At 38.9% G+C, this 144179-nt stretch overlaps 1 protein-coding gene across 4 annotated transcripts; it reads left to right on the top strand.

Annotated features, from left to right (window-relative positions):
* Positions 1-43841: 43841 nt before the first annotated feature.
* Positions 43842-102908, top strand: GREB1 (growth regulation by estrogen in breast cancer 1). Of its 4 annotated transcripts, none has more exons than XM_010566664.1 (35): positions 43842-43998; positions 50518-50640; positions 51394-51570; positions 58212-58394; positions 58711-58854; positions 60167-60292; positions 62203-62325; positions 63163-63300; positions 63482-63667; positions 64250-64600; positions 65302-65430; positions 66955-67080; positions 67632-67745; positions 67836-68016; positions 68542-68544; positions 69864-70056; positions 70647-70783; positions 72156-72495; positions 74034-74149; positions 74854-75053; positions 76207-76213; positions 76842-76966; positions 77048-77055; positions 78997-79593; positions 86916-87018; positions 88734-88892; positions 91309-91451; positions 92200-92361; positions 94041-94245; positions 95022-95196; positions 96137-96355; positions 98179-98314; positions 98850-99050; positions 100672-100810; positions 102627-102908. In XM_010566664.1, exons 1-35 carry the CDS (start codon positions 43842-43844, stop codon positions 102788-102790), a joined length of 5790 nt encoding a protein of 1929 aa, XP_010564966.1. In that variant the 3' UTR covers positions 102791-102908. The 4 variants fall into 4 exon arrangements, with proteins under 4 accessions (XP_010564966.1, XP_010564963.1, XP_010564964.1 ...); XM_010566661.1 differs by having other exon boundaries at positions 67548-67745; XM_010566662.1 differs by lacking the exons at positions 76207-76213; positions 77048-77055 and having other exon boundaries at positions 67548-67745; positions 76850-76939; positions 78977-79593.
* The last annotated feature ends 41271 nt before the right edge of the window (positions 102909-144179 follow it).

Below are 144179 nucleotides of genomic sequence, written 5' to 3'. Positions count from 1 at the left end.
GATATGCCTGCAGCATTTCACAGTCTATATCTGGGTATCCTGAATAATCCGTCATTTCACTGTTCTGCGCTGTACAATGTATCAAGCTTTGTCACAGCAGTGTTCACCTCCTTCTCCAGATGACTGGCAAGTATGCTGAAAGACAGTCCATCAGTCAGTCATTGGTGTCCCACTCTCCCACTCATATAGACCACTCTTCTGGTGCTGAAGTTGATTTAAGCTATGCATGTCTTACCTTACAGCTAGTAGTTCAGCAGCTTCGTATTTGGGTAAAAAAAACTCTGGTCCTGGCGATATGTTACTTCCAAATGACCTGTCCATTCTAAAGCTTCTTTTGCTGACCATCAGGAAGAAGTTCTGACCTTCAGAAGTTGTGCTGACGTGACATCTCCAGAGTGTTCTAGAAAAAGCATCTAACTGATATTATAGAGATCTTTTAGCACCAAAATAGATGAGAAATCTGATTCTCCTTTCTTTTTTTTACCTTTTTTATTTTTAAAGTTTACTGGTTGTTAAAATAAAAACTCATTCAAATTATGAGCTCTAACTTAGTCCTCTTATCAACTGCAACATGAACAGCATCAGTTTGGAGGTGATTACTCATACTTATCTGGAGTTTGTTGCTGTAATGATTGTAAGGAGTGTTTCTGGTCTGAAAACTTTGTTGCACACACAAACTTCTGAGTAACTTTCTGCTACAACTTAGGAGTGGTACTATTGTCCTTTTGGGTTGGTAAAGGCTATTGGAAAGTAGTGTGTATACTGAAGGTTGGCAGGAAATATTTCCGTACATAGGGCAAGATGGCTCTAGTTCTTAAAAAGCATATTGCAGCCCACAACTCAGGAAGGAAAGTCTTGATGATGGCAGTCTGGCTAATTGTCAGAAGTTATCCAGACATTTAGGTCTTTACTTTGCCTTGATTTTTGAAGAAGCTCTGCACTGGTTTTGAGACATGAGATTAATTTGGTTCTTTAAATTAGGTGAGACACACTGAGGTGCAAGTCTTCTGAGCATGAAAATAGGCAGTACACCCTTTTGCTGCAGCACAACACTGTAGCTCATTTCTGAATATTGAATGTAAGTGTCAGACGCATTTGGTTAAGTTTAAACAATTTGCCAAGAGCCACACTTGCTGTGCCTTCAAGAGGGAGAGGAGGATAGAACACTGTGCTGTGATATAGGTCTTGCTGCAGAGGAGAAGGTGAAAGAAGCTGCTTGATTGAAACACATGCTGAGCATATGAGATTTAGCGAGTCTGGATTATAATTTTTTCTTAAGTCTTCCTTTCTGGGAAAAATGATTGAGATTATCACGTTAGAATAAATAGACTAGTTCCTTAATTTCATTTCAGTCATTTAGGTTATCATTCTCAAGCTGGATCAAATCTGTGTTGTTTGCACTAGTTACTGAGCTTGTCCCAGCACTGAATGAAGATAAAGACTATGTTCTGATTCTTTTCATATTGATCAAGAGTTTTACAAAGATTGATCAATAGATTGTTTTGATATGGCGGATATTGCTGTTGTGCTCAAAGAGTCTTCTTACAAGGTATCTTTCTTTTATTTGTGGGATGATCCAGGAAATGTGAGCAGTTGTTTCTCTGCCCTGTGGACCACCTTCTGCTGACCTTAGATGTGTCATGTCTCCTAGTTGCCGTATGAGGCCACCAACAATGAAGAAACATGGGCTAGGATATCTAAAGTTTTAAGATAACTTGTAATTACTACACTGTCATTGTGTCCGACCTTGGCCTTGCAGTAGCTAACTTGCTGCTTAATTTTAAGCAGTCAGTAAAAGAGACCTCATGAAGTAAATGCCTAATACATCTTCATACATCACCGGAGAGAGTCAGGTGCCTCTCAAGGCCTCCAGAGGGAGATCCTGTCCACTTAAGTGTTTAACCTTAAGCAGACAAGATCTTTTAGAAGTGCTCAGCATCACCTACCTCTCTCCACAGTCTCTGTAACAAACATAAACACTTTAAAAAGACTGGTTTATCGTGTTTCTAAAATTAGGTCCTTAAGAGGAACATGTTGGCTAGTTGTAATTACATGTGATTTTTGGAAGCTGCATACTGGTCACCTGAAGGTGCTTCTAGTCATCATAACTGCTGAAAGTGAAAAAAGACCACTTGAACACATTTATTATTCAAGCTGAAAAGTCAGAGGACGTGTGCCTGTGTTTTCCATGATCTTAAAGTTGATTATTTCATAGCTCATAATCTTAAAAAATACCACTGGTTACTTTTTCACTTTCATTCACTATTGCATCATCAGATTGTACTGGTATTTAAGTCTGGTTTTGCAGGGGAAAAGTTTAGAAGCTTCTTTAAAAAAAGCTATTGAGGATAAGGATCGAGAAACAAAGAGTGTAAACAATAGGTAAGCTGGATTTGGGAGATAACTAGCTATCCAGGGCACTTTTCTTTAATCTGTATAGATCTTTTAAACTAATCTCCAAGTGGCAGGCTTTGGCTACGGTGACTAGATTTCTTTCACACACAGATGAACCCCCAAAGTTTCCAGTTTCTCCAGAAGATTTCCACTTTCTCTTCGTACCCCTGGTCTTTCCTGTGCATCTTCTGTTTTATAACCCTTTCTCCTAGGGCTGCTGAAACTGTCTGCGCTTTAGACCCTAGAGCCAAATAAGGCACGTCTAGTTGGGAAGATACCATATTCAGTGGGAGGCAGGGGTGAGGATGCATGAGACTGGAGAGGAAGAGGCAGGGGGGAGGGTGAGGGGGGTGTATTCTTGACCTTAGGTAGCTGGTGCTGAGAGGTAGCGTATTGTGTTGGAGCACAGACAGAACTGGAGTTTGTGGATGCGAAGGAGGGAGCAAGGAAGAGGGAGGAGGAAGCTGGGGCAGGGAGGGGGGAGGAGGAGAGAGCAGCATCTCTATCTTTCTTTGCAGACCACGCTGCTAAACAGCGAGGGGAGGCTCATGCTTCCCTAATATCCATCACTCCCTGCTTCCAGCGTGGTCACAGACAGAGCAACAAAGAGGGTCTCAGAGGTAAGATCCGTGCAACTTGCAGAGCTGTAGCATCTGCCAAAATGAGGAGAAGCGGCAGCAACAATACAGAGAAAAGATTATCAGCACCTGGGAATGCTCAGTGCGGCAGGGGGGTAACTGGAAGCCCAGGTCCCCTGAAGGCTAAGGAATTGTTAGCAGCAGCAGCAAGCAACAAGAACGGAGTAAAAGGGGAGCAGATCAGGTCCGAGGGGATCAGGATACCAGCAAGCAATATTCAGCAGTGAGCAGTTTGTGTCCCAACTGCCTGTATAGAAAGAGGAGAGAACAGGGTAGAACTATGAAAGCAAATGCTCTGATACCTGAAGTACATGGCTAAAAAAGGCTTAACAAAATATATGAATGGTTTATTTACCCAAAATGTAGTTCTGCAGTGAACAAAACAATTAATGAATTTGCGCATGTCAGAAGAAAAAAATATAAATGAAAAGCAAAGTTGAAGTCTGGATATTGTTTTGACTTTTTTACATGACAATTTGATTTTTCATTTTAGGACAGTGTTTCAGTTCAGAAATGAATTTAATAGCAACAAGGAGAAAAAAAGGCAAAACACCCAAATGAAATGTTTTGTTTTGGGTTTTTTTTGAGTTAAGCAAAGTGGGCTGTTCGGCAATTATTGTAAGGAAATATTTGTGATACCAAAACAAAGTGCTCTGTTTGACCTGAGAAATACTGTTTCATTTCATTTAGAAAAAAACCAACGTAATTTTGTACTGGCCTGAAATGAAATTTGTAATTATGTTTGATTCATCCACTTGGCCTAAAAAATCAGCAATTTGATTAGGTGTATTTATAAAGTAAATTGTTTATTTTTAGTTGTGGATACTGGAAGCTTAGATGAAGGAGATAGAAAGTATAGCATCTATACACTGGAGAAATTGATGCTTGCTTTTTCCTTGTGCTTTATCTCATTTACTTTACTTTTTGAGGTATGAGCTACCTTGGTTTTGTTCTAACACCTCATAGACCCTTCTGAAAATTATTAACTAATAATGGCAGTAATGTCAGTGTTTGTTTTTAAACATGTTGAACCAGCTACAAAGAAAATTAACAGTGGCTTGTATGTCTTATTCATAAGAGTCTTTTTTTTTCACTATGAAACATAGAATCAGTCTCCGAAGGTGGACATTCTGGAATATTTGTGCTTAATTGGAAGTTTCTGTGTTTTCATCTCCACGCTAGGTAACTAAAATAGCTGTAGTGAGTTGATTTGGTGTGTGAGTGAGAAAGTTAGAACCACCATTCTTTGCTGCTTTGGGGAACTTGGAGATGGTGGACCTGATTTTGATTTGATTTTTCATCAGTGTAAATTTACTGGTACAAGTGTACATGGGATCAGCATTGGGTCCTGTACTGGTCTACTTCGTCATTGCCCCATTTTTCTATAAAAGAGAGATGAGCCACATCACAGCAATGGGACTTTCTTTCACCAGCTTTTACAATGATGTTAATTGCTATTTCAGGGCTTACAGTTCTGTTGTTATTTTCAAACAATAAATAACAGTCTGACTTTGATCACCTTACCTGGTGTGCTGGTTGTCAGCTCTACCTTTGAAATTGACTTCAGTCTGTAGAGAATCCGGGTTGTTATTAAAAAAGAAAAACCAAAACAATTTCTTTTCCTATCAGCCTACCCCTGTGCTTACACAACTAGTTTTATTTTTTTAATCTATCTTTTGGTTTGCTAACTGCAGGAATGCCTGATAAATTTTTGAAACCTCTTGTTCAGTCTTGTCCTTAATGTACATCTGTTGAAGAAAACCTCAAATTAATTGAGGCCTTAAATGGGATCTTTTGTTTCTTTAGAAAAACTAAACTTACTACATACAAAATTGCCTAATTTTTTTTTTTTTTTTAAACTACAGTTTTGATTTTCTGTGGCTTCTGCTAAAGAAATGGAATGTTCTTACTTTGGAAAGGTTTAACTGTGTTATGTGCATAAAAAAACAATAACAAAACAAACCTAACACATCTACTACCGCAGGTAAATTTCATTTGAAGCTAACATTCTTTTCTACTTAGACAATAGTTAGCTATTGTTCTCTTAAAACAACCTTCTATGAACTGTGTTGTTCTTGAAGTCTATAAGGGGTGGATACAAAGCTCCCTGAAGTCAGGAAGAGACATTCCATTGACTTCAAATGGCTTTGGATCAGGCCTGTCACGTGAGATTAGCTCCTGACAGAAGATCTTATAAGCACAAGCGCAGAACTGAATGATTTAGGGATGGAATTTCACTTATGCCGTGATCGTTTTTGCTTTGTGAGTGTCTGTTAGGCACAATGTTTTTGAAGCAATGCTTCATTTCTTTTGTGTTAAAAATGCCTGTATTCCTTGGTATTGTGATTATATAGTTTTGCAGAAATTGTCTTCTAACTTAGGTTTCAAATCTATTGTCTATTTGTGTCTCTATTTAAAGACTTTGTTAAGGGAGTCAGCCTTTGGATACTATAGCTTAGAATCTCTTAGATGAGATTTTATAACCTCAATAATACTACTACGCATAATATGCACGAAGTTAAGGAAGGAGTTTTCTAATGTGAAATAGCAAATGAAAAACAATGTTTTGAATTATGTTTTTCTTGTTAACCTAAAAGAACATATTCTGTATGTGGAACTAATGGCTTCCATAGTTTGTCTTTTGAAAAAACACCTGCCCCCAAAACCATGAAGAGATTGCTCTATAAAATGTGAAAAGTGGCAAAGTCAGTTTGACGTTTGCAGTTTTTCTGCATTTGAAACTTAATGCAACTTATACAATGTAAAAGTAACCATGAGAAAAGCAGTATACTTTTGTATAATAAATGAAAGCCTATCAGACTCCTAAACACTATAAGGATGCTGGGCATAATTATCTTTAGGGAAAAATTGCCTTTGGTTCTTATTGATTGTGGCTTTTCTAATGAATACAAAGTCTGCACAGCGAATGATAAGTGATCTGTCACTCCTTTTTTCACCCTCATACAAAATAAAGCATTTACTTACTCTTAGCTGAGATCAGGCACAACTGTGGGTTTATTTCATGTGAATAAAAGCTACATGAAGCGGCATAAAAGGCTAGTGTAACTAATAACAACTAAAATCTACAAACAAACATCCCTACTTACACAAAAACATGACTGCATTCATGTGTTACACACATGCGCAGGGAAAGCATTGCATCTTTAACTACAGCTGAAAATTCTTTGCTTTTTTCCCCACTTAGACTGTGGTTAATGATTCAGTCAGTCTGCAAATCTGACTAACTCTTCAAAACTTCTCTTACACAGACTGTGGCAGGAGATACTGTAATTTACTAAGGAAATTTAAATATGTCACACTCATTTTTTAGACATTTGTAGCTGTTCCTTTATAATTACACCTAAGGATTCTGAAGAACCTTGGTTTGATTTTCAGTTTGCCTTCATTTGCCATTACCCATGTGTTGCCTTTCATGCTTGAATGTTTATGTGAGGAATAAAGGAAGTCTAAGAAGTAACATAGCCAGTAGTGTATTTGTGAAGAAACAATAAAAGAAAATTGCCATTTAGACATTGTATATCTTAGAAAAAAAAGCTTTAAAATACTGATTGAGTGTTATATGAAGAAAATATTCTTTTTCTAACTAAACAGTACAGCAGTACTTTATGTACTAAAAGCAATCTGTAATGATGTTGGAGGCATATTTAATGTATCTATGCAGTAGATAGAAATGAAAAATTATTTGTAGAAAGTATATTAACATCACAGTCATAAAAATAGGCAGTACTGACAAAGAATTGCCATCCCAGATGTACTTATAGGTATGAGAGTTCATCCTGATACTTAGCTTATTGAGTCTTTTAACACTTTTCATGTTGTTTTAAATGGTTGCCTGCAAAATGTATCCTTGTTTTTAACCTAGTTGTCTTAGTTTTTAGAGCTTCTTAGTAGGAAAGTGTGGGGCTAGGTCTTCTGTTTTTATGAGAGGGAGAAAATATGTAGATTTTGTCTTTCGGGATGGGAAGTTTTTATTTCCACAATGTTTCTTATCCCTTTTCCAAGGGTAAACATTTATTTAAAATAAAAGTAATGATCTGATCCTGTCCTGTGAAGTTCTAGTGTCATTATACAGTGTTTTGAAATGATAAGCTAGTTTCTAATGATTATGACTGCAGTTCTGTGATGATTTCATCATACAAGTCCTCACTTACAGGGTATAAGTATCAACTGCAAGAGGACTTGAATGGGTGTATAGGCAAGTTTAAAAGCACTGGTTTTGCTTCTGTCAACTAGAAGTTTAGTGTGTTAAAAAAGGAAAGTATAGTCTTTTCTGATTTGGAACCACTCTTTCACATGTTTTCAAAATCTCTGTACTTTCCCAGTTTCTGTATGAACTAGAGCTTAAAGTAGCAAATTAATACCCCATACACAAAGTGGTCAAACCATACGCATAGAGTGGTGGATAAAACCGTAGATTTCACTGGTGTTATAATTGAGTATGTTATTTGTAATAACAGTACTGAAAATATTTTTGAACACGAGAATGCTTTGGAAGTTGCTGTAGAGTTGTAAAGATTCTTTTATCCTAATCTGACAGCTGTTTTCAGTATTTTCACCCCAGAGGTAATGGAATGGTTGATTTATTATGTAAATTCATTTGTATTTAATGAAAACATTTGTGACTTTTACATGTTTGCAATGGAAAGGATGCTCTAGTTAAGTGAGGGATCCAGATCTCAATGGCATTTTTGTATAGATGGAACTATAAATGGTTTGGGCCCTCATTTTTTGAAACCCATGCCTGAATATGCTGTGGAGATATGCATAGACATACAGATGTAAATTGGCCTCAATCATTCCTGCCATCTGTGAAAAAGTCACTTGTCACTCCCATTTGAGGAGGAAGTGCATCTAGACGCCAGCCAGTTCAGACTTGCTAGAATGTATCTGACTTTGATGAGTAGTTTTCAGTTTTATCATTTTATTCAATTAAAAATCTTCTGTCAACAGATGTATATGTTGCTGTACACTTAGTTATTTTCCCCCTTGTTCTGCTATATTCCCACATTTTTTGTCATTTGTCATCTTTTGTGTAAAGAAGAGCATAGCGTTCTCATCAGTGGTAATTATGTCTCTGCTGCTCAGAAGTGCCTTGAAGGAAGAGAGCCTTAAAAGAGAGGAGATAAGCCAATTCATGTCTTCTCAGCATGAGACAAATGTTTGACCCAATATCCAGCCCCCCAGCTATCATACAAGCATCTTACAGACTTACAGCACAGCATTATAATATATCTCCTGCTTTGAAGCTCACCTGATGCTGGAAAAGCAGGAGAGAAATCTTGTTGATGTACTGTAGTACACTGCCTCACAGTGGGATCCCCACCTGAAAGACCATTTAGAAGGAATATTTCCTAGGCAGTGGCATTAGTCCAATCCCATGTGTGTGATACATGGCCCAGCATGGTGAGGGTCATGAGATTTCGACCAGGCCTACTCATGCAAGAGGGTGGCTGAACAAAAAGCAACATACAGTGCACATTCTGTATTTAGAAGAGCTTGCGAAGACCTGGAAAAGTCTTAAATTCTGTGAAGCAAATCTGGGTGCAGAATCAGAGAGATGCTGTTTGGAAAGCTCTGGTCTTCTGATACTGCAGTCCATTCTCTAGGGGCAAATAGGCTTCTACAATGTAAAACAAGGGTGCAGCTCCACAAGGAGAACTTACTATAGTTTTAATATTGTTGATGGATTACTGTGGAATTTACTGTCTCTTATATAATCTGAGTGTATTGGAATGTATTTTCTCTTGCCATTTAAAGGATTGTTTAGAAAGTTAATTTTGAATTAGTTGAAAATTTACTTTTGTCTAGCGATGTTTGTCTAGGTCTTGGTCAGACTGAAAAAAAGAAATTGTAAGTATCTGGCTTTCAGGGTAGTAAGGTCAATCTCCTTACATCCTAAGGCACGAGTCATAAAATCACCAAGGAAGATTATATTGTGGAGTTTGATATTGGTAAATCTTCTGGTTTAATTCTTACCACTAAGAAGGATGCTGTATACTGTTGCTCCAGGTTAGAAGCTTGGCAATGCACAGTTGCTGACAGCTTTGAACAGCTAAGCTCTGAAACACTGGTTAGATCCTTCTGACTTTTACTCAGTTTTGGTACCAGGCCTCAGAATTCATCAATAAATATCGGGTGTTGCTCTGCAGCCATATGTGGTAGGTTCGGATTACAGTGGTAGATTCCCAGACATTTGTCCGTGATGTCAGGAGAAGTTGGTATCAGGTGCTTTGAAAGTCCATTTCTTTTTATGTAATACTTGTGTGAGAGCCATCATACTGTACACTTTCTTGCTTATGGATCTCTTTGGAGGAAATCCGGATACATGGAAGAAGCTATGTACTAAAATCATAGAATCATAGAATATCTCAAGTTGGAAGGGACCTATAAGGACCATTGAGTCCAACTCCCTGCTCCTCGCAGGACTACCTAAAACTAAACGATAGTCTAAGAGCATCGTCCAGACGCTCCTTGAACTCTGACAGCCGTGGTGCCCTGACCACTTCCCTGGGGAGCCTGTTCCAGTGACCGACAACCCTCTCAGTGAAAAACGTTTTCCTCATGTCCAATCTGAACTTCCCCTGATACAGCTTCATTCTATTTCCTTGTGTCCTATGGCTGGTCACCAGAGAAAGGAGATCGATGCCTGCCCCTCCACTGCCCCACTTGAGGAAGTTGTAGACTGCCATGAGGTCACTCCTCAGCCTTTTCTTCTCTAAGCTGAACAAACCAAGTGACCTCAGCTGCTCCTTGGAAGTCTTGCCCTCGAGAGCTTTCACCACCTTGGTCACCCTCCTCTGGACACACTCTGACAGTTTGATGTCCCTATATTGAGGCTCCCAAAATGGCGCACAGTACTTGAGGTGGGGCTGCACCAGTGCAGTGTAGGGTGGGACAATCACCTCCCTCGTCCAGCTAGCTATGTTGTGCTTGATGCACCCCAGGACACGGTTGGCCCTTTTGGCTGCCAGGGCACACTGTTGATTCATATTCAACTTGCCATCAACCCAAACTCCCAGATCTCTTTCCACAAGGGTGCTCTCCAGCCTCTCATCTCCCAATTTGTATGTATAACTAGAATTGCCCTGTCGCAGGTGCAGAATCTGGCACTTGCTTTTGTTAAATTTCATATGGTCGGTGATTGCCCAGCTCTCTAGTCTATCCAGATCTCTCTGTAAGGCCTCTCAACCCTGGAGGAAGTCCACAGCTCCTCCTAGTTTAGTTATCATTGGCAAACTTACTTAATGTATGTTTGATTCCGGCATCCAGATCATTTATAAAAACATTAAAGAGCACTGGCCCTAAAGTTGAGCCCTGGGAAACCCCACTGGTGACTGGCCACCAGTCTGATGGAACCCCATTTACTATAACTTGTTGAGCCCTCATCTTGTTGTCTTGCCTTTGAGAAGTTTGTCCTCAAAATGACAGTGAGATTTTTTTTGTATATGAAATAGAAGTTGTCCTGTAATGTTACTGTATCTTGACTGCCTTTGAACAGTCAGCTGTAAATTTCATAGTATTGTAACTTAGAAAAACCAACCAGCCTTTTTTCTCCATGCCTAAACCAGCAGTAAAATTAGTAAAAACATGATGAGTGAAACTATAACAACTTCCATTTTTAGAGTATCTTCCATTTGCCTACGCTAGCCCACTGATGAACATTAGTACCAATATTGCCGCTAAAGTTCACATGACCCCAACTTGAAACGTACATGCATAAACAAGAGTTTATAGCCTAAAAAAGGCAACATGTATTATGGATATATGTGTAAGTTACCGTGGCTCAGCTGCATGCTTGATCAGCTGCTCTGTCATAGTTACCCATGACTAAAAACTTTTGTCTGTGAGGCTTTAATAAAGAAGTAAGAGACTGTAGGTTACTTTGCACCAAAACATCACCACAGTCTCTGTCTTACAAACTGTGTTTCCAACCTTCTGCTCTACATTTCTTTGATTCTTCTGCCATTTCCTTCCTCTTCCATCAAACCTTCTTTTCTTTTTTTTTTTAAAAAAGCTCTGTATACTATAATACATAAGTAAGTTTTGTGATACAATTCTTGTGGGCTGGGAAAGTGGGGATTTTTGAAAGGCAAGCTATTAATTTCATGTACTTGTCTACAAGCAATCTTTACACTGACAATCCTACATCTTCCAATTTAACAGTCACATACAGAGGTTTAATACAAAAAAGAAAAAAGGGCTCCTGTTCAGAAAAATAATAGGAGGAACAACTATGAAAACAGGCAGTGTTGCTGTTTTCTAGGAAGATGTACTTAGCACTGGTGACAGAATAGAAGGGAAGTAGTCAGCTCTCTTTTCCTTGGGATTATTAAACAGGCAGTGGGTTTGCTGATGCAAAAACTGGTCTTATTCATACCAGTTCAGATAGCTATGTTAATGAGGCTCTTTGGTTAATGGACCTGCTAGTCTTTAATGGACCTATCTTTGGCTCCACAACTGGTCATTCTTTTTTCTGTTATGCTCCTGCCATATATCTTTATAGCTTAATTCATATATGTTTTGTATGATCTAGAATATTGCTTTGTGTGATTAATTTTGTGCTCCCATCCATCTGAGCAATCAAGCCATAACATCACTATCCATACGGATGCTTCTTGTATGGATACCATATCTACCTAATGGGCTGCCTTCCCATGTGGGGAAGGCAATGATTCCACCTACTGTATGTAACAAAATAGGTACATGTTTTTTACATGTTTACTACTCAGTTTGGCTGAGTAGTTAAAATGAAGAGAAAATGATAGTATTCTCCAGCTATAATGCAAGTCTTCTACTAAATTTAACACTGCAATTTGTAAAAAAGATGTGCTTATTAAAAAGCTAGATAATGACTTTATAATCCCTGAAAATGTAAATGCTTCATTATACCTATGCATTTTTAGCATTTCGTTATTACTTTGCCTTAAAGGATCCCTACAATCTCAAAAGGTCATTTTACCTTATTCAATTTCACATGAATTAAAATATTAACATCTGTAAAATCTCAGGCAGTGACTGTGTGTAGTCTTCTATAGATGCTAGTCTATGTCTTTTCTTGTGTGTCTTGTTTTCTTTTATGCAGTGAAGTTTCCCGACACATTCTGATGCTTATTTTAGTTCTTTTCTTTCTGTTATGCAGCTAGCATTTCATATGCACAAGAGGAAGCCAAAGGCAGCTGAGGGATACAACTGGGAGTATCAGTTGGTATGAAAAAGAGTACAGCCAAGGGGGGCAGGTGACCTGGCTTCTCAGTTCATTCCCAGGTTCCAGCCCACTGCTGATGTTCTGTTTGAATGGTGTTCTCTCTTGGGATCTTTTTTACAGTAATTCGACCATTTCCCTCTAAGGCAAAACTTAGGCATTGTTCTGGAGCTAATTTATTTCAAAAACTGCTCCCACTAGGCAAAATGGATGACACAATTACTTCTGACTTTTTTAATCCCACACAATTTTCTAATACTATTTAAGTAGGTCTCTTACCCTGTGTGTAATGTGATGCAATATCCCAGTTCAGCTTCCCTGGTGTTTGTTTTTTCCATTGTGTGCTTCTGTGGATCCAGGATGAAATATATTTTTCTTTTTAAAGTGCATCTTTTGATATACCAATTAGAAACTGCTTACACAGTTGTGTTTGTTAGGTTATGTGATGAAAGTCTGGCAAATCCTAATGAATTTGGCACAATGGAGAAAGAATAGTCTGACAAATAGCAGAACTGCAAAGGAATGATCTATTCAATCTTATATCTTCTACCTACATCAGAATTAAGTGTAACTGCAGCCATAGAATTTGCCTACAGTCAGGGCCATGTATAAAAGCATGCACATGAAAATCTAGTGTGATTTACTAAGGCTTTATTCACACATCTTTTGACTGCCACTGTGCTAAGAAGGTTACTTCCCCTAGTACCTCATTATTGCACTTCTGTCAGAGGTTATCACAGGTGACTCTGCCAGCTGAGCTGCTCCCGTGCATGGCTCCCAATCTGTTTTGCTTGAAATGAATGGGGGTGGTGAAGGTCTATTATTTTAACAGTTTTAACTTTTTTCACTAAAGAGGGTCAGGGATTGCTCACAGGAGCAATGATGTGGGTAAAACTGTCAGGGCAATAATTTCTAACATCAGAGCAATAATGAGCCTCTATAAAAGCAATTGTAATCTTTTCAGTGGACACTGCTAGAACTGGAAGATTTGTCAATGGCCTTATGTGCATTGAACTTACACCACTGATTTTTTAGTCTTTTCACGTTGCTATATAGATATGACCTTAGGTTCATATATATGTTGCCTGTTTGGATGTTGTTTATGTTATCTATGGTCAGTATTCAGCTAAGTGAAAATATTCACAGACTAGTGGGTCAGTAGACCTTTTTTTACCCCGGTTTAACTTTATCTGTTTTACCTTCATGCTGGAGCTGCTCTGAGGGCTCTGTACTGATTCAGAGTCAGGTCCCCTGTTCTGTCTAAAGACGTGCAATTTATTTTTAAAATAACAAGAGTAATCACTGAGCAAAAATGCTCAGGGTCTGGTTTAGTTCAAAAGCCACCAAAACCAGTAAGATCAGTTCTAACAGCTCTTGTATGGCTAACCTCAGCATTTTGTCTGAGAACGTTTTGATTTCTAAGACTTAACACCCCCCCTCTTTTTTCTCTCTTTTCTACATTTTGCTGGCAAATGCCTTATTTTTTATGGTAGTAAATTAATATGGAGGAGGAGAGGGTTTCTAAAGATGGCAAGATCCTGGGTCATTCTAATCACACTCCATTCCTTTTATGAATTCAGTTTCACTCTTTTCCGATAGACATCTACATTAAAGTAAATAAACACTGGTTGAGCTAAGTAGATAATATTAGGTGATTTAGAATTGGCTTTAAAACAAGCATTATAAATCCCAATGTTTGCATTATAAATTATGAATAGTTTTATTTTTAAAATGTTGGCATGTATGCTTTCTTTATCTGTTGCATTATCACTGGTATGTCATTGACTTATAAATTAGGAGGAATATTGTCAGTATAGCAAAAAATTGTACCAATGTCAGTTTGAAAAAAAAATCAATGCAAAACAGTTTACCACTTAGCCATAGTTTTTTTAAAATTAAAGTTAGTTTAGAAGAGTGTGTACTGTGAAATCCATCAAATATTGGACCAGACTTTGTCCTAATTCCCAGCAATAGAACTTCACGGCAGGACTATATTTTAGTGGTGTGTTACAAAAGTGATTGTCAAAGTACAGGAGACTGAATATAGACACTACTTTGGCTGAACTCCAAATTTGTACATACTTATTGATCGTCAGTAAGTTTGTCTTGTTAGAGTTATTACTTACGTATGTGATTTTGTTTACGTACCTAGAGTGGGTTTTCAGAAGGACTTCTCATAATAATGAAAGGGAGAAGGGTGTTTCTCTAGGCGTTTGCCTGGCTGAGCTTGTGCAGAAAATGTTGTTTAAAAGCTGTAGGGAATGTATTGTGTTGTTAATGATGTTAGGGGACTCCCAGTGTCTTGGCTAGATGTGTATTATTTCTATTTGACCATTTTGTTCAATTTTAATCCCTCAGAAAGGGGGAAAATGAAACTGCTTGATTAAAAGTACCCATGGTCATCTCTGATAGTTTTGTGGAAAATGTTTTCTCTAAATGTTCTGAAAGACAATGGGAAAATGATCCAATTATCAATCACACCATGTGTAGGGAGGAAAGTGTTTTGAGAAACATTGAAATTACATTTCTTTTTAAAATATGAATGTATAGAAATTAGTATCAGTCCTTAAACTACAGCATACACACCATTTAAAATGTGTACATTTATTGAGGGAAATTACATTAGCAAGCAACATCTGCACGTTCAAAGTGGAATTCTATATGACACTGACTAGGTAGAAGTACTGTGGCTACATGTGCACAATACAGCGTCATCAATAAGCTTTAGACAGAGTGGTTTGTGAAAAAAAGTAGATGTTTGAGAAAGGTTTCAAAACCAGAAAATTGAAAGTTTTTTCTCATTGACACTTTTCCTTCTGTTCTTTTTGTAAAATCTTCTTAGTGTTCTCACTGGTACATTAGGACACCAAGCAATTATGAAAAGCAAAAAGAAATCCTTAGTTTATTGGCTAAATTTGGAAAGAATTTTTGACATGGCTGACCATCCTTCAAATAAGGATGTCAGAGTGCAGAGGTCAGGGTATAGAAGCCTTGGGATATCAAAAGGTAGTGAGAAGAATGGCTGGGATTTCCAGCAGCCTAAGAGTGCTCTTTTGTCTCTAGTGGTCAGTTGTCGAGGATGATGCCTGTGGACATCAAAGAAATGTCTAAACAGTGTTATCTAGGCCTGTCCTTTGCCCCCTGCCATGTAATGGGCCTCTTTTCAGGAAAACATTGTGAAAGCTGAGAAAGCGAGTTGTCCTATGCTAGTGCTATTAATTCAGCAAGAAAGCGGATCAATAACATTTGCAATAACCAGTAAAACAAACTGTTAGTTTCTAAAAATGCAGATTAGTCGAGCCTGTAAATTATACACTGCACATTGAAGAATCAATTATAATGTTTTTTCATAATGTATCTGTAATGAGACCTTACTCTAAAGAATTCCTTTTCTGCCTGCTTTGACATAGCATGGAGAACTGTTCTGAGAAAACAAAACAAAAACCCCACCTTCCTTCAACACTTGCAAATGAGGTTGTGTTTTTTTTATTCATGGGTTGCATGTAATGAGGTATTTTTAAAGTAAAAAAATGAGCTGATATTTGATGCAATTCATGCTTAAAACATTGACTTTGATGTCTGGAAGAGTTATGCCATCATTTTCAAGATGGATTGCTTTCCTCATCAACAAATAAGTTACAATATCAAAACAAAGCCTGTACCTAATATAGTTCAGCTCCTGTATTGCCTATTCACCCTTTTTGTACACTGGTGAAGGAATAACCACTGCTAGCTGTTTCTTTGTGCTAAATGCAATAAAAAAATCTGTTCTGAAAAAGTTACGAGACATGAAGTTTATTATGAGTATTTTCTAATATTGCCCATGTGCAAAAGCAAAAAATATTGTTTGCTCCTTGTCATTTTGGATTTCTTTTTAGAGATCAAAGCTCTTTAAGTCCCCAATTTTGCAAAGAGATATTGGAAGTTTTAGTGGTGAACAACCAGGGTAATAGTCTGGGGCCCCAGCCATGTGAGAGCTCATAAGCCTAAGATACGTAGCAAAAGAGAAGTCAGACTAGAAATGAGCCTGTGCTTGTGATTCCTGTGAATCTAACTCTGGGTTTTTTTGTTGATTTAGAAGCAGTGATAGTGCCTGTGTCATTATGCAATAGTGCTGTCATTCTTGAACTAAGTAGACGCAATGTAAAATACATTCTTTGCAGGATTGAGGGCTAAGTAGAATTTCTGGTTATGGATCAGTCTCTAGGAATATTTGATAAAACCAGCTTTTAGGATTCATTGCTGTGCACATTTTGCTAAGAGTATGTTATTAATTAGACTATACTTGAAATCTTTACTAATAAATTAGGCCACATCAATATATATAATTGCATTATTGTCATAAGAAAACTATATGAATTTAATATAAGATACTTAAGGCAAATGGTAATATAAGTATCAAAAATAAAACAAATGTGGTCGAATCGGTGACACTTTCTTAAAAACAGGAAATTGGAGCTGGGATTTGTCAGTACATAGTTGTGCGACATCTCTAAATAGAGCTAAAAATGTAAGTGCAATATGTTTTCAAAAGTCTGAAATTAAACTGTTTAAGAAGAATATGTTTCTCTACTGTGTTTCATTTCATTGTAATCTAGGACTGAAGGGAAAACTTTGATATAAATGTACAAGTTAACTTTAACTAGAAGAACATGTATAATAGTAACACTTGCTACACTAAACTTAATAACAAGTAACAGATGTGCTGGGATAATTGTTATTTATTTGGACGGATATTACACTTGAAAACTGATATTTTGGGCTGCTAGATGACTCACCATTACTCACCTTCCTATATCCTCATCTAGTAAAGAAGTTGAAGAGCTGCAGATTTGCTAGCATGCCTGATTGACCCCAGAAAAGCTAGAGGGTTGTATTCATTTTCATTGCTACACTGAGAGTCCAAAGTAAATGCTTTTCACTTTCAGAGTATGGATCTTGAATACTAATGCTGCAGCATGTGTATCTATAGTTAATATGTTTTATAATATATAATATGATTACTTTTAGAAAAAGATGGAGAACAAAGTATTGCACCTCCTATAATATTTTGTCATTTTTCTTAATACACCTGCATTTTTTCTTGTCATAGTTGCATCCTGATTTTGCAAACATCTCTGTCCCTAGCTTTACACAAGAGAACATTTCCAATGAGTGAAGGACAAACTCCACGTAAAAAGGGAGTGTTTACAGAAGTGAGATCCTGATCCTATAGTTAAATGCTGATCCTATGGCTAAATGGATGAATTTAAATTTTTGTCAGAAGTGATACATGTCTTCAGGTGTCATATTTCAGCTGTGGCTTAGATAACAGATTTAGCTAATGAACAGGTCAATGCTGTTTGCCAGCTGAAGGCATATTCTGTTGTGTCACGAATGCATAATTTATAGGTAACAATAAGACAGAAGTCAAGGAAATGAGAAAAATGTAATTTCTGTCATAAAGATTTCCAGACCACCTTTGAGGTTTACAGAATGTAATGAAAGATAAGAAATTGTACTAGAAATACTTACTAAGGCCTCTGACAGGGTCCCCAAAATGCCCTTCTCTCTAAATTGGAGAGATACGGATTTGATGGGTGGGCTGTTAGGTGGATGAGGAATTGGTTGGATGGTCATATCCAAAGGGTAGTGGTCAATGGCTCAATGTCCAGATGGAGATCAGTGACAAGTGGTGTCCCTCAGGGATCCGTATTGGGACCAGTACTGTTCAATATCTTCATCAATGACATGGACAGTGGGATCAAGTGCACCCTCAGCAGGTTTGCAGATGACACCAAGCTGAGTGGTGCGGTTGACACACCTGAGGGATGGGATGTCATCCAGAGGGACCTGGACAAGCTCAAGAACTGGGCCCATGTGAACCTCATGAGGTTCAACAAGGCCAAGTGCAAGGTCCTGCACATGGGTCGGGGCAACCTCCGGTATCAATACAGACTGGGGGATGAAGGGATTGAGAGCAGCCCTTGGAGGTACTGGTGGATGAGCCAGCTGGACATGACGTGGCAATGTGCGCTCGCAGCCCAGAAAGCCAACCGTATCCTGGGCTGCATTAAAAGCAGCGTGGCCAGCAGGTCGAGGGAGGGGATTCTGCCCCTCTGCTCCACTCTGGTGAGACCCCACCTGCAGTCCTGCGTTCAGCTCTGGGGTCCTCAGCAGAGGAAGGACAGGGACCTGTTGGAGTGGGTCCAGAGGAGGGCCACAAAAATGATCAGAGAGATGGAACATCTCTCCTGTGAGGAAAGCACGAGAGAGTTGGGGTTTTTCAGTCTGGAGAAGAGAAGGCTCTGGGGAGACCTTATTGCGGCCTTTCACTATATAAAGGGGGCTTATAAGAAAGATGGCGACAAACTTTTCAGCAGAGCTTGTTGCAATAGGACAAGGGGTAATGGTTTCACACTAAAAGAGGGTACATTTAGACTAGATATAAGGAATAAATTTTTACAATGAAGGTGGTGAAACATTGGAACAGGTTGCCCAGAGAGGTGGTAGATGCCCCATTCCTGGAGGTGTTCAAGGCCAGGTTGGACGGGGCTCTGAGCAACCTGGTCTAGTTGAAGATGTCCCTGCTCATTGCAGGGGGTTGGATTAGATGATCTTTAAAGGTGCCTTCCAATCCAAACTATTCTATGATTATATGATTCACTATTTTTCCTAATAAAAGAAGTAGCTAGGCCACTGAAATTATGCAACAAATCTAAAATGAAGAAATGAGTTGCTTTTATTATTTCTTCTCTTCTGTTTTTTGTGTTTGACTTCCCATGCTTCTCCATAGCACTGTCTTATGCATATGCTTGTTTTTGTCATGAGAGAATGGTTTAAATCTCACTTCTGAACTATGTCACATATAAAAAAATGGGTGTGTATGATATGGTGCAATTAGATTAAATTGTTAAACTTAAATTTTTCAGTAATTTCTGAAAAAAAGGTCTCCTATGGTGTTTAGCAAGCTTTTGCTCTAACAGTCTTTCAGAAGAGAGTTTTGATGGTGGGTAACTAGAGATGTATTGATATCTGAGATCTTAAATTCTGTCACAAATTTATCTGAAAGAGTGAGATGGGAAACCTGTTACGTACCATGGGAGAGTGCTCAGGAATTTGAGTAATCTGAAAAGAAGTGAAAAGTAAATGCTGCTGGATAGTACAGGTTTCATGCTCAGAGAAGTTGCAGCCTAAGTTCAGGTGACATTTTGCAGCAAACTGTATCAGCTCCCCTGCAAAAAAAGAGATTCTTACCTTTAATTGCTATATTTTAAAATGAGGCTTGTTATTACTTAGCTGGTTAGATGCTTGAAATAATTTTAAGTTAAAATGAAATTAAAATAACTCTCTTACTATGCCAGGAAAAACATAAAAGCAGGCTTAATGTAGTTTAATTAAAGAAATTTCTCAGGCCGTTTTGTCATCATACAGCTTTTTATTCTTTTTATGTGTGATGAATCACCTGTCTAGTCTGACTTGCCTCAAAAAATGAAGAGCTAGCATTGTACAGTCAGTTCTCATTGATACTGCATAATGATGGGACAGAGTAACAGACATGAAGTAAAAGCAGTTTAAAATAAGCAAACTAATAAGAATACACATGAAAAACATGAACCTTTTTGTGAGGAGAATGGGAATAGCCTGAAGAAATTTGCTGCTGAGTGGCCTGAGCAGTGCATCACCCTCCATGGTGTTGCGCGTAATCAAACGCATGGAGCGAAGACAAAACTTAAATCACAGTTTGGACAATCCACCCACAGAAAATCAGGAGTTGATGTAGAAGATTTACTAATATGAAGAAGGCAGATACTCAATTTGCTCATGTATTTGCTTAGTCTATGTAGTTTAAAGGTAAAGAAAATTATGTCTCTTCTTATGGTTGCACGGGTATATGTGCAGCTGCAATATAACCAGAATAGCGCCTCTGGGTCTGCAACACAGTCTCAAAATGCAACTTTCTTAATCTTTCATAACAATGATAATTTTAAAGCCTAATGGTGTGTAAGTGTCAGTATTAGCTGTTTCATTGCTGAATATTTCATTTCTTGGAGAGGAGAAGTAAGTGGAAGTGGAGTGTGTATATCACTTTTGGGAAGGGCAGAGAGAACAGGTTTTAAAAGACAGCGAATAGAAAAGAAATCAAAGAGTGTAGGATGAAGAAGGGAAAACTGTGACCAGGATGCACATGGACTTGAAGGCAGAGTCTGCAGTGCTAAATAAAATGGCTTGTGGTGAGCGAGAGCATTGGAACTTCTGATTAGAGTGGTTCCTGGTACGGTTTTGGCCTGTGGCAGCTAACAGTCTTCCAGAGAGTGCCTGGGCTGGGAATGGCATGCATCAGGGACTGTTCCCAATGTGCATGGTCCTCGCATACTGTCCCAGCAGGCTTTTTCCCACTAAAACATTTTCGCAGCCCTTCAGGTTCATTTTGTGAAAGCATCACTATGATGACTTGCAACACAGCACTGGCATTGATTAAAATTCTGTCTCAAACCACACATAATGGTTATGTCTACAAAGGCATGGGGCACTACATGTGTCAAAGAAAGCTAGCATGGACATGCCACAGAATGACCTGTGGCCTGTTTTTATTTACCAATATAGACATAGCAAAGGAATGACATTCTCTGTTTGGATGTAGCTGATAAATGGATGGGGTTGCTGTGAAACTGCAACCTCACAGGAGTGGGAGGGCCTGCCTTATTGAGTAGCGCTAATGACAGGGGCTTCATCTGTATGGGTCTTCCAATAAACTGATTTCTACGGAGTTTACCACTAAGGACTGCTGAATGTGACTTATAGGGAAAAAGTGACTAATAGGAATAACTAAAAGTTGTATTACTGCATAAAGGGCATATTTTGTCTTTGCCTTTTGTGCAAAATTCTTGTGAGGTCATGCAAGTAGAGCAATGAATGTCAACTGATGAAGGAAACTGCTGTATAAAGAAGTGTCATGTTATGCACTGGTAACTGAGCCTCAGCCTGAGGACACATAACACTCTATGTGTGTGTATGTGTTGATATGTGTGTATGTACAGGTAGTGCCTACCCACCTGATTTATTTTATCCTTCACTAGAATATAGCTATTGCTTAAAAAGAGCTTAATAGCATACTAGGACACTGTTGTCTGAAGAAATTAAGAAAGTGATAAGCAGAATTTATTTGAAGGAAGCAAAGCTTCAGAATTGCTTATAAAGTAAAAGTTTTATAAAGCTCTAGTTTGGTAAAGAATAAGCACCTTAAAGGGAAGATGCTATTCATATAGTATATAGACTGTTAATTGAATGCAGAAGATCATGAGGAAAAGATAATATACTATTTCTAAGTCCATAATGTCAAGCACTGAAAGAAGTTACCTGTCAGAGTGTTAGAAGAAAAGGAAGGACTTCGACAACAGAATTCTAGTAGAGGTATGGTTTGCAATTTGAACCAGTTATTCCTCCCTTTTCTTCTTCACATTTTTTAGCACAGGAGACAATGAAGAAAAGTAGTATTTCTAGCTGAAAGTGTTCTGGGCCCCTTGTGAGCTTGACTCATACTCTTCTTTAGCCAGAGATAATGTTCCTGAGTCTTAGCTTGTAGACAAGCAACAGTTACAATGATTATTCCTCAGTACTTATGGAGATGTTTCCCTACATAGGGTAAATTCTTTAGAATTCTTCATATATGGTTCATCCCATATTCTGTCATAGAGCTACTGTTTGGGTACTTTTAATATAATGTTTTTCTTTATTCTTCAAAAGTTAAGTTCTAATGCCATGCTGTTTCCTGAAAGCCGTGTTGCAGTGTTTACAAAATAGGCAGTACTTTGGGATACAAGGCATTTCCAAGAAAATTTTTCACTATGTTTTCAGTAAGTAGAATTATCTGTATTTTACAGTGAAAAACTATATATATAGTTTTAGAAAACAAAAGCTGAGATCATAACATTAATGTATTAAGATGCGTTATAACAAATTAGGAAAATCTTAAGCCTCCCAAAATCAGAGATATGGGACAAAGTAGTGGGACCAAGGTGCCCTGTGGTGGGCAGATGAAGTGACCTGCTCAGAATCAAAGAAGATTGTAATTTTCAAAGTTTGAATTAGAAGTTTAAAGCTGTTGCCTGCTGACCTTGTGCTAACATTTCTGAATGTGTCTTCCTCATGCTTGCAAATTATACCATAAAGCTAAGATAGATTTTTCTGAAAGAGCCTTTATCAAATGTCAAGGGAAAAGACTGTCTTTTCCCTGAAATATTTACCGCTATTGAACAAATCATATGTGTGTGTAAAATACACTGGATGCAGAATTACAGGGAAAATGGATGCTGGCAAATGTGAAAGAGCCACCCCTTTAAGCAAAGAATTTTGCTCTTATACAAATTACAGGATAAATGGATGCTGGCAGATGTGGAAGAGTCAGCCCTTTAAGGCAAGAATTTTGCTGTTATATAAAAGCTTGTTCCTAACATGTCAGTCGGTGCAATATGTCCAGTTGTAGTGTTTCAGACATACAATTTTGTACTGTTTGTGCTGTCTTTTTAAAGTGCTATTCCATTCTTTCATCTAGTCACATGAACTCTGTTCTTTTAAATCTTTCTTGATCATGACAGATTGTTCTCTGCTGCAGGGACAATGTACAATGGATAATACTCAAATGTGAGAGCAATGCCCCACTTTTTTGAAAAATATGAGGCACTTTCAACCAACTGAAATAATGGCATTAAAAGTAATATAAATGAGTGTCCTAATTTTTATACTTGAAGATACAGTGAATTATCTGTCCTTATGTACCCTTGATGTGCCAGTCATGATTTTGTAGACTTCTAGCATATGCCTCTAAGTCACCTCTTTTCTGTTCTGGAGAAACCCAGCCAACTAGATAGTCCCGAAGCTTGTTAATACTTTTGGTCTTCCTTCTTGTCTTGCTTTGAAACTTTTCAAGTTCTACTATGTCTTTTGTGACACAGTGGACCCAAAGTGCACACAGTGCACTCCAGTACAAGCAGATTATGGATTTATCCAGTGGCATAATCATGTTCTGTGTTTTTCTCTTGGCTCCTTTTCTCTTAATTCTTAAAATCTGATTTGCTTTTTGCTTGCTCTTGGAAACAAAAAAATTTCAAACGTTAGAAATTACTAAGAAAGTCACTTAATACACTGCTGAGGTTGCTTTTCTCAACCAAGACACTGAAGTTCTAGGCCATTTTTTACTATAGAAGTATAAAATAATTCCAGGTACAAAGAAGTAATTCTTAATAGCTGTTTTCTTTGACCACTACAATTACAAATATAAACCCCATAATCATTAGGATTGTACAACACATATGTACGAGAGAGAGAGAGAATATGATTGTCATTATGTAATATATAATTGACATTGTGCTGTCCTAAGATTCTTATGGTAAAAAAAAATTACTACTTGTAATTTGTATTCCTTTTTGTATAGATCTGTTGTTCTGGATTGCCTCTCCTACTAATAATTTTTGTGAATGTGTCGTATAACAGGCAATAATGATTTCAAACCAGAGCGAGACAAAATGTCAAACATGGCAAAAATGTCATAATGACAGTGTTCTTCCTCTCCAGCTTCCTTTCTGCAGTATGAGGTGTCGAAAAATGGTAAAGATTTTAACATTGCTTTCAGCATAATGTCAGAAATCACACATCTGTCAAACTGAGTTCTAATTTTGTTGACGAATTCAATATCATTCTGGCAGACTTGAGTCCAGAATTGCTTTTTGGTAAATTCTGAGGATAAATGAGCAAACGTTGTACTTAATCATGTCATTTTATAATAAATGCTTGCTTTTTAAAATTTTTACTTATTTTTCCAAAAGTCAACAGCATCATATGTAGTTGCTCTGCTATTTCAGCACCAAATTTTGGATGCGTAGAATGTTAGGCTAAAATAGATTTTGTAGGACCTTTGTCTTTGCAATTTGACACTCAGTATTCTTTTAAAAGCTAAGTTTTGGGGCCTTGGAAACTGCACTAAAATTTATATGGTGATAGTATAATGAAAGTATTTTCATATTGTTCATACTATGTTCACAGCTGATAACTTTTATGTACTCGGTTTAAAAGCACAATGATGTTAATATATGAGAAAACGATGCAAAAATCATTCCTTTGTATTTTTTGCTTGGAGTCAATTGATAGACTAAAATTGTTTAAATGGCTGTGCTGTTTTGAATTAGGTATAATAAAACTTACAGTAGTGATGAATTGATTCTCAAGAACAGGATGTGAAAAAAAAGATCCAAAGTTTGTAAAATAGTATTCATAGCGCCTCCAAATAACTGCCTCTCATTTTTATGTAATGGAAAAACAGAGGCAGCTGGATTCCTGGTCTGCTAATGCTATTTTATGCTATTTGCAAATACTAGACCTGTTTTGATTTTTTTTTAAATGTTAGAAAAATCGCTATGTACAAGCAACTTCACTGTCAGCTACAGAACTTTCTTAGGTGATGAGGTAGATACTATAAAACTGGTTCATGCAATGTGAAATTTAAATAAATGTGGAATCCTTTATACTTGTCTTCTGGTTCTTCCATTTTTAGCACACAGTTATGTAAAATTGACCATATCTGTGTTATCTGGTCTTGTCATATCTCTAGGGAAAGGGAAGAAGATATTTCAGTAGGGCTGGAGGAGGCAGGCTGAACTGAGTTCTGCTTAACCGTCATTTTTACTATTACTAGGACCAACAGCTGGGTCTCCACCTGCTAGAATTTACTCTGCGGAAGAGTTGTGAGTACGACATTTTCGCAACCTTTCTGAACTCGCATGTAAAGATATTTGCTTTTGGGCTTGATTCTGGTGGGTGCTATTCTGCTGTGGGTTTACAGGCCTTACCAAAAGGCAGCTAGTATTAAGATTGTTCACAAGGAGCCCTACAAATCATGGATGCAGAGGGAGTCAGAATTTGTGTTCTCCAACTTATATCCTGTTTCTTATGTTGAAATTTGTTCCATAGCCTTCCAGATGCAAGTGAAAGCAAATTTAGCTGCTTACCCACCTTTCCTTGGATGAAAACAAGGATTTGTTTCTTAGTTGCTTGATACTGACATTTTTAATAGAGTCTGAGTAATTTTCAAAGGAGTAGTATTCAAAGGAGTCTGTTGTTATCTTGCCTGTCTACCCGAGTACCTAAAACCTACTGTGAGCTTATGACTGCAGCATTTCAGCATCTTTGGATTATTGGCCTATTCAATTTTATTCCACAGGTAGCTCCCCATTATACAAGGTAAGGTGGGGCTGGGATACCTGGGTGATAAGAAGTTAATACGGAGACTGCAGTGCTGGCTAACACAGTGTAGTATTAACTAGAATAGTTCTGTATTGACTCTCAGTTCAGCAGGACCTATCTGTACAACCCATAGTAGAGGAATAGACCTGGAAGACTGTAGCGTAGCTGTGGCTACATGGCCTATACTTAACCTGATAGATTGTATGAGATCTAAGTTGGCTTTGCTTGGAGCCACACTGAGAGCCTCTGTATCTCCGGCATAGCTAACACCCAAAACAGGTAACACTTGCATGGATATTTGAGAGTTGCTAATCTTTTGACATTGTGTTTTGTATTGTTTCAGCATTACATTGTTCCAGTACTGTTAACATTTTTAGATGTGAGTAATTTTCAGCGTAAAAATTTGCAGGATCTGTTCTCTTTGCTAGTGGAGCCATGTGACTGATAACTATGAGAGCTTGGCAAACCAGAGGAATAAGATGCTAGCTGTATAACTAACTAAATGCATTATAGAGGAGAACCTTTTCTTACATTTCTGTAACACTTATAGAAAGTTTGATATGATGCTGAATTGTCACTGAAACGTACAATATTTTAAGGAATGAATATCATCAGAAATTCTGGTTAACTTCTGAGGTCATTCATAAAACAGTTGAAAACAATGTCAGGTTTGACCCAAAGCCTGTTGATCTCACTGGATTTTGATCTCTACTCTTATTGCAGATCAATTAAGAAACCCTAGAGGAAGATAACAGGAGATGGGAAAGCTGTATGCTTTATTTTTCCTCACCTAAAGGTTACAATAATTTAGAAGTTACAGGGAATTTCTAGCACCATTTGCCTAAATAAGGAAAAAATCTACATTTTATAGGAAAACTTATTTCAAAGGTTGTTTCTACATGGCCATATCATTAGGCTTTCCAAGTAGAATTACAGAAATTGAAGGATTAACTCCTCCACACCCTCCAAAATCCACACAGCTACCTGCATTTAAACTAAATAAGTAAATATTTAATAAGGTGCTAGAACAGATGACGATCCAGTACAGAGAGGTGTGCCAGGAGAGCTGCATTCAGATCTGAGCTTTCTCACAGTTCCTGTATGACTTTGATTGAAATATTTGAACTCAGACTCTTAAGAGTATATAAATAACATTACTTGCCATGGATTTCAGTTGTAATTAGGGATACAGATGCCCATGGGAGCTATGATAATATCACTTCAGACCATAATTTCCCATCAGTAAAATGGAGGAAGAACATAACCTTACTTCCCTTTGGTTATCCAAGGGTGATGTTATTAACCACTGAAGTATTCAGGAATTGTGATACACAATCCACGATCTGAAGAAAGAGAAATTGGAGATTCTTGTGCTTCTCAAAACTAAGAAAGCACAGTTTTTATTTAACTGAGATTGAAAACTATGCTGTTGTGCTCATTCTCAGTTAATGCATCCAATATGCAGCACTAAGCTCTTTAGTATCAATCAAGTGACCGGATGATAGAATTCTTAAGAAAAATGTATATGAAACCATGGTAAACTAAAGAGATTAAAACTCTAATTAGATTCCTAGTAATTAAAGTAAGAGGGTCTGATTGAAAGTTGTGCTGTAGTAGAACAGTTGTGTGTGTAGTTGTGCTGTGGTATATTCGTTTTTCTTACAAGCAGATATATGTATTCCTCTCTGATTCATTGAATATTGAAAAAAGCTATCCATTGGTACACACAGACATGATTCCTTCCCAAGAGTATATAGGGGTTGGGAACGTATATAAATGGCAGATTGGGAAACAGGTACAAAATATGGCAATGACAGTGGAAATTGTATAAGTATCCTTAATAGTTTGCAGCAGAACAGGACCATCGCTGTCTTTGAGGTTGGAGGTGGGTAGTGGGTTAATGCAAGCGTATCAAATCACACACACTGAGCACAAGATTTGTTCGATTAGTTTCAGTTCACATTCGCAACAGAATGCAATGTGTCTGTTCCCCAGGTATAAGATGGTGCCACATCTTGTCTCCTGACCCAATGTACCATACAGTGTCCTGCATCACATGGCTTGGCATATGAGGTGTTTAACAATGAGAACGAAGAAGGTTGAGAGTTCTTAAGAGTTCTTTTTCTAAGCACTCAAATGGATGTTACTCAGCGTAGAGGTTCGGAGGTTTTTCTGCCAGTACGACAATTACTAGAGAAGAAGGAACACTCTTAAGGAAGTGTTTTGGAGAGTTAGAGCCATTAATAGCTACAGAAGTATCAGTCAGGCTGTAGCTTTTAAGTTTTTAAAAAATGGTCTTTGAACATTCATTTAAGATTTTTACACAGGTACAGCATGACTGAACAAGTAGTGGGTGCTTTTGTGCAGTGCATGAATAAAAATAGAATGTGGGTGAGATACGAAAGCAGCAACAGTTTCGGTTACCGTTAAGAGCGATGAAGAAACAGTTGAGACACTCTGAAATGTTCCTGTTGTGCACTGAGAAAATGAAGGCTTTTTCTGGCATAGGTTTTACCAGTTGTAAAACAATGTGTCTAATTAATAATGCATTCTGTTGAAAGGGAATGGGAGGTTTGCTTCGGTATGATTCATTGTTGTCTGTTGCAGCAATTAAGTCTGTTGCTTGCCTTAAGGTCAGCATGACCCTGTTTATTTTAATTTTTCGGTCTTGAGGGTCTGTGCACTTTATGTTTAAGGAGGCATTAGCAAGAGATGGCAATTTATTGGTTTCTCTAGTTTTTGGCAAGTGTGTATTTCCTTTCATGTTTTTATTTTTTTTTCTTCTCATTCATCATTGAAGCACTTGGTTGCTTTATAAAGCTTAATTGATCATTTATTTTACTCTTTAATAACAATTTTTTTCTCAGAAATTTTAAAAACATGTACTATCGTGGTTAAGATCCTTGTCAATTCAGTGATATGAAGAACAAAAGTACTTGTATTATTTTAAATACAAAGCAGTATTTAAAAAAGGTTCATATCTGCCTTGAATACACTTTCATATGAAAGACAGACCTATTCCAGCTATCCGCTCACTTTATAAATAGCAGTTCGCTACACTTACTTCCTCAGTTTCCTTCACATTTGTTAGTATTTCACAGTAGATGCCTGCACATTATTTTGCAACTCTCCTCAACATCTTTTTTGAAACTCCTGTTTCTTTAATACCTACAAAAACTGACGAGTAGTCTCCTGACGTGTTTTTTCTGGCAGCGTGATTGGAATATCTTGCAGTCTTGTTCTTTGCACCTTAGAGAAGTGATATTATCCCCAATTTACAGTCAAACAGTGGAAGGGCATTGAGGTTACAGAAAAAATAAAAAAAAACCACAAAAGAAAAAGAAAAAATACAGGCAAAAGACTTAGAAGAATTTACACAGAATATCTCAAAACTGAAATCCTGAGAACCGTGATTAGCTGTTTCTGCCCCGGGAGAATCCAACTCCAGTTCTTTGGACCCACAGCTGTCCAGGGAGATATGGCCCAAGGGCCATGCTGTACAGTGGCTTTTACCCACACTGATAAGGGTAGCATTCTTCAGAATGGACAGGCTGTGTCTGCAGCGCTCTTCACATGACTTTTGTGCCTCTGAGGCACAGGTTTTGTGCACGTGTGTTCAGATGACCGAAATACAGTGAAGTGTGTTTCGCAGCTAGCCAGAAAGGACTGTTTGTGGTCTCATGGCATGGCATGTGCTGCATGCCTTGGAGCATGGAATGAGAGGTGGGTAAGGGCACCAGACCTTTTGGGAAACTGTTGAAGAACTGTGTAGGGCCATGGGAGCAAACCTGACACAATCTTGTCCATCCTGCCTAGAGAAAGGAGTGCCTTATTCAACTATCAGCAGAACTAAAGCTGTGTGCAGAATGCCTGGATGTAAACTGATGTATATGCAGTGTAGACAATCTGGTGATCAGGAACTAGAAGCAAACTGGAAGCCAAGTTGTTTGCCAATGTACATATATCCATAGACATGCCAATTTTTTGAGTATGAGAGTGGGATTTAGTTTGAGATTAAGGATTTGATTCAGTTTCTTGTTTACATGCTTCTTTTGACATTCGAGATATCCTTGGGTATTCTGCCTGGCTTAGTCTCCTGCAGGTCTTACACTGTGTTTTATGGACCTATGCAGCTGTCTCAGATACCCTGGAATATATCAAAGACCACTAAACATCTATGTGTAAGCAACTGAATTGAGCTCCAAGACTCCTAAATATAGAGTTCTTTATGTAGACATCTACAGCTGCAACTCCTGATAGTCAATGAAGATATAGCCAATGTGGCCAATGGAACCAGGTGAGTGATTCAGCTCATGTTGAAGTAAATAAACACTAGCGGCTGGTCAGCTGAATCACTCTTTCAGCTTCATTGATTTTATTGATTATAATGGAAATTTCTGCCTAGTGAACCAGTAGATACTGCAGTCTGATTCAGTTGCCTAAATATAGGTGCCTCGTTTCATGTGAGGTTTGTTGGTTTACCTGAGATGTCCCTAAAGGACTGGCAGATATGACAGAGGACTTGCCTCAGACCTCTGCTTCCTTGGAGCAGCAGCTAGAATCCAGACAGGATACCCCAGGGCATCTCAAAGCTAGAAGATGCCTGTGGTTAGGCAGCTGAATCACACACTATAGTTAGATGGTCTTAAAGGTCTCCTTTTGTACATGTCCAAAGCACAAGACTGAGCGTTTTTCTCATGGAGGAGACCATCTGGGCTCCACATAAGTACCCTGAAAAGCTCAACGTGGTAGGTATTTTTAGCCTATATGTATGACATTTTATATAAGATTTTATACACATTCCAATATTACTGCATAAACACAAAAGGCAGGTATGCCTGCAACCATTTTTAAAACATTTTGAGAAGAAAAGTAGTTGTCTTGCAATTAGACCAGTCATTCTGCTTGGCAGGACCCAGTTTTAGTTCCTTCATACGCAGTCTGCATGCAGAATGCTTCAAATCCTAAGTTGTTGGGTGTTTTGGAGGGATAGTCTCCATTTTTCCCTGCTAAAGCTGCTGGACGAATCAGTCATTTGATCACAAACAACCTTGGCTCATCTTGGGAAAAAAACCATTAAACTTAACAGTCGACTCTTAGTTTTCCTTTCTGGTTGCACAGTGGGCCAGCTCTTTCCTTGTTCTTCCTTATAAACGAATGTCCTGGTAAAATGTTTTCATGATGCTGTTTATGATTTTTGTCCTTGTATCTTAGTTTGTGCTTTGAACTTCTGAAAATCTTGTTAACCTGAGGTTATGTCCCTTGTTTCACTTCTATTCCAATGCTCTCAGACTTTGGAAAACATGCCCTGTAGATTCCTGTAAAAAAGAGGATTCTTTTCTGTAAGTGTCTAGGTACAAGGTATATATTTTACATACGTTTTGTTGGGATAATTACATGGTCAGCTTTCCCCTAACAACTGTTCTGTCAATTCATCACTTACATTACTGACTCTTTTCACACAGATTCAGCAACTCATTTCAGCAGGCAGACACACTCTTTTCTGTTGTATGTTGCATTGGCAGCTGCATACTGACCAACTCGTACTGGTTCTCTATACAGGATCTCTTACACATAACCTCCATGCTCATCACCCATTCCTGGCATTCCTGCTGTGGGTACTAATCAAACACAATAGGCCCCTCTGTGCTTGCTTGCCTGTTCTCCTCCCGAATTTCTGCTCCATGTCTATATCCAAAGCAGGCAGGCCCCTTTTACTTTCTGCATTCCATTACTGAATATCAGGTTAACATCTTTAACACCTAGTCTATACTAATAGTCTTTAAGAGTGATGTGGTGTTTCCAATCCCAAAGCAAAGTCAGAGATAGGCACTGCAGTATCCTAGACTTCATTCTGGACAGCACCCTATGCAGCATCCTAGAGAAATTTTGTTTATGAATGCACTACATTTACGGGGCAGGTATGTTTAGCTGGCATCAATCAAGTTATACCTCTTTAAAATGTGAATTTTCTGGCTTGTGTTACTGTTGACCTGTTATTATTAAATTATTAATTAATAAATTATTAAAATTATGGTAAATTATGACATTTAATGGTAAATCATTAAAAATGACTCTTCCAAAAATCACATGCTTTCACATACATTCATATCTATTTCTTGGAGGTTTTTTTTTTCCTTTTGGATTCCTCTAAACTTTGGCTCAATACAGTCTTTTAAGTGTCATCTTGTCAGATTAATATGTTTAAGGTACACAATTATACAGTGCTGATAGGAAACCAGACAGTGATTTCTGCATTCCCTGGCTGAATGATTTTGTACCCTACTTGAAAATGACATGACTGAGGTCTCTCATATTTGGCATTAAGTATAGAACATTTATAAAACTTCTAGTTCACTTCCATAGTAACAGAGAAACATACCAGTCAGTCTCCTAGAGAATTATTTACTACTTTCTGTACAGTTTCTTTTTCACATTCTTTCATACAGTGCTTGCATCTATAATTTAAGAATAGAATAGAATAGACTCTTTCAGTTGAAAGGGACCTACAACGATCATCTAGTCCAACTGCCTGACCAATTCAGGGCTGACCGAAAATTAAAGTATGTTGTTAAGGGCATCGTCCAAATGCCTCTTAAACGCTGAGTGTATATAGAGTATAGAGTATATGTTTTTAAAAATTACCAAATAAACAGTGAAAGCTTTTTATTAATATGAAAAATGTTTTGAGTGAAAACACTAAATCACCTAAGTCTCCAAGGGATTCCTCAGCAGGCTTTAAAATTCAATTTTTCCCCTTTGTGTTACAGAAGAAGTATCAGAAGGTGTAGTTTTAAGATTTTAAAATGTTTTTTAAAGTCTGGAGAAAAAGATCCTGCTCTCACTGCCATCCCTAGCCACGTGTTTCTGGCACTTTTCTTTTGCATATATTAATGGCCATATACTTTATGCGTAGCTAAATGAGAGATCTGATCTAGCTGAACATAACCCTACAAACATTACTAGTTTTCAACCATATCAGCTCAGATCCATGCTACTGAACAACAGAGGGGGGATATATGATCAAGAGTGAGAGACATTCCTTTTCAGCTCTAACTTGAGTTTAGAGCAGCTTGAGCCAGTCATGAAATCATACCCTGAGAGTGAAGGGTGAAACAAATTTTCACAAGCTGTACCAAAAAATATTCTCTTTTCATTGTTCAGTGTATCCTGCATGCAAGGGTTATGCAAAACCTAAATTCAACTGAGCGCCTAGATAAGTGCTTGATTTTACTAATTTCAGTGTTACTTAACTGACTTTAAAATCAAGCACATATCTGAATGTTTCATGACTTGGAGCCATAGGAAAAAGAAAATTCAATTTTCAGAATGATTGCTTTCATCTTCTGAAGTGATGTACTGCAATTTATGACCTAAGGAAACATTCGATAAATATACCTTTACCAGAAATAAACATTCTCTGTACATGTACTCTAGATGTACCTTGAAAAGATTCAGTGTTTGTTTAAACTTGATACAAAGCTGTTTCTTTGTATATCCAGCACTATACTGAACATAATCTCTCAAATATTGTTTTGATTTCCTACCCTTTTATTCAGAAGATACAGGCATAGTACCAACACAAAGATAATATTGCTACATATCTAGTTTCTGTCCTCCTGTTAATCTTTTCTTCTGTTAGCAAATGAAGTACCCACAGTATACACTTAATGATTTTTTTAGTAATTTTGTTATATATATATAATGCAAAAGGACACTCCCCTTTCTTTAAAACACCCTACCTTCATTCCTTCCAAAAACCTGGAACAAAATTGTTGACATTAATAATGCTTCAGACTGATAGATTGATATGTGCCTGGCCAGGAGCACTGTGACCCAGCGCAGCACTTCTATATTAATAAGACATAAAGTCAGACCATTTATCATTTAGTGTAGCCAGCACACAAATTAGAGAACAGCTTGCCAGGGTATACTGTGGACTCATTACTTTGGTTTTGCCATAGTTGCAGAATAGATAGCTTTGAAACCTTCCTGTGCTCTACTGTGACAAGAGAGTGTTCATGTCATGGCGACCTGACTGAGTTGTTCAGTTGCGTACGGTGCTGACTCAGGAGCCTTAAGTGTCCTAACCAATTCACCAAGCAGCAGACTCTTCTAAATCACAAGAAGGAAAACTCCATAAAGATATAATCACTGGCAGTTACCACAGGTGTAAGATGTTCAGTAGTGGAATCAGGATATGAAACTTTGGGAGTAATTTACTGGATATCACTGAGGAGCACATGCTTTCATTACGGTACAGTATATTTTTTATTGCATAGCTAGTATTTCCATACTGAAAAATACTGTTACTGTTTAATGAAAACATTAACATATCATAAGATAACATACTCACACTGCCTTAGATTGGTTACTGTTCAAATATTGTAGTTGAGAGACATTTTACAGCTAATATTCACGTTTTAAATATATGCATTTGTCTGTATTTTGTGTACCTCTTGCCTTGTCAGTCATTTGCTATCTCTGGGGCGAGTGATTTCCTCTCAGGAAAATGTAGAATATTATTAAAATATTAAAATATTTAATATTAAATATTTTTAAAAATGCAGACAACTTGAATTTTTAAACCCTTAAAATAGACAGCTCAGATCTCAAACTGCTATGTTCAGTTTCTTAAATTGATGAAGTTGAGCTTTGCGGTGGTTCTTTAACTAAAGATGCTTGTTTAATGCTTTTGGATTGCATATTAATGTTTGTGAATGCTTCTTATTTAATGTATTTTCAACATACAATACATGTGTATCTCCTGATTGAGTATACCTTGATATTCAGTTTTATTTTGCAATGTAATACATTCATCTAGAGATGTATTTGCTATCCACAGATGGTGAAGCATATTTTAGTCTGCTCCCATTGTACTTCTGTCCACTCTTTGTTTGTGAGATGGAAAATATGATCCAGATACAGTGTAGTGTGCTCTGTCAGAAGAAATCAGTGAAGATCTCTTTCAAGCAGTGAGGCCTTTCTCTGTGAATGAGATAAAGCCTCTAAACCTGTGCACTCTGTGTATATCCTTGGAGAACTGCTACAGAGACTGTCTGGCTCTGTCTCTGCTGCTCTGAAAGAGGCGGCTCCAAAGTTTCTTTAAGCTATACATCCCAGTCTCCGTGTGTGCATGTCTGCCCCACAGACTGCTGCTGCACTGCTTCCAGGAATGAGCCCTAGAGGGGTAGGCTTGGGGTAAGGAAAAACAAGTCTGGTTTTGAGGACGGCTCAAGAGCTAACCTGTACAATCAGTGTAGGATACTCTTTGTATATTCATTTTGGATTCTGAAAAGATTCTCAGAAACAGTCTCTAGCACCAGTAACTGGAAGAAAGAGTAATATAGCCCAAATGCTGATTTCTTAGAATTTTCTTTGAAAAACAAGCATTTCAAGGTAATCTCTCTCCTTCTGGCTTGCCAGTCTGCTTCCTACTGCTTTACTCTAAGATCTCAAGTGCTGCTATACTCAAAGGTACAGAGCAGATGTGTGAGACAGTTCTTGGAAAGAAAGTTGTATCTCCTTCCTGAGTAATAGTGCGAAAGCCTTTGTGCTTACAGAGCTGTGAAGGGGAATGACCTAGACCTGTACAACTTAGGGATCATTTTTTACTAATTTTCCAGTTGCCACTTTGATCATCGCTTCCTAGCATTGATTTGTGGCACCTCCTTCCCTCCCTTTCTCCTCCCTCTACTTGGCTTCTTCCTGCTGCTTAACAAGCTCAATTGGTTTTATGTATGTAACTCTTTTTTTAAGAGAGTTTGAAGGTGGTCTCTAAAAGAATTGCTTTCATCCAAAGCCAGGAGCTGATCAAAGCAACACACAAAAGCCGAATGGTAGCCAAGGCAGAGCTGCCTGACCAGCCATAGGGTCAGGGTTCTGTGCTGGAGAAACAGTAAAGCATATCAGCTGAACTATGCTGGAAGGTGCTCTCCAGTAACACCTGCAAAGTTTATGAGATCCTGCAGGAAAATTGAATAAATCTGCATCAGAATACATTGTTTCCTGCAGAGAGGAATGTGAAAGCATTTACAGGATGAAGTGCCATTGCCTAAATGTATTTATTGCCATATCATATATTAGGCTCAATCTGCACTATTATTACAACGCTGGACTATCACCCAGCTCTACACTTACTTTTATGAAGTGGCTCCTTAGCCCAGCTGTCAGGATATTAAAGAATGACATGTATCATTGTCTATGAAAAGAAGGTTCATGCTAAATCGAAAAAGCAAGTAAATGAAAATCAGTGTTATCATTGCGTCTGAAAATAGATTTCCAGTGAAAATTATAATTAAGAAACAAGTTAATAATAGATGTTCAGTTGTCTATAAAAGGTCTAATTAAGATTTCTTCCAAATTCTTTTGCAGATACAGATTTTTATCAGGCATCGGTCCCAACAGTGATTATGATTATGATTTTTTGAAAATTTGAGTAGTAATCCAATGTATGACTTTTCACAGAGGACTTTCTACCATGACCAATTTGAACTTTGTCTGACATTTTTTCTTATATATTAAGATAAGCTAATATAGAGTGCCATTTTTAAACAGATCATTACTTTAAATGTCTCAGAAAAATTCATCTCTGGTTTGAGAGTAGACATAAAAGTTTCTAGGGTGAAGGAAGTTTAAATGTTCTGTAGTCGTAAAGGAAGACTAAACTATGTCTTAAAACCAAAACAGCCTTTCATCCTTAAATAATTAAAGGAATCTGGTTGCAATTGGAGTTTTCTGTTTCCCTGGAAACTACAATGTAGGCTGTCACAGCTTAGATTCCTTGTCACTAAATTGCCAACATGCCTTAGCCCAGATCTCTGAGCATAGCTGTATATTTTCATGGGTTTATGACAAGTTAGATGATTGCTTTGTATTTAGTCAAGCTTCATTTTTTTGGTTCAAAGTAAAGTTGAATTTGTATGAGAAAATTAAAAATATTAATTTTTTTTGGCTAGACATTCTGGGAAATTATTTTTTTTCCTTTTTCTGTAGAAAATACTCATTTGCTATTTTTGCTACTGTTCCTGGCATGAATTGTAGCATTTTAATTGAAAAATGAACACTGTCCTCAAAAGTAATGCTTGCTGGTTTGCAGTTGAAAAATTTCAGCAAAAATAAGAAAATACTTGTTTTTAGCTGAAGTTCTCTTTTCAGTAGACAAAATGGATCTGAAATAATTTCATATTAAGAATGATCCATTAAATACTATTATCTGCCTGAAGGAAAAAAGAAAGCAACAGTGTTTTTATTGAGGTTGTTTAACATTGATTTGTCCAAGTCTGTTTTCATCCCTTTTGACATGGATGTGTGTGATTTTTTCCAAGAGTGCAGAGGGCAGTTAACAAATGGGCTTAATTTTTCAGTAGGTGGAGAAAATTGCTGATATTTGATTTCGTTGCAAAGGTGTCCATATTAATCTCTGCAGCAATCTCCTGAGAATAAAGACATCTCCCTGTTATTTACTTCTGAAGTGAGTGAGAGAACTTATTTCAGTGAGTAGTAGAAGCAATTTGGCTTGGAATCCAAAGTTGCCAAAAAGCTTGGTGATGTCTTCCCACTTCCCACTCTTCCTAGTGCACTTGAAAGCTTGGCACCTTTCAATCTATGCTCTGGTTCCAACATCCTGTTGCTTGGAAACATGAGTCAGCAGAGGAAATCATCTCACTGTTAATGCAGGAGAAATCCCGTATCTCTAGTCAGCCTGATTTTCAAAACCAAAAGAAGATACCAGGTGAAAATTAAAAGCAAACACAAAAGAAAAAAGAAGTAGTAGAGAGATCTGAGTAGTCTTCTTGTGGTATATTCTCTTTATGGAAACAATAGCAGAATTGTTCTTGGCTGTATAAAGATGGTACAATTATGTTCTCCGTGACCTGCCATCAACCTTAATCAGAGTCTCTGTGTTTAATCATGAACTACTTTCCAAGGTGGCATTATTAGGAAACCATTAAGTTTAATCTGGTGTGGTCTGCAGATAACATTTCTAATATAATTCCACAGGAGATATGAGAGTTCTAAGATCTGATAACAGAAAAGGAGCTGGAATTTCTGGCAAAGGTAACTGTGGTTTAAGTTAAAGCTCTTATGTTGCCTTTAAAACGTAATGGCCAAATGGGGTCTACTGAATTGCCATAACTTTATTCATATATGAAACGCAGAATGACTAGAGACTTTTAAATCATGTGACAGCTTTATTGTTGTGGAATAAATTACTTCACTGAAGAAGTGGATTATTTCAATCAGCAGATCCATAAATGACTACTGATTTTAATCTTATTAGTACTATAATGTTGAGCTCAGCAGAGGATCATAATTTAATTTCTCAGCAACTTTTGAAGCTTCAAAATTTATCTTTCTGGGTAAGACTAACAGCAGAAAATCAAACCCTTTTTGAACATTTTGATGAAAATAACAGGAATAGTAAAACATTGGTCTGGAATTGATCTCAAATGAGGAAATGCATTTACATGTTTCTCACACTCCAGTATTATATCATAACCATCAGTCTTCTGAACCTTTTTTTCCTTTCTCTTACTGCTGTGTCATTCTGGCAGAATGTTATGAGGAAACAGATTTGACTTCCAGAAACTCATATTTTTTGCAGAAATTGGCAATAGTCCACCTATTTACTATGCCTGTAGGTGCCTTTGTACCAACAAATAAAAAACTTGGTAAATTACTTCTGCAAGTGATAATTTTGTGGTACATGAACAACCAGATTGCTTTCTGAAAGAATAAGTTTTTCTTTGTCTTCGCCCATATGAGCTACAGTTGAATTAGAAAATTAAACAGTTACAGGAAAAATTCCTGTGTGCCAGAAATCAATATTCTGTTATGTCTTGGCATGACTCTGGTGCTAGTACTCACTCTCTGCAGCAATTCCCAGGTACACTTCAGGAGTTATGATGGGCCAGTGACTGTTCCCAAAAGGCATTTTGGATGGAGTAACCTTGTTTTGAGGCTAGTAGTAAGGACATAAGCTATAATACTATGCTGAGTCTGGTGGGAGGTGAATATCGGTAAGAGTCTCTTTTAGATCTCCTGATTCAAGAATTGTATATAACCTGTGCGAATAGATTTACCACACTATCACTTTTACACAAGACAAATATTAATATAGAAGATTAAAAATAAATTATTCTTCCAAATCCAAAGCTAAAGAAAGCACTGTCTATAATTACAGATAGCTTCATGGAAATAAAAGAGTAAAACATGATTACGCTGTCTTGTGGCTGAACTGAATCTGTGAGGAAGATCTTATAGTATGTATCACTACCATTGAAGAGAATCAGTTTCATGCTGTCTACAAATGTACTTTTCTTCTTATCGTTACATTTACATGCAAGTCCCTGCTCTGGGATTTCTTTCTTCTTAAGCAGATTGTTGTTTTTAGTACAGGTTTTCAAGAATTATTAGAGACTTTACTGAACTTTAGAAATATTGATGGATTTTGGATGTTACTGGATGAATCTAACTCATGTTCAAAGAGCAAAAGGATCGATCACACTAACAACTTTTCCGGTACTGATCTGTGAACAAATTGTTAATCTGCAGTAAAGAATGCTTTCTACTCCCAGGCAAATTTTAGTAGTCTTTTGGATAGATACCTAAATCCATAGTTTATTCAAACAAACCCCCTCATTTTATACAAGTGATGAACTGCCTCTTGCCGTAGTGATAACAAATTATTTTAGAATAGCAGTGAACTTGGAAACATCTTACCATTCTCCTCTTAGAAATGATACAATAGCAATTTCTCTGTTAGGCCATTTCAAAAGTATGAAAGCTGTCTGCTTAAACTGGGAAAATGTGTCCATTGCTGTACTGTTTTGCTGGAAGGTTTAATATATTAAAGTAGTAACGTCAGTTATATTTTAGAATGCAAAAAATTTGCAGCTTAATACAAAATTTTTCCTCCTGTAATAATTTGTGAGTTGTATCTAAAATTGAATTTGTTAGTAATTAACCGATCTTCCTAAGTTCCCACTTAGATGACTTGACTATTTTTTCAAGCCTTCTTAACACAGCCCACATATATTCTTTACTTTATTCAGTTTCTGCTGAAGGCAGTCTTTCTTTATCAGTCTATTTCAATGGGAGTTGTCAAAAGCCCTGGATTAATTTCCATGCTCTAAAGTCCATAGCTTTCCTTAGGATACCCAGTCTGTCCTAGGTATAGGATAAATTTTGTCCAGAATTGCTGTGCTAGATCTTCAGTCTTCACAAAATCTTAATACTCCTCACTGATCTTTATCACAGAAAACTGCAACTAAAAAGTCACTACTGTGTTACTGTCTTTGCTCCCCTGTGCAGAAGATCTCTCTTCAAGATCTAGGTTATGGAACTGCACGTCCTCCTGCTGCTGGCAATTGCTCTGTGTTATCATGACCAGTCACTGCCATGGCTTTTGTGGTAGGTTCTGCCCTCGTGGCTGAGAGGGAACTCCTTTTCTAAATCACAGCAGCTGGAGTACAGGGTCATAGCAGAATAGTGCAGGTTTTCTTCAAAACCTGACTAGTTCAAATGCAGTTGAACTTGACTCTGTATGTGACAGACATTAACCCTTAAGATCCTTGTTTTTCCTAGCCCCTGTTTACCACAGGAATCCAAACAATTCCTTGTTTGGAATTTGAGGGCTGTTTTCTTTGGTGACTAACACACTTCCACTCTCATTTTCAGATGCCTGGACTTGGCATCTCTCTTTGGCAGCATTATCCGTGAGCTTCTAAGACATTGGCCTGACCTGCTTCATTTGTTTCCGCAATTGTTTCTAAGGTTCCCAATTTCCTCAGAGTGGTTTTCTTCTTCTTATCATGGTTTTAAGCAGCTCTTCTAGGTCTAGGTCTTTCCCTTTTCTCTCCCCTTTGTATTGGCAAGTGTTTTTCTCTGCATGCTCTCCATGGAAACTGACGGTGTGATAGGGAGGTGCCCTTTGATTTATCAGTAGCTGGGGTCGAGGGCTATCCTTCTGTGTCAGTGTGGTGGGTTTTTTTAATAGATCTGGTCACTGTCTATGTTCATGGCTTGGAATTTCACAAGCATTTGAAAGTTTAGCCTGTGCCTCCCACTTGTATCCAAGAGAGACATAAATCTGGGCTGGGAATGCTGAATTCATTGAAGCAGGAAAATAGGACTCAAAGCCTTTGCTTCCTGGTGCCACAGAGTCAGCAATTTACAATTTGGGTACCAAAGTCTGAGCAGCTTTAAAGAAAAGAGGGGGTGGCAACCATCGTAGAGTTAGTGAGAAACAGCTTCTCACTTTCTTGCTTCATAGAAGTAATTTCTCCTACAACTGAGAGAGTCACTGGGACTCTGAATGACAAAGGCTGATGCTGGCAAAAAGGCTCCTGCAATGCCCTTTTTCTGGTTCCAGTGGTGTGTGTTTGATATGAAAATGGCTGTAAAATACTTATCACATCTTCCAAAGTGTGTTCCTGGATTTATGATTGTGTTTGGCACTGTGATTGTAAGATCCCAGAGGTACACAAGAGCTTACCAGGTGTACAAATCCAGAAAGCATTTTTTTTTTCATTTTGCAATCCCATTCACATAATTAAATTAACACCCCAATGGATAAACAAACATGCTTATGTTGTAAAGGATTCCAGGACCTGCCCCTTACACAAATAACTTAATCTTAACGGATTCCTTATCAGTAACATCACACCGATAAGATGCTGGTTTCTGCCATCCTCAGGGTTAAATACAGGGTTTCTGTTTTGTCCACTAGTGGGCTCTATAAATCCTGAGCAAGTATGTTAAATCCCTGTAAATGGTATATCTATTTCTGTTCCTAATAAACTCTACAGAAGAGTAGCTGACTGTGTCTGTGGAATAGAGTTTCTAAACAGAAATATTAGTGTTTTCTCATTCATCACAATCAGATTCAGATAGTGATCAGTAGAGAAAGTAAGCCTTCATTGCATAGAGCAATCTGCGTGCCTACTCATCTGATAATGCTTTTGAGTTGTCTCAGAATGTGTTGCCTTACTCTGGATGAATTTTAAAACTTCCTATTTTTCACGTGCTTTAATGAAGCTTTTCAAGAAATAAATGAGTTTGAAAATCAGGTAGACCAGTTTGCTTTGCGTGGTCATTTTGAGAACAGGTAGAAATCAGCCCTTTGTAAGACAAGCCTCTGCTACTGCAGTCAAACTTTTGGATATTCTTTTTGTGCTGTATCAGTGATTTTTTTAAGTGCAAAAAGTCTTTTGGATGTTATATGAATTTTTCATGGTTTGGGTCCGTATTTAAATAAAGCAGTCTATGTAAGAAAGTGTGTGCAATGGATGATAGTTGAATTCTGTTTCTGTTCCTGAAGGTGTAACTTTGAATGTTAACATGTTGAGAGCATGTTCACGCAGTTTTATTTCTCTTTAGTCCAGACTTTCAAGATTGTGATGAACAGTGATGTAGAACCATATTGTACCTGCCCCTGAAAATGTAGAGATCGGTCCCTGAGCCCGCAGATGCCTCCCACCTAGTGAGACAAAATATGAGTTCATAATATGGGAAAGAATTTAAAAGAACAAATAATTGAATACGTACCTGTCAGGTATGTTGATAATTATTTGTCCTTGTTATATTAAACATAAAACATCAATGTAACAAAGACAAATAATTGTCAAGATACCTGACAGTCATATAATTGTTGAAAGATGGATTAGAATTACAACTAAACATCTTCTAGTGCTTTTGTGTAGAAACAGCATTTAGTATAATTCATTTCAGAGCTTGACCTTGGGTTTCCTGCATACACTTCTGATAAAGCTTTTTAAAGACAATACTGATGTCAGGCTGTCCTCATTGTCTTCAGCTGTGTTTGGTGTAGGTGAAGCAGTACTTAATACAAAGGAGCCAAAGGGATCCTTTCAATGTGGAAAGGGAACTGTAATCTGCTTTTTGCGTTGAAAGAGAAGATGCATCCTCACTTCCATATTAGCACTGAACATCACTAACAGGTTTTGCAGCTTCCCATTTACCCTTCACCAAATGGATACATCAGTACAATTCACTGCAACTTTTCTGTTTGATTTTGTGTATATATACAAATATTTTGTCAGTAGTGCCTGCTTTTAATCTAGATCATGTTCTTAAATGCTGCCTGCATTGTTTTATAATTCTTATTGTCCTTCTATTAATACTATATATATATCAATATGTAATATAATATAGTATTAACTATACTATATATAGTATTAACATGATACAAACAAGTATGCAAAAATATGATTATATATGTAAAATATGCTTTACGAAGTCATAAAAAGATATCCAAATCATCAACTTTGTATGTTGTTCCTTTTAAACCACTTTTTCTATCAAGAGTAGTATGTGGTTTCACAGTACTTTTTCTTTTGCTTGACTAATTCCTACAGGATGCTTCCCAACAGGCTGATTTCCCAAGCAGTAGCCAGTGCTGAGGAGGGGCTGTTCAGTGTTTAGGAATTACTGCCACAAACAGGAAGCATTTCATGCTTTCTATTCACAGTTACTTGAGGAGGGAAAGGACATGGGGCCCAGGGCAAGAGCTACTTTGTAATAGGAAAAGAAAGCTGACATGGCTTTTGGTTATACCAGTTCATTGTATTTGCTGTGGAAAGCAGGCGGCAGTTAAGTATGTGGGATATTCAGCTGGAATAGACTGACTCCTCAGTGAGAGAATGAGTAAATTATGGAGTTTCACTAACAATAAAGTCCTAATAATTAAATGCAAACTCAAATAGGTAATCAATAATGTCACATTCTAAAAAGAAAAAAAAAGCATGTTTACAGGGAAAAATACTGCTTAAGGTATTTTTATGAGAAGGACAAGCCATTATATTTCACAATATCTGATTTACAGCATTGCTACATTATTTATGAGACAGCACCTCTAAAAGATACATTGAACTGCTTTAGCCATGAGTTTTCAGCAATGATGGGCTGTGTAAAGGTAGACACACAAAACTGTGCTATTCCCCAGATCCTTTAACATTTATTCTGTTTTGATCATGTAAAACAGAAAAGCTGTTTAACAGATGAGATTGCTGACTATTGAAAATGCATCTCCTCATGTGCTATATAAACCAAGCAATTAGTTGAATCACATTTCTAGCGACATCTTCAAGAAGGTGTCAAAGCTTGCTGCCTTTCTGCTGAATTACAGAAAGCTGTTACTTTTAGATAACTTCCTGTAATTTACCAGCAGGATCTGCTCAGTGACTGCTGCAGTCAATGTTCTTTTCCTTTGCCTTTCTTTGTGGACAATGAAGCTTCTCGCTTTCATGAGAAATGTTGTAGTCTGACATCCACATGCAGTGATCAAGTTCTGAGTGCTAAAATTGAATTTATTTTTTTTTTCTTCTTGTCCTTTTTTTGAGAAGATGGGAAATTCTTACGCTGGTCAGCTCAAGACAACACGGTTTGAAGAAGTGTTGCATAATTCTATTGAGGCCTCTCTCCGCTCAAACAACTTGGTTCCCAGACCAATCTTTTCTCAGTTGTATTTGGAAGCTGAACAGCAACTGTCATCACTGGAAGGTAGGAAATAGTGGAATTTCTATTTCTACTCAAAGACAATTCTGCTGTTTGCTCTCCCAAGTCTCAGCACACACATTTCAAATCAGAAAAACAAAACAGGAAAACAAAAGTATTTAGAGTTTTTCTTTGAATTTTTTATGATCTACAAATATAAATATGTATTAGAATTGGATTAAAAATACACACTGCATTGTCTTTTATTTTGACAAAATTAAGCCACTTGCTTGCTCAGATTTATCAGTATACATAAATTGAAGTACTAGGAATTGTTCCATTAAATGTGTGGAGGAATGTTTGGAGGTTTGAAACATAAATCTGTAATTTATCATACACTACTGAAAGCTATACAGTAAATGATGGCAAACACATGATAGATTTATAAAAGATATATGCTAGACTGATTTTCATTGTGAATAAATACAGCAGAAATATTTTTAGCTTTTAAGAAGTTTTATAATTACTTTGGGCATAATATTTTTAGTTATTCTTTGATTGCAAAGGTAAAAATTTAAGAAATGTTCTCTCATAAACCCTGCACAAGTCGGTATTTGACACATGGGATTTCTCACTGAATTTTTGTGTTTGTTTAGAGAAGCCTGCTTTCTGAGCTTCATTTGCTCAGTCTTTTCTTTTTTTTCTTGGAAGTAGTATAGTTTAAATGAACTGATAAGCAAACTCATGATACAGTTTGGTGTTTTGGTGTGCTGTTATGGTAGTAGTCTCATGGCTTTCAGTGAGTGTACTGGTGTGTGCAGAACACCAGCATGTTGGTGCAAAGTTATGTTTAATAATTTCATTATTTAGCCATTTCTGTCACCAGGGTGGTGTTTAATTTCTTATTTCCCCTGTCATACTTTGCTAAAGATGGCTTAGATATATGTGTAATGAAAAATGCATACAGGTTAACAATCCACAGTAACAGAAAAAAACCCCAAACACAGCCCAAGAGGTAGTAGTAGATAAAAGTATTTTGCACAGATTAAATTCTTTACTAGTACCTCATGGTAACCGCTGAGAAAACATTTCTTGAAAAAGTAAATCTGCTCACAGCTCACACATCATTAGTCATTTCTTCTTTTTTTTTCTCCCAATATAGGACATAATAATGAATATACATTCATTGTTTAAACATATATGCTGCTTATTCCCTGCACAAGTAATCCTTCTATCAAATCCTTCTATGAGGATTGCATAAACTTTTCCATGGCAACCAACTGTGATGTCACAAAATGGATTATGACATCAATTGGGAAAGATGCTACAGGAGCAGATGCATTGTTCAGGAACAAAAGTGTGATTTCACACTTCTGTAACTTCTTTCTTTCAAGGCTTTCAAAGAACTTTCCAAACCTGGAGGGCCTGATTCTGTTTTCTTTGCAGTTAATGGAAACAGAATTGAACTGTAATTAATTAAAAGTCTCACAACAGCCTGGCAGAGAACATTCTTCTCCTGAAAGTTGCAGACAAGGGGAACTCTGAAGGGACCTGTAATAGAGTTTTTCCTAGGTTGTTTCTCAGGTGGGAGATGTCTGCAAGCTGGCATCATGTACTAGAGCCTCATCATAAATTAAAATTTCCACTTCTAGCTACATGAATCGCTGTCCTCTGAAGGCCATGAGGCATCTGAAGCAGAGAGCCATCCTTGAGGTCTTGTATAAGTCCCTGTCCTCCCTTCTCATTGTTATTTTTCCTTGACCATGGCATTCTGATATGGTGATATATTCGGACTGTCCTTGGTCATAGCTGCTTGTTGGTCCTCAATACAGCAAGTGTTCTCCTGTGGTGAAGCAGACATGATATAAATAATTTAGACAAGGTAGTGCAGTGGGTCAATGGAACCCAAGTGTTTTGGCTTTCCATTTTGAGGACTGATAATATGTTATAGGTGTGCAAAGCAGCATTTGGCAACAAAACCAGCCACCGGTAAATAAGACTGATATTATGGATTTTTGTTTCTGATAATGTTACAATAACAAAATTGCTAGAGAGCCTGACAGTTGAGTATATAGTCAGTTTAAGAAAAAAACAATTGGAAATGTTTTTTTTAAGCTTTATCAATCACCTGTTGTAACTTGTCATTATTTTTAAGTTTATATTTTTTTGTTCAAAAAACATTTTTCTGTCTCCTTTTGATACATAAATGACCATCTGAACCAGAAAATAGTACCTAGCCACTGAGACTAGCCTAATATCATTACATACCTGTCATGATAATTTATGCCTAAAAATAATTTATTTGTGCAAAGGAGACTGTAGTGTGCCTGGAGACAAATTAAATGAACATGTTGATCCCTTCTGGCCTAGATATTACATTTTTTGCAATGAATTTGCAAACATGTATTTTCCACTGAGTATGGTTTTCCAGTTACACATTCTAGATTTGAAAAAACATACCCATTATAAACATATGCCTTTATGGTCATTTATGCAATTACATTTGCATACAAAATTATTTGCAGCTATGTAAATTAAAAGTACCTTGTTCATCTAAGTTGGTTTAGACATAATGTCAGATCTCCTTGGCTCCAATAATAGTATGTTTTTTCCTTCTGGGTTTTTTTCTGCCTTTTTATTATTGATGTGTTTCCTCTCTTCTCCAGACCTGGCAAATTCATGTAGTGCTTAAAATAGTCCAAACCCATTATCATTATTTAAACAAACCTCTTGCTAGATTTTTCATTTATCAAAAAAGCCTGCAGTTTGCTGTGGTCTCACTGGTTGTACATTTCTAATGAGGGTTTTCTAAAGTCTTCTTAGTTTTCTCAGTCTTTGTAATTGTAGAACATATCTGCAAATGCCAATAAATGGCCTGAATGTTCAGGAACTTTCTAGGAATGTGCATTAAAAACTCTTTACAATAGAAGGCAGGGTTATTTGGCTCTAACAGGTTTAGATTTCTTGCATATCTCTGTTTGCCTAGTTATTACCATACAATCTGCAAATTAAACTTCTGGACTGGATTGCCAGTTACTAAAAGTCAGTATGTGCAAATCAGTGAGGCTCTTTAATCTAATTCTTCACTTCTGAAATCAAAATCCCATTTGAATCACAGTCACATTCACAGTTTTGATTCTCTAATCACATCTTATTTCTCAAATACAAAATATATTTCTTCCATTTTTCTCTTGTGCTCTTAGATGCATTTGGGTGCCATCTTTTACACCTGTGTATTGTGTTTGTGCCAAAGAGGTGTGAAGCTGATTTCAAAAGTTGATGACAAGCATTATTTTTCTGTTAGCATCCAAGTCCTGCACCACTGATATCAGTGGGACTTCGGTGGGAAAAGGATGGGAAGTGACGTGGCAAAGGAATGCAGAGCAGCAGCGTGGCAGTTGGCTCCGCTGCAGTGAGGTTGTTCAGGGAGTGGTGCTGTATTTAGCTCTGATAGCAGCACCATGTTCTGAAGTGATCTCTGCAGCTAACTGGTGTCTGTGGTTAACTGGTTCCTTCCTTGATCTGTATTTAAGGGAGGCTGGCTGTTCGTGGATACAATGTATTTTGTGGCTATTGATTTAAGCCCTGATGCTGCAATCAGTTTGTGGATAATATCAGCCCTATGAATAGTCCCACTGAGAAAAAGTTATATGTATAGTAAAATATTTGCAGAACTTAACTTATGTTTAAATTATACCTTAAGGAGAGAAGAATTTTCCATGTGAAATGTCTTAATCACAACTATATAACATAGATGTCTAATAAATCCTTTGTGAGAACAACTCCTTAAAGCAAACAATGGTGTTTATGGTATCCACGAATAAATTTAAATTCAATGAAATATTGACAAAATCTTCATGGTATGTCTGTTGGTTTAATGGAGCTATATCAAGTTATATCAGCTGACTGCCTCATTCTGTAACGTACAACGTAAGCACTGTGAGTCCACTTTTGCCATCATCTTGTCTCTGGTTCTGAGTGCTTGATTGTGTGTTCTTTGGGATTGTTCAAGAAAAGATGTGGAACAGAGGCACATGCAAACATAGAGTTCTTTGAAGGGGCCCTGCTTTAAAAGTAAAATGGAAGCAGAAACTGTAGATTTTTTAAAACAAGCAGCAGAAACCCTAATGATGCCCTTTACAGGTGACAGCAGCTCATTCTTGTGTATTATAGGTACATATTTCCTCTTGTACTCTTAATTTTTGAACTGAAAGTACTGTAACTCTCCTATTTCTTAGTCTCCACTTCCAGTCCTTGTCCCTATCTTTTTTGTTTTGATGTGAAATTACCTGTTATGGCTGAACAAACCTAAGTTTACCACTGCCCAAAGGGGAAAATCCCACATCCTGCTCCCCCCACTTCTATCCGTATGTTCCCATTTTCTCCCTTTTCATCAATTTCGGCATCTTTTGGAACTTCCACTGAGCTAATTTAATAAATAAACCCAGTAAAAAAAATGGTCACTGTTGTTTGCTTAGTTAATTTTCTGCTGGGTTAGCAAGCTGGGATGGCTCAGTGCAGGCTCCAGTGTCAGAGCTGGCACAAAGAGGAAGGAAGGAACTTCATGGCTGGGAGTGTGGGGAGGGAGAGAAGAGCCAGACTCACCCCTTTTGCATTGCATTTGGATGTTAGTCAAGGTTAAGTCATAACACATAACTTACCCCTGACTTAAACAGTAAAGACAGAGAGCTTCACTTTTCCCTTTGTTCACTTTCAGCATTTTTGTCTTCAGGCTACGCCCTTAAAACAGTCACGTTTAATGTTCTGTCCTTATCTGTGTGCACCAGGACAGAAGCTTGATGTTTACATATGTAAAAGTAAACATACCCTTCAAATAATCTTCTAGATTGGGGTGTAAGTCTTAATAACCTTCAGAGACAAGTCTTCAAACTCCAGATTTACTTTCTTCAGCTTCCTCCCTAATTCTCATTTATCCTGTAGTATTTGTTTAGCTGATTCTACAATCATTTGTCAATAAAATAAAAAGATATGCTGAGGAGGGTCATAGGAAAAAAAAATTGCTTGATGAGTATCCTATGGGATTCTGAGAGCCTGATCCAAAGTCAACTGAAGCAAAAAGAGTATGTCCAGTTGACGCTGAGCTTTGGAGGATGACTGCAGTGTGCTTCATTGTTTCTCTGTTTCAAGACTAAAACCTGGATCAACAGAATAATGTAGGAGCCTAACTGCTATTTTACTTGCCCAAGTCCAAACAGTTATTCAGCTCTTGCTGATCCTCAAGTACCTGCAGCCCTTCACCACCCAGTTTTGCCAGTGAAAGCTCTTTGTGTTTGCTGCAGGCATGTCCCTACAGAAGCCAAGAAGCTAGAAGCCTAAGACATAAGCCCTACTGTGTTCACTTACTACTTGTGCCCTATCTCGGTTGTATGTAAGGCTGGATCTGGTCTGAAATTTTCCTTAGTCCTGTCTGTAGAAGTGTTCTCCCCATTTACCATTCAGCTGTGCTCCTCTGCTTGCCAGCTTTGTCTCATTTGCCATGAGTGTGTCTGAGCCATAAGAGGGGGTGGAGTCATTGCTCAGTATGTTTTGCTGAAGCTGTTGTATTATGCATGAAAAACTTACTGTCCTATGGGTGGAGAGAAGGGAAGAAGCAGTCTCTAGTTGAAAGGCTGAAACATACACCAATAATATGCAGGTGAATTCTCTTAAGAAGCAAGCTATCAGGTAAAAATGCTGATTTAGGTAGCCGGCACACCAGAATAGTGGTTTACAGCAGAGAATCTGAAGAAGAAACACCTAAAGCCCTCTAAAAAATGAAGCCTACATCATGTATTCTTCTCTCCAGCATTCATTCAATATTGCCTCCTAGACTAGCACAGTCCATGCATATGCTGCTGTGAATCGTCTTCCTAGACATCTGCCTTTCCTTGACATTGTACAGGGAGTGGCAGTGCTTTACTCAGAACTCCGGATTCTGGTAGGAGACAGACAGCCTGAGAATTAGGTGTTCTTATCGTGGCATCATCTGTGGTGAACCTAGTTTCAAGCAGGAACTGTTTTATCAGTTTCCTGTACAACATCAAGGGCATGGTGAATACCTAATTAATAAAATCTGTACTTGGACTGTAGCCAGGACATTCTAAAGTGCTAAGAAGTAATGACTTTGGGTTTATATTGGCTGTTAATATTATAAACAAAGAATACAGTTACACTGTTGTGATCAGCAAGAGTTCAAACACCAGGAGTTAGGCCTCTCAAAATCGTGAGGTTAGCTTAAAAATAATGAGATTTAAAAAAATAATAAATTGAGGCTTCTTTTTATTTGTTCTTTAGGTTTTTTTTGTTTTCTCAGGTGCAGTTGGGTCATGCTTTTGAACTTTTTTTTGCAGAGGAGCTAAAAGCTTTATTTTTTTGATGAAAGACATTCTGTTGTAAGCATGACTGGAAGTTGGAGCTTTAAGGAAACAACAAATGTCTTAAGATTTGGCAACAGTAAAGTCATTGTCAAGAGGAGAGGATCCAGTCTGCTGTAATACTTTCTGTAACTGGGTCACCCTGTTCATTCATTGCTTTGTTGCCAGCATTTTCTGTTGTCTAAGTCATTTACGCTATGCTAATTTGTAGCAGGCAGCAGAGCAGATAATGAGGAGGAAGAAGAAGAGGAGGAGGAAGAAGGCTCAGAATCAAGTAGTCCTCCTGTTTCTTACCAGATGAAGCCTCCCCCAGAAGGATGTTGCACTACTGATGGTGAGAAATGCACTAAACATGCTGTCAGAAGGCATTTGCCCTACTGGAAAGGGTAGGATTGGGGCCATTTCCCCTATAATTCATCAGAATGAGATAATCTATACAATATAGAAATCCTAAAAATGTCAATGTTCATTACCTGCCAGATAAAGCTGGATTGCTCTTGGCTGCTCTTACAGTTAACAGGGTCTTTGCCCAGTGTGTCAGGTAAGCATTTGTGTTGGAACGCTGGGCATGAGGACAGAACTGTTCTCTTAGGCAACACGACCTTTAAAGGGTTGAGTTTGCAGGCATGGTGTTTGCTAAAATGAATGTGGTAATTCTTACGGCTTTATTGTTGCTCTTTTCTATTTAAATTGTACCTCATTCAATGTTGCTGTAAATTATTCAAAAACCCAGGAAAAGCCAGTGAAATTCACCAGATATTGAGAACTATTATCTCCATTTTTGAGTGTCTGACCTAAGTTATGATGATGTTAGTAAGTAGTCCCATAAATATGTAGGTTGCCAAACATCATCAAGAAAAACTTCGCTGTACATTTTCAGATTTTTGTTTGTTTATTGTACTACTAGCATCTGTTTATGGCTGACCAAAAGGCAGGAAATAAAATTATCTCTTAGTTTGCCCTTGACGTCAGAGGATACAACTTTGTTTTTCATTAAAAATATAGGAAGTCCTGTAATGAAGACTATTGTGAGTATTAAACAAAAAAATTTTGTCAACTTAAAATACATTTAATTGATTTTTTCTAGGTTTCTGCCAGGCTGGTAAAGATTTGAGACTGGTTTCCATTTCCAATGAACACATTGAGGTACCAGCAGGGTTTTTACTTGTTGGTGCGAAGTCACCAAATTTACCTGATCACCTTTTAGTGTGTGCTGTGGATAAAAGATTCCTGCCAGATGACAATGGACGCAACGCCCTGTTGGGTAAGTGTCTGTGATTGCAGTAAGTGGATTCTTCTGTGGGCTACACTTAATAGCTAATCTTTTTTTGCAGAGTGAGTTCAGCTGATCTTATTTCCATTCCACATCTACAGTAATGCTCACTGGTGATGCACAACAAGATAACAGCTCAGAGCTGGCTATGTTTGCTTTGGAAAGATACAGAGTAAGCCAGTTCATTAGAAATGCTTCATCACCTTCTATCCATTAGTCCAAGGCTAAAGTTGTCCAATCAGTTTATGTCCTAGTTGCTGGAACTGCACGTCTGGGAACTGGACTAGATGAACTGCTTCCTGTCTATTTTAGCTTTCCAAATACTGACATGGGCAGACTGTAGGTCTGTCAAGTGGAACTTTCAGGCTACTATACACACGTAAACAATTTGATGATAGTTTGGACTACAAAAATGTATGACCTTTTTGATTTATCTGTTTGAGATGGGGATAATATTCTCCACTGTGGTTGAAAAAAAGCATGCGTTCTGGATCCTAACCTATGACTTTTTGCTATTATCACAATATCAATGAATATGAATGATTGTAAGTTGAAATTTTTCCTATATGTGTAATCAGGTAATACTGTGTGTTTGAATAGCACTGTTCGTAGGATACTTCAATTTCTTGCTTTTCATCTATTTAAAAGTCTTAACTTCTGACATAAAACTAGGTCCTTCTATCCATTTTTATTATAGCCTTTCTGATGGCTGTTAATCTCATCCATATCAACCCAAATAGGGAAGATCTGCAATCATGTGAATGAATGAACTGAATATTAAAGTTATTAAAATGGAATAGTTTTTATATTGGCAAAAGTGCTATATAATCAGAGGGAGAACTCTTTTTTTCATTCAGGCACTCTCAGGTTCTTACGTATTATTTTCTTAGTTAACCAAAAAATGCTGCATCATATATCTGTGTACAAGTCCGAGCTCTAAATAGCAAAAAGAAAATATTTGTCATGTCTTTTAAGAGTTTTTTTCACAAACACTGAGGGATATGACGTGAACTCAGTTGTTACTTCAGTTTGAGCAACTCTTCAAGGCATTTGGGATGACAGTGTAGTGTGAAGGTGCATAATGTAATTTTATGTACAGTAATTTCTTTCCTCATGTGATCTTGTAGAGTTGGATTGGTCACAGTACATTTGACCAGTGATTGTAAAAGAATTAAGAGGGTTGTAAATCACCCACGTGTTGTCATTTTAAAGATAAAGACAGGAATGTTGTACCACTCAAGTCATTCAGTGCTAGCACTATTAACAGCTTAAGCTCCTTAGGCTGTTAGCAGAGAGGAAGTAGTGTATTTGTTAATTGCATGCTAAACAAGAACAGAAAAAGGCAACGGGAACATAACTGGGAGGTTTTTATGCTACTTGCATCCTCAGCTTGCTTATTTCATACATTTTCGTTTCCTGAAACCATTTAAATGCTTGTTTTTGGCTGCTGTTATACACTTAAACACCAGTTAATCACATTCTTTTGCAATGAATTTTAGTAATTCTGTAGGATGATTTTTATGTATTCTATAACAAGCTTAAATATGAAAGGACTTCCATACTTTAAGATCTAAATTATTCATCTGGAAGCTGGAAATAAAATAATGTTCCTGGTCCCTAATCTAATGAAAAAACACAATATATCTTATTGACATGAGGATAGCATACTATTTGTACAATAGATTGTACTGTAGATAGAAATGATTGTTTGATTCTGGTTTTCATACACTGATGCAAGTCAAATCAGGGTAAGTAAAATTAGAAGCAGACATGACTAGTCTCATGGTTTCAGACACATATGGAGATACAAGACAGAACCATTCTTGCTTTAAATTCTCTGTCTATTAGTATAACACAGTGACCCCTGTCTTGTGATAGATTTAAGTTGAGAACATTTCATATGAAGAAGGGAAGCTCTTTTTATTGTCTTGCTTTTAAAGACAGAACGGAAGGCTTTTTTTTTTGGTATTCTGAGTTTAGGCTGTTCTCCTCCAAACATGTTGGCCTTTTGAGACAACATGGAAAGTGGTCCCTTCAAGCCTTTCTGAGTTTAAAGGGAAATTGAGTCGGATTCATTTTGAATTGAAATGAGCTGTCATCATGAGTGAGACTATATCCCACACTTTTGGTAAGGCTTATTGTTGATACAGGCACATCACTTGTAACCCTTCAACCCATTTGTTTTTGCTTAATTTCATGCTTTTTCTCTTAATATACTGTGTTTTTGTAAGGCAGCTGTTACCCAGTACTGTAGATTTTTTCCGAAACAATTTATTTGAAGGGAAAAGACACTAATGAATTACCCAATAGTTTCCTGATTTCTCATGGTCTGCCTGCATATGTTTGTGAAGATGCCTGTGGAGCGTACAGAAATTCCAGAAGAAAACAGGAAATGTCTTGGTAGTTTCCAGGCCAGCTTTTGACTTATGGTCTTGTTCCCATTAGGAGCTGTTGATATGCCTCTGGGGCATGTGCCAATTTATTGATTATGCTAATAAGTTGTCCACCATCAAGGCATATGTGCTTGTGATTTGAAAGTCATTTCTGTTGGAGGTTGTTTTGTTTCTTTGTTTTTACAACTGACGTATAATTCCATAGGAAAAAAACCCTATTTTCCGGAAAAGACTCTATTTTTGGCAAGCAAAAAGTTCTCTGTGTCTGAGCATGTACCTCATATGATTCTGTTAATCAAGTTAGATCACAGTTTTAAATAGTCTGCAAAACAGAGTCAGCTTTTTACCTTTAGGAAGCTGTTTCTCAGGTTTTATGCGACCTAATGGAATGCTTAGATGGAGGAAGCACTTCTGTGATAGTGTGATATTTATTGTTTCCTAATAGAAGCAGCTAATGTACTACTCCCAAAGTTTTTTTTCTCTTTTGTTTTTTTCCTCCAGTTCCCACTCTTAAGCAGAGTCTCTCATGATAAACAAAGCAGCTATTCACCCATCATTTTCCTTCCCAAAAGACCAAACAGCTGCCCACTTTCCTAGCAGGGAATAAGAAATCCTTTTTTTTTTCCAGTGGGTCCCTGAGGTCAGAATGACAGAAGAAAAGATTAGTTTGCTTGCATTGTAAGCTGTGTGTAAGATGAAAACATTGTAGTATAAAACACTGCGGCTGCTTCTGTTAAAATATGCAATGTTCTATTGGGCTTTTGTAATAGTAGTGAGTTTCCGTACAATGGAGCTCTCCAGCTTGACCATATTGATTTCATTTATTTTTTAAATTTAAGTCTTAAGTCTTCAAATGGAGTGGTACTGAGTAAGTGGGAGAAATGTGGAGCATTGTCGGTGTTTGTGTGCTTTTTCTTGTGAGTAGAACTGAAAAGAAGATATACTCCTGCTGAAAAGTTGAAAATACAATAATTCTTTGTTTAAGCAAGCTGCCAACTCTCCACAAAAATAATAACATTAATTAACAGCCTGTTATTAATTTAAAAGAGAACCAGGAAGAAAGTTTTTTTGCGAATGTATGAAAGATCAGATTATGAAATATTAGCTGATGAAATATCAGATGGATATCCTTCTGTCTTGAGGTCCTCTCCTTATCCCTAACAGAAGCTTACTGTTGATCCAAAGGAACCATTTCCCCAGTGAGAAGGTAGGTCAGGTTTCATACCCTTTTAGTCCAAGGTCCTTCTTCTGAGCACAAGGTCCCTGCTGTGGAAGAGCTTTTTAAATTATGGGCAATTGATCATTGTGATGTGAGCAAATTCAAGCAAATGCCTATGATAAAATACCAGATAGAATCAAACACCTTCTGATTAAACAATCTTCAGAGGGTAGCAGCCTTAAGTCACTACTAAACTTAGTTGGATATGAACTGCTGACCTAAAGGTGAAAGGCTTTTAGCCCCTAAACTCCAGGCATTGATTTCTAATTCTCTTGTGAAATCAATCCCATGACATAGATATATTGAGTCACCTTATGGCTGCCCTGACTCCCCTGACCTTTGTCCTCTCTATAATGTATGGAAGAATATTTAATGCAGCTTGTTTATGAAACAAGCTGTCCCCTCTATCAGCTTCTGCCTCGGGCCGTGGCACGTGAACAGGGCATTCAGGGAAAGGAGAATAATGAAATGTTTGGGTTCTCTGTGTTACTCAGTCTGCTACATAAAGTGCTATGAGCAAGTTTGGCAGAGCCTTGCAATAAGTAATGATTGAACAGCATTTTATTGCATTGGAATTATAAGATCATGCTGTGTTCTATCTGTGATGTCAGGGCTGAGCTGTATTAATGAAGGAATGGCTGTCATCAAAGAGAGTGTCAGTCAGAATGAATGGGATGAAACCCGGTGTTGGCAGGAGTTTGCAAGAAAAGACTCTTAGTCTGACTCAGAGGAGCTAGGGAAGCCTGAGGTGAAAGATGATAGTTTGACTTAAAAGGAAAATTAAAAAATAAACTTCTAAAATGTTCTCTGAGGACTTTTCAAAACAAGTGGACAATTTAGATCTGTTTAATCCTTACTAGGCCTCACCTGTATGCTATATGTGGTGTAAACTAATTTTCCAGTAGACCTCACAGAATTAAAAATAGGTGATTAGGGCAAAAGGTTATTTCAGGTAGAAGTTAGTGCTAAATCTGGTTTAGGCAGATGATTTACAGAAGTTACCAATAATGACTGATCTAAAGTCCAAATGAAAAGATTTTATGTCTACTATCCAACTTCTATTGAATAAATATTTCTACCTGTGGCTTTGGCAAGTTGCTGGACACTCCCAGCAAAATGATAAAACCTAAAAAGTGTACAGGTACTTCTATTTTACCTTTGGAAATGGTCCCTTCGTGCTTGTATTTGAAAACACGTAAGGGCTTGTAAGTGGCAGCCAGGCAAAGATTGCAGTGCTGCTGGTCATGCTCAGTGTGCTGCCAGATGTATGGGAAGCTTTCATTTACTAGAAGAAGCGTTTTTCATGATTTCTTAATCTGCATAAAATGCATGCAAACTCTACAGCTTTTGCCACATCCATTCTAATTTTGTTTCCTTTTGTTGTTGCTTTTATTGCAGCTACTGAAGGCTCTGTGATGTTAGACAGATGCTTTTGTGCCAACTGATATAACACAGAGGATTCTACAGAGTCATGACTTGTCCTGATTTTATGAGTCATAATGACCTTTATCATCCTACCGACCAGGATCAGAGAGATAATAGGCAGCTTTCAATAGTTGTTAGCCACTTGTTCCCATGGATACCAGACCAATTTCCACATGAACTTAGGTTTTTAATAAATTCTTCTGAGCCATTTGAAAACTAATTAAAGTGCTTGGGTTGTAAACCAAGCAACAGGTGTTTACAAAGCATTATATTTCAGTGCTTGTATTTTACAGAAGGAAAAAGGTATTGATAATTAATTTGAAAACCTAATTTGTTTGAAATATGTGATTAAAATAATAATTTTCATAAATGGCTCTTAATTTTATCTACCATATTATTGATCCTTTACTCCATTTATTTATTTCCAATGTTACTGTCCATGTTATGTGGAATATATTTCATTTATTTTTGCCATCTTCCAATTCACTGAATACACCCTTTCCCTTTCAATTCCTGTGATGACACATAAAAATGTTCATTAGATATGATTAAAATAAAAGGAAACTTCAGCTTCAGGTCATGTGTAGGGGACAGAGAGAAAATTTCCGTGGGGAAGATTATCTTCTAATTGCACATTATAGGTGCAATGTTTGTAGATAATAAGTATTTTCAGACAGTTGCATTGGTCTGATGCAAGATGAAAATTCTTAGGAAATACTTTGGAAAATGGACAAAAAAAGTTGTTTAAGAATCAAATGGCAAATAGTCAGCTGTGCAAGGAATGCCCATTATTTATGATGATAATGACATCACCATCACGAGGCCCTCTTTGAGGCTCAAACTGTGTATCTCAGAATGAGAGGAAATGGCAGTATCCCTGGAAATGCCCCATCAAGTCTGAGTACAATAAGCTTCTTTACGTGCAAAGACTATGTCTCTGTCCTGTCTATAAAGTTGCAGACACTTTGTTTCCGTAATCATAAATAGTTTTAACTGCTGTGAAGTGCTAACACAGTCCAGCCATAATTTGAGAAAGCTACTTGAAATTAATAGCCCAGGAAGGCTTTAGTATTTTTTCCTCTCTAAAAAAGCATCTGTAGTAGGAACTTGGTACTTAAATATTCTTACATCTAATTAAATATAATAGATTAAATATACTGAATTTCTTGAGACTTAATTGCATGCTTAATTTCAATGAAAGTTGAAACAGAAGTGAAGCATGTACTTTCTGTGGTGTTGAAGAGGGCTGGGGTTAAGCATGGGATTCAGTACTCTTCAGTCAGAAACTTCTTGGTTTAATGTTTCACAGGTAGGTAATAAATAGGAATTGTGATCTTTTTCTGGTGGGAGAAAATGGAAAATGTGGCCTATTTTAATTGTTCTGTAAACCTGGGGCTCTTTTTGCAATCTGGTAGCTAAAGTGCAATACAGTGGACTTGATGTAATTTTTTTTTTTTTGAGGAAAGTGTTAATAAAAAGTTCACTCTCTGAAAAAAAATATAAATACAGCTTTTCTCCAGGAAAGAGTAGTGTTTGGATGTTATTAATAGTGACCACCTATCTCACTGGATTATATGTATTGTTTATTTTATCAGGTTTCTCTGGCAATTGTGTTGGCTGTGGCAAGAAGGGTTTCTGCTACTTTACAGAATTCTCAAATCACATTAATCTTAAACTGACCACTCAGCCCAAGAAACAGAAACACTTAAAGTATTATCTGGTCAGGAATGCACAGGGAGCTCTGACCAAAGGATCTGTAATCTGCTGGAAAGGGGCAGGTAAGATAATGAAGCCGGCTTCCTCGAGTTCTGGTTTTCATCATCCAAGCTTAACTATCACAGGGACTGGCGTCTGTGTAAAACCTAAGGCAGATCAGTTGAAAGAAAGACTCTTTAAAGCTAGGTGATTACTAGAGCAGCTGTAAAAAGCAATTGACTGACCTAATATGAGGATGGCATGTTTGAAGACATCGGTTCCTCCCTTCCAAGTGCTGTAGCCTCTAAGTAATTCATGTGTGAAATCATCAAATCCAATATGCAGAGAAAAAGCAAATGCCACTGTTGTCAGGGGATAAGAAGTTTCTTTTCTGTTAAGAGTTCAGAGGCCGACAGTCTTCATCCAGCACCTGCTCAAGCACATTGTTCCAACTGCCAGAAAGTTCGGGCCTCTCGGGAAGCACCTCAAGCGAGCCGCTCCCAGCAGCAAACCCAAGTGCTCCAGCTGGGACTCAGCAAACAGGTATGGCTCAGAAGGAAAACACACTGGGTTTCCACCTGTTCTTACTCTTTTGTGCATGTGTATTTGTGTGTACTTCTGTGAATGGAAAGACAAACAAAGAAGCACACTACCACATAAAATAAAGCAAGTTGAAGAGATTTAGAGATACATTACAAATAAAGAAAGCAATCATACTTTGAATGCTTCTCGCTGTCCATTTTTTCCCCTCAGGTTTATGTATAAAAGGTTAGCAAATAATAAAATAGGTGTTCTGCAGCTTGCTCATAGCTATGGCGAACCAAAATTTTTTAAAAGCCATTGTTTTTAAAGTTGCTGAGAATGGGTATTACATTCCTGCAGCTGTTGCTTGTCTGGTCACAGATGACAAATGTTACAGGAACCAGTGTCATTTCAGCTTTTTCTTCTGATCCAGTCTATTTTATGTTATGACCAGAATCCTCTTTACTGCAGGCATTATATGGGCATCAGCTTAAAAGCTTCTGAATTTTTTCTTCTGCTGAGAAAAGTGGCTTTAATATTAAAAAACAAACTAATGATCAGTATCTGCATCTTTTTTTGTACTAAAAATTGTTTCTGAAAAATTTACTTTTCCATTAGCTTGACATAACTGAAAGGTGATGCATGATAGAGGCTAGAGTGATCTCTCTGAGCTTCTTCATAATGAAAACAGCTCTTGAGTGTCTTGTGACTGTTACAGAGATTCATGCAGGAGAACTGAGGCTCATCTGTTGGTTGTTGTATTCTCTCTGTGAGATAGAAACCTGTTAAATAATTGTGATCTGGAATACTGGTACCCCTTCAGTACAAATAATTCATCTCTTTATAATAGCAGATTGGCGTTTTTTTTGGTCAGAGGTTACGTATATAAAAAAGCTACATTAATTACAAGCATATTAGGCTTGAGAAAACCTCTCTTTTTAATGCAGAACAGTTTAAAAGCTTGGAAAGAGGATGTCAAATTGGAATGGAGTCTTAGGAGATTTTTAGCAAATTTTAAACTTCTCTCACTATTTTAGCTAGTTCTTGAGTAAACTTCATGTAAGAGCTAGGGTCCACCTGCAAAGAAGCTAAGGATCTGATGTATGTATTTTAATTGCAGAATCGTATTTTACCCAGGCACTTAATCGGGAGTCAGACAGCAATAATCTGGTATGAGATCAGAAGTGGGTTTGTTTTATTCAGTATTGCATTCACTCTGAGCAGATCCCGAAGGTTCTATTAAAGTAAACGATCAAGTGATCAGTTTATTATATCAACTGAGGATCTTGACCTAGAAATGTTTAATGTAAATACTTTGTTTTTTTCTCGCCAGCTGCAGCCATAGATCACATCCCTTCAACAGCAGCGTTCAGCTCAGCTGTTTATAATGGCAAGGAATCACCTAAACAACAGTTGGTGAAAAATAACCTGTCTGCTCTGACAAGACCTTCGGTGTTAGGTATTTGTATGGATTTGTTGTTTAATACCTTAAACTCTATATTCCATGGGTATAATAGAAGCATTGAACAAATGATATCATGATCATCATTTCCTGTATGAATAGAAATTACTGTTCCCTTCCAAGTCCTTTCTGACCATAACACTTTTTTCTGTGTTAATTTTTAGAAAGAAAATTGTTTATATGTTTTCAGCCATAGCTCTGTTACCATTCAGATTATTAATTGGAAGTTTTTCATTATATTTACAGTTCATTCACTTAATAGAAGTACAGACTAGATTCTGAATCCAGGTTCTTAAAGAATGTGTCAGTTTGCATCAATCTCCCAACAAGGTTTTGTGAAGGGAATTAAGAAAGATTTATAAGTAATCACTCATAGGATAATTCCTCTGTTGCAGTTCACCTCGGGATGGAGCACTAGATTTTGACAACTGGCTCCAAATGAAAGAAACTGTCCTCACTGCATGATTATCATCATGATTTGTGTTAATTGTTTTCTGTCACAAACTGTATTCTGTGTCACTGGCTTGTTTAAGCAAGAAGGTTAGTCTTCACTATGGCTAGAAACATGCTATAACTCTATGTTAGAATAAGTCTTCCCAAGTTTCCTTGCTGGCATCACAGCCAAATTTTTCCTCTGCCTATTCAGGTTCTTGAGCTCTTTCTTCCATGCAGCAACATATTATTGCCAATTCATTTCAGATGGATTATTTTCACATATCAACATATCTGCAGGAAAGAATACAGCATTTTCAAATAAAAAATTCTTTGTATTGCTGTAGCTATCTTGTGACTTTTGTCGCAACTTTATGCCAGGAAACAAAATGAAAGGAGGAGTAGAACAAGTGGCTAAATACTGCCCTCAAGTGGTAAAAGTTTAAAGGACAAAGTTATCTTTGCAAACTTCTACGTAAGGCTCTTCTGCAAGGGAACGATTTTATTGAAAATCTGTACACTTCAGGTTTATTTTTAATTTTAATATCTTTTTCAAAATTAGACCCCATTTTTTATATTAGATTCTTACTCTGTCTTGAATTTTATGTGGGACTAACCATTCTGCCAGGAGATACAGCCCTGCCAGTGTGAAGTAGTGTTAAGACCTCTGCATAGTCACATCCAGAAATAGAAATAGCTCAATCCTGCAAGATGCTGAGCAGTTCCTCGAGGACCATTGACTCTCAATAATTAGAAATACTTGATGTTAGTGGAAACTTACCATTCTAGGACTTTGCAGGAGTGCACAAGAAGATTAAAGATATTGAAAGAATATTCAAGAAATGAATCATCAGGAGCTCCTAGAAAAACTGTGAGAAAGTTATGTTTTTACAGACAAAGCGATGGAGCTACATGTGGATAGGAGGAAAGTGCAGAAGTAATTTGGTAGGAGTTAATATGGAATAACATGAAACCAAAGACGGTAACCAGCAAGAAGTGGCAAAAATCCTGTAAATGAGAAAATTCTTGAAAAGAACTCAGATCTGTATTAATATTACCCTGAACCCCTTGAGAATTTTATTTTGCAATAAGTTACATGAAACATTGTGTCATGTGTTCAGAAATAAAAGGAGCAGAATGCTCACAGTGTTGACTTCAAAATATTAACACAAGCATTCTTAGTACATGTCTCATTGTTCCTACATTATTCTTAGTACAGAATGGACATTGGTATAAAATAAGTGAAGTCTACCTAGATAATTAAGAGTTCCCTGCAACAGAAAGGTCCCAGAAGTTTAAGCAAGACATAGCAAAGTAAAATAAAAATGATAAAAAATGATTATATTCATGGAGTTGACCCTGTCTACCACAGTACTTAATGCACACATTAAATCTATCAAAACATATTGAATTACCATGCACAAAACTGAATACATTTTATTCTAATGCTTTTCTGAAATATTACTGTTATTCAGGCACTTTAACAAACTCAGGGCCCCCAAAAAAGCGCCATAAAGGTTGGTCACCAGAATCTCCATCATCTACTGAAACTTGGAACTTGCAGCTCAACCCACAGGCTCCAAACAGAATTAAAAATGGTAAGCTATACCATATAAGCTATACTAGAAAACAGTGGGGGAAAAGAGGCAATATTTTAAAGGTGCAAGCAGATTCGTATTAGAGTTTTGAAAGGTGTTTGATACCAACATGCTCACCTACATTTAGGTGCTTCATTTCCATTGATTTCTTTTTGAGGCTGTGAGCTTAACTCTCATTAGGATCCAGTCATCAAGTCATTATTAATAATTCCCAACAGGTGCCTGTGTCCGTCTTGAGACACCAAAACACCTTTGGGATGTTAAAATCAGTGTCATAACTCAGATCAAGGTACCATCCATTGCTTCAATTATTTTTCACAGTTGGATTTTATAGTCTAGATACAGACTAGAGTGACATGCAGTGAAATAAATTCACTTTCCACAAAATGTTTTATTTTAATGTGCTCTTGTTTAAATGAAAATTACTATAGAGAAGTTACAATTGAGCAAACATTGAATCTTAATATTTTCTTTCTCGCTATAGCAAGAAAACCTGTTTAGAAGCAGTGAAACTAAATTTATCATAGAGAACACACATATCATAACTATTTGTGCACTGCTATCACATAAGTCTCTGTATTCGTGCAGTCATACCTGGAATTGTTTGTTTATGAACATTTAGATGCATGGGTGATGTTCAAGGTTGCAACAATTAGTCCTCCAAGAAAATCAGCATAATGGTATGGGTTGTAGTAACAGCTCATGAAATGTGTGATGTACGCATAAAAAGCATTCAATACCGATTCCAAATGTGGGTATGAGATGATGTTGAATAACTTTACTTTGAAGAAATTGTTAGTAGACCTGACTCCAGTAATAATATGTCTAAAATCTTAGATGGAGGAAGCCTATCATCTTTACCACATTCTGCTTTGGTGGGGCCAGCCTCATCTCCAATGGTGGGCTCAGGAGAACCAGTCTCAGTTCCTGACAACTTGCTGAAAATCTGTAAAGCAAAGCCAGTTATTTTTAAAGGTAAAAAACCCAACCCCCCAACAAGACCTTACATCTTTTTGTAAGAGATATAAATATATGTCCTAGTGTTAAACACTGCTAAAGCCATCAATTTTAAAAGGTTTACTGTTAAAACTGTTTAACACATACATGGGAAATTATGAAATTAATGTGATGTCTACAAACATTGTTTATTTTGTAGGTCATGGAAACTTCCCATATCTTTGTGGGAACATTAATGATGTGATAGTGAGTCCTTTGTTGTACACCTGTTACAGAAATTCACAGTCTTTATCTAGAGCATATGAACAATATGGTGCCTCCACAATACAGCCTATTTCAGAGGAAATGCAGCTCTTACTGACTGTCTACTACCTTGTCCAACTCGGTAAGATTATTTTACATCCAGAAAGACTGCAACGAATAAATTACATGCTGGCGAATGAGAAAGGGAGTATTAGGGCAGGGCAATATTAAATATTAGTCTTAGGATGTGTGATATTAAACAATTTTATTCATGGTTATGAAACAAAACTAAATAATTAGTTCTTGAAGACCAGACAGATTGAAATATAATTGTACAAAGTTCATCTTCTCCTATAATCTGGGAACACAGCAACTAAAAATAAAGAAAGGAAAAGAGCTGTAATTCACTGCTTTTGCATACAGCCTGTAGTTTAGAAGTAGTATTATGCTGAGACAGGCAGCACTCAACCTCTTAAATATTTCTAATTACTGATACTCAGGTTCCAATTAGGGCAGCTTTACTTGAGTATCACAAAGGCACTTCAAAATGAAAAACTTGGTTCACATCTGCTAAAGGCAATAGAGTCTTGCACGCATAAATCTGAAACATGATCATCTCTAAAAAAAGTACATATTTTGAAAAAAAAAATTGTTTTTAACTCAACAATTTTGTTTAATTGTTTCAAAATTTTTTCTTCCTTTTTTTTTTTTTTTTTTTTTTAAGCCTCGGACCAGGTCCCTTTGATTGAGGATTTGGAACAAATATTCATGCGTTCATGGAGGGAATCACACCTGTCTGAAATCCGTCAGTACCAACAGGCTATTCCACAGACTTTTCCTCAAGTGCCCAGCCAGATTGCACCAGTGACTTCAGCCCAGCTTCCCTGGCTGGCGGGCCTCGCAGCTAGCTCCTGTAATGATAGTGTCCATATCATTGAATGCAGCTACTCTCTGGCTGAAGGGCTTTCAGAAATGTTTAAGCTGCTCATTGAAGGAAAATTAATAAAGACAAACTATGTGGTGATCATATGTGCCAGCAGAAATCGAGCCATCGATTCCTGCATTGTGATAACAGGTAAGATCCCAACGTTGTATCTCCAGGCAAAACAGAGTAATTCGATGCTATGAGGAGTTTGGCTGGAGTTTCAATAAGCTGCCTCAGAAAGCAGAACTTTGACCAAGAAGTAGTGGGTTTTGATGAACCCAAGTTGATGTTGCATAGTTGGGTCTCTCCCCAGCAAATCACATTCTGCCTGTGTAACCCTTTTTCTCACCAAGGCATCCCAGCCAACACTAGTGCAAACAAATAATAGCGAGTTACAGCACACACAGTGCATAAAGCTCTCCTGCTCTGTGTGACTGGGATATTACTGTGAGCAGAGGACCGAACATTTCCTTAGCTTCTAAAAGATGGTCTTTCAATGTCATTCCCTTTGACAACCTATTATGCTGATAATTAAATAAATTATTTGAATAGCCATTCAAAGATTCATTATAAGTGTAAGATAATTGACAGTGCCTTTGACTATTTATATGGTCTTTTTATATACCGTATCAACAAATATTTCCTAAACTGGGAAAGAAACACAAAGAATTATAAAACATGAGTCTATCTTACAGATGTCTAGTGCATACACATATAGGAGAGAGAAAAGACTCATCTCTGCCGTTTTTGTGTGTGTGGCATTCATTTAGCTGGGTAGTATTTTTATTATGACTTAGAACATTTTTAACTTTAGTTTGAAGTGCTTTCAAAATTACTTTTTTGTCTTTTAGGAAAGTATCAGGCAAGAGTTCTGTCTGAGAGCATGCTCACTCCTTCAGACTACCAAAAAGAAGTTAACTATCAGCTGGTCACAGGGAAAGTGGAAACTCTGGGGTCCTTCTTTAGCACACTCTGCCCAGGTACCTAACAGGTTATAGAGACATGTTTCCAAGTCCCTGAAACTTTTAAGTCAGAGAAAATAGCTGTGCTCATTACCTTTCCAGAAGAAGGACATTATTAGAAATATATAAAAAATGCAGGACAAAGTTGTGAAAGTACATTTGAATTGAAATTCCTCCTAAAAGTGTCAGTTCATAAAATCCCTCAGTTTCATTAAAATATATCAGCAAATAGCTAAGCATATTATTCTTAGCTATGCAAATCAATCCATATACTATGCAAGTCCATATCCATATGAATGTATAAATTCTTTTGCCCTAAGCACAGAATTCATTTAGACCATGATAGAACAGAGTTATTTTATCAAAGGTAGGATTTGCCCTTTCAACTTATCGTACTGTGAACTTGATCATGATGCATGGGAAAGAGAGGAAAACTGCAGAGAGCCAGGGTTACTGGATCATTTTTAAACTGAGTATACCAAGGATTACTACAGGCAAGATTATCTGGGGATAGATTCAGCCACGTGGAAAGTTAAACTATCACACAACTAGAGCAAATGCAGCATATTTTTCAGTGTTAATGGAATGTCATAGTCCCCTTTGCCATTCATGTCATGTCAGTAAATCTGTACTTAGATCACAAGAACCCTTCTGGATATGTCATGATATTTTGAGTGGTCACTTAAGAGAAACTCATTTTCCTTGAACCATCGTGTAGTTATGTTAGTGTTTCTGCTCTTAGTATCTTCAAAGTGTGGTTCTCAAAATCACTTTTGCTATTGCTATTGTTTGAGCAGAACAAGTAAATGAGCATCCTAAAAATAGTTGCCATCTACATCCACTGGATTGCACTTCACGGGGCAGACCCTGCCTTTGTGAGCTCAGTGCAGACACATTCAAACACCTTTTCAACTGCTGAGAAAATACTAAATACTCAGGACAGGCATGTTGTATTCTCTGCACAGCTTCCATCTGTAAGCAGGGCCCCTGCTGAATACAATAGGATATATTTGCAGATATAGATAGTTCAGTAAAAAGTACCTTGCTTTCTTCAGCATTGTGTGTAGCTACAAAGCTCATATTTCTCTTTCAGCTTTATAGGGAATTATTTTTCTTTCTGTCTCTGAAAAATGTTAGAGATTTTAAAATATTTATCAGATTTTCCAAAGCTTCTTGTAATCCTTATGAATGAACAGTATAGCTACATGGTCTGAACATAAACCAAGCCAGTTTCATGTCTTTGTTGTTGCTAATTTACATCAAGGCCTTGAGGCTAGTTTTCTACCATCCTCCATAAGTGCTCTAGCCAGTGGTCTGCAGAGCTCATTCCTTGGCCTGATTTGCATTTTATTAGTGATATGCTGTAAAAACAGATGCAATAGAAGATAACGAGAGAGTTCCTGTATAAAACAGCCAATAAGCCAAGGGCAGGATAACTAGCTAGCATATATAAAGCTCTTTAAGATCTACAAAACAAAATCAGTATGAAATGCAGCTCTTATTAACATGGATGTTTATTCTACTATCCCTTCAATTTGATAGAGGGTGACATTGATCTTTTGCTGGAGAAATTTTACCAGGAAAACCAAGGACACATCTCTTCATCACTTTCTGCTTCAGTGAATAAACCAACAGCACTGAATGGAACTGGAACAGCTGCGTGTACAAGTAAGTAAGGAGGATTTTCTAAAGCGGTAACAGAGTAGGGTACTTGAGACCACGTCTCTGGGTGTACAGTTAGATCCATCTGGGCAGAGTCCGAGGCTCTTAAGGCAAAGGTCCTGAGGCAAACAGCAGCTCATATCTTGGGATATTCAGATTTACACTGATGGGTGCTCCACTTCATTCCACTGGGTATTGTAGTCTTTGAAGCTCTAAGTCTTACTTCTGTGGTAGCAGAATGCTATTGCACAAGTTCACTTTCAGCTCTCAGACATTTAAGGGACTTACAGGACCAAAATGCCAAATGCAGAAAGATTTCTTTGCATATTCCATATAGATTTTTGTAAACTGGAACTCCTGTGCATAAGCAAAGTATCTTAAAGAGTAGATCAGCCATTCTTTGCCAGACTCTAACAATTTGTGTTAGATTAGACTTTGGGCATATATCTAAACAGAATTTTGCCTTTTTCCAGGTTATGAGATTGAACGACATCAGATTCGTCCATTCCAGCTAGCAGTGGCTCAGAAATTGCTGTCTCATATTTGCTCAATTGCTGACTCCAGCACTCAAAATCTTGATTTGGGTTCTTTCGAGAAAATTGATTTCTTGATTTGTGTTCCACCCTCCGAAGTGACTTATCAGCAGACTTTGTTTCATCTCTGGCACTCAGGTGCTCATTAGTTACCTTTATTTTAGATTTACGGGACATTGTTAAATGCATTTTTATCTGGAAATACTGACATTTGTTCCATTTCTTTAGGTATTTTATTAGAACTTGGATTAGAGAAGGAACACCTTACAAAGCAGAGGGTGGAACAGTATGTTATGAAACTAGATGCAGAGGCCCAGATTAAATTCAAAGTCTTTTTACAAAACTCTATGCAGAATCCACATACACTGTTTGTCCTAATCCATGATCACGCACACTGGGATCTAATGAGGTAAGAAAACTGTAACTTGTTTTTAGAGAAATTGTTATTGTTTGCATTAACTCTCAAGATCAGCCTTCTGATTTATTCCTTCCTTCATCTTTGTTTGCATCTTTCTGCTAACTCTATCTTTGCATGCATTGAATAAACTTGTTTTCTTTTAAAGTCCTTCATGACTTATTCTTGTGCTGCATATTCTATTATGCCCCAGTGGAATATTTCAGCTTTTCTTGCTCACCATTCTTATCTTCTTTCAGCCACAGCTATTGTTTTTTTGGCTGGTTGTCATTTGTTCAAAGGAAAGCTTCCTGTGAAAGTACACAGAGCTCATTATCCTCTGTCAGTGTCCTCTGGGCTGTAAAACATGCAAAAACCCTCCACACTGAGTATACAACTAGTGAGCCAACACTGCTGCTTATTTTTTTAACTGATTGGAAATTTTCCAGTACAATGTTTTTTCTATCCCGAATCACCAATTTGTGAGAATTGAAAGCTTCTGTGGATACATAGTAAAGCCAGGTATACTTCTCAGGGAAGCAGGTGGGTTTCTGTTCAACGTTTGCCAAGTTCCCCATCAGCTTACTCGCATAACTCAGTGCTTCCTTCATGGAGCCCTATTTCCTTTGCTTCTCAACAATCTGCCTGCTGAGGAGTTGGGCTGCTTTTGCTTTCTGGCTCCTGAGGCACTGGGGAGCTTGGAGAACACACTGAATTCCAGAAACACCAACATATTCCAACTTTGAGAGCACAGTAGTGTTTCTGAAACCAAAACCTATGGAATCTTGCTTGTGAATGAAACGACAAGGTCTTGTCTTTCACACTGGTTAAGAATGATGATTTTCAACAAAACTTTATTTTTGCAAGTGAGGGTTTCCTGTTCAATTCCTCTATACCTTAGGAACTTAAATGACCTATTACAGCTGTCTTAGCCTTTAAGGCATTTATTCATATAGCATCCTTGAGTGGTAGGAAGTACCTGTATTGCTGCTTAAGTCTGATATTTTTTCCTCTTATCTAATAAAGATATGTAAGTGAAAAATATTTAAATGACTGTTCTGCACAGCAGGATTCATGCCACCTAACTGAAGTCAGTTGAATGAGGTGCCTAAAACAGGAGTGTAATTGCCTGGGATTGCCCACATAGTCACAACAGAGACATGAGCATCTATGAGGGCTGACTTAGGTCAGGGGTGGACACAACCAATTTCTGGAGTTACTTGTCTCTCTCTGCTGGTAACAGAAGGAGCTTGCAGTGACGAGGCTTGTAACTTAGTCACTGCAGATAAATGCCAAAAATTAAATAGCATGAATTTGGGCTGAAGTTTTACAACAAAGCAAGGAATTGACTGTAGGTGTTCTGTGATACCAGCATTTGCCCTAACAATAACTATTCTTCCCTTTCATAATAGCTTTACCAGAGGTAGTTTCCCTCTGTTTTTCTGTCATACAGACTTACTGTCTGTCATTTTCTATCTTGATTTTTTGTAGGTAAGAATTATATTTTTTTAAGGACAACACTATAAAACTGGCCAAAGTTACTACAAGACTATGTGTCTGTTGGTAACTGCCAAAACATCAGTTTTCTTTCATCCTTTCTCTCTCATATTCTGATAGCTGTAAGTGACTGGTAATTTGCTAGCTAGGGAGCTTATCAGACTTACAGAAATTTTCAGCTGCAGTGAAATAATTTGCATTTCTTTTCCCATCCTTCTATGCAACAAAAGCAGGGCAAAGAATAGAGTCTGAAGTTCCTTGTACGTGTTTAACTTTGATTTCATATCCAGGTTAAAGCTATTCCACTGACACAAATGTTCCCTTGTGCTGATTACTTTGGAGAGTTTTGGCTTTCTTTTTTGCAGTGCTATGCATAGCCTTTATCCTCAAACAGAACTGTCTACAGGACTTGTTGATAGACTGTTGAACTGCAGGGAGGTGAAAGAGGCGCCAAATATCGTGACCCTCCATGTGACTTCCTTCCCCTATGCGCTGCAGACACAGCATACTCATATCAGCCCTTACAATGAGATCCACTGGCCTTCTTCATACAGCAATGTAAGATGGATGCTTTGAGGTGCTTTTGTGAGCTTTTCATAAGTTATTTTACATTTACATACTTGGTGAAACTTTGGAGGTCCCATGATTTTTGTAAACAATAATGAAGTTTGCATGGCATCTTTTTCTTGTTCAGTCTGTGGCAAGTTCCTTTTCCCTCTGCTTATCCTGTCATTTCTTGCTTTTTTTCTTTATTCCTTTAATATCTTCTATAAACTGTAGTAGCTCTGCTAAAAATCTTTGAGCTACATAAATGGAAACCATCTGAAAACCTGTCTCTAGTGCATTACTGCATAAATGTATGTACATACCTGGATTTTCTTCATATGTGTGCATATTTATTCCATACATAGCTGTTCTGTCTGTATATATGTATATGTGAGGAGAGAGAAAGAAACAAGGAAAAATTGGGTCAAACTTCTCTCAAAAAAATTAATTGTTTCTTTCTCTCCTTGTTTTAATATGTCTGAGTAGATGTATGCTTATTAGAGAATGTGATTGCAAATATATCAGATACCAATGGTTAATCAATTGTAAATTAATAAATGATAGACTTTACATTTATATTTTTATTGCTTCATTTGCTTTAGGGTGTAGATTTATACCATGAAAACAAGAAATACTTCGGACTGTCAGAATTCATTGAGTCCACCCTCTCTGGACATAGTATTCCACTGCTTCGGTATGACAGCTCTTTTGAAGCAATGGTCATGGCTTTGGGAAAGAGGTATGGTACCCTCCTTTGTTTAACACAGGAAATTTAGGAGGTGCATTCTAGCAACTTGAGTTACTAGCTAGAAGCCTGGTTCTTTTTTTTTTTTTTCCTCACTGTCCCACAAATCAGCTGTGTATGCAAGGGCATTTCACTCGTTCTTATTTTCTCCTTCCATCTTTTTGTATATATTTATTTGGCCTGTAATCTAATCAGCCTAGGCTGCCTCTTACTATGAACATGCACACTGTTTAGCCCAATTTAGAGTGTGTTCTTGTTGTGACTAGTAGCTACTTCTATATTATAATAATCTAACGTTGCATCATCATGTAATTTCAAATGTGCTACTACTTTTGTCCAATATTATCACTTGCTGACCCTGGCTGATTTTGTTGTATAGAATTTGTGCATAGTGCACTTGGACCACAAAGAGAAGTAGACGTATCACTGTGGTTTGTACACTTAAATCAGCAATAAAAACTTCAGAGCATCATCAGAGCTTGAAAATATATCATTAGTTTTCCTTGGTTCCTGTGGTGCAAGTCTAGAATCACTGCAAAAGAGTAGTGACACATTATGTGCATGTCTGCAGCTGTGGATGAACTCTTTGGGATCTGTAAGAAGAATGAGAAAGGACAAGTAAAATCTTGTGAATTTGTATTGCTAACTGGGAGATTGAGCACATCCATACTTAACTGCTGGGGCTTGCTACAGGGTGCTTTGGAGCTTTGATCACACATATCAGGTGCTTTTCTGAGCAAGCCACAGTTCCTCTTTTTGCTGTGCACCTGGGTTTCATTTCTGTGAAAACCAGAGCACAGGAAGCTATTGCAAATCCTTGTCTCTCCCTTCCATAGACTGGGGACTGAGACAGGGTTTACCTGGGCTTGGGAACTTGGAGTGCTCATTGGATGCTGCCTATGTATTCAGTCCTCTTGGAAACAAGAGTAAGCTCATTCAGGGCTTCAGTAAGAAAACAAAACATCCCACCCCATCTTCCGCCCCTTAAGAATAACACATAATGAGGAATACTATTCTCATGGATAAGAGAATATAATTTTCCTTGATGATATTGCTGGGTGCCTTAGCAAATATTCTGTGATAAATTTTGTAGCAGCAGTAAAGTCTTAGTAACTTGAAGTGATGTAACCTTACTGGACTACTTGCTTAGTAAATCTTTACTAAGAAATGGAGAGACAACATCAGTTCTGATTGTGAAATGGTGCCTTGCAAAGACTATCCAACTGCAAGTTGGTGAGATTCTTTTGTATAGTAGATATGAAGGATTCTTTACAGGAGTAAATCCTGAGATTATTAAATATTGTAAAAATTAGCTTTTTCACTTTAGCCTTTAATACTTCACTATTTAATTCACCATTTATTTCAGGTTCCCCAGATTACACAGTGCAGTGATAAGGACTTTTGTCCTCATACAACACTACTCTGCAGCTATGATGGCAGTGTGTGGTCTTTCTCAGATGAAGAATTACACCTCAGTTGAAACTCTGGAAATCACCCAAAACCTAATAAACTCTTCAAGACAATGTCCTAGTGGTCATGGCCTCATGGTAGTGTTGAGAATTCCATGTACTCCGCTGGCTGCAGTGGCATATGAACGTCTGTATAATGTAAGGGAAAGACTAGCCCTTGAAGATAACTTTGAAATAATCTTGGGAAATCCTAATTCTGGAATCACAATAGGGAAGCACTTTGTGGAGCAGCTAAAGGTAACTTGCAGAATGACATATACTGGGAAGCTTGATTAGATGGGTAGGTGGGGAGACTTCACTGGTGAGAGTTATGGTCATGAGCTGAAATGTGTGTCTGACTAGCAAAAATAAAAACTACCATAAGGAACATGAGTTTTATCTTTTAGACATACTGCCTGTGACATCTCTACTGTCCTACCTCTGATTAATACTCAGTGAAGTATTAACTAATATGGCTAGAACTTGACTTCCAGCAGCAACCCTCCCAAACAGTTGAACTGCTTTTATCCACAGGGACCATAAGCAGTAAGGAAAAAAGCCAAATAAAAATGTCACAGTTTTAGCAGAATTTTCTTACAAAATCGTCATAGTGCAAAAAGATTTTAATCAGTGACCAGTTGAGAGTTGTATTATTCTTGTCACCAGCAGGTGGCATGAAGGTACCAAATCAGTGATGCTAGTTACGGGTCCTAGAACACCCCGGTCACAACTCAGGACTTTATGCTTTCTGGACCATGTGTTGGTTTATGGATTAATTTATATGCTTTAGATCCAGAGTCGTGGGTCATCTGTTTAACAAAAGCCTCTGATACTCCCTTGCTTTTCATAAAATTATCATCATCTGATCACCAAAACAAAAATGTATTTACATTGTAGGGTGGTGTAACATACATATGGTACACTCTGTACTGTGTCTGATTCAATATATGTTAGATGAAGTCACTTGAGATCCAGGGCCTAATGCCGATCTCATTCTGCTGTAAATTAGGCATAATTTATTCTGAAAAATTGGTACTAGTTCTGAATCACATCCTGGTTGTCTTCTCTGACATGCACAATAGTGGTACATGTATGAATGTCGGAGGCTGAGTTCTTGTACTGTTGGTCCTACTGTCTATTCCTTACCTGTAGACCAGTCTTACAGCAAAAAGGACTGACTGGTGTGAGTAAAGCAGTATAGCCTGATGCTAAATGGTCAAACAATAGATCTAGTTGTCAAACTTCTCATGAAGTTATCAGGAAAACTTATAGCTTTGGGGGGAGAGCAGTAGACTTCAGAGGGTAGCAAGTGAGGACAGTGGTATGTGTGTGTTGAACACTTCCAGCTTTCCTCTATTCCTCTAAGGTGAAGAAGTCTTGTTACTAGCTCATTTTCTTCCTTGGACTCAGACATCCATACATTATCTGCCATAAGAAGCAACCCTCTGTACTCTTCTCTCCCGCAAAGCTCCTACTCAGCTTTACTGTCCGTTGTACCATATCCACACTACCCGTCTATGCCCTGGTCTCAGTGCAATGTAGCTGGGAAGCTAGGGGTCTTTTCAGACTGGAACATACTGTCCCAATCTCCTCAAACTTACAGCAGGCAGATTGCTACCTGTATGCTCATAGAAATTGTGCAATCTACCTATGTTGAAAATGGCTCTGCTCTGTGCCTTCCCTTGGTGGAACATCCATCCCCTGTACAAATTGATTCATACAATGGATGATAAAAATATATATTTCTCTATTTGTGCCATATAGATATGTCTAACAGTGTTTCTTACCTTATACAGGCCTGGCAGAAAATTGAAGATGTAGATTGGAGGCCACAGACCTATTTGGAATTGGAAGGTTTGCCTTGTATATTGATATTTAGTGGTATGGATCCACAAGGGGAGTCTTTGCCACGGTAAGAAGATCCAGTATTTTCTCAGTGGCAGTTTTTTATCCATTGCTTGTCAAATGGCTGAAGGTGAACTGTTTAATTACTTGTGGGAGAAGAAAACAGATTTCAGTGTCAAGGTGTTCCTTTTCCATTTTTTGGCAGTTTTTATATCATAAATACAAACCCCATATTATTAATAATAACCTCCTGTTTATAGCAAGATATAAATAGCTCAGAAAATATTAAGAGGTTGCCCCATCTTAGAGGAGAGAATAAGAGTATGTAAAAAGGAAAGTATAGCTACTTTAGATACTTTAGTGTAGCTGAGACATCTGCTTGATGCTGGCATATGTGCTACAGGATGTGTGGAGAGATCAGTGCCTTCTGGAAAGGCAGCTGGAAGCCAGACAGGACACCCTGGGGCACTAAATGCTTTTGTATGTTCAACTGAATCCCATTCTGTGTGTTAGGCTTAGAACCCAAATGATTATTCTTTTTCTTATGCTGATGCTAATTTTCGGTGCACTAGTTTAAGCTGCATAATTGGATTAAGAAAAAGTGTATGCACCACAGTAGTAAACTTATTAAGCACAAAAAATATACTGTGTTCAGTCTCATCCATAGTTTAAGCAGATCATGAAAAAATTCCCCTTTAGCTGTGTTTGTAAAAGAAATAAGGGAGTAGATTACAGTGAGTTTTCATACTAGTCCCTCTTGTTTCTCTCCAGATCACTGAGATACTGTGACCTACGTTTAATAAATTCATCTTCTTTGGTAAGGACAACCTTGGAGCAAGAACTTGGTTTGGCAGCATACTTTGTGAGCTCAGAAATTCACACAGAGAAAGCAGTTGTGAATGATGTGTTAGAAAGTGACCCAGAGAAACTAAGCAGCACTGATAATGAAGATGAAGAAGTAGCGACAGAAGGTATTACTAGTAGTGATAATAAAAGGAGCTGTGAAATGATTGAGTTGTATTAGAAAAAGCAGGACTGTATGGATACCTACTCGGTGAGGGTTTCTGCAGTTAGCCTTACTGAGTGGGCTCTGCTCCTCAATTTTGCTTCATCTCATTCAGCCTGTATTTTCTCACCCTCCCTGCCCAGGGACTGCTGCTGCTGCAGCATTTTAATCTCTTGCAGTCCTGCTGCTGCATCTGTTCTCTCTCTCTGTTTTTTGTCTCCCTTGTCTCCCCTTCCTCTGTACCTCCTTTGCCCCATATGTTCTGGCAGCCGCAAAGTGGAGCTCAAGTGGGTACATCCAGTGATGCTCACTGTTGGGAGTGCTGTGCTGGGTTGCCCTCCCTGCAGCAGGGAAGTGTGCGCTTTGCCGTCTGGGAAGCAGTGACCTGATCCCCTCCCTCACAGCAGGGGCAACTCCACCTAAGCTTTTACTGATGCTACCTAACCTATGCTTACATACTGACAATGATGGAAGATTCCTCCCAAGGAAACTGTGTATAGTAGAGCTGACTAGTCTCTAGTTTATGAGGTATTAAATAGTATGGCTAGAAAATATATCTGAACATAGTAACTTCTGAGTACTCCTTGAAAATATCCATGAATTCAAACTGACAGTGTAGAGTCAGAGAATTTCTAATTTCTTAAGAGAGCAATTAAGAACATATAAATGTGTAAGAAAACAATAATAATTTACCCAGGAACTGTTGGGGAATTTTTGAGTGATAGTTGATGGGTGTTATCAGTTATCATTAAGTTCTTTACATTTTTCTTTACTGTCTGTTGTGCCTTGTAACTGTGGAAAACAAGGGATTTTTATCCCCATATTTAAATCTCAAACTGCTTGCCTTGATTTCCTTTTCTATGCTATGAGGAGGAAGAGAGCTGGTTACTGTTCACCTATTAAGTTCTTACTCATTGATAATAAGGATAGCAGAAGAAGCATAACAAAAATATTTACTTTAATCAAATATATACTTTTCAGGTCATACTCAGACTGTCTACAATAGAGGCCTACTTTAGATGTGATAAGTACTTCTGTCCATTTAGTTGAAGTATGCCGAGTTTGTATGTGATCCGAGTCAAATGGGCACCTAAGTTGTTAGGCATCTAAATTGTAAGGCTGCTTTCCTAGTCCATGAAGTATGGTATGCTCCCCCAGAGTCCAATTCAGAACACCTGAGACAGACTTACAGTCTAAGTTTCCTGCTGGCCATGCTTATGTCTCAGTTTATCATTGTAAAACTGTACAGAAACAAGCATTTTAACTTAGAAGCCTAAGCAAGGAACCTCAAGTGAATATCCGTGGTGGCCATCCAAATATGGATTTTCATCACCAAAAGCTGAGATATAATCTGGCCATAAAGCTGTAATATATGGGATAGGAGGTAGTTTCATAACATACTGACAAAATAGAGCTTGTTGCCTGTTGGTTTCCCTGAAAGTGGATTGGTGAAGAAAGTAAGACATGGGTAGAAAGAGAAAACATGGTTGAGACATGCCTAGAAGTTACCAGCTCCTAGCTGCTGCATTGATTTTGTGAAGCTATTGCAGCTCAGCGTGGTTAGGTTAGACCATAGGCTGATCCAATATTGCGTGGTAGGAACAGATACCCTCCATACTGAAAACAGTGTTAGAATGAGGACAAGACCCACACAAACTCTTGTGTACTTTTCCCTCCTTTGACAACGTAGCTGTGCCTTCTTACAGGCTTACTTAAATTATATTTTGGTTTTGTTTTCCCTTACTACCATTCATGAAACAGGTTCTACTTCAGAAAAGAGAAGCCCTATGAAAAGAGAAAGATCTCGTTCCCATGGCTCTGCATCTTCATCTCTCTCTTCAAAAGCTTCCAGTAAGACCTTAAGATCATCTCTATTAAGTTACATTTAGGACATAAAAGAGACGGTTTATTCAGCTTATTAAGATAAATAATAAAAGGCATAAATCACTAAGGTTTTAGTAAGGCCTGTTTTAATGGGATCACGGAAGATAACTTTAAAAAAAAAGTTTCAGACTTCAGAAATATAAGAAATAAGATCTCTTGCTTGAAAAATAATCATAGGGTGGGGTGCCTAAACCAGGCAATTCTTTGATATGTGCCACTAAGGTATGAATCCTCAGTACTGTGATGGCTGAGTGTGTTCACTGAAGCTATGACAATTTATGAAAAAGAAAACATGCTTCACATTTTTTAAAAATCTTTTCAAAATCTGTAGGAGAAAAAGCATGCTCGTTCTCATTGGTATTTTTACCTTTGGGGGTTTTGCTCTGGAATGTTCACTCATTAATTTTGCAGTTTGAAAGCTCTTTTGGAGGTAGATAATTTTTTAAATCTTTGGTTCCTTTTTAATCTGCAAACTGATGTAGAAAGCATGAGGAAATGTTGAGAACTACTACAGCTCTTTTGTCTGATAAATTTCTTTGCATGCTTTTTATGCAGATAATATTGAGAGGAGAGTTGAATAAAAGTGGGTAATATAAATTGTGCCATAACTTCCTAGAAGTCGCAATGTCATGCAGCTTTCTAAAACATGGGTTTTGTCAGTGACAGTAAATTCTTTTTGACCTAATTGTAGTTTTCAACATGGTGACATGCATATTTGACCCATGATTTCTTCTCTACAGGCACAGTGGTGGTTACAAAAGGAAAAAAAGCTTGAAAACATTTGAATAAACTTCATCAACACTTTAATTTTCAAAATAGTTTTGTCTTCTTTAAAGTTAGGCTGCTCATCAGTTCCATGGTGTCCATGTGGCCTGCCTGTGGCTTTGTAGCCTCAATTTGCCTGTGGTTAAAGAAATCTTTTTTCCTTTCTTTTTTTTTCCGTGTTCTTAGATAGTGGTATTTTGAGGGATGTCACAGTGGCTTTACTTGAAACCATTCATACTGCCGGAGATACTTTTGTATTTATTGCTAATGTCCTTTAATGGCTACTTTGGATTAATATGCAGCTGGAGTATATCTTACTATTTCTTGACACCAAGAGAAACTATGGACTAGGGTTTTTTTGAAAACCAAGACTGTTGCTTTCAACATGAGAGGAAAGCTGTTTTTATCTATGTTCCGCTTCAGACAGATATTCCTAGTACCATGTGGAGACTGATTCCTCAACCAGTTCTCAGCCTACTCTGAAGACTGTGAATTTATTTGCGTCTCCTCTTTGGAATTCACTAAGCATTAAAGATGCCTAGAACCACTTAAAACAAGGCCTTAAACTTTCAAGAAATCTTAGTAGTTAGAATACGTAAGGTAGAAATATACCGTTTTCAGAAAATCAGCAATTAGCTGTAGGGTGTATCTACATTACATATTCAAGGCCAACATTTGTGAGTTCAGTATGTGCTCTGAGCTGACCAAAAGCTGTATGAATGCATTAATGCATTTTGTAGCAGCAGAGACTTGAGCGCCAGGTTTTATGAGATCAGAATAAGTGCTGCAGTGATGCAGACACATGAGTGTCAGATCAGAGCTGACTCAGAGGACTGTTTCTAGATGTCAGTCTGTGAAGACATTTCTGTAGTCTAAATGTGAATACTTATTTTCTTAACTCTTTTAAATGATGGTTTCAGTAATTTTGTATTTGTTTTGAGTGATGAAAGTATCTGTTGTACACCTTAAACAAGGAGTGGATGAGGGAAGTAGAGGACAGGACAATCACTGACATCTTTCCTATGCACTTCAGTACTTTAAAAGCCATTTTCTGCATTGAGATGAATACTCCAAACTAGTCCCATTATGACTTCCTGTACGAGAGAGGTGAAAGCAAGAACAGGAGTGGGATTGCAATGTTTGATGGATACTCTATCTAAATGATTTTTTGTTTTGTTTAACTATGGCATTGACTAGCAGACATAGTTGCACTGTGTTGAAATACAAATTTTCTTTTAGTTACAGCATTCTGCAGTGAGTCATCTCCTCCTTTAATAGCAGCAGGGGATACAGCAAAATCCTCCCACCAAGTCCTAAGCAACAGCGCTGAAGAAACTACAAATAACTATGAAAGGCAGAAGCAGAAAGTAGACAAGGGGGCACAAACAACAATCAGCAAACATTTGCCACCAGTAACTGAACAGCTGGATACGAAACAAAACATAAAAAGTGCCCAAATTTCCATCACCTCGTCATCCTCCTCACCTTTCTCCTCCTCTTCTTCCTCCTCTGCACCTACTCATAACTCCTTCATCCTACAGACCTCTCAGTGCTCCATGACCAAAGCATCAAAACAGCCTCCCATAGTTTTCCTGCCCAAACTGGTTTATGACATTATTACTTCTACGGACAGCAGTGGACTTCCCAAATCATCTTCCCTCTTGCCTTATCATTCTGTTATGTGGGCAAGTTCTTTTCGTCCTCTTATGAGTAAGATGATGACTTGCACGGAGCAGTCTCTATACTATCGCCAATGGACGGTTCCCAAGCCAATCCATATGGACTACAACAATAGAAATGAGGGCAGAATGGACACCTTTCATCCAAGGAGGCTGCTGCTGAGTGGGCCACCACAGGTGTGTAATAAGAACAAGGTATTATCATTGATTTATTTTGTTTAATTTTATCATAATCTCAGAAAAAATAGATTAGTTATTATTATCCATACTTGGAAGGTTTTTTTTGGTGGAGAGTACGTTGCTTATGTTTCATTCCCTAATCCCTTCTAATAAAATAGTCTTCCTTTCTTTACTGTTAGCCTGAGTTCAAAGACAATGAAGCTGTAGCAATGTTCATTTTCTGTCAGTCTCTCTCCATTAAAATGTTTTAAAAGAGTTTGCTCAAGAGAGAAATTTCATGTATAATTTCAGTTTGTTAAAGTTGAGTATGCGTTTACATTTTAAATAAAGATCAAAGATCTTCACAAAACCACTTTCTTATGATCTGTCTGAAGACAGTTGAGAGTTTGTAATTAGGTTATCTTCTCTTTACTCCACACAGCAGGCAGAAATAGAAGCTGTTGTAAATAATACATGCAAGAAGGCCAGTTCAACATGAGCAGAGCCATATTTACAAGAGGAGTAGCTGACCCAAGAGTTTTTAAATTACTTTGAAAAGATATATGGAAATGGGTATATTCCTGAGAAGTTCCTTCTCTTCTAAATTCTCTAAGAATATTTAGCACTTATCTGAGCAAGCTGTCTCCTAATTGAATGCACGTTACATGCTAAAGGTAATATTGTGCCTCTCATGTTCTGCTGAAGTACGAAGCAACAAGTTAGGAAGAGACACCATGCCTACTGAGAGCATATATATGTCCTATGAACCTCAGAATTCAAAAAGGATAAATCCAAACCAAGACAAAGACCCATGTTTCCAGTAATTGTAACAACCACCCAAAGAATTAATCTAAAGATAGTTACTGATTTAATTTGCCACATGATCCACTCTTCTATGCCCATGCTTTGCAAAAGAAAACTACATATTGTCATTTGTTAAATGATTGTATTCCACTGTGCACCCAAATTTATGGTGCAGTAGAGTAGAAAGAATATAAATGGGCTTTCCATATTGGGACTTCCTGCAAATGTTACTGTAGTTCATAAAGGATTCCAGAAAGTACTCTGATGAGCAGTTTCTCACTGTCCATTCTTTTGATCTAAATTGTCCATGTTTCCCAAAGATTGAAGTATTATGCAATCAAGAAACTGAATTTCATACTCAGCTGCAGCATTAAAATGAGTACATTTTGGAAGAGAGAGGTTGTTCATTTCCATCTCAAAGAAAACCACAGTCTGTGACAATTTTTTTAGAATTTTGTATGCATACACATCAAACCCGACAAAGATACTATTCCCAAAGCCACCCTAAATATCCAGATTAGCCAATAAGTAAATATTTCTTTGGTATTCATTTGGTTATGTACATTTACAAAAGTAAATCTGTGATTCTCATAAGAGTCATTCAGAGACTTCTGAGAGCATACTACACACCTGTGAGAAGGTTTTGATGCTTCACACACTTGGTACTTGCCATTTAACTAATTATAATTTAAACAGGCAGCTTATTTATCCATTGGCTCCCTTCCAGGGTATGGTATTCACCACTCTTCACTATCAAACCTTTTTTTTTTTTTTTTCAAATATTGAATAGGACTCCTGTTGATGCTCTGTATAGTAGTGAATTTCAGCCTTGATATCACTTCTGTTACTTGAAACTCCATCTCTTCTCCAGCTGTCTGCAGAATGGAGGTTATTTCCTAGTCTTGCATTGGGTCATAAAGTTGGACCAATTTCTAAAGGACACTTTTCACATGTTTATTCTTTTTATATTCCTCAGTTCTTTCTGAAGAATATACCTGTTTCACACAGAACAAATTCACATGCATCAAAATTTAGGGGTATATATTCATTTCAGTATATAGAAAAAGACAGCAGCTTTGCTTCCTTTACTATTTTAACCTCCCAAAGTACTACAAACTCCTGTAAACCAAACAAAGAGCTGTAAAAGCATGTTGATCTTTTATTGGTTTAAGGTGTAACAATACAGTGTTTCTTCTAGGGAGTAGTTACAATAAAATATACAGAAATTAGAATTTCCCTTTACTTTTGGGGAAGAAATAATTTTGCTTCCTTAGAGAGGTTTTACTCACATGTGTGTTTGATAATAGTAACATTTGACATGGACTTAATGCTTAATGCATGAGAAGATGTAGGCAGAAATAAAAACAATTCTTAGACAGCACCTATCTCAGTGTTAATAACATCTCAGCGAAGTATAAGACTGCCAGAGTACTATCTTTTCAAAAATTAGGAAGTAGTTGTTTTCTCTATCAGGCAGCAGTTACTTTACTAAAATTCAAATCAGGAAGCAATTTGTTGGTTAAAATGAAAAATATGAAATCAACACAGGAAGAAAACTAGGCACATTAGTGAACCAAAATTATAATTCTCACTGTCAGGGTAATTAGTAATAAAGTACACTCATCCTTCTCTCACAGAGGCATTTTACCCTCTGTACTGGTCAAAATGTTTTGCTAGAAGACTCAATGTATTTTTACAAGGACAATTATGTACATTAGAAGGCAATACATGCATTATTTTTACAACAGGCTTTAGGAAATGCAGCAGAAACTGGATAGGTATAAATAGATCTATATATCTGTAAGTTAGCTCACATCATCGAAGTTAAGCCATTGGTTAGGGAGTATGAATAAATATGCACCACCATGAACAACATGTATCATATCTATGGCTAGAAATCTAGTGCACCCAAGAAAATGCATATGAGGAAGCCTAAATTCACGAAAGTATTTTTCTTAGAAACATTCATCTTAAAGTTCCCCAAACTGCAAATCAAGGTTTTGTACCTTTGTTTTTAACTGGATATTACAACTGAGAACTAGCATTTTCCTTAAGTGTGGAAGCTGCTCATGAGCATGGCTCAGTCCTGTGGCACCATGTCCAGGGAATGAAGCAAGCACATCTTAAGACACTTTCTAAGGAAGAAGACTGCTGCTCGTATTTGGTTTTCCTCTACTTATTTCCATTTCTTATTACCTATAAAAGGTATAGGTAATACCTACACCTAATATAAGGCCTATATGCCATTCAGCTTATGTAAGAAAAATATTAGGGAAATATGTAATATATCTATTGTTAGCTGTGTTTTAGAAGAACATAGCAAGTGGCAACAAGGACAAGGGCCAGCACCATTTGACCAGCTGTCTGTGGACCATCAGCATGTTTTCTATGAATCACCAATGGTTCACAGACCACAGTTTGAAAACCAGTGTCGTGGTATGTGAAGAACTATCTCACCTGGAAATTAAAATAGAAAAGCCTTATGAAATTTTTTCCCCTTTTGCCATATTTGTCTGAATGTGAAGAATGAAATCAGATGATACTTTATAGAAACATGTAAGAATAATAAAGTAGTTCTAGTGGTCCTGGTGTCCAGTGTCTGGAACAAGTTAAAAAAAGGGAACTCATTACTGTTAGACCTGCTGCAGCAGCACTTTTGGATGTCACTTCCATGAGTAAGTGTGGATGCATACACGTAATTTCTCTGACTAGAATATCTCTCTCTCATATTCTTAGACAGACTGTTTTCAGCTTATCCTTGATATCTATGGGAAGCACTGTTCAGTGGTCAAAATCTTTGGAGAGCTTTCCACTCCTCTTAGGTAGTGTATGCCTTTGACACAAAAACTAGACCTCACACCTCTTGAAACTTCTGCAGGAAGGATTTGAATTTGTATTCCTTCCTCTTGCTCAGCTACAACTGCACTCTTCATGAATGAAGAGCTGCAAGGTAAACATATTCTTAGGGTTTTTTTATGGGCCAAATGATCCCTTGCACTAAGGATGAAAACAGAAACCAAAATACTAAATCTTTGCAGGCCCCAAATTCCTTAATTATCATAGGTTTTCACAAGATTGGAGATTTTTACTTAGTCTTCTGAGATTTTCTTCTTCTGAGTCTGATTCATCAGACTTCTGTCTTCCAAATTCAGGTGGATAGAAACAAAGTAGAGGAATACTTCCATTATTTGGAAATATTGGCCCCCCAGGTGCCTTATCTGCTAAGGTGCTGGGCACTGCCACATATTTGAGGAACCTCCTTCTGGCAAGTAGAGCTGTCTGTAGTAGCAGCACCCCTCATGTACGTTTTGTTTCAGGAATTGTAAAAATGCAGCCCAGTTCCAGGTTCTTTCATTCTTTTAATCTGTTTGCAGCTTTTACGTTCAGGGCAAAGGCAGGATATGGAGAAAAACACCTTGCTCAGAGTACTTCCTTACCAGTTGTCATTGTTAATATATTATATCATGCTTAAGCCCAGAGTCACTAATTAGGATCAACACGGCATTGTACTAGGCTTCTCTAAAGATGTGTAAAGCTAGAGTCTGATCATGTGTCCAGTTTAAAATTTCTTTGTAGATCTTCTATTTTGTTGCAGTTGGGAGATGGAGGATGGACAAATATGGGGCTTTTTGTTTCAAAGTTGTACATATCCTGCTTGCAGGATCTCTTTGCAGCTACCTATGATGCCCAAACTATCAAAAAGAGGGGTGGTGGCAGATGGGGCAAGGACTCTTCAGAGACATGTGGAAGCTCTGTTTATTGACAGCTATTCAGTATTTTTGAACAAAGGCTGACACTCTATGCAGTTCTGTTTTGCTTAGAGATGGCACATATAGAAAAAAATACAATTAATTTTAAAGGTGCAATTACCTGTCTGGGCATGCTACAAATTCAGTTGCTCAAGGTTCTTCCTTTCTGGAGTAAACTTTGATTGTAAATAAGGAGTCATTCTTTTCTCATTTTCTTTTTGAAAATCTTCTCAAAATGACCTGGCAAAGGTGTTCTCTCTTTCACCAGCTCATCTCTTCAGCAGCAAATGCAGGCAAACGTGCAAGTGAATGGAGTCCAAATATGAATGTTGCCATGTGCTCAGCCTGATCTCTCTCCTAGCAGAGAAACATTCTGAAACCATGGAGAGATTCCTGCAAGTTCCTACCAGCATTTTGCATATAGTGTTGCTAATATCTTAACAGTTCATAAAGCTCACAGTACTGTATTGGACACTTTTAATGTGACAGATAATGAGATAATTGGGTAAGATACGATGCATGGAATATGATAAATACATAAGTTTTAGTTTAGTGGTTAGGGGCTAGCACTTGTAGTCGTGTGGTTTCCAACATTTTTGACTCATGACCCTACAGCTTTGTGTATACTTGAGTCAATTGACAACTAATACCCTTCATCTAAGTATGACATAGTAGTAGCCTAGTCACTCCCACATACATTGCTGAAGATACATTGGTGAAGATTGGTCCCCCAGGGTAAGAAAAATATGTGATTTTGATAGAATAAGTAAGTTTTAAATGGTTACCAAAAAGAAAAAGTAAGGTTTTCAGCCTGTTGTTCTGTTGACAATTCTAAGTATATCCTTCAAACAAATTAGGAATTAGTTTTTTCACATAGATACCTGATATCAAGGGAACAGGATGTGTACTTTTGACAAATGATCTCTCATTTGTTTGAAATCAGGGAACTGTTAATCTGCCAGGCCACGCTGTGTTTAATGAAATGATGATCAGAGGCTCTTCAAAAGAATATGTTTGTAAGGGCACATAAAGGTAAACTCAGACTTGAGAGAAAACATTGAAAGTATTTTCTTCTAGGACAAAGTATCATCAGGTTTGCCTCAGATGTGGGAATAAAAGATGTTTTTCTTTAGCTCACCAATCAATAGCCATTGCAGCCCAGTTTAGAAACTTGTTCAAGAGTCAGTAGAAAGATTCTCATTAGTCTCAATGGATTTTACATAAAAACCCAGACTGGGCATTAGAAATGTCCAGTCCATGGGCTGACTATAGTCCATGCTATCATTTCCTCTATTCAAAGTCACTTTTTTTTTGGTGTCTTTTTTACCTGGATAACAGAGAGTTGTGTGCTAACACATGGTCTACCATGTGTACCTGAAAGGCTTATTTGACCCCCAACAGGGATAACAGTACCCTTTTCCACCCTTGGCAAGCAACTGTGTAAAATGCAGTCTGATTTATTAAAAGCAACAGATACTGAACTTTGACCAAAACAAACGTTTACCTACTCTTGCTTCAGCTTCAAAGCCTCCCTTTCTCAAATGTTGAGAGAAAATGAAAATTTCACTTGACATATATGAAAAATAGTAAATTCAATAGTATATTTAGTAATTAACACCCTATGCTTCTGACACGTCCTAGCAGTAGTGCCAGTGAAGCTGGGTTTTCAATTCAGTAGTGATATAATCTTAGTTCAAAATCTGATACCACTTTGCGAAATCAGACAGGAAAATTTGTCATAACTCATCTACATGTTAACCTCACCCTGTACAGGTGTGACATTAGTCTTAAGTTGTCAGCTGGACATCAGTGCCATTCTGCAGCTGAACTATACACACACACAAAATCATAGCATGTTCATTCTCCTGTGAGCGTGACATGAGCTTGCTGGTCTCTTTTTTTCCCATTGAAACCCATTGTGTACTGCTTCCTGTTCAAGTGTAATGGTTTGTAAAGCTGTCTGCTTAGATATGGCATTATTTCCTTGATGTTATCATCAGCAAACTTTGTGTGGAAGACACAGAACAATCCACTGAGTAAATCATTGGCTGTGGGTTATACCTTTCAGCTGAAAAAACTATAAAAGGACAGCACTGCTATTTGATGTAATGAAGAGAAAATGTATATAGTGTGTTGGCGGGGTAAAAAAGAAAGGAGAAAGTTATAATCTTAATATCATTTAAAAATGGACTTTTAAAAGGTAATTTTAAAACAGTGGAAGGGAAATAATACATTTTCAGCACAAGAGGTGGAACAACACATTGTTACATATACCATGTACTCCAGGAGTGGAAGTGGCCTGCAGAAGTTCTCCTGTAGGTGCATGCTACTTTGTTCTTCAGGATAGTCACTGTACTTCAGTACCAGTCAGTGTACTGGTAAATTGTGCAAGTATGAAAGAGTTGGTTGAGGTAATCCTGTAGTTATCTTGTAGTTTGAGGAGTTTTTTGGAATGTTTTATGAGCTTGTATGGATTTTTAAAAGTTCATTGTCTATGTAGAAACTATAACATCAGGAGAGAAAATTCTTGTCTGTGGGCCTGTAATTAGACCTGTGATTTTAGAATTAGACCTAGCATTTTCCAAACTAGGTTCCTGCATAGAGAGAACAAAACTGTTGAGCATTTAAGCACGTAATTTATGCCAAGGAATACACAAATACAGGGATATGCAAGCGCTGAATATTAATATTTGGTTTCACTGCAGCTGCAATTTTCAGATATGTAGAACAGTAACATGTTGAAAAATTAAAGTTTACTTTTGTATTTTCTAATTTATATATTTACAGATAGGGAAAACAGGTGCCTATCTGCAGTTCCTCAGTATTTTGTCCCGAATGCTGATTAGACTGACAGAAGTGGATGTTTATGATGAGGAAGAAATCAACATTAGTAAGTTCTTGATATAAAAATACTTGCTTCTGGAGACTGTAGAAAATTGTTATGTTAAATTGAGAAGTCTGTATATTCTATGCTGTTCACCTTTGCAATTAATTTACATTGGAATATTTTAAGAAAATTTTCATGTGATCTTCAACTGGTACCTAAGAATATTTCATTATTTCACTCATCATTTAGAGTTTAGTCTCCCTTTCAGTAAGAAAACCACATACCTCTGTTTGTCTTGGGAAGTAATCAACAGCATTTATATATATATATTTAATGATATCCAGCCATTGCTTTTAAGTTTAGAATTGGAATGAACTTTTGTGGTAAAGTATATAAAAAGAATCAGTGAAATTCTGGCAGATATATGCCATGTTGAGCAATGTGATATTTTCTAAGTACATAAGACTACATGAGGGAGGAAGACAATTCCTGCTCTCTAATAGCTATTTTTAGTCGCAACTTCCTTTATTTACAGTGTATTATTCCCCTGTGTTTCCAGATGTATTTCTGACACTCAGTCTCAGTAGTTAAGGGCTGGACTACACAGAAAAATATGGATATGTCTCATTCTGCTCTAAAGGCATGTCCACAGTCAGCTATGGAGAGTCTCAGGTGGGTGCTACCTGCCTGCTAGCTGCCTCCGTCAGACCCTGGTGGGAAGCTCTTCAGTCATTTCACTGTGGGACTGTGCCTCAGCTCTTGTCTCTGAGGGCTTTCTGGGGCAGTACCCAGGAGTCTTCCTCCAGACTGAGCTGTGCTTGAGAAAGAGGAAGCTATCCCCCAAGGTTTATGGCAAAACCTGTGGAAAAGGTGACCAGTCTGCTGGGGGAGAGGTTTGTGCAAGCAATCCTTTGTATATTTTAGGCAGGATTTGAGAGGTAACTCACAGTCAGGGTATGAAGATAATTTCACCATCTGACTAATTCCATCTGAGTGTCATATCTACTTTGGGTGCCAAAAAACAGGGTCTCACCTGTTGTAAATAATCATTTAGTCTATACTCGTAGACATGGAGTTATGGGTCTTTACAGCAACTTACAGCTGACCCCCAAACTGAACTCCTCACTACTGTCCATTTTACTCTTGTCAGATCTTTCATCTTCTTGACAAAGGTAGCAAAGTATTTTGTAAGGACTTGTGTACCTTTGGGTTTTTATGTCAGTTAACCTGTTTCAGAAAAAGCCATGATTTCACTGCACATTATACCAATACCATTTACTATTTTCTCCTACCTAAGGGTGAATTATCTTTGATTACTCTGGTCTTATCACTAGAAGGGGCATTTGACTTTTAACTCTGCACTGTACTGCAATTTCTGAAGCTTTAAAAGGGCTTGTTTTCCTCAGTGAAAATAACATATCTTTCCCCAACTGAGTTCACAAATGTGGTGGTCAGTGGAAAGACTCCAAATGCCTAGATGCAGGTAGATCAGCCTTACTAGACGCTTGACATTGTTTTCATCATCATCCCACCAACTGCTCCAGTAAGATTACAGAGGTCTTAAATTGATAACAAAGGTTTAAAAGCCAGAATTGCATTGAGGTATGAGGTACATTTGTTCCAAGGTACACCTCTGGATGCATAATAATATTGCTTCCTCAGAATGATGAAAGAAAAAATGATGCAGGAATAATAGGTGTAGCAAAACCATCTGAAGCAATATAAAGAGCTTTAAAAATTGTAATTACATGAATTTTTATTTGTCAATAATATTATAGACATAAAAGAAGAATCTGATCAATACTACCATCAGCCTGGAGATATGTGGCCAGATTTGGAGACATTTAAGAAGATGCCTTTTGACTACACTATCCATGATCCGAAATACGAAGATGCAAGTCTGATTTGTTCAAAGCTTCAGACTATAAACAGTGAAGGTTAGAATTTTATAAATCTAGATTGGTACACATATAGGTATTTATTTGTTTTTAATGTGAGAATCCTGTTAAACTTTTAAACAGAGTGAAATTATCAGAATTGCACTTGACTAAGTAATAGTGAAAAAAGATTTCAAGTTTGCCAGATGAAGCACCAGAGTATGGGCCTTATAAATGTTTTATGGAATATTATATAGGTAGTCTTTAATTAAAAAAAGCTCTGCATCCACAATAAGTTTGTGTATTTGAATGTTTTTCTGTAGTAGCATTGTCCTGCTCTGTAGCAATGAAGGGACTTATGTGGGTAAAGTTACTTATGTACTTAAAAGTGTTTATAGGTTTATTTTTTAGGTTTTGGTTTAGGTTTGGAAAGCGTGAGATGCATACGTCCAGATCTAGATTCCTGGAGTATTGAGGTGTGAATTGGTCCTCTGAATTAGCCAGCTGGACATACACAAGCCCATGGGACGGGGTAGGATGTATCCAAGCATACTGAGGGAGCTGGCCAACATCTTTGTGAGTCTACTGTCTATCATTTTTAAAACGTAGCAACAATTGATGGAGGTTCCTGATGGTTGGAAAAAGGAAAATGCCATGCCCATCCTCTATAGGATAGAAGGAGGATCAAAGCAATTACAGCCTAGTCAGCCTGCCCTCAGTCCTCAAAACAATTATGGAAACAAACTCTCCTGTAAGCCATGTCCAGACCGATGAAGGACAGGAGAGTGATTGGGAGCAGCTAGAATGGATCTATCATAGGCAAATCATGACTGGTAAACACGATTGCATTTTGTGATGAACTATGAACAAAGGAAGAGCAGTGGCTTTATCTGGACTTCAGCAAGGCTTTTGTCACTATCTTCTATGATATCCATACAGCCAAAACTGGAGAGATATGGTTTGGATGGGTGGATTGTAAAGGGGGTGGGAAATTGGCTGGCCCACTGGACTCAAAATGTGATGAGTGGCACAAATCTGACTGACAACTGGGTATGCATGGCAATACTCAGAGAATGATAGTGAGGCAAATGCTATTTAAGATTGCCATTAATAACCTGGTCAAAAGGACAGAATGCAACATCAGCAAGTTGATGGATGATACCAAATTGGGGGAGCCATCAATATGCAGGAAGGTAGCGCTGCCATTCAGAAAGACCTGGGCAGCCTGGAGAAATGGAATCTCCAGGAAGGAGCCTCAGGAACAGGAACCTCATATAGTTCAACAAAGGTAAATGCAAGATCTTGCACTTGAGATGGAATAATTTTTTGCAGCTGTACAAGCTTGGGGCCAGCTGTATAGACAGCAACTTTGAGAAGGGTCACCTGATGGTCCTGGTAGACAACAACTTGAACTTGAGTCACCAGTTCTCCATTGGGTTAATGGCTTACTAAAAATGATTATTTTTCTATGCACGACACCTGTAAGACCACATCTGGAGTATTCTGTCGAGTTTTTGGCTTCGCAGTACAAGAAAGACATTGACATACAGAAGTGAGCCTAGTAGGTAGCCACCAAGATGTCTATAGGCCTGAAGCACATGATGTACATAGAAAATTGAAGACAGTTGGGTTTGTTCGGTCTGGAGAAGTCTAGCAGGAGCATCTGATTGCTGTCTTCAACTTCCTAATGGGAACTTATAGACACAAACTATTATAGAGACACACCATAAGAACAAGCAACAACAGACACAAGTTGCAACATGGGAAATTACAATTAAATAGTATGAAAAATATTTCCAGAATAGAAGAAGTCATCAAACCATGGAGCAGGTTTCCCAGAGAGACTGTGGAAACTCCACTCTTAATGATTTTCAAAACCTGACAGGCCAAGGAACAACCTTGAACAACCTGATCTGATGCTGAAAATCTGAGTGCAAGGCTTGGCCAGATGACATAACAGAAGTCTTTTTCAGCAGAAATTACATCTCATCTTCCTTCATTCTCACAAAGGAGACCTTCTTTTAAAATGTGGATATTCACTAAAGAGCAACGTCACTAAATTTGCCAAGTTCGTTTCACATAATCTACTGTGATGTCCATCACAGGACAAAAAATATCTCTCATAAGACTCTTTTTTACTATTTATTATTTTTGCAAGCATTCAACCAACAATAAAAAGAGCAACAATAATAATTTTAATAATCTGGTTTTGCTTACACCTCTGTCTTTTGTGAAATCTGTACAGAATTATCATAATCATGAATTTGCAGATACTTCTTTGTAGTCCCCTTTGCTGTGCATAACAAATTATAAAGCATAATATGCTCAGAACAAATTCATAGATTGTTTTGCATGTGTTTAATCCTGCCATTGTTCCTAGAAGCTAATTACAGTGACAGAAACAGTTTGTCAGAAGGGAGTACATTCTGGCCTTGAATATATGTTAGATTTAAGTTGTTTGGTTTTTTTTTAATAGAGAGATCAATGAGCAGGAGACAGGAGGATATGTATACACGCCGTCAAACAACTAGGATGAGATTGTCCAAGTATGCAGCATATAACACCTACCATCACTGTGAACAATGTCATCAGTATATGGGTTTCAATCCCAGGTACCAGGTAAAGATTTCCAGATATTACTCTGCAGATCAGAATAAGAAGCAGACACAACCCAAACACAGTTTTGTGTACATTCACTGTATTTGAATTGGCTTAGAAGTTGTATGTATGTATTAAAACCATCTGATTTACAGATTTTGTTATTTCTTGAAGTTTGCCTGCCTTGACCAGACTGCAGGTTTGGGGACGTCAGAGGACTGATCCTTGCCTCATTTACAGTACCTTATTTGGTGCTGTAATCTGCATTCTACATTTATACAACCAGTTAAAACTACTTTCCTGGTAAACTTTTCCCACTGGGACTTGCTTACCTTTTCACCTGAGTAACTGCAAAAGGTGATACTTCTGATACAGGAGTAGTCCAGCATAGAGTAGTCTACATGTGGCATACAGACTGTTTTCCTCAGAGTAACCCTCCAATTTCCTGCCTATTAGAATGTGAGGAAGAAGATGTTAGCAGTGCAAATACTGGTTATAATATGTCAGTATTTCTGAAAGCCAAGAGTGGCCTGTAAGTATTGGTACCATCTGCAAGACAAAGCTGAAACAATGGTTTCAAAAGAGGGAACAGTTTAATTTATATTTTTTTTTAGTGTATGCTGTAGCCTAAGGGACATTGCTTAACACCTAGTGAATCTAATGCAATACAGTGACTGTCATCTGTTTGGTAATATTATAAATGTGTATTAACTACACTGAGACTTTGTAGTTTGACTCTAACCACTGGAATTATCCTAATTTTTCACAGCTTTATGAGTCCACTCTGCATGCATTTGCCTTTTCCTATTCTATGCTGGGAGAAGAGATCCAGCTGCATTTTATCATTCCAAAGTCAAAGGAGCATCACTTTGTCTTCAGCCAACCAGGAAGACAATTGGAAAGCATGAGGCTACCGCTAGTCACAGATAAGGTAGATGGATAATTATATTTGTGGCCATATATGGGAAAGAGACACCACCAATATTAAAATTTGTTGAATTAGGATTCTTTACACTTCTGGTCCAGCTGTCAAGAGATAATGAAGATGTCCTGATACTATGCTTGTATTTTCTCTCAGAAAGGGAGACATGAAGCAAAACTGTCAAGCCACCAATAAGCTGTTTCTTTTGCTCATTATCTAGGTTGATCCTTTGGTATAAACACTCCTATCTGGGGCAAAAGGTCTTTGGTTATGTGTTTAAGATGTTAAAGTGAGAATGGTTTCAGCAATTTGCTCAGAGACATGGTTTTGTTTATCATACAGCACTAAGAGGAAGCAATTTTTTACTGTAGAGGAAGGCAGTGGATTATCCTGTCATATTCTGCATAAATGTTCAGTTGCTGTCATATAAAAATAACACTTTCAAAGAATCTTTGTCATGGCTTTAAGACTGTCCAAAGAATCACATCATGCTTGTAGAAAACACTTTATAAGGTCATCCATTGGACAGGCTATGCAAACTCTGATGTTGGCCTTTACAGTGACTCCTGATATCCATGTCTAAGATGATGCTGTGCCTTGCTCAGGCCACACTGTTTGGAGTATTGAAGCAATTTGTGGAACAGTAGTAAGCAGTAGCACTTCTATCTTGAAGAAAATAAGCTGCTTCCAATAACCAATAATCAATCAATACCACCCTCCAGTTCGGGGTTTTATGTCCAGTTCAAGTTTGAAATGGGGGAACCCAGGCAGCAAGGCAGCAGCAACTGTGCAATGTGAAGATGAAACCTCCTGCTCTTCCTCACCCAGTAAACTTGTGCTTGGCTGTGCAGTCAGAACTATGCACTGGGTCCTTGTGGATTCTTTTCCTGCTTCTGCCACTGACCTGCTTTGAGGCTTTGCCAAAACCATTTATTCTTCCTTTGCTTCTTTTTTTGTTCACTTGCTCCAAAATGGTGCCTGCAATCTTGCTGCAGGCTTGAAAAGTGCTGTGGGATATAAACCTAGATTGTTCAACCATTATAAAATATTTTTCTTGATCCACTTTCAATTCCCTTTCGTGGACTCCAGTGGCATCAAATCCACCATTTTGTGCTTTGGCAGTTTTAAATCTGGAGTGCTTAACTGTGAGGGCTTTGGAGAGTGTCTGTAAAGAGGCACATTGGGGGTCCTTAATGACCTTAGTTGGAACCAGGCTAAAATCAGTTGCACAGACTGGAACAGTCCTGGATGTCTGTAGAAACAGGGCTTTCAGAAGCTGTACTATCAAACTTGGAAGCACCTAGTGAGTTTCAATGCATTCAAGACTGAGTGATAGCCAGTCAGAAGGGTTGTACTGCAGTTTTGGAGTAGGGTGTTTCTTACCATCTTATGTCATATGGACCTAAATCCTATTCCAGATGTAGCCTCAAGGTCCCTGTGCTCTTGGCAGGTCAAGGTTAGCAGTCCTATCCAGTCCACCACACTCTCACCAGTCAAATAAGCTAAATGATAGAGTTTTCTTTTCCCCAACTCTTAAAAAAGTTGCTTATTTTCCTATTAAGCTGATTTAAAATGTAGCAGTTTGACCAGTGTCAGTGAATCTGATTTATTCTCCTGAAGGATCTTGTTCTCTTTGTTTAAACATTCTCCAGCTTAATACAGAAACTCACACTTCTTTTTATTTACAGAGTGAAGATTACATAAAAAGCCCCACTTTTACTCCCACCACTGGTCGTCATGAACACGGACTTTTCAATTTATATCATGCAATGGATGGAGCCAGTCATTTGCATGTTTTAGTTGTCAAGGAATATGAAATGGCCATATATAAGAAGTATTGGCCCAACCACATCATGCTTGTTCTTCCAAGCATTTTCAACAGTGCAGGAGTAGGTAAGTGTAACAAAAAGTTTTAACAAATGCAGACACAGGACTTGGGCCCTTGAGGTGTTGTTATTCAACAGTGAAATGTAGACACACACCTTGTAGCTAGCATATCTGATCTGGTGATCTGGATTCTCTTTGAAGACATTCTGTCACAGTCGAAGATGCAATTCACTTAATCCAGGTCATCTAAAACAATCTGGATAAATTGCACCCTAGAAATACTAACTCTCCTCTATTAATTTTAAAGGGAGCTGAGGGTGTTAACTTAGATGGAGTTACCTACTCTGTTTCCTCATAGAAATAAGTTATGTACTATTAGCATAGGCAGTGATGCACTGATTAGTACATGTCTTAGTTAGGTTCTGCTAATACAGTATCTGTGAGATATTCAGCGCCTTGCTTTTACTGCTGGAACAACTTATAGACAGCATTAGTGACAAACATTCAAAGTAGGTCATCAGGGGAAATTGTTCCCATGCTGTTCAGCTGGTCAATCAACATCTCTATTTGCACTAAGAGATGCTAGTGGAGCCAAATATCTGTCAGGTTAAAAGTCGCTAAACCCTTAAGACACTAGAAAATCAGGATTCATTTTATGTGCTTCCCAGTGGGGTCCAATAAGTTACTTGCTTGGCAAGTGACAAAATAAGTTAGCTCTGGGGAGTGTTAGGGTGTTAAAATCTTCAGAGTGACTCATACCCTGGTCTGCAGAAATATTCACTTCAAAAGGCTTCCAAGTTAAAAGCAACTTTTAATCTGATGATTTTTGTCTTTGGTTTCAGGTGCTGCACACTTCCTCATAAAAGAGTTGTCTTACCATAACTTGGAGCTTGAACGAAATCGGCAGGAGGAGCTGGGGATAAAACCCCAGGATATTTGGCCTTTCATTGTAATTTCAGATGACTCCTGTGTTATGTGGAATTCAGTAGAATTTGATTGTTCAGGAGACAGGAAAAGGTAAACAGAGTAATATATGCTTTTTCAGCTGATTTCTTTTAACCTTTCACTGCATATCAGTTTTGAAATTGTGTTTGATATACTACAAATTTTTCCCTGTACAAGCAGAGAATAATATTTACCTAATGAGAGAATTATTTTCCCTAGATACCTGCCTTTGCATAGCACATAGTTTAGTGCCAGTTTTTCATTCCTGTCCCCTGAGGATTTAAGTGCCCTGCAGCCTTTGCTGTAGAGCTTAACTCCGGTTCAAACTAGAGTTACTTGGACTGCAGATTTCACACAATCCCTGATATACTGGACAAGCATGGGCATTCACATGTACATTTTTAACAGGATTTTTCTAAGGAAGCTAAAAGACATTTCTGTGCAAATTGTGCAGCTAATTTCCTTCAGCTCTTTTATCAGTCCCAGTCTGTATGGCTCCTTTATTAGCTCCCCAAATCCCAAAACAAGTATTTTTGTTTTCTCTACTTTAGAACATTGTTTGTACTAGATATTTTTATCTATTCCCAGAACAGTGCTATGCAGGATTTACAGCAAACCTTCAAAGAGAACTAAACTCAGTGAAAACTGAGATTTATGGACTCTAGGGGTGGGCTAGGAGGATCTTATACTTTGCACTTAAGCTATGTCTACAAAGTCAGCAACCCTCCCAAAGTAATTTGGAACATTATCCAGGTAACTTTAAAAGTTTACATATCTGAATGAATATTTTGAAAGATCCATACTAAGCTTCAGATCGGTCATACCAGTCCCCACCACATAAGCACTAGTTAATTTTAAGTTTTGATTAGAGTGAGAGACAAAAAGTTGCAGTAAAGTAAGACAACACTGAAGTTATCTACCTGATACTCATAACTACTTTCAACTGTTAAGAATTGCTCTTCAGCTGAATGAGATTCTGAATATTCTCTACACATTTTTGTAATTATTGTAGTGACTATACGTGGACTGAAAGGAATGTTTCCTTGAAGCAAATTCTGCAACATATCGAAGCAACTCCCAATGTCACTCACTATGCCTTAATTGGGATGAGGAAATGGTCCAGTAAAACAAACAGTGCTGAGATCAAGGAGCCATTCTCCTGCTGCCATGTGCATGATTTCATTATGCTGAATGTCGATCTGACACAGAATGTACAGTACAATCAGAACAGGTAAGTGAATCAGTAGCATCTTTCAATACAGATAATGAACCAAATAAAGGATGTTTTACAAAGCTTTTTGGGCGGAGGTTGTTAATGGGATGCAGACAGATTTTGTTTTCATACTGTCAGTTCACATTCTTCCCAAGTTGCCAGCAGTTGGCAAAAGACATTATTTTCCATAGTTCCAAATAAAACAGTCATATTTGAATTACAGGGTAGACATACTCAGCAGTGTGCCCTGCAGTATTGGTCTCCCAGCTGTCTATTGCAAGTGGCCTTTGGGCCTCTACCTCAGAATATGCATAATGTCCATATAGGGGTGGCAGGTATGACATGAAATCTACATGTGATTTTCTGTAAGCTAGGTGGGATACCCCAGGTAATCTAAAATGGCTTTACACACCTAGACTTAGATAACTGAACATCAGTCACTGTACTTCTCAGAAGAACTCTCCTATCTCAGGAAGATGTCTTCTGAAGTCCAAGTTTACTTATAACTGCAGGGAAGCACTTCTGCTTTCATTATTCTGTCGATAAATAAATGACTTAAATTTCTATCGTCACCAGCCTGACACTTTAAAAGAGCATTTTAAACTTGTTCCTCTGCAACTCGTCGTACAGAACTATGCTCCCAGGCTGTCTAACTGTATTACCTTATGAAGCATTATGAAGGGCTAATGAAGAGAATGACAATAAAGCAAAATGATATGAGTACAGGCAGAAATGTTAAAATGTCAGGAATGCCAGATCACACCACCCATTCCCTGCCTGTGTCTTTAAACCATGCATGGCTCGCCATAATCCTCTGTGTGTGTGCTGTTGAGCCTGAAGTATTGTATGGCATTCCAAGCCTGGGCTGGCAAGGAAAAAGGTACATTTTTAAAACACAGAGACAGTGACAGTCAGACATACCAAATATCCATGTAAATATTACTAAGATCAAAGACAAGATTTTAAAAACCTATAATTAAATGCTGTGTTTCTCACTGATGTCAACTGTTCCAGTAATCGCTGAGCTCTCAAATCCAAGCCCTGGATGTTAATCCAATGGTTCTGCACATCATCCTGTTTGCTGTATAATATATATACTCAAAATGGAGAACTGAGTCTGAATTTTCCAAAGGTATTTGGATTTAGTCAGCTTTAGAAGTTTACCTTTTATTCTGTTCCATCTTATTTTTAAAACAGGTCAAATTTAGCTCAGGTATGTTTGGCGTCTTTCTGCTTAATTTATTCCTATCTATGTCTGAGCAGTTCTGTTGTATTAAGAAAAGACTCCTTGTCTTCAAATAGTTTTTGTCTCTAATGTAAAATGACATTATTTCTGTAGAGGAACATTGAAAAATTTACTGGATATTCATATTCTAAGGGGAAAATGAGTAGTCAGAGACCTGTGCATTTGACAAATCAAATGTAGGGCCTCATCCATTTCCTTGGAAGTCAAAGGAATTAATTTCCTTGACCTTATTTGGAGTAGTAATGTATGTAGCTATTTTCTATGACTGCATTGTTGTAGTAAAAAGCAAACAAAATATTTTAACTCCTGGGTCTTTTCCTGTCAATCTACTACCTTTCTCCTTCCACTTTTCTCTGTGTTTCTGGTCCTTTCCCTCCCTAAGTGGTTCCCTCCCTCATTCTTATCTTGAACTTATTCTAGCCTAGTTTATTACAAAACTGAAGCCTCTTTCCCTCACTGATAGGCACTGGTGGAGGGTCAGTATGTTTGACACTTGTCCTTTCTACAGCGCTGATCAAAGACCCTGGCGTGCTTGTATTTGTTAGTGTGTGATGAGAAACATCCCTCTGAACTGCTATGATTTTATTCTTTCCAGATTTACATGTGATGATGTTGACTTCAACTTGCGTGTCCACAGTGCTGGCCTTCTCATCTGTCGGTTCAATCACTTCAGTGTCATGAAAAAGCAAATTGCAGTAGGAGGGCAGCGATCCTTCCACATTAAGTCTAAGGTGGGAACTGAGACCTCTGTTTCGTTGTTGTTAAAATTCCATTTTTCGTTTTTGTACCCTGTAACCAGGAGAGCTGAGGTATTTTGGTGCATCACCGAATGCCAGTAATGGGTTATGTGTGCCATGTGGGTTTTTTTTAAATTTCTTTCTGAAATCCACAATATTCTTGGCATAAATGTACCTTTCCTTAATCATTTTCCTTTAAAACTTAAAAATAGCTAAAGTGTCTCTTTACAATCCAAATGACCAGTCACTATGAGTTTTTTATCTATAGCTATTGAATTGCTCATCTTCATATGACTTCATATGTAGGAGTACTTTGGGTTCAAAGAAGAAACCTCAAAGACTCTATAAATACAAATATAATTCTGTGAAACTCAAACTTTTTTGGTAGCAGATATTTTTGGCTGAATGACTTTGCTTCTTATATAAATCTTAGATTTGTAGGATAGAGATATATTTTATACAAACCAAAATTCAGATAAGTACAACTTGATCAGGATTGATCTGTACCAGAAATATTTTTTCCTCATAGGTATCTGACACTCCAGTTTCAATCTCCCCTGCTCAGTACATTTGTGCTCCTGACAGCAAGCATACCTTCTTGGCAGCACCTGCTCAGTTGCTCCTTGAAAAATACCTCCAGTATCACAGCCATCGCTTCTTCCCTCTCTCACTGAAGAATTATAGCCATCCAGTACTATCTGTGGACTGTTACCTTAACTTAGGACCACAGGTACCGCACAAAATAATTTTCAAGCAGCTCTAGAAATGTATAGGCTATGTTTTGGATGAGTTTGTTGATGCATTCCTTAATAATAGTTACACAGCCTTTGAAGAATCAGGTATTAGATCCCTGTAATGTTAAAAATTTTAGTCCCATAGAAATACTATTAGAGGCTTCAAGTAAAGTACATGGAGAACAGTACCAGAGTTGTCCTAAATGCTAATACAGTCTGTGAACTATATTAGATTCTGAATTAACACAGACCACATTTTTCTTTGAGAAGTGTTTTCTGTCTGCTATAATTTGGCCCTTCCTACAGCAAATTTCTTCCACAAGAGTTCTTTACAAATAGTAGCTAACCCTTAGAAAGCACTTCAAAATACAAATGTTTTTAGTTTACTTTTGACTGATAAGCTGAGGCAGTGAAACAAATACCAAGAAAACAATCAGAATGGGAGAAGCTGGCATGAGATCTCAGGAGCTGTTGGTGCTCTCTGATGAGTTTGGATCTAAAGCCAAGGTCATACTTAAACTCAAATGTAGGTCAGATAGAAGTGTGATACTAAGTTAGTGTTGTTCAGGAGAGAGAAACTGTTTTTACCTTTTCACCTGACTTGAATACTAAATGAAATTCAGTCTTGCTGGATTTACTAAACTTCTTTACCAAAACAGCTGTGTAATGACCTTGCCATATATGCTGCTCTCAGAACATTTTGAACTATATCTTTTCATTTCCTTTCTGGCTGAGATCTTACAGGTCTATGTTCCCACCATATTTGGAAAAACAAACTCTGTGGAAGGGCATTATATGGTTACTGTCTTCATCCATTGCATCCTTTCAGCTCTAACCATGCAGTGCAGGAAATGAGTTCAGTTTGGTTCTGGAATTGTTACCTGAGCTGGAATATGATACAATAGGATTGAAGAAATATAGATAAATATAGGCAGCCTGGGCCAGAGTCTCAGTTGCTGTGGGTCAACCTTCCTCCACTGAATCATGCTGATTTATGCCATGCTGATTTAGGGTCTGCCCTAGTTAAGTAGTACCATGGCACTTTGGAAACACTTGTGTGGAAGATTCCTTGATTTAAATTTATAAATCCTGAAAGAGTGCAATAAATATTCCTGGTTCCTAGTGGATTTGGGGAGCAGCCATAAAAACAAATTAAATAAGAGGAAACCTTGTGCATTTATGTACACGCACAACTCAACTGACTTGAGTAATCCTATCGTAATGTAAATGAAATTAGGCATTTCTAAAGGGTTATTTTCATGTCTGGCTGCACAGTTACTATATTTGCTCATGTGTAACTAAACTGTGCCACGCAGGTGACATTATTGTTGTGGGGAGCTATTGTTACTGCAGCTTTCAAACCCTATCATATCTAAACCTCATGATAATAATAGTAGTGAATAGTAATGACTAATAGATAGTTATGAATAGTGCTTTTATGTAGATTTTTAATAAGTAGAGGGATGTTTAAGAAGGAACTTTAAAGAACACAATATTTGGAGTTGGAAAGCAATTCTGAATTTGAATCAGGTGCAAATACTGAAAGCTTGATATCAAGCCTTAGCTTTATATAAAAGCTTGAAAAATGTTTTTTTTTTTTTCCCCTCTCCCAATCAGATTGCAGTTTGCTATGTGAGTTCTCGGCCTCACTCTCTGAATATCAGTTCCTCTGGTTTGACATTCAGTGGTCTCCTGCTATACCTCTGTGACTCCTTTGTTGTAGCTAGCTTTTTGAAGAAGTTTCATTTTCTTAAAGGTGAGCTGCAATAATTTTATTACAGAGAATTATATGACCTGACTTTGGGAACCTGGGGAAAAATGTATTTTATATGAAAATATACATACATATATATGTATATACATGTATTCATATTTGTTTTTATATGTCCCACCCATCTTTGATGCTTGATCATGCTGGCTCTGTATTGTAGTAAACTGGTATATAACACTGCTATAAGTTCTGTATGCCTAGTGTATATGCATAACTCTTTACTTCATGTTTGAAAACTGGGTATTTAAGATTTATATATGAAGCATTTACCTTTCTTGCAGGTTTTCTAATTTTCTTTAGAAAATGGGTGATGGACAAGCCTCCATCAAAATCTATTTACCATCTTTGGAAGTAGAAGCTGGATCATTTAAAATTTATTCCTAATAACCAGTTTCTTCTCCATGCAGTCCTTATGATGGTGGATAGCAGTGGAGACAAATAACTTCCATTTGTATTGCAGGTAGTCACATTGCAAACTTCTTTTGGATTCTTCTGCTACTATCTTAGGCATTTAGCGCTCTGGGGATTTGTTTCAGTCACAGCTATAACTGTCACTGGAGGAAGAACACCAGGGCAAATGCCTTCTTGAAACAGGCAGAGTTGTTATGAACTGCTGTGTTCTTTGTTGCAGTTAATACAGTTTCATGTAGGTATGTGTAGCTAAGTGCAAATTGGGGTGTACAGTGCTTTTACCTGCACACGCCACTGAAGCCACAGGAGTGCCAGTGCCTATGCTCATTCTGGAGCATTGTCCACATTTTAATCAGCCTGTAGTTTCTCTAACAAGGCTACCAGAGTAACTGCAAATGAAAGCAGTCCTTTTGTACTGTATTTTTTTAGTGACCAGAGGCTATCAATCAGTTTCATTTTGCATAAACAAGATGATTTTTATAGCGTGTAACAAAGTGTATTTGATTTGGGATTTCTCCATCTCCCTTGGCAGTTTACTTGATTTTCTAACCCACCACATGAGCATTAAACACCACATGGCTGTCTGTCTTGTTTCTTTTTATTATAATCTCAGCTTTTTTTTGTCTTGGGCATTTCCACTTACCTCACCATCTCTCATTCAGATTATTGAATGCTGGTGAGATAATTATTTGCTCTTAATTGAGCACTCTTCTCAGAAGCCAGGAAATCATGCATGCAAGTTAAAATGGTATCAGCATGCCAGTCAAGGCAGTTGATATTGTTTACTGAAATATGATTTTTCTTACTTTGGCATTCTGGATTTGCCTGTGCCCATAGCCATACAGACCAGATTCTTCTTTGCTGGCACATTAGTTTACCAATCTGAAAAGCGCTAAAGTTTGTGATTAGTTTTAAGGACATGTTTAGACCATTTCTGGTCAGCAAAGCAGAGCTTAGTCAGCCTTCATGGTGATTGACTTGTGGTGTAAGTGTTTTGCTGAGTGAGAGTTTCACTCAACAAGGTAATTATCAGCAGGGCTAGAACAGTAATGGATGTAGGGCTTCATCTTGTTTTCTACCAGGACTCATCACCACCTCTTTAGACCCGACAGCGTTGCCCTTCCTTACCCTAAAGTGTAGGGAATGTATTGTTAGTCCTGTTCACTAGATGAATACTAGATACCTCAAGTTACACAAGAAGATCCTGATAAACAGAGAGCTGAACATAGCTCTCCTCAGTCCTACATGAGTGTCTTTATTTTCTCCCAAGCCCACTTTTAACTCCTGTTTTGAAAGTGGTGGAGTTCTACATGCTAAGGGGTGGTGGGAGCTGGGTGACCTGAGAACAAAGGGGATACTCACGTGGGTTTCTTTTTAACTGTCTGCTTAGGTGCCACACTGTGTGTGATTTGTCAAGATCGCAGTTCTCTTCGCCAGACTGTTGTCCGGCTAGAGCTGGAAGACGAGTGGCAGTTCCGACTGCGGGATGAATTCCAGACTGCCAATGCAAAAGAGGACCGACCACTTTTCTTCCTGACTGGACGACATATTTAATTGAAAAACGACACATTTACTGAATGATACAAGACACTACTTGCTGCAATCTCACAAACTTACTTTTGAGAGGCTCTGCTTTTTGAACAGAAAGAGGACTGTTTTCCATTGTTTATTAGAATATCTAATGAGACAATTTACACTCATATTTCCAAACACTGAAGTGACTTTTCTCATTTAATTATCTGACGGAAATCATTCCTAATTCCTGGGAGAGACACTGAAACTTACTACTTTGCATTGTGGAAATGATTTTGGATCAGAAGGAAGGTCAATGAGTGCACTTCTTCTGTGACAAAAAAGACCACATGCAAGATCATAAGCAAGAGTTTTAGAAAACTTTTTGTACATTCCAGAAATAGGAAATGTAAATTTAGGAGCAGATTTTGTTTTACAAGTCTTATTTATCTAACAGTTGGCACAAGGCAACAGGAATTGTTACAGTTTTGTGGTATGCTGCTACTGATTGATCCAGGTAGGCTTTTTATATGAAGATTTGTAAAGTATATTTCTGTAGTAGTGGGAACTCAGTTGGAGCCTTAATTTTTGGAACAGGTGCCACACTGGATAGGTTTACCATGCAGGACTCTTGGGATAGAGGCATAATTATGTGTCTGGTTTTATTAGCATAAGGAAGAGAGTCAAGAAAGTAGATTTTAAAATGAGATCTGAACATTTAAACCTGAAACTGAAATTACCTTAAGTAACTGAAGAGATCAAATGGTGAGACTGACCTGCAAGTGACTTATTACTTCTAGAACAGTGGTGTTTTCTGGATTCTCATTAAACTGTTGCACTGGCTGCAGACTTCAAGCTGGGCCCAGTGCACTCAAGATAGCAGATGAGATGGTTCTGAAACCCTCCCAGTACACTTTCTGGGGATATTTTCTTGCCAAGGTGCTTCAAAAGAATGAGAAAATGGAGACTACATCTCTGAGGAATTCAGATGGAAATCTAAAAACATGTTCTAGAATGGCACCAGGCATCACGGTATTTTGTACACTCTAAATGTAAAGTCAGTGATCACAGTCTTTGTCTATGTTTTTGGAAATACTCTCTGAGTTGCAAACTTCCTGTTTGTCTTTATAGAATCAGTGTTAACTTCACTCAGTCCAGGTGCAGGAAGGATGAGCATAGACATTGTCAGAAGACATCTAATACTTGGGCAGTCCTTTCTTGCTGGATACACCAATGGGAGGATCATTGATTTTATACTGATGAAATGCCATTAGGTGGCTGAGCCCGTCACGGCACTGGCCTTGAAATGCAGACACCAGTATGACTATGCCAAAGAGATAATTTAGGTTAATTTACAGGGAAAAGATAAGTTCTGTAAGTTCGAGAGACTTAGATTGCTATTTACAAGGTAACTGCTAGAAATCAGTGGGTTTCTTTATTTCATTGTCCTTGTTTCAGAGTGAGAATTCACTTTTAAGTTTTGGGAAGGAAAGTGAGCATTGTCCTATGTAAATAGTATTACCTGTTCAGTTTTCACCAGTTGATTAGTTAATTTAAACTTTTTTAAAGAAGTGTGACATTCATGTCTAGTCCATCCTTTATAAATAAAGTTCATGCTGCATGGACATCTGTCTTGGTGATGTACAGGAATGTCAAGTATGCTTGGGGGGGGGGGGGGGAGAAAAGGGTTGGCTGAAAGCAGTTAATATAATTAAGAAATGCCCTGAACTGATCAAGAGAAAATACAGTACTGCTTAATGGCCTAAAGCATAACACAGCCTCAAAGGTATAAGAGTTTTTACAGGAACTCGGAACTAAAGACGGCAGGTTGAAATCTCCTTTCATGTAACCAAATACTTAACTTATACCAAGTGTCTGTTAACTTTTCCTGTGGTTTAGATCTGAGATTTGCTTTGCAAGTCTTCAGACATCCATTTTCTCCAAGAAACTGAAAAAAGGCCTAAAGTGTATAATAATAAATAAATAAAAAATAAATCACATCCTTTCTTAACATTCTGTTTTGCCACAGAGTCTTCAAAACTTTGACAAAATGCAGCTGCTAGTGGGCTGAAATCATCATACTCCTGAGTGTTGCTTCTGCATTAACCTTTTGTTCCATGAGTTACCTACCTACTGTATCCTGTCTAGAGGGTAGGAGTCTCACGACCTGGCCTCACCTGACGTATGTCTATCGTGTGACCAAACGCAGTCATTCTCCATCATGGAGTATATACATAAGCAATCGTATATGGTGAAACCTGCTTGCACGGTCCATTGTCAGATGGAGCATATCCTGTTATAAGACCAGATATGCACTTACTGTGTGACCAAATGCAGTTACTTCCCATCATACAACCAGCTGTGCACCCAACATGGTAGAAAAATACAGCATTTTGTTCACAGGATGCCAAAAAAGTAATGGTAGGTGAGTCAGGGAGAGCACTCTCCAGAGCTCCATCTAAAAGTTTCTTCATCCCTGACCTAGTTTACAAGCCAAGCTCCTTTAGAGTGTAAGCTTTCACGGAGAGGGACAACGTAGGGTTCTTGTCCAGCTGGGACTCTGAGGTGATACAGTAATACAGATAAATAATAATGATAAATAAAAGCAAATCTGTTTGGGTGAGACTGGCATCCTGTGCTGCAACTTGTGCTGCAGTTGTTTACCAGAGTGCATCTGTAGGGCTGGGAACCCAAGACCCAGCTCTGCCCTTCTCTTGTCTTGCCTTCTGTGGGAGGGAATTACTGGCTTTCAGTCCCAGTGACCTTTGCGAGAAAACCTGGCCCATGCCTATTATGTACACAAGTCTTTTAAGTAAGTATTTCCTTTCTGACTTTGGATGTGGCAAGAAGATAGACCTCTCCATCACACGGATTGACTTGACAATGTAGTAGCAAACAAAATAAAAGGCACTGCCTGCATGCTTTTACAGACTTTTTACAGCCTCTACCTTCTTCTCTAGTGCCTTCCATGCTTGCTGGTTTAGTCATCCACTATTCTCGCCTGCAGATCGTATTGTTAGCATGTTCTGTATTGTGTGTCAGAGAGTGAAGTATTTTATGATTCAGCTTCTGCAAAAGACAGTATCCAAATATAGAGACAGTTACTGGGAAGGTGACATTATTTTCGTTCTTACCATCCTCTCTCCACTATCAAAGGACTCTTCACAAGCACTTAAGCACTGATGTTTGGTATATAATCATCTGGGCATTACAGATGATTTGAACACTAGAGGATGTAAGGGATTTCATCCTTCCCTAGCAAGTGCCTCCCGTTGTGGTGATAGGGAATGTACAGATCTTGGCTCCCACTCTGTGTCTAAAAACAGCTGCTAAATATTGCTGAAGAGGGGGCTGCTTTTCAAAGGCTGTATCTGTGACACTCTGTGGTGAAATGTGTCACACAAAAAGAAAGAAGTACCAGTAATAGACAAACAACCCAAAGGAAGGGGCAAGGGAGAGGTTTACAGGGTGGAAAATGGAGAGCAAGGGAAGCAAGCACAGGCTGGCACACTGGCAGGCACCCACACACCCACTGCACCGCACCATGCGCAATCCGCCACTCTGCCTTTCAGTTCTCCCACCAGAGTCCTCCGCCCACACATTGTCCCCTACCCCTCAGCAACCAGCCTTAATATTTCATCAGCTGTCACTGAAATATGGCGGCTATGCTGAAATAAAATCCGTATTCTTTCCTTTTTCCTACTTCCTTAAGGATGCAGCTCTTTAACGAAAAGTAAAGCCAGTCCCGTATATCCTCTGCCTTTTGGCTGTCTTCGACCACTTATCCCTTATCCCTGCTCCAGTCTTCACCTGAAGAAATACTCAGTGGTTCTGGTTGTGGGAGCCGCTCGGAACACCTGGCATTTGTTTTCAAGAGTGAACGTTAGAATTTGTTGTGCTACATGTTTGCCAAGCCTTTGAAGAACTAGTTTTACAAGGTCAGGTCAGAGGATGGCCTGGTGTACGCCTGGGAAGATGCGGCTGAAGACAGTCACGAGTATGTGTATGGAATGTTTTTATCTTTAAGTATTCTGAGGACTGGCAAACATCCCAGCTGAGCCAGATATGTGCTTTTGCGTTAGTAATATTGGCTGTATGCCGTTAGTTCTTTCCAGATCCTTGTTGAAACATATAGAAGTTTGATTCTTTTGTGAAATAAATGGAATCCTGTACAGATAGCTTGAGCACTTAATTTAGTTGCCGCACTGGTCACTTGCAAATGCTTTTATAACATTTCCAGTCCTGTGTGGACAGCCCCCAAAATAACCATTGAGTACTGTGGAGGACACAACTCTGGGACTTTTGAGGCAATAGCCCAGTTGCTGGCATTGCCCATTGGCTGACATGTTATTTGGTGAGGGAGTGATGGAGTGTCGGATATAACAGCGAGACTCCTGCTCAGTGAGAAAAAGATGTTTGGAATTAAACGCCATGATTTTAAGAAAAGCTTCATAAAGCTGCTTCATATGTAAATGTGGCTTTGATTAAAATCCTCAAGAAAATTGAAACATTTGATTTAGATTTACACAGTAATATAAACAGAAGGAAATGTCTTCACACTTGTTACATGACTGATGTGTTGATTATGCACTTAAACTATGAACATACTTAAGGAGTATTATTCTGGCACTGTGTGCTGAGGTGCTATAGAAAATGTTGAGTGGCACTGTTAACAGCAATTTAACAATTTTCCTTATACTTAGAGACAACAGGATTGATAGGAAAGTGAGTTTTTACTTGTTACTACCTATAGGGACCAGTAACAGTTTGGAGAACAGTTATTGACTCACAGGGTATTGCGATAACCACTGGATTAATTCTGCATCATATGATACCTATGCAGAACGTGGTTGTGCAAACAAATGGAACCTGTTTTTTGGTGATGGTGTGATTTCATTCTATTCAAAGTTAAATTATCCTTTTAAATACTGTTGATTTATCAGCCACAAATCACATAGATCTGTCCCAGATGAGATGGCACCTGTGTTGGGACAGGTTGGCAGCACTGTGTGCCAGTCTGAGATCCCCCACTAAGCTCATGTTTGGGCTGAACATGCAGCATCTTGAATCTTACCTCTGCAGGAGATGCAAAACAGGAGAGTTACAACTCAACAGCTGTGTATGGTAGATTTTATTCTTTCTTTCTTAATATAGCCCTATTTCAGGTACCAAGGTGCTATAAATTGCCATGGGTGTGTACAAGACAAAAGCCTTTACAGAAAGAAAACATAGAGAAGAGCAGTTCCATACGCTTTGTCCATGGCAAGTGCAGTAACGTGAAAAGGCCAGAGAAACTTAAATTATTTTAGGTGAGTGACACTGTCCTGGTACAGTAGAGTTGTGATTGTTAAAAATATCTTAATCTTTAAGTTCAACAATTATTCTATTAAAAATAAGATGACATAATCTCATCAGTTCAGCAAAGCAAAGTTCACATGAAGGTTACCATGAGCTAATATTCTATATTTAAATATTCTGGGATGATTACAAATATTTTTTTCTTTCTCATGATACAGCACTTACAAACGCTGTTTATAAAAAGAAGTTGGCTCCTGTTTACCCTGTGTCATCATGCAGTGAAATCATTACGCAATGTTTAAAACTGGTATCAAGATTTCTGTGTACACTGCAAAATTATCCAATGAAACTCGTTGTTACAGGCTCTCACAGAGGCTACGAGCTGAGCAGGAGCCCAAAAACCGTTGTGAAGCTTATGTGAACTGAGTCTGAGAATATCTTCCATGAATTTTGTGTCAGCCCCTGTGTTCCATGTGTGTCCTACCTTTGGGGAGGTAGGAGCAAAGTCATGAAGTCCTGAGAGTGGGGAAATGAGAAGGGAGCAACGGAAAAGCAGCTGCTGGGGTCGTGGGGGGCACTGGGAAAGAGGCAAAGAGAGAGTGGCCTAGCTGTGTGGGCATGGCAGTGGAGGAGGTGGGAAGGGGAGCAGGTGGTGGGAATGGCAACCTTGGGAAAAGGTTGGGAACCGCTGTCCTAATTTATGAAAATTATGGAGAAAGTTCTTTTTGCATCTGGTTATTATTCCATTTCTGGATTTCTTGATCAGAAGTGTTGGTGATGATAACCCTTAGACATAGGATACCAGACTATCAGATGCATTGATCTAGGAACAGCAGTCGTTAGGTTCATATACATTGCACAGAAGAAACACCAGTACTTGTTAGTGCTGCCTAGTGAAAGCAGAACAGTCCAGAAGTTGGATGGTGCAGAATAGGACAAAGACTTCAGAAATACAGTGTGCTGGGAAAGATGCACAGCCACTTCCTGAAGAATTTTATAAATAAACATTACACAACGTATTACAATGATTTAAACAGTATTGCTGATAGATTGTTATACTTACCCATCACAGCTTGAAAGCAAATTTAACAGAAGAAATGGGTGGGACAATGGAAAATTACTCAAACAAACAGTGGTTCCTATCTTTTAAGTTTAGTGAATAGACCTTTCAGCAGAAGCAGGAATGCCATTGAAATGCATTAGGTGTGGCACTTCCCTGTTTAGCTGAAATGAGAAGAATTGTATTGAATTTCCTTCCCAAAAATTGTTCCAGAAAGAAAATGTGATCTGTCAGATAGCTAATAAGTGGGTTTCTGTGCTCACAACCTTAACATTTGGTGTACAACAGAAGTACAAGTAACTTGAGCATCTTGGTAACTTAAGTGCTGTGCTGTTTTCTCATGGAAGCATTAGCCTATAACTTGAGAGTGACTTGGCGATTGGGCCACCTTAGATTCTGAGTTTCTAACATGGAACATGAAAGAATCTAAGTAAGCATCAATTTTTCTGAAAATTAGGTCTCTTCCAGATGCCTTCCAAGTCAATGTACTGTGATCCTATGTCACCCATCAGGTGGGAAGTCCATCGAGGACTGGCACCAGCAGATCAGAGTGGCAGACTTGCAGGGGCAGGAGCAGGTCAGAGCTGATAGCACGAGGCTGCGTGACAGCGCAGGAGGGATGCTGAGGGCAGCCCAACAGACTCCCATAGGCCCAGTGAGTAACTGGAGTGAGCCGAGAGTGCGTTGCTAGTACCCGATGCCTGTCCTGTGATGCAAACTGACATTTCCTTTGCCATGTCAGACATTTGCAGCAGTTTGGCAGCTGCATTAGTTTTGGTTGATGCACAGGAATAGCACCTTGTTCCCAATACTTCCAAAGCTTAAAGGCAACTCCATGCAGCAGTGAGTTTCCCTCTCAGCTGGGATGTCACAGCTTGTCTCGAGACCCCAGAATAAATCGGTTTAGGAACTGTTTCAGACTTTAAAAAGCTCTTCATGTTGTAGTTTGGGATAAGGAGGATGACAGAGGCAAGTACAGCTGATTCTGATGTTGCTGTTGAAAACAATGCACTGTCAAACCACAGCCTGTGTGACTGTGATACCCTAATCCTCAAGCTGACAATGCCTGGTGGGCTGCCAACTATCTTCACATGCTGCCTGGCTTAGTGACACTCACAGTGATGAGAGACCACGTGCTAGCAAGAGGCTACTTCTCTATTCAATGCTGTATTTCCAAAGTTTTCTTTTTCCATCACTTAATTTCCGACTTGCTGAATTTGCGTATAGCTTAAGGATAAATATCAAACATAGCTGGGCATATTTGTTCATTTGATAATCGTTATCAGCTCTTACCTAACACTAGGACTCTCCTGCAGTAGTACGCTATAAATAGCCCATTTCATTATATAACTCAGTGGAAAGATTTAGAAGCCTTTGCCCAAAGTCAGAGATGTGTCAGAAGGGTTCAGGGGTTTTAATAGCAATTTTATTTCACCAGCTACTGCAGCCAGATGCCTTATAAGCAGAGGAATAATAAGTAATAAAATTCAAGCTAAAGGTTGTGAATTTGAAAGTATATCATAGCTGTGAATTAGTGGTCAGTTTGGGCACAAAGCCTCCTCTAGGCATGATCTTGGTGACAAAGCTGCCATTCCTGTCAGCTGCCAGAAGTGATTTCAAGATGCTGGACTTGGCAGTCCCTCTTACAGAACCAGAAGTCTCACAGCTATCAGGGTGAGTTTGTCTGAAGTTACATGGGGCGAGATCTATAATAGTTGGATTCTACACTCTGGTACTAAACCAAACTGAAACAGAAGACTGAAAGGGACAAATGGAAAAGAAAATGGCCCTCTTTCAAACTTGATTGCACAGAACAGAAAAGCTGTGCTGCTTTCACATGCATACAGTTATGGTTGTGGAGTTGTGCAGCTGTGCAGAAAGGCAGAATTATATTTTGACATTAAGAAGCCGTCTTGAAAACAAAATTAAACCATTAAAATCCGTACAAAATATGATTGATGATGGTAGTAAAATGTTGGCAGTGAAAATTCCTTATATTCTGTTCACAGAATTTATAACTTGGCAAAGTGTCTGACCATAAAAATCTCATATGAAAGTAAGGATACTAACTGCTTGGAAGTGAATTTGTGTTTGTCAGGCTCTAATTTTTCACTGAACCTTATGACTTAATTAGGATACTTGAGGATTCAGTTGCAAGGAAAGTGTGCTCTGGTTTACTGAGCTCAGGTTTCTTGCTCTGACTGCTTCCAAGAACTTCAGCAGGTAAAATTAGCAAGCAAACATGATCACTGGAAATTATATTCTCTGGAGCTTTGTTGTCAACAGCTAAAACCTGAAGGCAGCATTTTTGTATATGGCCAAAACCGAGAGTGGTTTTAGTAGCATATGCAAAGAATGGGGGAAAATTATCAGCTCAGGATATCGTCTGAGGAGGAAGACCAGCCAGAGACCCTCACGGGCTCCCCTTGGTCTTGGGTAAGAGCTTATGCCCTAAGGTTACATAAATAACACTTAAAGCTCTGGAAAAAAGTAACAAGCTGTGCTGTGTGAACCTAGACAGAGCTGAGTATCATCAGCTTTTTTACTCTTCTGTTGAAGTTTGTGTTTCATTAATGGTTAGATTGTCTGTTCCAGTTCTATCTGTGGACATTTTAAAAAAATATGAATGGGGAAAACCTTCTTTTGCTTCAGTCGTGTATGTCAGACGCTACAAGAAAACCTGGCTGATTCTGTACTGTTTGCTTTGCTGTCTCAGTGGCCGTGTAAAGCAGCACTGTTGAAAGATACCTTTTAGGTACAATGGAGGGAAAATGATGTAAACAATAGTGTAAATGTTTGCTCTGAAGGTCTGAACTAAGCAAAGAGCCAGTGAGACCCCTATTGCAAACACAGAAATGTCTTGCTATAATTTTTTTAGTAAGATAGAAGCTGCCTTAATGAAAGACAATCATCTGCACTGCTGGCCCACTAACAGTGGTTGCATGGTCCTGTGTTTTAAGATCTGGGTGTGATGCCTAATGCTGCTAGAGAGGATGTGGGTCAGTACGGTTTTCTGATGGAAAGATAGAGGATGCATTCTCTCGAAAATGGCTTCGAATGGAAGTAGGAACAGCTCTACTGATGGTCTGGGAATTCTCCAAGTTTCAGGAAAAGGTGGGGGTGGGGGTTGGAGGGTGTACAACCAAGGCTTTCAATTACTTAAAAAAAAAGCATTAAAGTGTTTAAAAAACAATTATATGTCTTGAAATTAGTATTTATGGTTTCATTTCATAACCTTAAATTTCCATATCTTTTTATAGACATACATATCTATGATTTTTCTCAAAATGTCAATGTATGAAATGGTTTCTAAGTGTTTGTGGTCAGGCATGAATGTGTGTGTAAGCATGGAACTGATATTTCCTGCAGATACCCAAGGACTTATCAGAGACAATTGCTTTTTGAAGGTAAAAGGCACAAAATAAATTGGCTTAGCTGATGATAGGAATGTGGACTTAAAATAGTCTCATCTTTGGAGGAACATGCAGGGAGGATGAAAAGGAGTGCCAGTTGTTCTCACTATCAGGACACAGGTTTCCTGGTGAGCAACAATGTGTGTGTGTGTTGGTGAATGTCTATTTTTGATGGGTAGGAAGATAATTTATAGATGTCAATTTCTTAATTAAATTTAAGTGGAAACTTCCTGTTTCCACTGAAAATCCCCTACAGGCTGAGCAGAATAGAGTCTGGGTGTGCAGAGATAGGTACTGAAGAGTTAGCTGATGGCTGGAGTGCTAAGGAACATCTAAACCACATTCAATATAAACCAAACTCTTGAATATAAACAAAGGCAGCAGGGATTTTCAATTTTTTTTTTTTAAACTTCAAACATCAGTGGCTTTCTGGCTATCAATCCTACACAACATTTTGACTATTGCATTTGTATGATGTGTAGTTTAGCTTAAGTTTCCTTCTGGGAATTTTCTTCACATGCAAGTCTCTTAAATTACCAAGGGAAATCATGGATCCCACTGCTCCGTAGAACAATCTGTTCTGCAACAAATGTGTAAGTTTCATTACAAGTTAAATAAATAGTGATATTCAGCATATAAAGCATATTGGATTTCTGATAGATCGTTTGAAACTATTGCTATTGGCCTTTAGGAGTTGCTGACTCTGGACTTCTGCTAAGGACTTCAGAAAAGAAGGACCATTTGCCTCCATAGATTTACTGAAGTGCTTCTGCGTGTCAGTGTATTATAGAGTACAGAGAAAATTGTGGTCCTTGGAGAGGATGACGGAATACATATATGTGAGAATATTAAAAGCTCATAATAGACAGCTCTTCGATAAAACGATTCCCTAGGTATGCAGAGATAAATGTATAAGCCCCAGGCTTTGACATGTAGCATGTAATTAAAAAATTACATGCTTCCAGAAGCAAAAATTTGTTTTTAGAAGCATCTAGACCTCAAAACACTTCCCTTGATTTACCATGATGTTGCAAGAGGATCACACAAATATGATTTAATACAGACATTTTCTTTCCCTAAGGATATGAATGAGATTGTACACTTCTGTCCTTTTCAGTGGAGGAATAAAGAAAAAAATAACAAATAAATTACGCACCACTGAGAGAAGCTGATATAACACAGTGGGGATGGTGGTGCTAGAATTTAAACAGACGTGCCCTTAGACTTGAAACAGAAAGATACTTAGGATGACAGCTTTATGGTAACTACACAAATTAAGCAGCAAGAAAAAAATTACATTCAAAACTGCATAATCAGTTCAGTTTCTTTTCCACTTTTGACCAGTCATTGGCAATGTGACGGCATGTGAAGTTTAAATAGAAAATTGTGACTAACCTGTGTTGTTGGAAATGGGAATGTTCGGAAGGGAGGACTCTGCCATAGCGGTGTGACCTGAAGCCCAGGTTGCTGCTGGACTATCTCAGTTATGCTACCCTTAAGTATTTGCCTTTCTACAACTGCTGTGAAAGTAAGATAATCATAAATCCTCTGCAATTGTTATAGTGCATTGCCACAACTTTGTATGGATAATGAAAATGTGGATACCTCTAGCCCATTCTTGCACCAGTTTAGCCCATATCTAAATTGGGGAGAGGCTGCTGTATGCTATAGTGCTCTTGTGTTGGGAAGAACTTATTTCCCAGTTCTGGCTAGCTTTCTCCCCAGTCCATCCCTGCTGCCTGAAAGCACTGTACTGGCAATATCCCCATGTTGCACCCTGCAAAGGCAGGAGGAGGTGATGGCTGGGGAGGTGAGAAGTTCATGATGTACAGAAAGAGGGTAGAAGACAACATGTCCACCTCGGAGGAATGGTCTGGCTGTGATGGAGGAGTCAAATATGGCAGTGCTCTGCCACCAGCATTTTGACAAGGCTGGCTCTGCCCCACTCCCCTCTTCCCACTGGTGACAAACCCTGTGTATCAGACTCTACCAACCTGCACACAGTGACAGTGTCTGCAAGTGTCTGACAAGCTGGGCCATGTGTTACTGGCAAGGAACTCGTCCCAGCCTCACCATTAGCGTAGGGCTGGCACTGGCAACTCCATTTGAGCATATTTGCCAAACGAGAAGGGCTGGGGAGCTGGAGAAGGCTGGGACCATTCCTGCACTCACCTGTGCCTCCCTGAAACCATGCTCACCCTGGTCCCAGTGGTCGGACACTGCTGCGTTGTGTGGTGGCCCCATGCTGCCCCGTTCGCTCTGCTGGGGCAACCCAGCGAGGTGGTGGAGCCACTATGGCTTGTGCCCACACAATGCCAAAAAGCCAAGCCAGGCCATAAGTAACAGCAGCAGCGAAAGGGTGCCGTGGTCGGGACATCTGTGTGCTGGGCACGGAAACATGATTTCCCGTTTTGTGTTGGGGACAGGCACATGTGGGGCAGGTGGTGGCAGCTGGACTTGTGTCACCTGCTGTTGGCAGCTGGGCGCGAGCGTGATGTGCGGGGATGAGGCTGGTGGCGGGGATGTGGAGGAAGGCTCTTTATTCCAGTGATTAGTTTCTTTGGATTCCAGCTTTTTCATTGTTTCACCAGTTCAGTCAGTTATTTTGTTTTTAAGAATGTGCTTGAAATCCCCTGTGCTCTGGGGCAGGCAGCTGTCTTGCCAGTGAAGGATGGGTGGGGAGATGCTCTGGGGGAGAGACATCAGGCTGTGCGGCTGCCTGCTTTCCAGGGAGAGACACCAGCTGGGACAGAGGGGTCCCAGAGTGGCTGTGGAGCTTCTCTTCTAACCAAATATTGCCCAAAATGGCCACTGCTGGGCCATGTGTGGAGAATGTTTCTGCTCCTCCAGCCTGAGGCAAAGAGCAATCATATTCAGCAGGGCGATGGGAATATCTCGGATGGAGACATGGTGCCTGGCCTGACTTGCCCCCCAGCATCCCTGGGCATTGCTGCCCTCCTGCTCTGTCCTCCAGCAGCCCCAGTGGCTGAGCCATGGGGGGATTTTCTGAGTTACACTTTGCAGTAGGCATTGAAAACCAGTAACATATTTAGCAAAAAAACCCCCACACTGGAGAAAAGAGAGTATTATTAAAACATCTCCAAGCTCTCCACACGGTGGTGTTTCTTTCAATTTGACCCCATAAAGATTTCTTTTTTAACCTGATAAGTAATAAAATACCATGGGCTGTGTAGCTTAGCTAACAGGTGATGTCCATGCTGTTCACATTTAATTACAGAAATATCTAGGAGGGACATTGAAAGTACTCATCCACCCTCATTATCACCAAATTTTAGAGCAGGACTTGGCCTGTCAAAGCATAGCAGACACAAGGACATGTGTGCAAATACCTGAATCAAATACAAACTTCCCATATGGCCCTAGGCAAAATTCAGGTTTTATTTTCCAGTGTTTCCACTTATTGTAGGTAGCTCTGCTCTGAGATCCCAGCTCGATACCTTCACGTTCAGAGGAATTTCTACAAATTTCACCTGAACTGCAAGCGCTGAGCATCTGTGAAAATCCCCCCTGAGCTGCTTGTACTGGGTACTCAAAGTAAATGGGCACACTTGAAAACTAACCTTCATTTCCCTCCTCCCCCCAACTTTTTTAGCTTAATTTAACCTGAAGCTTATATTGTATTTCAAGATCCTCTGGGATCAAGCCTTATAGAAATGTGAAGTCTTGCTGCAATTAAGTTGCCATCTGCTGCCAGTGCTACAGCTGCAGTTGGTGCTGCCATGGGAGAGGGACTGGCTTGGCTTCTCAAGGGCACGTTTCTATCAGTCTCTGCCCAGTCCCAGGCCAAACCACTGGGTCATTGATAAAACACTGTCATTTCTCCAGGGCTGCAGGCAGTCCTGGATTTACCAAATTCCAGTGGGGATAACAATTTAATTAGCATCAGTTTCTCTGGAAAGCTAAAAACACCTGCGTGTTTCTCACTATGAGACTTCCTGCAAGAAAAATGTAATCCTCCGTAAATTGGAAGGAGGGGGCTAGGGCCAGAGGCTGCTCTCGCCCCATCGATGCTGTGCCGGCTCAGCCCAGCCCGAGGTCAGAGCCCATTTACCTGCGGGCTGCAGTCACCTCGAGTGTCCCGCACTTTACAGAAAGGGTGTCCCCGGCCACTCTGACAGCAGGAGAGTTCCCAGCTGTCCCCACAGATGGGAATGGTCTGGGCTCTGGGACTGCCCCATCCCATGGACCTTCCCCAGTGAAGGATCTCTCACACGGGGCCTGACTCCCCTTGGCTTCCTGACCTGTGGCTGATCTGTACCACTTCAGGCACAAGGATTCCACTACAGCCCTACGCACAGGGTGCACGGTGTGGACTCTTGTTCTGTTTGACTTTGGTGGGCCTTTTTGCAGCCATCTGCTGAGCAGACCTCAGGCTTTTCAGAGACAAGAGCTTCTTTCCCCCACGGTGGCCTTACCCCACTGTGCCTGGCAGGTCAGCAGCTGCAGCCTGGGGAGCAGGTGCTGCCTGGTTGCAGCCCCTTGCTCCCGTTTCGGAGGGCTGACACTGCAGCAACCGGAGGATGTATTTTTGCAAGGGTAAATACGTCTCAAAGGTATTCACTGCAGATCTGCTTTCCTTCAGCATCAAGCACATGTGCTGCCTTCCCACCTACTGAAAAAACAAACAGTAATTTGAACCCGGACCCTTCCCTGTGGTTCACCCTGGAGCTCCCAGAGCACCATTCTGGGGAGCTGACCAGAGACTGAGTCCTTTTGCATTTTATTTAGAGCAGATTGCTGGAGGTCAGCAATCCTTCTGTATCTGCGGATCATGTCTCAGAGAGCCTGCCCTGTCTTAATATAGGTTTGAAAGTTCAGCTTGGTCCATGGGGACAAAAGGCTGTGAGGGCAGTAAGTGGTAGGCAAATAGTATCAAGGCTGTCAGCTGCTTCGCCCCCCAGTTCCTGTCGCCTACGCTGCCTTTGCATGATAACCTTTCTTTGCACGATGATTAATGCTTTAATAACACTTATTTATCTTATGCTGCCGTAAATGCAAAGAGAGCGTTAACCTCTCTGTTTCTGACTCTCTACTCCTCATAGTGGTCTGTGACAGCTGAATCTCACCTGGAGCAGGAGTTTGCACCACATCAAGGCCACAGCCTAAGGACTGGTCAGCCCAGGGGTGAGCTTCAGCAGCCCTGACCGAGTGGCTAAGCAAAACCTACACTAAGATCTAGGCTGCAATTGCAAAACACTCCTAAACATGGAGCACATGAGAAAAACCCAGTCCAAAGAGGCAGAAAGCACAAACACATCTCGCAAGAGACAGGGCTGCCTTAAAATCTGAGATTTTTGAAAGCAGTGATACATATCTGTTTCCTGCTACCCACTTTCAGACGTCCGCGTTCAAAAATTTATCAAGCTCTTACCAGTCATGGCAAAGGTTAAAACTTTTTTCCACTTAAAAAGTCCCCTGTCTCCGGGAGATAAGAAAAAGCTTCCTGAAAAGCAGCAGAAGTCTGGCGCTTCCACTGCAGGTTCCCAAAGAGCTTCTACTCCAAATCAACTAGCAGATAAGGGCTGGGCTCTAATCAGCTGAGTGTTTCCCACCACCGTCACCCAGGGAGCCATGAGATCGGAGGTGCCATAAAGGGATGCGCATGAAAAGGGACCATCACGATGGCATCCCAGAACATGCAGCCTCTGGTTTTAATGGGCACAAGCTGGGAGCATTATCGGAGAAGACCGTTCATGGCAAAATGATTCAGGAAATGCAGAACTGTCTTCTACTTTGCTGAAATTATATTATAAGGGTGGGGCTGGTGTTAAGGAAATGGGAGCAAATGGTGTTGTGGATCTCATTGCTTTTACAGAGCTACAAATGATTAAGAAATTGCAAATGAAGTTGCATATGTCGAGGGCTAGAGACAGGCATGGAAGTGAGCATGGGAACGGAAAGCAAAGCTGTGCTTGCCTGTGGAGTAAAGGTGCAGCATGAAGAAAAGGGCACATTTTACTGCAAAGCCTTGCACATGCCCATCATGACAGGGCACGCTGCCTTACAGCTCAAGCCCCCCCTCCCAGTTTAAATGCATGGTGAATTAGAACTGAGGAACATTCCACCTGGGATTGGAGTTCATGAAATGAGGAGGGAAAGTGACCCCAAGACCATCCTCAGAATTAATTTTCTCTCTTTTGGGACCAGTAGGCACCCTCACAGGAAAATCAGCTGCTATTTTTATAAAAATTTACCAGTATAATGTCATATATATGAATGCAGAGAGAAAAAAGAAGTTCCTGAAACTGTTTCTCCTTTAACCTATGCTCTGTATTGTTCCAGCTGGAGCTGGTACCTTCACCGCCATCCTCAAGCTCTCTGTATGCCTGTGCCACTGCCCATCGTTGCTGTATTGGGATGGTTTCCCTGCAAAGCTGACAGCAAAGGAGAGTCTCCGGTCAGCTTTGCAGAGCTTCTTTGCATTGCAGCCTGTCAGGGCCTGAGACTCCCCTGACGGGCAGGAATTTTGTGTGCTTGCACGTGAGTTTTGTATAGGTTTCAGCAACTGAAATTCTGCGGCACTGCCATGGTGCTTGGAGGCAGGAGTCAAGAGTCTGTTTATCCCTCAGTAGTACCACTTAGAAGTTATAGCTCTTTAAATCTTCAACAAGTGGCAAGCTGTGATTTTTATCCTTACAGTCTCACAGGAAGTTCATCATCAAAACCACAGACCACAGCACAAAAGAGCAATCATTTACACGAACACAGCAGGCACTACATTGAACTGTTACTAGGCAATGGAGACATGCCCATCCACAATAAGTCCTTGATCCTTCCTTCAGAAAGGCCAGGAAGAAAATACTTGATGGAAGAATTTATGTGGTTTCTATATTCTCTTGCCCTCTCTTCCTTTTTTCCCTTCTGTCTTCTGAATTTCGCAAAAGCCTTGGTCTGATCTTGAAGTAATGCTGGGTTTGTGGCATCGCTGCTGAAATGCACTGCTATAATGGATGAGCAAATTGTCCTTTGCCCAACAGAGATGGGGCCAAGGGATTGCATGGCTGCTCCCAAGCAAGAGAGGCCAGGAAGCAGCCCCCTTTCATCAGGACCTGAGCAAACAAGAAAAAACTGCAAAAAGAAAGAGGCTGAACATGGGCAGCTGGTCTAAAAAAACCTTTTTACAGGTTTACAAGATCTGAATCTGTATTCAGATACAATCTCCCTCCGAAGTCAATTGTATCAGTCATCTAAGGATGATCCCTCAGAGGAGTAAGATTTTGCAGGATTAGTCTAGAAATTAATCCAGTACACAGAGTATTGCTACTTTTCTTTGCTCCTTCTTCACTTCTTCAGTGGCAAAAGCTGGAAACTTGGAGCCTTTGAGCTAAGTGGTAGATATCTGATCCATGGATCAGGTGAATATTTTTAACATTTTCTTCCTTTAAATGCAGAGCCAGTAATGTGTCTGCAGAGTCACAAAGACAGAAAAGATGTTCTTTTTCATTCCAAACAAATCCTATAGTTGCTGCTTCAATTCATTGATTTATTAATGGTATTGTCTATCAGACCAAAATAGCCACATTGCAAATTCTGTAATATGGAAAAAATTTAGTGAGAATAACCGTTTCATGAAGACAATTTGCTAGAATTCCCTGAAGCCCTTCTGAGCTACAAAATACCTTAAAATGAAATACATATTTTTCAATGAATTTTCATGAATAAGTTGCAAACCCCAGTTGTGCTCCTTTCTGCTTTTGCAGTTGTATTGCTTCCAAAAGGCCTCTAAAGTGGAGGATTTCTAAATCAAAAGTGACCTCCAGTGGTCACACACATTATTTATGGCTAATGCCTGGAATTTATCTTCCTCTTGTTAGAAATGAGGCAATGTGGTAAGTAACAGCCTGCAGCGAGCATGGTCAATTAAATTGGATGCATCCTTTAAAAAAAAAAAAGGTTAATTAATCTGGATGTATCCTTACATCCAGATATTTTGTATACCTGCTAACCAGTATGAAAGTTTTTCATTTACTTACCTTTACATCAGCATTTTACATCTCAGAGGTGGTTTTTTCTGTATTATGCTGGGGTATAATGCACCATTTTCTTTGCTCACCCTCTGCATGTAGTAAAGCTTTGATGCTAATATCCTCCATATAGCAGTCTGCTACAGGATGGAGATGACCTTTTAGAAAGCAAGTAATAGATCATCAAGCATCTCAAGGTTTTTACTTACACAAACAATTAGGAGCTCTGCATAGCTTTGCTAATAAAGCCATTAATTTTCCTTTAAAATCTGGAAATCATGATGGATTGCCCTATCTTTTCCTAAGTATTTTAGGATCCCATGGACTCATCATTTCTTGGATGCTTGAAGGCAGAGAAACATGAGGCAGAGGTATAAGTTGGGGCTTTGTGGGATTTCCATCGTGGTAAATATATCTGAGAAATCTCTAGAGTTTAGGGGGGTCTCCTTTCATCATAAATGTCTGAGCACTTCCAGTCTGCCAGCTTTTGATTAGAGGTTTTTATGATTCAAAGGCATCTGCAGGGGGGCTTTCCTGAAAAGGGGCACTTAGGAAATTAAATGGAAATATACTCTTTAATAAATAAATAAATTGCAAGAAATATTTGTATGAAAACTCTCCTGAAAAACAACAGTTTCCTTAATTTGTATTAGCCTAATTTAAAATAAAACAGATTAAACCTGAAGGAGAGTTTTCCCATAGGTATTTAATTGTCCTTTGTCTCTGTATCATTAGTTAAATTGGATTCACTGGCCGAGTCCTGGCATTTTTTGGAAGGTCACTGGAAATGCAACAGTCATTGCAAATGAGCTAATTTAAAGCAATACAGACATGACCTTTGGTAAAAATGTTTGCGTACTCATAAATCCCTTCCCCTGGAAATTTTATGTTGTGTGTGCAATGGAGGCCAAAACTTGAATATAAGTTAAGTAAGACTTGACTCTCAGCTAAGATTGAGAAATGACCTGTAGCTCTTGGTCTAATCAATGCAGTGCTGGCCTGAGACAGGATGACAAAGCTATTTTCCCTTGTGCTGCTGGATGAGTTTCAATAATCCACTGCAACTTTCTCAGTTGCTCCATCTGTTAAAAGGGGATTATGCTAATAACATCTTTTGTTATATACTTTGAGATTCATGGAGGCTGTGCTGTATATGAGAGGGGTAATGCATTTAACAAACAGATTATAAACACAATAATACTTTTTCTCCCCCTCCTATGTAAAAAGTAACATTAAGTGAAGGGAGTTTAAATGACGGAAGAAGGAAGTTTGCTTTATTTTTCATTTCATCTCTCACTTCTGCTTCCCTCCAGCAGCTGTGTTAGACTTGTAAAGTAGGAGCCCATGAAGATGGCCACAGAACATTTCTGCAGCAACATGTTTGGATATAAACTGTGCCATAGAGCTTACATTTTGCTCAGATTTAATATACTTTCTCTCTCTCTCTCTTTTCCCCCTAGGGCAGGGTAGGTTGTGGATAGTCAGGCCCTAACGGTATAGCTGAGAACAAGTAGTTTCCTGTAACTCTTATTTATGTGACTAGTTTACTGATTTTTTATATTCTTCCTCCTCTTGTAAGCGCTGCACAAATATCAGTAGATCAGGAAATGGTACAGAAAATAAAGCTCTGTTAGGACCTGTGAAACACAAAGACAACGAGTGGTAGAAGGGGAATGGCATTTTATCTTGGCATAATTCTGCAACAGACAAAAAGGTGGTTTATTAATAGGGGTTTGGCAGACATACTACACCAACCCTTAATGACTGCAAGAAGACCGAAGCAGGTGTCTAATTTCCTGCAGGCAGCATGTGCCTAATGGGTGACAGGTTAGTGCAGCAGGAGAGGCAATGGTCAAGTTTCCCTACTCAGTTTTCTCAGCAGTTCTGGGCAGCTGGGTAAGAGAGCAAAGTTTCTGCGATGGATGAGGCACTATGAAAATGTTCTGGACTAAGTATTAACCCAGTGCTTATTGCAGACCCAGATATTTAGCTTTTGTATGGGCTGGGCACTTTTCCTGTAGCCTGTAAGTAAGAAAGGACTACTAGTGGGATAGCCTGTGGTGACAGAGGCAGGTTTGGAAGAAAGGCTGGGAAGAGATGGGGGGTTAATGGCGAGAGTGAAGCGGAGTTGGTGGGTGAGGGAATGACAGATCCAGAGGGATGGGGGCACTGGCTGGTGGGGAAAAGGTTTGCCTTCCACAGAGCACCCATGTAAGATGTATGCAAGAGCTGAGCTGCATCCAGCCCAGCAATGCTTGCCCTTAGCTTTTGGCAGGAGCTGGAGGCAGCCTTCACCCTCCACTGAGAAGGGCTGCCAAAGGTCAGAGGCATCCAACTTTGGCTCTTCCTTGCATGGCATCTGGGAAGGATCCTTAGTCTCAGCTGCTCCAGGGATTCCCACAGGTTCCCTGGGGCTTCCACCTCCTGCTTTTCCATGGACTCATTTTGTCTCCACCCATGTCGGATGGAGCACAATATGATGCTGCAGGTTTTTTTACCGCATTTGTGTTCAATGGAAAGGGAGGGTTCGTTCAAACACACAGAAGGATTTGCTTCTGCAATCCAAAAGCAACAATCCCGTTGGAGTAAATCAGTCCTTGAAATCGTCTCTACCTCTCCACTGCCTACAGAGGGAACTGTAAGCTCGCTTAGGTTTTGGCTAAGGTTAGGGAAGCTGCTACTCACTGGGCATCTGTGCGACGGTTACACATGGGAGAGGCAGTTCTTCACTTTAACTGGCTTGTGCTAGTTCACAGCTATTGAAAAACAGTGGCCTTATTTGCTTGGTAACGCTAGTGGTTTATTATCTGCTTTATAAAAGGCCTTTATAAATCCCCAGACAAGAATCCCTGAAACCAGGACATTGGGAGTGCTGGAGCAGACATACCTCCTGACCACTCACTGGCCTTCTTGAGGCAGCTGGGCAGCACATTCCTCACCCTGCTGTACACATCAAGCAAACTTTTCAGCTCCTCCTACGCTGCCTACATTAATGATGTCTTATTCCTTATTATATTAATAAAGCTGGTGACAAGCAGCAGACAGTGAATGACTGACCAGACTTTTGAATGCTAATATTTGGAAATCCTTCACTTTCTTAAATTAGGGAGGATTGCGCAAAAGAGAGACAGTGGCACAACATTTTCATTTTGTCCCTGTACAGTGTGTGGCAAAGTGGGCACAATTAAAGCTTCTAAGCACTGCTGAAGGCCAGCAAACAGCAGTATAAAATGTGAGTCTTAATGCATGTTCTTTTCCCTTGTAAACCCTAGGATACCTTAATAGTGACAAAAATGAAGCTCTTTTGACTTCTGTTCTGATTTTCAGGATGTATTTGCATTTGCTTTCACTTCTCCATTGCCCATGAGAGCTTTGCTGAAGAAAAGTTGACTGTTTCATGGAGCTGCAACCTCTGATGGAAGCAGTATGCTTTAGGCAAGGTACAAAAGCAATCTATCCTGTGGAGGAAAAGGGTGAAAAATATAAAGGAAAAAGAATAGCAGAAGATTATGGAAATGGTCTTCCCAAGACAGGCCAGAGGTCCATTTACAGAAAACAGGTTGTATTTGAGTGCTCTATGTCGTGCCATCTTAAGGTAGCTCAGATGGATCATGCTCTAGCAATGCTACACTTCCTGTAGGTTAGACAGGGAATCCAGACGTAACCATCTTTGTTATGGACGTCTAAGGTAAGAGAGGCAGCCCCAGGATATGGTCCCACTTAAAAAAGGTTGCCTTGAAGTCAGGCAAGTCAGTCTCTGTCCTTAAAGGCAGATAGGTACATCTGGGCTGAATATAGGAGGGTTCTTACATTAAACACCTTTGCATTGTATACCATGGAGACTCCAAATCTAATGCTATCTCACTAACACTAACACTAACAAACCAACTGTTGTGGTTTAACCCCAGCCGTCAACTAAGCACCACGCAGCTGCTCATTCACTCCCCCGCAGTGGGATGAGGGAGAGAATCGGGGGAAAAAAAAAAGTAAAACTTGTGGGTTGAGATAAGAACAGTTTAATAGACCAGAAAGGAAGAAACTAATAACGATAATAATAATAATAAAATGACAATACTAATAAAAGGATTGGAATATATAAAACAAGTGATGCACAATGCAATTGCTTACCACTCGCTGACTGATGCCCAGTTAGTTTCTGAGCAGCAATCTTCCCCATGCCAACTCCCCCCGGTTTATATACTGGGCATGACATCACATGGTATGGAATACCCCTTTGGCCAGTTTGGGTCAGCTGTCCTGGCTGTGTCCCCTCCCAACGTCTTGTGTCCCTCCAGCCTTCTTGCTGGCTGGGCATGAGAAGCTGAAAAATCCTTGACTTAGTCTAAACACTACTCAGCAACAACTGAAAACATCAATATGTTATCAACATTCTTCTCACACTGAACCCAAACCATAACACTATACCAGCTACTAGAAAGAAAATTAACTCTACCCCAGCTGAAACCAGGACACCAGCCCAGAGGCAGGACATCTTTCTACTCAACTGATGCCATATAATGAAAACTGTGACCTGGGTGAGAAAGGCTCTGAAAAGTTGTAGCCCTGTGTTGGCACCTCAAGCAAAACAAGAACAGCTGGACCTATGTGCTTGCTCTCTGCAGGAATCCCTTCACATAGGAATAATTACATTAAGGACATTGCATAATGAAGAGGAAACAAGTAAATATGCTGGAGCCTGCTACAGTGAACAGATTTTCTCTTGTCACTATCTCACTTTTTGCTGATTTCCTAATCTTCCTGAATTAACTTCCTGAAGTTAATTTAAAAATGGACCCTGCCAGTTGGGAGTATCAGGAGGTGTTACTTTTTCACAGAGTAGTTAATAATCCTTCATCCATCTGAATGCAGGAGTATCTTTAAAGTCTGACTTACTCAATAAATGATTCACAAAATTGAGCTTTGAATGTTCCCTGGATTTAACTTCTGGGGAAAACCAGCACTGTGTAGGTAGCAGAAACACCAGTCAGGATCCTCCACTGACAGAGGTGGATCTCTGATGTCCTCAGCCATGTTGCTGGATGCTGGGGGAGATTTGTGGCACAGGTCTTGAGACCATTCTGTCTAAATTGTTCTTAAACTACAAATCCAAAAAACAGAGTCCCAAAGCATTCCTGAGGGCAACCTGGTTGTTGCTGTATCAATCTGGCAGTGCTTTACCACCAGCCTAGCAGCAATGGCATCTTCAGGAGTGTAAACCTGTTGCTCTATTCTTCTGGGTCAGCCAGCCCTGTGTGGAGCATCTGCTGGTGACATAAACTGCATTCTTTACAGCCGGGGATCTGTAAAGCTTCACCCGTAACATTGCACTGCCTGGAGAAAACCTGTATGACATATAACAAAAGAGAGCAATAGATGCCAGGCCACTGAGCCTGGTTTAGGCAAAATACTAAGGGAAGTAGGAGGAAAGGCAGGGAACCTCTTAAAAGTGTGATATTGTTACATGGTGGAAGAATTTCAAAGCCAATCCAATTATTTTAATATTAATTAAAGCCCAGTTAAACCTAAGGGATTATTAACATGTTTTACAATATTTCTAAAGACTTTTAAAGCTTTCTATATGAACAAATACTAAACTTGCACTGCAGGAATAATACGCTCCTGCCCCATTGCATTCTGTGATGCTTCTGCCCAAGAATTTGAGTCAAAAGCTTCCTGTTCTGCATGTGCTGTTTATCTCCTAGTCAGCAAAGTTGTAGCGTATTTTGATTGGTTTTTATGACTGCCTCCTTCTTCCTAGAAGTAGTCCAGAACAGTGTGTAGCGTTAGTGAGAAAAACAAATCACGTGCAATGAAAGGCACACTTAGCTTTCCCCTCCTCTTTATTTTCTGAACTCCTGGATAAAATCCAGCAGGGAACTGCTTCCAAAGTCTATTTACAAATTTGTGTTTACTTTTACATACACGTAGTCTTTACTACATGTGAGCCCTGTGTACTCACCCAAGGAACTCAGAACCTTTGTGAACATTGAGAAATTCAGTTTCATAACAGTAGTCTGAGGCTGATACTTTTTTCTCTATTTTATATTTAAAAAACAGAAGAAGAGTGAGGTTAGCTGGGTTGCGCAGCAGAGCACAGAAAGCCTGCAACAGTGCCAGCCACAATGGAAGTTTCCAAACTTCCTGACCCACCCCTCAGATGTAGGATTGTTCTTCTCCTGCTGTTTCCACTCCAGAAATCTGATCTTAGGACACAAGGTCTGTCCTCTCTGTATTACAAAGATACGTATGTTCCACAAAATGACCTAAACTTACTTCCTAAAAGGCTCTGGCTAGCAAATCCCTTTAAAAAACTATGAAGACTACATATAAGAGAATGATACATTTTTTCTGCAGTTAGTAATGTGCATGTGAGGCTGTAAGATTTGCCTGCATGAAAGGTGAGAAAGAATCATAGCAAACCTATCTGTATTTTTTTTTTCCTAGATGGACAAAGTAGAAAAAATCCCAAGTATATTTTAATTCACTTGCACTTTAATGCAGGCTTGTTACCACTCTTTCAAACCTGTCATGAAGCCGTATCTTAAAACTTGACGTGCACATTACTCTGTTGGTACACTTGGCTGACTCTGGATGGTAGCTTATACATGAGTACTTAGATATCAGTTCTGACTTGAAGCAACTTTCCTATATGGCAAAATTTAACCTGCCCTGAATAAACTGCATTTTAACGGGAGGCTTACCACAAATCAATGGGCAGGGGAATGGGAAGCATCACCTGCAGCTATCATACTGACAGGGAAGACCTCTGAGTAAAAGTCTACAAGCAAACACAGTGAGTAAACAGAATATAAAGCCCAGCTGATTTGTAAAGGTCAGCCCCAGATGTGACCATTACCCCCCACCTGCTGCCGCGACCTTTATGCCACACTATGGAGGCAGCTGCATTAGACAAATGGACAAAGGGTTCAATTCACAACATGAAAGGCTCATACAGCTTTGCAGTGTACAGCACCCAGTTTTGTGCCTGTCATCTTCCTAACCCCATCCCCACTCCTGAAACTCGTGCCCAGATTTACACAGAAAACAAACGGGATCAGGGAAATGGTCCGTTCGAAAAGCTCCCCTCAAGCTTCTATAAGGCATTTGTATGTGACCTATGGCAAAATTTACTAGCAAGTGAAAACACACTAACTGTGCCTGGTGTTATTTAAAGAGCAGGCAGCAGCACAGCAGTTATAGCAGTTTTTATTCCTGTGTACTTCTGCGCGCTGCAGAGCCTGAGGATCTAGCGTGTGTCACAAACCCAGTTTCTCAAGCCTGTAAACAAGACTGCTCCGGGTTTGGCCCCGCTGCCATACCTGTTTGACCAGAATATGTCTGAACTAAGCCAAGAGCTTCTCAATAGCTCCTGCCTTTTTTTCCTGCTGAGGGTCCTCTGTGTACATAACGAAGCACGTGTCTGGTGTCTCAGAATGAGTATCAACAGGGCGGGCATCAGCTTGGTCTGTTCTCTATTTATCACGAAAACCCCAAAGTCTCCCGATTCTTCACCAGTGCAAATCCCATATTCTGCCGGATCTAGCTCTGAACTCCTCTGCCTTGTACTTAACAGCGAGGGTCTGGATGACCCAAAGCTTCCCACAGGGCTAAGCCCAACGTTCAAGGGCACGTACGGCGCAGATACCACTAGTCATGCAGCTCCACTACCCACAAGCTTTCTGCCCCTAACTGTGAGGAGGAGGCAGTCATTTTAACCCTCCTCTGGTGAAAGGCTTGCATGGCCTTCCTCAGTGGTGGGGGGGAGAGCCGCAGCTGGCAGCCCCCATTTCCAGGCCTGATGGGGAAGCTGCCCTGCGAAGGAGAGGGCGGGCCGGGAGGCCTCCGGGTCTGGAAAGGCCGATGCCACGAAGGAGGGCGTGATGATCGGGTGATGTGGAAACATCACCTCATGAAACGCCTTTTGGTAGCCTGGGGTAGTTCCTAAGGGGAACGTTCCCAGGTGCGGTGTTAACTGCAGTCATTAAAACACCTGCCAAAAGCAAGAAGCAGGCGTTGTGGTGGGGCCATCACGTCAGGCAGCGGAGGCGGCTGTCAAACATGCTCCTCGAGCCGAATGGTTTGGTGGAGACAAGGAAACCGCCTTGATCAGCCGTCAATAGATGTGTCATAAGATTTGAGATAAACAGCTGATAATTCTCTGATTAAATTCTCTGATTAGTGAGTGACTAATGTGGGGTTAAGAAATAGGAAGAGCTCAGCAGAAAGGATTCAGACCTGATGTAAGGCACCAGGCTGGATGGGTGTATTTCAAAGACCAGCACTGGAGTCTTGTGCATTAACCCAGTGCTGGGACGTACTCAACGAGGTGCCTGGCTAAGTAATTTAACTGCCGTGTAGCATTTCGCCTCCAGTCCTTATTTTTACCTTTACTCAAACTCGCTTCAAATGTAGTCAGCAAACCACCATGTCTGGGCTCTGCTGCAGATTGCAGCAGTCCAACAGTTCCTCTTCTCCCACTGACACTTAGCCAAGAAGATTGGACAGAAATGCCAGGATATTCTCAGGTTTTTAATTTAGAGGCTGGATTATTGCAAAGCATTCAGCATATGTCTGCATTTTAAAATCATTTAGGAACTTGAGGTAGTGTGAAACACAGCTATCCCTATTTTCAGCAGCAAAGGGGCAGGGAGAACATTGTGGTCGTACTGCAGGAGCTGCCCTGGCTCCCACGCTGTCCCTGGAGCAACGCAGGCTGTGGGGGCTGCACAAGTAAGGAGGCTCCAAGCTGCCTGGGATCTTCCCACCCTCTATCTGTGCCTCTCTCTCCATGTGATGCCTTGGGACCCCAGAGCTACCAAAAAGCTTGAGCATAATGGCTCCTTTTACTTGAAAGCAATGGCGCAGGCCAAGTTGGAGTGAGGTGATAAAGCCGAACTGGTTTCTTGTTGGGCCTTCTCCACTTCATATGATAAAGCTTGGCTATGGTTTTCATATTGCGAAGTACTTAAACTGTGCTGATCTCCATGTGCTGTAGCCCCCCATGTGGCCTCCTACAGACCAGCAGCTATATTTTGGTAGCCTTCTTGTAGAAAGTAAACGTAGACAGCAGTTCTTTGGCTTGGTGGGTAAAGACATCAGGCTGTTTGACTAGGAACTCACTACTGCAGTTTCTGACAGAGCTCTCTGTAGTTACATTTCTTTGACATTATTTATTGATGTCCCAAGCTTCACCTGATTCTAGTTACACCTCTCCAGGAAAACTTAATGTTCTCAGTCAAACCTGACTATTCCAGATACTAGGAAATGGTTTTCTTTCTTTAGGTCATTTAGAAAGGTAATTTGGTCATCTGCTGAATTTAGGATTGTCATCTTATCTTAAAAGAAGGTGGCCCTCCTTCCTCTTTGTTGCTTAAAAGACACTCTGTAGTGGAGACAGCATCCCCTCATCAAAGGTACTGTCTCTGGGTCTCTGTGAAAGAACAGATCAGCTGCTCTGCACTAGACACCCACACCACAGAGAAGATGTAAGTCACCTCTGGGCATCAGAGGTGGGTCTCATAATTGTTTTGTAAAATCAGACGCTCCTCAAGGGAAGAAATAGTATGTTTCTGTCTGGTATTAGCAGCAACGAAGCACACATACAGTGTGTACTTAACTACATTAAGAGGCATGATTACTGTAGGAACCAGATTTTAATTACCTGAGTAATTCACAAATGAGTAACTTTGTTTACAACATCTGTTGCATCAGTGTGATGAGTTAAACACCAGTCAGGTGATGTTGTGAGATTGAGTCGGAAGTTTGAGATTGAAGAGCCTCTTAGGTCACCCAGCCCATCCCTTGGCTACTCTGCCACGCTTCCCTGCAACTCATTTCTGCATTATTTTCTTAGTCAGATTCAAAATATTTCATGTAACAGGGTTTTCACCACTAGTTTCTGAATTTTTTACACTGTGAGATTTCATTGCTGGGAAAGAGGTCCTGGAAGTGCAGCCTCATCCTGCTGTGTGACTTTGCCACAGAATAATAGAATGCAAGGCTGGAAGAGACTCAGAGATCATCCGGTCCATTTCTATGCCTACAGGCAAATTCAATTATAATTAAAACATGTCTGAAAAATGCATGTGCAGCCTGCTCTGAAAGATCTCAGCCTCTTCTGGCAAGCCATACCAGACCTTGCCTACTCCTGGTACTGTCAAGTTTTCCTAATGCGTACATGTTTCCTGTTGCATTTCATGCTCACTGCATCTCCATCTCTCCCAAGGAGACATGGATTATGTTTACCACCTTTTCATTTTTCTTTGCAATATTTTTATATAAGATATGTTTTTCACTCCAGTGAGAGTATGAAGTATAGACTAATCTGTTCTCCTGCAGATATCATGCCATAATATCTGTTATCTCTGAATCTCCTCTTGTTTTATTCCATCTTCTAACAGCTATAAGAAATCTCTTAATTCTTAAACGCTTCAGATTTAGCTGGGAAAACTACAGGTTGGCTTAATGCTGCCAGACTGGCCAAGATAGGGTCATAAAGCCTCTCTAGGGGTCAAAAGGCAAATTTTGCTTTGCACTGCAAGTTACAGTGTTCTTATGAATATTAATGAATTTACCTTGACAGCTTAGGAGGATATTATTCCTGTTAGACATCAGGAGAACTGAGCAACAGGGCTTGTGATATGTCCACACTCCTGGAAGGAAGAAAGCTCAGGTAGCTCCAGAGGAGATCTGGATCTCTTGGCTACACTGGTGCTAGTGAACAGTGACAGTGCCCATCCTCCGACTTTGATGCTAGCTGGCGTGGTCTAGTCACCTCCATGCTATTAAGCTCCTTCAACCCTCAAAACCAGTTGGCCCCATTCAGATGCCTGTTGGAAATGCTGTGTGCTCATTCCCAAGATGGGAGCTGCTAGCTGGCTGGGGCTGCAGCTGTGCCATGTGCTGTTCTTCCAGTGTCAGGGCACAGATCAGAGTGTCCCAGTGCCTGTGCCTGTGCCTTGACTCTGTTTAGTTTTCTTGTACAGGAACAGCCCTTGTGTCCTATTTCAGTAGCTTAAGTGCAAGGTCATCTTTTCCCTACATTAGCTCTGTTCTCTAAGGTCAGCAGGGTGACTACAGAAACTGGCACAGCTGAAGAAAAGATGTGATGCATTGTGTCTGCTTTAAAATAATTTTTACTCATGTCAGTTTGCATTTCCAAGCCTACTGAAAAGGAAAGGCAGACAGTTGATTTATAACAGTCACTCTAAAAAATGGACAAATATAATTCAATAAATACTAAACTTTTCCATTAATTGCAGGACTGAATGAAAGCTCCTTAGGGTTGTTTTTCAAATGCAAGCAGGAACAGAGATTAGACAACCCTAAAGATCAAATACTTAACTGCAACATTAACTGTACTTTTAAACTGCTGGCAGAGATCCTGGAGAGTCGCGTGGTTGTTACACCAGTACACAAAGAATGTTTTACAGGACTGTCTCTGATCACTGTTTTTCAGAGGAACTGAATGCACCGGCAGCAGCACTATTGTACAATTACCAACTCTGTTGCAACGCAATGTTGACTTCTCTGCTAATGAACTGTACTGTTTTTCTGTGGCAGTTCCTATTATTGTGTTTCTGAGATTGGTTTTAAGAACCAACCTTGATTGGTTTTAAGAAAGAAGGAAAAGGAAAGAGAGAGGGAGAGAAAGAGGGAATAAAAGCAAGGGAAAGAAGGAGAGAGGAGGAGAAAGAAAGAGGGGAAGGAAGAAGGGAAGGAAGGGAGGGAGGGAGGAAGGGGAGGAAAGGAGAGAGGGAAGGAGGGAGGGTCAGTTTAGTCCTTTCATGAATATAGATACTTGAAAATAAATCTACTAATCTGAGCTGTTTTTCAGTTGAGTGGGCTCCAGACCAGACTGCAAAGGCTGGGGAAAGAGGAAGAAGGGATGAATTAATACAAAACCCCCTTGAGACACTCTGCCAACATGTTCCTGATGTTTGGAGTACGAAGGCGGCACTTCCCATTATACTGCCTGCCCTCACAGCTGCTCCTTCCAGGCTCAAAGCAGCTATTCTAGAGCCAGCAGTGTGCACAGGTGGCAGATTAGTACCCTAACTGGTTCTTGTTTTGCACAGCTGATTTCCTTTGGGAAATCTGGAGGCTACAGCCAAACTGTGGAGCAGGCATTTTCCAGGGAGTGAACCCAGTTGTTCCCCAAACACTACATCCAGCCAGCACATCTGAGTTTCCTTCTTACATGGTCAAGACATGGACAGGGCTGGCACCTCTCCCTCGGGAGGTGGAAATGCTCCTAGAATTACAAAAGCAGCAAAGACTAAAGACATACACTGAGACCCACACCTCAGACTGTGTAAAATAGGATGAAACTGTGATATTTCATGTTCTAAAATATTTAGTGTTATCACTGAACAGTCAACTGCTATGATATCTTCAAGCCACCATCTTGGTCAACAAAGCAGCAAGATCCCTCTTAAATGCAAACAGGCACATGCAACAGGAAAATATAATTATATTAAATCCAGCATTTGCATACAACATACATCTATATTTCAATTAATAATTTAGCCTGCAAGAGTATTTCTGTTCATTTAATTATTGGTGCAATAATGCCAATATTTTTATTCGGCTTCTCAGAATAGAAAGGATAGACTTGTTAAAACAATGGGCCGTATGGGAAGAGATCTGTTTCTAATTCTGATGCTAGACTTCCTTTGTAATGCAGAGTAAGTCATTTAATCAGGGTGTATCTCAGTTTCTTCATTTGAAAAATGGAATTAATAATACCTCCTGGCCCATAAGGTTGCTGAGAGACTCGGTAAATTGTATTTGAATAGTGTGGTGCAATCCCTAATGGAATGCTCAAGTGCAAGGTATTATCATGAACACAGAAGGGCTATGTGCCAGAACTCTACTGTCTTCTCCTGATGGTGCCACCCCAAACTTACCTTTTGCATCACCCACACGAAATGTTATTCTAATTATACATATAACAGAGTGTGTGAGTGAGTGTAATGAACATTAGTGGAACCCTTAAGAACTGCACCTACCAGAACTGGGTGAATTTATTTCTGTAATGCTTGTTTTTCTATTTCTGATTCCTCCTTATTTGTTATTGTTTCATTAGCTGTATTTAAATGAGAGGAAGTCCAGAAAAGGGATCATTTCATGTCTTTTCTATTTGCTCAGTAAGACTCCACAGAGTATTCTGGGTGTCATATATCTTGAGAATGATAAAGAGTACAATGAGTTTGGTTTTTTTTCTGGTGAGCATTTGTGCTTGAAAAATTTTAAGAGTTGAATATAAGGGAATATGAATGTTTTCAGAACACACACCACCAGCAAACCTGGCCATGTTTGAATGTTAATTTTTCTAAACACCAAAGGGATATCTTTCAAATGATTTGTTCATATCATCATATTTATCGATACTGTAGAATTAGTCCTTTCAGTACAAAATTTCACTATGGAATAAAAAATAGTATAAAATGCAGTACAGAATTTCTCTTCAATAGCTTATCCTTTTAATTGAAACATCAATCCCATCATCTCCAGCAACACTGGCAGCTTCCCCTTTTTACTAGGTATTAATTTATTTCAATGTGTCTTGTAACTGTGTCTTCTTTAAACATGAAGTCACCATTCACTCCTACTTCTACGTATACCGAAATAGGTTGTCACAGTAATTGTGTGCCACCTCAGCTTTGGGGCTCTGACTCTGAAAGTGCAGCCATGCTGTTGAGACTCCTGTGCTGCCTGTCAGTAGGGGACTACTTGGGGAATAAAGTCCTGGCTCTGGTATGCAGCCCCTGCACTCTAGGTTGCTTCAAAGGGGCTGAAATGTGCTCTTCTTGTCCTACAGAATTCCTTTTCCTGTCCTACCGGGTATTAGAGGTCTTCCTGTACCACGAACAGATCTAGGGATGCTGCCATATGAAAAGATCTTTTCCCTAGGTAGCAGAGGGGGATTTCAGCTCTGCCTCTGTCCTTTGCATTTGGCATCCCCGTCCTGCAAAAGAATAAACAGAGCTTGTTGTGGTCCATGCTTCTTCAGAGCTCACAGGGATTTTCTGCTTCCAAGCTCTCTCCAGCTGATGAAACAGATCCTACTAGCAGAGGATTCAATCCTTCTGCAAAAACCCTGAAAACTGAGATGGTGGAAAGAGTACAGATAAAAAGTGAGGATGACACAAGGGCAATGGAGTCACAGGAGAGGTATTCATTAGAGCAGCTGGGCTTCAAGGACCATAATTGAGGCCTGGATACATTAACTTCTGTGCATAGTTAATTAACTGTATTATTCCTCATTATTCTTTTTTTCTTTCAGATCCCATTGATGAAAGATCCCAGTTGGATTCGAAACGTCTGGACTCGCAATCTAAATGTAGGAATTTAATTGTTCGTTTGCTTTTTAATTCCAGTGCCTTAGGGCAGGCCTAGCTTGAAGCCTCATGGGTCATTGTGAAAACAGGGTAAGGCAGTGGTTAACTCTCGTCCACCTTCTGGTACCCACCGCAACATGTCCAAGTGTCACCCTTTGGACACTGTTACTATATGTCCACTGTGGTATTATTATTGCTGTGAAAGGTTGGGTGGCTCTGTGAAACCGGTGGCCCTCATGTGTGACCAGTACTAGCAGGATAAGAATGGAAACACCACAAAAATTTGGAAATTTGGCACTTGACTTGGGCAATAAGCACAGAATCAGCAAACCTCTGGCAAATGTGAGAAGCGAGACTTGTCCCAAGCCAAGGAAAACGTGCCCAGACACCCCTGCTAGACCACATCTGTGAGGTGGTGGTCTTGGGACACAGCCATGAATTGGACAGAAGAACCACGCAGGAGAAGTAATGAGAGAGGGAGAATGGCAGTTATAGAACCACTGCTGAACGATTGGTGAAGGAGGGAAAAGAAGCAGATCCATGATACAACCTGATGATTTCCTAAGTGACTCTGGACTGTATTCCTGAGTGACCTACTCTTACGGTGATGTTGGGGCAGAATATTTAGAGGCTGACATTTTTGAAATGACAGGTAGGACCACAGCATTTCTACCCAGCACCAAGCAGAGCCATGTAGACACATCTGCTTAGCTGAACTATTGAAGTCACCGTACAGCTCTGCGTAGGTTTCACAGGAGACATATTAGCCTGGGTGGAGTATAATGTTAGCATAGCTATACTGCTATCTCATGTAGATCCCACTCAGGTGTTTCCATACAACCTACACAGTGCAGTGTAGGATATACTCTGTGGTTCATGGATGAACCTTCCTGATCCAGGAGTCTACGGTGACTTGCATGTAGCTCCTCGGTGTGCTAGCTGGTTGGTAAGAGCCTGGCAGCTTTTCAGTTTGGGTCTGGCAGATGTAGGTCAAATTTTCCATGAAGGTATGTCAACTTTTACAAATTGAGGATCTAGCCTTTACAATGAGTTTGATATTAGCAATGTCATGTAAACTGGACAGGTGGATAAGTCAAACAGGCAGTGTGAAATGAGGGTGAGGTTGGTTGCTGTTGGCAGGCGTTGGGTTTGGACATCCACTTCAGTAGCTGAGCTATGCAGACAGAAAGGTACCTAGGAATTCAAAATGCTGGTAATATAAACAGGGAAGGAACTCCAATTAGCAAAGGACAGCAGAAAATCTGAAAATTAAACACATGTAAACCCATAATATCAATGTGATCTTTCCTTTCCAAACTTTGGAAACATTTGAATCTGCATTCAGGTGAGATTCTGAACTTTAGAAGAACATCTCCTGGGTAAGCAAAACATGTTATGTGAACTTGTACTGTAACTTTGAAAGAACTGAGGATAATGCATTCTTGCAGTAAAATTATACCTTAAGAAGAACCAGTTTATGTTTTATTTGGGCAAAATTTTGAATTCATTTTTATGTATCATTATTACACTATTTGTCCTAGATTTCTCATAACATAGTACAGAAATACAGGAAGAAGAGGAGGAGGAGGAAGGGTTTTGCAACATATCCAAAACCCGGCGAGCGATACTGCAACTGAACCAGCGGACCAACCTGCACCAGCATCAGTTGCCCCCGTACAGAAAAAGAAATATACAAAAAAATCAGTTCGCTTAGCGAATATGCTGTATTTAAAGCATGCTACACAAAAGGGAGATCATGGGAAATTAGCAAAGCACTAATAATTAAAAAATCCCAAAGATGTTGCAGACAAAAGACACGTTCGCACTAAGCTCTGCGTATGTCTGTACAGACACGTTAGCAGCATGAAACAGAAAGTGAGAAAACCGTATCAAACTGAATCTGCCACAGGAAGCAGAATTATACAGGATAAATGACATCTGTCCTGAAAAAGGTAAATGAGCAATAAGCATGATCCCAACCCCACGCAAGCAACATGCAAAACATGCAGGGTGAATGAGCTGGGCCGTCACCTAGGGCTGCAGGGGAGGGGCATCTGATATCACCGGGATGACTGCACAGGGAGGCTTTTTTCTTTGTGCCCAAATTGCAGTGTGGGGGTGGGCATGGGGAAAACAGCGTGTCTGAAGAGTTCAGAGCAGAAGCAGACATGTACCTTGACATGACTCTGAGCTATGTGTGGGTATGATTTTGGTTTTTATTCTATTAAGTAGAATTATTTTCTGTATTTTCTGACCAGACCTTTGTCTCTTCTTGTACCATGGCAGAGCTTAATACAAAGCACTATCTGTTTGCCTGTTCCTAGTCTTGCTTTCTAAAAAAAATTTCCACCTGTTTGAAACAATAAGCAAGACCCTTTGCTTGTGTAATAGAGTGCACTGGCTTGAATGGGATTATGTTGCTTTGTGTGAAGTGAGCATCAGGCCTGATACTTTTCAGACTCTAAATTCACTGGGATGGGAATTCTCTTTGCGCATGATATGCTGAACACAATGCTGCTGACATACAAATAATAGTAAAACAAGCTAATGTTACTTTTGTGGGCAGAAGCTGCTAGGTTTGAGAGACTGTTCGTGGTATGTGTATTTGTCTGCAGTAGATAAACTGTACAGTAAACTGTAATGAGGGTAGCAGGAATGAGACAAAGTTTCTGATGAATTCTCAGATTTGCATAACGGAATATGTAAAGCATACAGGCTGCCAGGACAAAAGCTTTCTACCCCAGAACATGGTAGACCTAATGAAATGGATTCCACTAATTTCACTGAAATAAATTATTTCCATAGACTTATGCAAAATACTTGTTTTAAGAAACACCTCTGCCAAATATATGGAACAGGGATAAATTATTTTCACAGCGTGCTGATTCCTGAATACAGCCATTTTCTCAAAATAACTCTGAAACATAATTTTTAAAAAGAGTTCTTGTATGTATGTGCAAGTGCTTCTAAGCTTTTTTCAAATTATGAACAGAAATACAGTTGACCCTCATTGGGTTTTTTGTAAGGGCAGGATCTAGACAATGATACATAGAGCAGGCAGAGTTGATTACACATTCATTTACAGTATTTTAATACTGGCCTAACTAAAATTGTTTCAACTTTCTCAGTTCAACACTGAATTAGATTTCCTTATCATGGATCATTGCCTCCTGAGAGCCATTCAAATACATCAAATACATACTTTCTGGCCAGATTACATAGCCATAATAACCCCACTTTAAGACAGGTGTTTCATTTGCAAAAACTTTTGTGCATTTTATACTTTGAGACTCTTTATATTTCAGAGTCCTTGTTCAAATATTAATATTATATTACTGAAACTTTCCATTAGGGTAAAACTCTAATTTTTGCTCAGCTTTCAACACAACAGCAAAAATCAGAAAAAGGAAATACTTCCTTTCAAGGCACAGAGTGTAGGTCCTCCATTAAACACCTTGTTTTCAAAATCCAGATTGGCTGATATACTCTTTGTCACAGCAAACCTTAGTTTAGTTTTCCAAAAAATTATTTTTAGACTGATGGACATGAAATGCTGTTTATTTGCATTTCTAAAATAATATTCATTACTATGTTCAAGGATTGTAATGCTGTAACACTTCTGGAGAGACTACACTCATTTCAACACCAAGAATATTTTGAGGGAAGGATTTACTACTGTGTTACCAGGGACACTTCTCCCTCTCATAGAATTTTGAACATGAAACTGAAATAAAGTACTATTTTCATGATTTTGCAAAGCCGATCGCATCTAGTAACTATATTAGCATTCCAGATGTAGAAATCGTAAAAATGAAGCCAGTTCCTCAGATAGTGTCACATAGATATGCATGTCCTTACAGAAGATGTAAAGAAAGACAGCAGGTACAAAACTGAAATAAATGACAATGTTCCTGCTTTAACATACCTGACTTAAAGGTACCAGTGAGAGTTTTTTACAAGTCCTCAGCCTAAACCAGGAGAGTGAACTGCTTAGATAAGCAAAAGGCTGCAGTAAACAACCTTATTTACTGATTAATTGCCCAGGCTTGATGCAAGTAAATAAAGAGAATTTATTGTCCTGTGACTGAATGTGCAGGATTTAATTCTGTGCCTCAAATTGTTTCTAGGATTTCAGCACAATCTTGATAATTAACTTTATGAGTAACAATATATTTCTGAGAACAAATCAGCCCACAACAGTAAGATTAAGTCAGCTCTGACAGCAAGCAAGTCTGAAAAGATCTTTTGACAAATATATTTTTAAATATTATCATTGTTTCAAACAGCTCAAATTTTGCCTGAAGAAATTATTATCACAAGCATTCAAAGGATGACTGTACTTTAAATCCAGAACAAGAACAGTCCTTGGCATAAACCGGAATCACTAAAATCCCCAAGAACGGGATTGCAAAGAAAATACCTCTCAGATGGGTTATCCCAAAACAGTATCTCACCTCTCCCCATGAATCACCTGATCCTGAGTCTAGAGGTTAAAGTTCAGAGAGATCTGAAATCCGTGCTGCCAGATTAAGGTGTCCTCACAGCTTGGCACATGAGAAGGAATGAGAAGACAGTGTGAAAAGACCTGAGGGCCAAAGTTCTTGAACAGACTTCCACCCTTACACCTGCCTCGCTGTTACAGAAAGCCTTGCAGAGGGAAAGCGGGCAACCTTCAGGTGGAGGTGCAGGATCCACACCTGCTGCACAGGCTGAATTGTGAAAAGTGGAAAAGTGCACTTTTAAATGATACACACAGATGTTTTAAAAAAATGCCCTAACCTGGTTATATTCTACCACTTCAAATATTCAAGAAAGTTGAATCTTAGTGTGAGGGGGAAAAAAAAAAGTAGCAAGGGGTTGGATTATCTCGCTTTTTTTCAGCAAAATTAATAAGATAGGGCTGAAGAGGGAAACTTTTGGGCAAAGCTTGCAGATGCCTCCCCCATCAGTGCACTGGCAGGGGAGAAAGCAGCCAGGGTCTGCCTCTCCTCCTGACAGCTTGCTCATAATCCTCTATCTGCCTTTTTTTTGAGGGGAGATTAAAACCTTTTTCATCCAGTTTATATGACAGCCTGAACTAATGACAGTACTTGAGATAGTGCAGAATTTTCTGACTTCAAAGCCAAGTAAACCTGCTTCTCATAACTACGAGCAAGGGACTCAGTAGCCCCTTCATTCACCAGGAGCCACACACAGAGCAACCACTTTTATAACCTGGTCCGCACAGAAGTGAAGAATTTTTCTGTCACAGTGAGAAGCGCCAAATGTTGTTACTTTTATTATAAAACTGATTTTAGACACTTCACTCTCTCAGTGGAGTTACAGAATCAACTTCAAGCTGAGCTCTATTAGCACTTAATGCTTTGCCTGCTGTAAGAAAAAGCTTTATACAAAATATCTCTTTATCTTCCTATTATCTTAAATTGGCTATAGCTGTTACATCTTTGCCAGCTGCAAGAAAGAGGGACTAGTTTGCACAGTAAGGAGGTAACAATACAGTGAACTAGTCAAGATATGCTACTTCACAACCCCCAAGTAATAACTTTCAGAACCGAGGATAATTTAATATTGGTAGGTAATCTGATGTAGAAATTGCAGACATGAGGCTGAGAGGAAAGCAACAATCTTCTCAACAGAAGGAGTTTGTTTCCAAATATCTTTTCTTCTTCAGGATTCAGATTGCTATTTGAGTTTGCAAAAGTTGCAGGAATAGTAAAGAAAAGATTATACCCTGGGAAGTAGAGCAGCTTTGTTTGAAGTTCTCAAAGCGTGTTTTGTACTATTTTGTTCTAAACAAATAATACTGATGATCTTGCTTTTGATTTGCTGTGCTTTGAAAACAGTATTCTGGGCAAAAGCTTTGCTAGTCATGCATAGATTTACTGGACTGATGAAAAGCTAGCTTTTGGGCTGGAAAGCATTTCAGTCCAAAACAGGATGGAGGGATTTTCCATGGAGTTGTGTATGATCTCTTATTTCTTATATGTGTGTGCATTTAAACATCAGTATGTATTTTGCCTGAGCAGAGTACAGGTCTGTGTTTGAACATGCCTATGCAGGAATTCTGGGCTTTGGCTGAAGAAAGAACATGTTGATGATTTCACTGTTATACCCACTGTCACTGCTTTGCTTTATCAGCGCTCAAGATTTTCTAAGCTTTCTGAGATTCTATTTAGAGAGCTCAAGCTTGGTTATTTGGAGATTTGGAGCTAAATTACTTTTAGATGAGATTGGACTGGTACAAGTGGACATCCAGCAGGGTTGATCTATTTAGCCTCTCTTGTTCCTAATTTAAATATTCCTACACTCTTTTGCTTTGGCCATGTTTGGATCATAGGAGTCAATAGATGCCTCTGTTTCTCAGTAGCCAAGTGTTTTGTAGCAGAGAACTGAGTTTTGACTGTGGAAAGAACTGTTAGGATATAAAGGAAGCATTGAGGTTTTCGTGGTTTTGCAAGGCTGGATGTGAATCTAGAGGAAAAAGAAAGGCTCTTTTGAGAACCTTCATCATCAAGACTTGTTATATTCTGAAAAGTAAAAAAACAACAACAAACTTGTCTGTTAGTTTGTCAGCTACAGATCCCCTTTTTGGGACTATATTTTCAGTGAGGGGCAGGGGGCAAGTCCGAAAGTACTCGGTTCAAAATGAAGCTTGGTTAGGCAATGCAAGCCCTGATGGCACAAGAGCTAATAAGCACGTTATCGTTACAGATGAGCATTTTGGTACATGATCAGTGCCTCCTGCCCTGCCTGTAATTCCAGCTGCAACAATTCCTGGAAAATTACAATCCCACATTTGATTATTTGACAAAATAATCCTCTCAGTTTGCCTTTTCACCCATCACTCCCCTGCCTCATAGATGACTTAAACTTTATAGTACTTCTGATGACATCACAGTCCCCCTGAGGATGATGTCATCATTTCACCTCTTAACGGTGAGGCCAAAGAAAAAAGATAAGAAATTATGTCAGAAGTGTATTGGCTAGCATGTGTGACTGTCAGCAGACAATTAGAATATTTGGGAACCGTGACCATATGGAAAGCAAAATCCAAAAGCTAAAGTTGGCGAAGTGCAAGGAGCTCAGGCGGGGCAGACTTGATGGCTGGTGCAGGCCAGAAGCATCTGCCTAAATGTGACAGAATGAACACACTGCCAAAAGCAAGATGGTTCCGTATGGAATAAGGTCTGCCCTGTATGGCTTTCTGTTGGACAAGGACAGCATTCTTTTCTTTTCAAACTAAAAGTTGTTCACTACTCAGATCTTCAAGCACCTGATACTGAAACAGCGAGAACAGTTGATCCCAGGAATAGAGACAAAGCAAAACCAGCAGGACAGACAAAACTGGCAACAAGTTAAAGTTGGGGGGGGGGGGGCAAAAATTTTAGAAATCTCTGCAACTAAGTAAGATCTACTTACACTTTTAAAAAAAATTTCTCAAATAAATCAAGTACTAAGAGGCAGAATAAATGCCAGGATTTAGACGCTCCAATAACCAGCACTACTATGCCTTCAAATGAAGGACACAATGAAGTACTAGATAATTGGACTTGAAGGGAAAAGAAAAAGAAAGAGAAAAAATAATGTGAACTAGACAGAGAATTCAGTAGATTGTCACAGGTAACGGTAGGTACTGTATACAAATATCTACTTATGTTAGGAGAACTATTCCTTTGTTAAGATGGTGGGACATTTAATTAGGTAATTACAGAATTGGAGTCCATCTACTTTCTGATGTTTACACCGGAATAAAACTAGATCAACTCTTAATTTATATTGGCTGAGCTACTCCAAGTTTAATACTAATACAGACAATGTCAGCACCAGACTCCAGAGCCATCTTTGCTTATGAGTTCATTATAAATTAAAAGCCCAACTTTTCTATTTACTGAATCATTTTTACAGGCACAGTGCGCATGCATTAACAATTGCAGTCATTCATAACCCAGGTACTATGTGCCTGAACATGAACTCCAGTTTTAGTGGGGGAAATGCCAGACATTACTGATAATGCAATAAATGAATAATTAACTTTTTTTGTTTGAGTGGTTATTTTGCTCACTGGCAAAATACTTGCCAAGAAAATCTAGTGTCTCAAGCTAGAATTGAAGGCTGCTTTTTTTTTCCCCTGCATGAACTTATGTAATGGTCTCTAGGAATCTGTTCCTGAGTTTTGTTAGACTCTTCTGTGCTTGTAGACTTTTTTTTAACCCAGTTTTATTAATTTACAGAAGACTACACAGCTCAACTTTCTTCTTACTTGCATCTGCATAGTAACTATGAGCCCAGATCATAGGCTAGAACTCCACTGTGCCAGAATGGTATGAACACAGAGTGAATATGTAAACTATAAGCTCTTTGGGACAGGAATCAAGTTAGGTAATAATGGACAGATATAAACAGTCCAGCAAAGGAGTGGAAAGAAAAACTTTCATGAGCAGGTCCTTCAAAAGTTTGTGGACAGTTTTAATTCAAACCTTGGGAAACAAACTTGTGTTGCCCAACACAACATGTCAGAAAGAAACCTGTCAAGGGGGAAATGTTCCAGGAAGAAAACGACAATAGTTCAGAACTTCATCGTTCCTGAGTGTGTTTTGGAAATGACACTGCCAGGGACTGTTCTCTTGCGAGCATGCCCCTGACTGTACTCCCTCAGCCATCTAGTTTTGTGGGTAACTCCAGATTACTTTTTAGGAACCGTCCCTGACCGTATTGTCCTCCAAACTCTGCACTGGGCTGAGACAAAACCACAGCCATGACCATGCTAAGGCTTGGATGGTATGGAAGATCATGTACGAGTGCTTGGTCCTCTAAATAGATGTAACTGATGAGAATAGTTATGAGCTGAAGTGCAGCACAAGACAAGTAAGGATTTCCCAATCAGTTGGCAGAGGTTGTTCCAGAGAAGTAATCTGAGGAACACTGCCCTGCACTGTCGTCACACCGTCAGTAAGAACAGAGTAAAAAAGCGCAGAAGGACGAAGATGGTGCCCTGCTGTTAATGGAAGCTTACTGTTGCTGTGCAAGCAGTTGGCACCTTCCACAGCATCTTGCTCCGTAAGAAGAGAAAACATGAGCTCACACATGGAACCATTAAAAATGTAGAGCATTAGTCTGTGGGTTATTTCATGTCAAGCAGCAGATGGTTGGACATGATAAATAACTAAACACGATACAGTACTTCCAAAGCTGAGGCCCTAGCTTCTGGATTTCTGAAAGAACCAGAGAAGGGTGGGTGCTGCTGAGGCTGTGGAAAGACAGTGGTTTTGATTCAGTGTGTTATGATCATGTTTTTATTTTAGTATACTAGTAAAAGACCGTAGTGGAACAGTA

The sequence above is a fragment of the Haliaeetus leucocephalus genome, unplaced genomic scaffold, assembly GCF_000737465.1.
Source record: "Haliaeetus leucocephalus isolate CR32 unplaced genomic scaffold, Haliaeetus_leucocephalus-4.0 Scaffold217, whole genome shotgun sequence".
Classification (NCBI taxonomy): Eukaryota; Metazoa; Chordata; class Aves; order Accipitriformes; family Accipitridae; genus Haliaeetus; species Haliaeetus leucocephalus.
This window is presented reverse-complemented; position numbering and strand designations above follow the sequence as displayed.

Bases quoted from the DNA above. Each gene is read 5' to 3' on its own strand.
- GREB1 (XM_010566661.1), top strand. From the start codon at position 43,842: ATGGGAAATTCTTACGCTGGTCAGCTCAAGACAACACGGTTTGAAGAA. The intron at 43,999-50,517 runs GTAGGAAATAGT...GCTAATTTGTAG, and splicing joins GCAACTGTCATCACTGGAAG to CAGGCAGCAGAGCAGATAAT. The intron at 92,362-94,040 runs GTAGATGGATAA...TTTTATTTACAG, and splicing joins TACCGCTAGTCACAGATAAG to AGTGAAGATTACATAAAAAG.